This window comes from Castor canadensis, chromosome 7, assembly GCF_047511655.1.
Source record: "Castor canadensis chromosome 7, mCasCan1.hap1v2, whole genome shotgun sequence".
In the NCBI taxonomy this organism is placed as follows: domain Eukaryota; kingdom Metazoa; phylum Chordata; class Mammalia; order Rodentia; family Castoridae; genus Castor; species Castor canadensis.
In genome coordinates, this window is record NC_133392.1 from 121153042 (window position 1) to 121274937 (window position 121896).

Genomic DNA, 121896 nt, shown 5'->3' on the forward strand with positions numbered 1-121896 from the left:
CAGTTCATGCCCTTAGTGAGTTCATGATACACAAGTATAAAAAAAATGTTTAAAAAGGAAGTGACCTATATTTACATAATGAAGTATTATTCAGCCATACAAAGAATGAAAACATGCTGTTTGCAGAAAAATATGTGGAATCAGAGGGAATCACATTACATGACAAATATTGCATGTTTTCTCTCATATGAAGAATCTAGACCTTAACAAAAACAGGAATAAATGACATGAATATAAAAGGGGTCTGTTTGGAGGGGTATTAGTGAGTCAAGAAAAGGAGAAAAAAATTGTAACGGAACCTAAATATGGTAGACGTGTATACATGTATGAATATAGAATAATGAAGACCATTCAATTATACAAAAAGGAGGGGTGAGGGGGTCATAAAGAAAGAATAGTAGAGGTGAATATGTTCAATGTACATTATATGAATGTGTGGAAACATTACAATAAAACTCCTTTTGTACAACTACTATATGCTAATAAAAGCATTTTATTATATCTCCAACTATGCATGCATCAAAAATGACTAGGAACTTATAAATTAGATCCCCACAATACCGTTTTAAACTTTGAATTCTTTTTTTGTACTAGGTAATGATTTATTTATTTATTTATTTTAAATCTCAGGTAACATCACTGGGACAAGAAATGGGACATTTCTAGCACCTGGGAAGTTCTCTCATGAGTAGTTTAAATCATTAAGTCACTACTCAAAAGCGACCACAAATCTGAACTCTATGGTAACTTGAATTTAATTCACATTTTCACAATCTAAGCATACAGGACTATAATCTGCCATTTAATTTTGATTTTTTGAAAACCTATATGTAAATAAAATTACATAGTAGGTACACTATTCTGTGGCTCTTTTGGCTTAGCATGTGTTTGTGAGATTTATCTTTGTTTTGTGAGTAGCTATACTTAATTCATTCTCATTATTGCATATCATTCCATGCCACAAATATATTATTTATCCTTCCTTCTATTGATTAGACTTTGAATTCTTAATACATCTACTTTCCTTTCTCTTTCTACCACTTCACCTTTATATTTCTCGATTGCACTATCTGTTATAATTATTGTCAACTTATCTTTCTCACACATTAGACTTATACTTCCTGAGGGCAGAGACAGTTTCCTAGTCTTCATTCACCAAGTGCTGTGCAAGGTATTAGGAACAGGTATTATGGTGGAATAAGTAGTCAAGAAGTATTTATTGAACAAATATTCAAAGTTTTTTTGGGGAGAGGTTTTTTTTTTTTTTTGTCTTTTCTTTTTTGGTGCTGGGATCGAACCCAGGGCCTCACGCATGCTAGGCAAGCGCTGTACCACCGAGCTACATCCCAGCCCTCAAAGTTTTTTTAAGAGAGAAAATTCTTTTACCAACTATGTTTTATAAATCAGTAAGGACCATATCAATGCAATTTCTTTTATTATAATTGTAGTATGACTATAATTACTTTATATAGCAATGAAGGATAGATTTGAGTCCTTTTAAACTGGACACAAAATACTTATCTCTAAAAAAGTAATTAAAAACAAATATCCATAGCAATTCATGCACTCAAATGTAGATTTGTGCAAATTACATTTCCATCTACTGGTAAGTCAAGGAATTCTCAATGATGGGTGCCATTGGTGCTGGTTCTTGAGTGACAATCCAAACTAAAGTCCATGAGTGAAAAAGAAGATGAGGGGTATCTCTGGCTGGGATGGATAAAACTTGCCCAGGAGTATGTGTGGAAGAGTGCAGTATATACAGAGAAACACAAGCTAGTTCAACATGGTTAGAATAACTAGATAACTTATTTTCCTTTTCCTGGGTCTCTCCAGGCTTATTTCAGTGCAATATAGGTTCTGACCCTGAAATGGGTCAATGTAGTGTGAGTTTGAAGAGGGTTAGAGTCTCAGGATGGCCTGGCCTTCCTGGACTATAATCCTCATATCTACAATTCCCGTATAACTAGGAAGACAGGTAGATACCACTACACCCAGCTGTTGTTTAGATGGCGTCTTACAAATTTTTATTTATTCGTTCCTTTTTTTTTTTTTTTGCGTGGGCTTCCCTTGATCTCAGTCCTCCAGATCTCCATCTTCTAGAAGCTGAGATTACAAGCATGAACAACCAGCATGCCTGGCGGAAGTTCAACGAATGTTTGTTGACAAATGTACCACTTGGTCTAAATTAGCTGTCTTCAATCAAATCTTTTCTTGGACATCTTAATATCCAATCTGCTGCAAAATCCATTAGTATAATCAATTGAATCATATTGTGAAAACATCCAAATTCCTCTGGAACACTGACTTTTCAATGCAGTGCTCTTCACAGGACAGATGTCATAGTAGGAAGATGGTATTAAAATATATAGAAATTTATTTCCTTCTTATTCATCAAGTCTCCTAGAGGATGTAATTATTCTTCACAAGGACCTTGAAAATCACTGCATTCCCAGCCTGTCTCTTGTGAAAATGGTTTATTTACTCACACTGAATATACTCTATACACCCACACGTTTCCCTTCCCCAATATGATATATCTCCACTCTCCGCAAATTTACCTATCAAAACTCTACTAGTTTTAAAGGTCCAGGCTGTTTCTCTTCTTCTATTAAGATCCCTTCTCTCTTCCTTAGATAAAAAGGGCCTCCTCTTCTTTCTCATTAAATGTTTACCCAGCAGAGTTCCCTCAGCATTTAGCATAGGACTTACTCATAATAGATTCTCAGTAGTTTTTTAGTAAATAAAGTATGAACTCTCATAGAACTGCAAAATAAGTCTATGATTACAAATGTTTTTGTACTACTTATGCAGTACTTTTAAAACATATTTTGTCCTCAAAAATTCCACTGAGTTATATGTTGTCACCCCCATTTAAGAGATGAGAAAACTGAGTTGCAGACAAGGAAAGGACACTAAACAAAGTGTGTCAGTCTCTGTTCCAACAGAAATGGGACTCTCCATTGATGGACTATTTTAAGAACCAAATGAAGATGGTTTGTGTAGAGAAGATGGTCAGGAATATAAGACTCTTGGAGATTTAATTATGTAAGAAGTTTTACCACTTCTATGCCTGAAGGGACAGAGAAGGGAGCTGTTACAAGAGCCTGATAAAAGCTTTGCCTATAAAAGAATCACTTTCCCCTACCTACCTTCCCTTTCCCAAGAGCAGAGAATGCTCAAGCCCTAGCCCAGCAGTAAGATAATCAGGGAAAGATGATGCTTGCCATTTCTCAAATCAACCAGAAGACAGACACAGTAAGAAATTCAGAGAAATGCATTTCCTGTAGGCCAGACTCACAGAATCCAGGTGGAGGCATGGGGGATGGGAGTATGCTAGAGGAGAATGGACATAGAGAGAAAAACAGATGTTACCTAGTATTTAAGTTATACTGCTATTGGGTTACAGAGCTAAGACCTAGAATACTTGTTTTTTTCACTCTGTTATAGCTTTGACACATGAGAAATAACTCTTTGCCAAATAAGTATTTATGTGTGTGAGTGTGTATATATTATATTGTCTGAATTAGATTAAAATTCCCTTAAAATATAAAGATCATCTTGTATAACCTTGAGCAAATGATTTAAATGTATGGATCTGAATTTCCTGACATTCAAAATTGTGCCTCATAGAATGTGGTGGAGAATAAATGAAATGCTACCCATTAAATGCCAACCTGATGCTTGGCACTCAGAAGGTGCTCAATATATTCCAGCCCTTTCCCTTCACTTTTTTTTATTACCAAAACATTTTCATATAACCAAACACAGATCCTTGTTTATTGTAGGACCTTAATAAGTATATGTTGATCAAATAAAAAATTGATTAATCAAGAAAAGCAAGTGAAAAAAAATCAAGAAATAAATATGACCCAGAGAGTCTCCTTGGAGTATTCAGAAAGAAGTTTTGCACACAGTGGTCCAATGATGAGGTAATGTTCTTGCAGTATGTTCCTGTAGAAATATACCATGAAGATTGGAGGATAAGACAAGGTCCCCCTCCAGAAGATCTCTGCCTAATGAGAAGTATAAACAGCTGATTACAGTGTAGTTTGAGAAGTGACTAAGTAGAACATGGACAAGGGGGACACTGCTTCAAGAGTCAAAGAAACCATCAAAGAAAAAGTAACATTTGAGTTGAGCCTTGGGGAATGAATAGAGTGTTTAAAGAATGAATGAGAGTGAAAGAAAATTCCAGTAAAAGGAAATAGATAATTTGTGAAATTAAAAATATGTGCCAGATTATGTAAAAATTTCCACTAACTATGCTTATAAACATAACTACTGATAAATACAGTTCTAAGAACTCTATCATGAACAAGCATTCCTCTGAATATAGTTTTATCTAAAAAGAGCATATCAACGTTACATTATATGTGGTGATGTATTAATGTTTTAACATGACAAATTTGTGTCCACATTTCATTTTAAAATAGTGGGACAGATGTATAAACTCTTTACAAATATGAAATGTATTTTTGTTTACAAACTTTAAACTAGAGTTGGAAAAGTGTTATTTTGGCCTTCTCAACCCCATAGAAGATTTGGTTCCCATGCTCTATTCTTCCAATATTGGTTCAAGCTCAGTGTTCCAGTGGCTCATGCCCATTTAAAACAAGATTGAGGAAGCACTTCTCCATTTGGCAACGGGGTTTGGGGATTGGCCAATCCAACTCACTTCAATGATGTTAATGTAGCACTCAGCAAATTAAACTTGCTGATTATAAAACATTTTCCATTTTACCCCAGCATTGGCACTTTTAGAGGAAGTTTTTTACTTCCAATGAAAGAAAAATGCAAACTAAGAGTATGTATAGCTTCCCAAACTCACAAGGACATCCCAGAGACAAAGGCAAAGTAGAGCCCAATGTAGCATGTAGTCTGTACCATTGCAACTTTCTTTGGGTAGAGCTGAACCTAGGCATGAGATTTCCAGTTTTGAAATAAAGTACAACTTGAAATAAAGCAAACTTCATTTGCTTATTCACTAAATAGTTACTAAGCACTTTTTTTGGGTCCCAGGGTTTATGCAGAAACTGGAACTGCAATGATGAAAATGAACAAAGCTCAGCCTTTCAAGGAGATCAATGTCTAATGGATAAGACACAAACAATCTAAATAATCATGAAACACTGTCATAGTATATATTCAGCATACTAAGCTAGCATTTGCCCAGTACTGGAGCAAGTTACCATTGAAAGAAAGAGGTAACATAAGATCTCTGGAAATAATCAATCAAAGGTTGAAAATTCTGTGTCAGCATCACTGTAGAAGAGTTCTACTTTTGGCACTTTGAGGGCCACATCAGGGTTTTGGGGTGTTTTTTTTGGCAGTAAGACTAGTGACATCTTTGACTAAATATTTCTTTGTTTTGAAGGGAGATGGTTCTGCACATGGCAGGATACTTTGAAGAATCTCTGGCTTCTACCCACTAGATGCTAGGAGTACCCTCTGTACTAGGGACTTAATGTTGTGTTCCCCCAAAATACAAATGTCCAATGTGATGGTGTTTGGAGATGGGTCTTTAAGACATAATTAGATTGTGAGGATGAAGCCTTCGTAATGGATTAATGCCCTTTTATGAAGAGACAGGAGAAAGCTCTCTCTCTCGCTCGCTCGCTTGCTCTTTCCTCTCTCTCTCTCTTCTCTCTTTCCCTGCTTTCTACCATGATGTGAGGATACAACAAGAAAACATCCACCTGCAAACCAGGAAGAAGACCTTTCTTAGAAGCCAATCATGTTGGTTCCCTAATCTTAGACTCCAAGACTGTGAGATTACCAAATAACAATTGGAGGACAAAATTAACCCCAGTTAAAACCACTAGACTAGATGGTCTTCAGTGTGCCTTCCATTTCCAGAAAGTAGACTTAGTAGCAAGCTAGCATTGCTGTAATACTCCAGCAAAGTTCACTTTTGCCAGCTGATATAGGAGCCACTTAGGTGTGACCATAACTCTGCAGTCACATATTTGTAAAGAAATAACCCTAACCTAAAGGAGACTCAAGTCATTGATATCAAAGCCACTGCTACCTCTGTCTTCAAAATTGCAATGCAGTCTCTATTTGCTCAACATAAATTGAATAAAGATATTCTGTGCTCAATTAGGTATACTTCCTGGAAGCCAGAGTTACTGATTGAGAGAGGTGGCTTTGTCCCTTGGACAGAATCAGTGCTTGGAATAGGGACATTCATTTTAGACAGTGCTTTACATAACTCTTCTTCCAACCAGAGAAGCTCTGCTCTTTATTTTATTTATCCATTCTTGTATACTGTGAGAAGACAGAAAACATTTGGAAGAACCACTGGACTTGGATCTGGAGCCCTGATTTTGGATCCTAGTCAGGTCATTAAATTTACTGTGTTAATTTGGACAGATTACTTCATATATTGGTTTACTCATTCAACAAACTTTTTCCAAGTGCCTGCTGCACATGAGAAATTCTAATAGCTGGCTGGGTTTATATATGAAGCAGCTCAGCTCTCCTATCAGTTGCATATAGTAGAAAAGAAGAAAAAAAGAGAGTACATACTATATCCTGTGTGATTACATCAGTATGTTACTATTGTGCCACTCATGATAATTACAACTAATTTGGTTTGTTTCCAAATTGTGCAGAGAGCTAAGATTTACCTTTATGACACTAAATATCTCCATCACGATGATCAATATTCCACTGTCTTTGTCCAGTCAATTGTCTGAGATTAGCCAATACTCAGCAATATCAACAGGCAGATTATTGGGTGTCCATCTGATGGGGGGGGTCACATTGAAGGATAGTTTGTTCTATATTTCTACCATTTGCTTCCTGAGTTCCTAAAGAAAAGATTTTGCTTTTTGCCTCCCAATTAAAACAATAATACTTGTCCAATCCCACCCACCTGTACTTATTCTGTGATTGAAATCACCTCTTTAACTTTTCTATTTCTTTCCCCCAATTCTTAGAATGACCTAATATCAGGCATTTGCAAGTTTCTTTGAATTTATATTTTTGCTTCACATTTTTGGACTAGAAAAAAGAGAAATGTTTATGAGAACTAGTGAGAGAGCAGAGGATGAGGGAAATACAAAAAAATGAGGTCAATGCTAGCATTCTAGAACCTTAACACCATTTGAGGTCAATACTACTCAGAGTGTTGAGGATCATGGCCCTTTCTGAAAAATGGCAGTTGACAACCACTTGTAACTATGTGCACTTTTTAAAAAAACTATGGACAAACATCCATGTGGATGGATCTGTGAAAGATTATAAACCAAAGCTTCAAATAGGTTTTCATTTCCCTTTCAGGCTCAAATTCTTTCAGAATATAAATAAAACAGTGATTATGCAATCCCTTGGTCTGTTAGAGAATTAATATTCTATTATTCAATATAATATGGATTCTTTTTTCTCAAATCCCTGCTGCACCTTTCTTTCTTATTTAAGAATTGATCCAGATGTAGAGGCTGAAATAGTGAGTGAAAGGAAAAGACACACTCTCCAAGGGAGGAACTCTGTAACATGTCCATGGAATATTAGGATTTGGGGAGCTGCAATGTAAGCTTTCACATTTTGCAAAATTAAAAAATATTCTGCAAATTGTAGCCCCATTTCCTTGGTGTGACCCAAAGATCCTGTAATTAAACTTTGGGACCCAGTGAGTAAGAATCATGGGGAAAACCATGTCTTTTAAAATATACTGAATAGGTCCTCCTGAGTCCTCATCTACTTTAAAGACTTTCCAAAGTAAGACCTTACCCACTTTCATAGCATTCCACTAGGAGATTGACCCACCATGGTGTGAATAGTGCTGTTCTTTGTGATTCTTGAAGTCAAACCTAAGTGGATATTTTAGTCCCTTTACTTAATAGTAATTGTCACATTGGGCATAACAACTGAGCCCCAGTATCCTCAACTGTTAAATTACAAAAATAAATATATCTTGCGCATATTGTCAAGGCAATGATAATCCATTCACCTCCCTACTTCTTGTGTTCCTTTTTGAGAAAAGTTTTTAATAGGCTTCTATGTCAGGCCACAGAGATATCTTCCTCCTACCATAATTAAGCAACTTGAGAAATCCTATGAGGTTGATAAATTTGGAAAAAGCTTATATAAAACAATATAAAATGGCAAGCCCTGCCATCAAAAGCCAGTAAGGTCAATTGCTTTATGCGACACCTCTACAAATGGCATTATGTCATTGCATAATATTAGTAAGAAATTGTAAGATTTTGTTCAGGCCTATAAAATGTAATGACTCTCACATCATCTACCAATATAAAAATAAACTGAAAGAAAGTAATATTTTAAAACGTAGAAAAAAATCAAGCTTCCAACTTCTTGGTTTTCTTTTCTATGTTTGAGGAAATTTAATCTATAAAGAAATGGATTTAAATGCTTTTCAGTGTATTTGGTTGGTTTTCCCTCCCTTTTTCCTTTCATTTTTATTATTTAAATTTTTTATCCTTGCCATTTATATTTAACTGAGAACACACAAAAAGTGTATCAGAAATCAGGTGGTCTTGGCTAGAAAATGTGCCCAATACATAAAAAAGAACTTTAAATGTTCAAAAAATGGAAAGTCTTCTTGGTGCCAATAAAAAGATGAATTTACGTATGTTCTCCCTCATATGTGGACATTAGATCAAGGGCAAACACAACAAGGGGATTGGACTATGAGCACATGATAAAAGCGAGAGCACACAAGGGAGGGGTGAGGATAGGTAAGACACCTAAAAAACTAGCTAGCATTTGTTGCCCTTAATGCAGAGAAACTAAAGCAGATACCTCAAAGCAACTGAGGCCAATAGGAAAAGGGGAACAGGTACTAGAGAAAAGGTTAGATCAAAAAGAATTAACCTAGAAGGTAACACCCACGCACAGGAAATCAATGTGAGTCAATGCCCTGTATAGCTATCCTTATCTCAACCAGCAAAAACTCTTGTTCCTTCCTATTATTGCTTATACTCTCTCTACAACAAGATTAGAAATAAGGGCAAAATAGTTTCTGCTGGGTATTGAGGTTGGGGAGCGGGAGGGGGTGGAGTGGGTGGTAAGGGAGGGGGTGGGGGCAGTGGGGAGAAATGAACCAATCCTTGTATGCACATATGAATAATAAAAGAAAAATGAAAAAAAAAAGATGAATTTATTCTTCTGGGCTCAGGTACAGGACATTAACACTCACAGATGCAACTGTTCACCCAGCAGTTTGTGTCAAACCAACCTGAAAAGTCTTTGTACACTCTAAGAAATGAAGCTGTGTGAGTCAGGCCTTACAATGCTTCTTTTGGTTGAAAAAGGAAAAAAGTGATATGATAACTCAAAAGTTTCCAATAAGAATATCTTTTAGGCAAGATTGAAAGTTCATTGGTTCTGGAACAGAAGGAACTGATCATTCTAATGAGATTATGCCACATTACCAAAAATCTGCCTTGCATCTGTACTAAATATGATCTGAAAAAATGGAGGGAATAATCTCATAGCTCCCCCACAGAGCAGTCTCATGGATGTGAGCAAACACGTCTACCAGGAATAGTCTATAATAAAAGCTGAGCCATTGGGTTCTCTAAATAAACTGCATATTTGGAAAAGGGAATAACAAATGCGGCATGCTTGGCTCAAAGAATGAGTTCTGTTTTTCTTCTTTGTCAGCATTACCATTCAATGGTGCAGACGGACTGGATATCCTTGGGGATGGGATACACAGCTGATTCCAAATGGAAATAGCATGGAGTGGTTTAAGCCAAGAAGGAAGGCTTGGATCCACACAACCATCTTACTCACTCATAGACTGGAGGAAGTGAGTTAAAATGTGTGGGTCTTCTCTTCAATCTTTAACCCAGTGCTGGAATCCTCTCTCAGATAACCAAAGGGTGGCCACCCAACTTTCAACTGAACCTTTTCCAGGAACAAGGAACTCATTATTTGTGAGTAGTTTTGGATATTATTCTCTGTTTATTACTGTTGTCATGGCCATGTGGAACATTAGTATTTTTGTCAAAACCACGTCAGTAGTTACCCCCTAGGACAGACAAATCTGGCATGGCTGTGGAAACTCATTTCCTTTTTCTTGTCAGTGGATTCACATTACTAAGCTCTAGAGACACAGTCTGATATCACAGGCTGAAGTCACCCAGGTGATCCCTGTCTGTCTTCTCTATGCCCAGGATGAGTTCTATATAGAGGCAGAATTCCCACTTCTGGGATTACTTTTATGGTGTCTTTAGTCATGCCATCCACCTAGAATGAGAGCCCATGGCCTTGAGCATACTTTCTATAGGATGAGAAATTTCTATAAGATAAGAACCCAGGTCCTTGAGCATACTTCTACATTTGTAAGTTTTTTTTGCCCATAAACCTTATTTTATATTTATATTAGTGTGGCAAGTATATAGGAGCCTGAGGAGCATGTATATTGAGCACCTATAAAACGTAGGTGTTAAACTGAACAGTTTAGGTTTATTGTCATATTTAATCCTCCCAACAGTCCTCTGAATACTGCCCCTACATTTATTTATACTATACTTATTCCTATTTTGAATAGGAGGAACCTAAGTCATGTGGCAAAAACTGGGCTTGCAGCCAAGGCCATGTTTTTAAATTCTGCTACACAAGTGGCTACCATTGGTATAGTGAACAAAGGAAAACCTTTGCGATCACCCAGGCCTAGGTTCATCTGCTGCCTTTTCTCCTTAGTATGAGTAACATGAAGCACTTTCTTACCCTCTTGGAGATCAATATCCTTGTCAAAAATTGCAAAAATATTTCTTCATGTTTTCTGTAACACATAAATGAGATCATGTATGCATCATGGGGAATAAGTGGGATTGTTCCTATTGCAACACTGTTTGGAGAATAGTATTCCAAACATAAGTTAATAGATATTAGATATTCAACAACAATAGTGCAAGAGCAACCAAAATGCTGTCAATAATTCAGCCTCTCTCAGGGCTCAGTAAGAAGTGGACCAACACCCATGCTACCATATATAACCAAGCAGTTATAGCTATTCCTAGGAGGACAGAATCCAATGATGACTAATTCAAGGGAAACAGGCAAAGCAGATAAGAGTTAACAGTTACTCCCAGACGCCAACAGTGATTTGGAGTAGAATTATGGCCCACGGTGACAGGAATGACATGGGCAAGGAGTAAATGTTCAGACATAATACCATAATAGGGACTTTAGAATAAGGCATTATGGCATAAAGACCATAATGGGGTCCAATGAAGATACGGCATGAAAGTTGAAATACTTGCAATTGCTAAAATAATTGCAATAATTGCAAATGCCTATGATAGTTAGGCTCTTTGCAAAGTATTTTTACATGTACACCTAATAAACATTGATAAGTGAAAAAGTGAAAATGAAAGAGGAGAAATCAGGCATCATGAATCATGACTAGTTGACCTAGTTATGGGTGAGCTGCTGCTATTTCTCCATCATCCCAGAGCTCATGAGAATGGGAGTGCTGTCAAGAAGGAGAGACTTGTACCTCGTTGCCTTGCTAGACAATGGCTTAGACAGTGAATTTGTCATTTACATAATGACCCCCCAAGCAAAGGAATAAAAAATTGGAAGGAGAAGTTAATAATTTTTAACTGGTTCATGAATACTGTTTGATATAGTGAAGATGGGTAACTTTCCTGTGGATCAAGAGTTTCCATAGAAGGTGACTTGAATTGAGTCATTTTGCCACTTTCACCCAAAAGAACAATGAAACAGTGCAAGAATTCCTATATGATTGCTAGAAGAGAGTCTTTGGACACCTGCCACACTGCTCATCTGTATTAACCTGAGTAGGAGTAGCAGTATCCTGAAGACACAACTGGAGACTCAATTAAGTAGATACAATCCCCCTCCACCCATTTTCTCTAATCCATTCTAGCTGTGGATATAGAACAAGAAGGAAAGGAATAAGGGCAAGGCAGGAAAGTGTTGAAGCATGGAACAAGCACCATATACACACACCTATATTTCCCTGGAGCCATGGGGGGAGCCTGAAGTGGGTGAGAGAAGGAATAACTGAGTTTGAAGATTAATGTTGTAATAGACTGAATTTTTAATCACTTAAAGTGACCAGAAAGTTATAGAAGTCATCTCAAAAGTTAATAAAACAAGACTCAGCAGGGCACATTTGCAGGCTGTAATGGGGAAAATAATTCACGCATATACCCAAATAACTTTATTACTGGTTTATCCTGTAATATATGTAAAATTCTAGACAAATAATATCTCCTCAATAATTGTTAGTTCTCTCCTCCCTTTATGTTATCGCATGTAGTTGTGTTACTCTCTGATTATAACATGAATTATAATTCTTTAGAGAGAACCATAGGAAATGCAGGAAAATATAAATATCACACTGCATATCAATCATGGAGCCCTTCCTACCTTTGAAAGCATCCTGAGCAGCCCACTTAGCAAGTTTTTCCTTATCATGAACTCAAATATGCTCCCCGAAATTTCTAAGCATCAATCTTAGAACTGCCTTCTTGAGACTCCTAGCCTCAATCTCCTACTTTATCCTTGTGACACTTTTAAAATATTTAATAAAGATAGTCATTGTTTTTTTAGAACCTCCACCTATTTTTAAACACATGAAACATTTTTTATTTCTTCCCCCATTCTTTATGTATTTGGGTTTAAAACCCTTTCCTATTCTAGCCAATCTACCTCTGAAGGTGTCTTGCTGTCCCAATGTCACCCTTTAAATATGACACAGAATCAAGCCAAGTCCCAAACTTGACATGGACAGATTGTTGCCTCTTTCATTTGGACACTGTTCTTAAATTTCTGTCTTTGAGTACAGCCAAAGAACAAAAAGAGATCAATTTGTCAGGCTTAAACTATTATGCTGACCTATTTTCTTTCCCAGAACTTCTCAGAGCAACAGGAAGGCTATTTGATTTTGAGATTTCCCCACTCAACAGAGGACTTTTTGTCAGCTTCTTGGAAGAAATAGAAATTCCTGATGTCTAAAGGTAAAAATAAATTCTTCCGGAAATATGTGCCTGCATAGGTACAGCTCTTTCCTTTTTCATTCCTTCATTCATATGTTGTGAATAAGAAGGATACATTTCATGGCAGACAGTTTGGTAAGAAGTATACTCTTTTCAAATCCCCTACCATACCCTTTCTAGGCACCCATCATCATTGCCTCTCACCATCTTCTCCATGGTCATCACCAATGTCACTAGCATCATTGTTACACACATTTAGGCAGTTATCTCATTTTTTCTCCACTTTTTACTTATATTTAAAAATCATATAATGACTACTAATAATATACAATATTCAGAAGGGTTTACAAGTATCCCAATGGCACTAGCTCATCCTAAAAAGGTGGAGACTATCACTCCCTTGTTTCACAGATAAGAATTTGAGTAGTCAAGAATAAGGTGGAAGATGTACAGTGGAACAGTTCTCCAAAATGAACATTCATTGAAGAGAAAGGAACTAGAATTTATACAACCTCTAACACTTGATATGATACTTCACTTACTGTGTAACCTTATTCTCATAAAAGTAATATGACATAGGCATGTAGTACATCACATATAAAATGGAAATACTGAAATTAAAAAACATTAAGTAATTTATACATCTAGTAAGAAGTAGAGATAAGTTATGTGCTCACTGGCAGAGTTCTTTGCAATATACAAACTCCTCTTCCTGTAGGGAAAAAGTCTTTGTCCTGCACATTTTAAAATTTCTATTATGCCATGGAAATAGTCAATCTAAGGATACATTGGATTATTTGGTATTGAACAATTCTTGTCAATAAATTATTGGAGTACCTAGGGATCTGTCCATTCTCCCAGTATTTCTCTTCTCTACCTGCATTCACTTTCTAGGTGAAATCATTCATCCACTTCCATCACCTTAAGTGTTTAATAGTATCTACTAAAATGTTATCTGTAGCCTTGAATTCTAGACTTATATATCTAAACACCTACTTAAGATGGCTCTTAATATCCAACCTAACATATTAAAGGAGAGCTCTTGGCCATGCATGGTGGTTCATACCTGTGATATCAGCACTTAGGAGGCTGAGGAAGGAAGATTAGAAGTTCAAGACCAGCCTGGGCTACATAGTGAGTTCAAGAACAAAAAGAAAAACAGCTCTTGATTTCCTACTTCAAGTCAGATTCATTCCCTGCTCATTCTGTTCAGTAGTTTAAATTAAAACTTTGTCATTGTTTGCTTCTCTTTTCCCTACCCTCTGTATCTAATATTAGTAAATTCACCATGATTCCCCTTCAAAATACATCTTGAATGTTACCACTTCTCACTATCTACCACTACTTCCACCCTCTAATCCAGGCCAGTGCCTCTCTTTCTCCTAAATGAGAATAGTAGCTTCTTTTTCATAATGAAACTTATTTTGCAATTTTATTCTTCATTGACAAGTAATTTTATATATACTTATGGGATACAATGTAATGTTATGATATATGTATATACTTTCTCCTTTCTTGTCTGCCTGCTTGTGCTCTCACCCTCCCAAGGTTTACTCTCCACTCTCTGCTAGAGTACCCCTTTCAGTGCAAAAGTTAAGCCATGTCCTCGGGCTCAGAATTTTCCCATGGCTTTTCCATGGGAAAAGCTCTAATAGGTAGGAACAATGGTTCTCTAACTAACCTCTGGCTCCCTGTTGGAACTTCATCTCCTACCACTTAACCCTTGTCCACTCTGCTCTGGTCACACTGAACTTGTTGCTCTTCTTAGCACAAACAGAGAAGCTTTACCTCAGAGCTTTTACACTGCCCCTGCCTGGTAACCACACTCCAAATTTTTACCACTGCTGTTTTCATTAAGTTTCCTATTAAACATTCTCTCCTCAGGGATGACGCAAGTTTCTCTGTAATAGAATCATAATAAGTGAATATACGATGTACACTAGAATCAAAAAATTTATGCAAAAACCAAGATTGGATAAAGTTGGAATTCCTTTCTTTGGTTCAAGAGCTCTTTTCCCTCTCCATGCTCTTATGCGAATGTTCACAATTACTCATCAGCTATTTCCATCACCATAGATCAGGCTCAGAAGCTGCCAAGGAAACCACATAAAACCTCACATCATCCATTATCTACAACCAAGAAAGTAATGGCACATGTCACTGAGGGTCCATTTGCCTTTCCCATTTGTCTTTGGTTACAAAGTTGTCAACGATGGGAGCATGGAGAACCTTATTATTGCCCTGGAACAAAACTGACTCTAGATGTGAGGTTGGAAGATGTGCAATTTGGGAAAGAAACATTTCTTGGACAAGATGCCAAAGGCAGATAGAGGTTGGGTCATGTGCTTCCAGGGAACATCAAAAGTGGCCTGCTCTTGGACATGCCCTCTTAGAAGCCAAACAACCAAGAATCAAACTTACCTTCAAGCGTTTGGACAAGATCTCAGTGTAATCTGCTTATGAAAGGCTGCTTTGTTGTCAGTCCCTTAGAAATGAAGTGCAGAAAGACTGGGCTCAATATGGACACATTTTTCCTCTTCTACTGTCTCCAAGCTGTTGGGTGATACATTCATGACCAGACTGTTACCATGTTCTGGTCACAGTTAATTTACCCTCAGGTCACAAGTTTATAGTTCACCATTTTCAAGGCAATAGAATTTACTCCTGGTTTATACTTTCTTTCCTCAAAAACCAGAGGTGATATTAAGAAATGTACCCAAGGGCAACTTAATGTAAGAATTATTTGCTTGACTTTTACTGCAGACTTGGGTTTGAGTGGCTGCCTCAAAACTTAAGAGTTAGAAGACTTTGGGTATGTCACTTCTCTCAATAACATCCATTTACTCACTTCTAACACTGGCTGATTATGAGCATTTAGTGAAGAAAAGTATGCAAGATGCCTGACAAACTTATGCATATATCAAATCTTAAATAAGTATTGTTTATTTATTCACATAACAAATTTTTACTTGTCATCTACTATGTAGCAGGTGTGTTTGGGAGCTAATGACATAACACTAAATAAGTCAGTCCCTAGCCCAGGGGCTTTAAGTTTGAGTAAGGAAGACAGCAAAAAAGTAAAAACTAACTGTGGGTTATATATCTGAGTAGCAGCTGCTCCTTTCTTAAACCCTTACTCTTACACTAAGAGGCAGGTACCACATGTTCATGTATACATGCATACACAGCGAACCCTCTTCCCCCACTGTTAATTACTTCCTCCTAGATGCAACTTGATGTTAATTTATAAGCTATAGTAAGATCACACATTCATTTCTTTTACTCAATTGTTTCTGAGGACATACTATGTACTAAGCACAGTGTTACATAGTAGAATAAAAAGACAATAAACAATGTCTTTCCCATCAATGGGAAGACTAGTGGGCACACAACTACAACTTTGTATATTAATTGTTCTGTGGAACATTCAACGGCAATGTAGAAAGTCTAGAAAGAAAGTAAAGAACACCTCCACATGTGACCTAAAAGAAACTCCACAAGAGGTGATATTGAGGGGGAGAAATGACCCACGCCTTGTATGCACATATGAATAATAACAGAAAAAAAAAAGAGGTGATATTGAGACAGTGTGGTGGTGTATGCCAATATCACATCACTTAGGAGGCTGAGGCAGAAGGATCATGAATGAAAGCCAGACTGAACTACATAACGAAACCCTGTCTTGAAGATGGAGGAGGAAGAGGAGAGAGAGAGGGAAGGGGAGGAGAAAGAAGCAAAAAGAGGAAGGGGAAGAGAAAAAATTGTGTAAGCTAACATATCTAAACAGCGCAAGAAATAGGAAAGAATTTTCCAGGCACAGAGAACATCTTGTGCAAATGAGTAACAAAATAATTTGTTGTGATTAAACATTAGGGAGCTTCTATTCAATACAGCATATTATACTCCCAGCAATGTACTGCCAATGGGAAGCAAGAACAAAGAACAGGTTACTCTAAAAGAACAATAACAATTTTATGTAAGGGGTAAGTGCTGCAATATAATTCATACAAAAAGGATCAGGCTTCCAGCAGAATCTAAGATGAAAATGAGAAATACGATGAAAGAGTAGATATGGAGGCTAGAGGGAGAAGTTTCCAGACAGCAGGACTGAGTCCTATATAGAAACAGAACTTTCTCAAAAGAAGAAATTCAAATGGCCAAAAAATACATGAAAAGATGCTCACCATCTCTAGCAATAAAGGAAATGCAAATTAAAACCACACTAAGATTCCACCTCACCCCTGTGACAATAGCCATCATCAGCAACGCCACCAACAACAGGTGTTGGCGAGGATGCGGGGAAAAAGGAACCCTCTTACACTGTTGGTGGGAATGTAAACTAGTACAACCACTCTGGAAAAAAATTTGGAGGCTACTTAAAAAGCTAGACATCGATCTACCATTTGATCCAGCAATACCACTCAGGGATATACCCAAAAGACTGTGACCCAGGTTACTCCAGAGGCACCTGCACACCCATGTTTATTGTGGCACTATTCACAATAGCCAAGTTATGGAAACAGCCAAGATGCCCCAGCACTGACGAATGGATTAAGAAAATGTGGTATCTATACACAATGGAATTTTATGCAGCCATGAAGAAGAACGAAATGTTATCATTCGCTGGTAAATGGATGGAATTGGAGAACATCATTCTGAGTGAGGTTAGCCTGGCTCAAAAGACCAAAAATCGTATGTTCTCCCTCATATGTGGACATTAGATCAAGGGCAAACACAACAATGGGATTGGACTTTGAGCACATGATAAAAGCGAGAGCACACAAGGGAGGGGTGAGGATAGGTAAGACACCTAAAAAACTAGCTAGCATTTGTTGCCCTTAACGCAGAGAAACTAAAGCAGATACCTCAAAAGCAACTGAGGCCAATAGGAAAAGGGGACCAGGAACTAGAGAAAAGGTGAGATCAGAAAGAATTAACCTAGAAGGTAACACCCACGCACAGGAAATCAATGTGAGTCAATGCCCTGTATAGCTATCCTTATCTCAACCAGCAAAAACCCTTGTTCCTTCCTATTATTGCTTATACTCTCTCTTCAACAAAATTAGAGATAAGGGCAAAATAGTTTCTGCTGGGTATTGAGGGGGTTGGGGGGAGAGGGAGGGGGTGGAGTGGGTGGTAAGGGAGGGGGTGGGGCAGGGGGGAGAAATGACCCAAGCCTTGTATGCACATATGAATAATAAAAGAAAAAAAAAAGCTTCGACATTCCAGGGACTTTCAGATTTTGTTACAGTTTAGAAAGCTTAGAAAGAACTCATCATTCAGAACTCAAATCCTAATTCTTAAGGATGTCTGCCCTCCTGGATCCTCCAAGTAGAATCACAGCGCCTCCTCTGGCTCCACCTAGGAAGTCAATTCCATGAGACACGGGGTTGTGTTTCTCTTGCTCAATGACATTCTCTGTTGCTTCTCACCGTCCCTGGCACAGATTAAGTCTCCAATAAACTGTCTGAAAGAGAGACTGCCAGCAAGAGGACTGAAAGAGATGAAGCTAAAATGTTAAGCAGGAGTCTGAGCATGAATAGGCTACTACATCACAGTAAGAATTCAAACTCAAGGTCAGTCGTCTCCAAACTCTCATTTTATCACTTACCCTAGTGAATCAAAGTTTACAAGCACTCACTCAATATATGTATACTAATTAAGGAATAAGTTTACATGTTTTGCTCTTATAGATTGCTTACATTATAAAATATCCAAAAAATAAGATTAAAAGAATATTATAAAAATAAACAGATAGTATAATATTTTCTTCTTGTACCCTAAGCATCATATTAAACACTCCCATGATGTTCACACCCATTTTGAAAACTATATAAGTATTTCAAATGGAGAATAATATGTATTCTAGTTTGCATTTTAGGATGTTTTTGTAATTGACCAGGTTATCCAGCCTATTGAAGTGCACTTAATAATTTCCCCTCATTTGCACCCTGTCTTGCAGTTCCATCTAACCTGATGACTAGAACATAGTAGATACTCAAAACAGAAGCAAATAATAGCCAGTGGAGCCAGCCCAATTCACCACTTCACCTCCCTTACAGGTATTTAGTCTTTTGTGGACAGATACAAGGAGTGAAATAGGGACTAAAGTGCAGTATCAGTTTAATTACCAGTAAAGTTGAATTGAAGAGTATTGGAAGGTATTCTGCTTCCACAGTGAATCCACATGGAGGTGACTTTTCAAACTTTCCATTGTAGTTGATAATAATAAATCAAAGACAAGTCTCTGTCCTCTTACAACACAGAGACTAGAAGCACAGGAGCCCACTATGTGCCTGACCAGGTCATTCAATAAATGAGACATGGCTCTGCACTATTGAGATGCCATTGCAATGACTTTGCTCTGGGTTTGCAGAGTTGCCAGGTTCTTGCCCCGTATCCAGCTACATAAATCTTTTCTTCTGGTGAGAGCAAGTGAGGAGGCAGAGAAAAACAAGAATTACTTTTATCAGTCCACCTCCTCCTGATAGGGGAGAACAGGAATTCGCTAATGGAAACAGGAAGATAAATAAGAGTGGCCAGTCACTCTAAAAGCAAAGAAGAAAACCTGTGAAACTGAGGATTGAGATGAAACTCAAGAAAGTTCCAGGGTTTTATCTGTAGCACCTTCACTAATGGGGATGTGCAACAATAGGCAAACCACTCCCTTCTCTGGGCTGCAGTATCTCCATCTATAAAATAAGAGGTAATAGCAGATGATCTCAAAGGACCCTTGTAACTCTGACATTTTATGGTTTCTGTAAGATATTCAGAAATTATTCTTGAACTGCCTTTGTCAAAAAGCAATAAAACTTAATATAATATTTTAAAATCCACTATTCAAATACTAATGGACTTAAATGACAAGGGTGTTAAGAAGAACTAAATGAAAACGTTGGGCTTTCTGACCTAATCAATCAACATAAATGGATGGCAAGAAAGAGTGCAGAGGATGGAATACTGAACATTAACAAGAAAATTGACTTTTGAATTAAGAAGCCAATCAGCAAGAACTTACTAATTGTGAAAGGTCCAATGTTAGAAATTATGTGTTACCAGCTTGGAAAATACAAAAGGCCACCATCTATGAACAGAAGCAGCCCTCACCAGACACTGTACCTAATAGAGCCTTGATTTTCGACTTCCCAGTCTCTAAAGCTGTAAGAAGTAAATTTCTGTTACTTTAAGCTCTTCACTTATGGTATTTTGTTAGAGCAGCCTAAACAGAATAAGACAAAAATTGGTACTGAAAAGTGGGGGTGCTTCTGTAACAAACACCTAAAACTTCAAAAATGACTTTGGAGCTATGTAATGGGTAGAAGTTGGATGAATTTTAAATGGATGCTAGAAACAGGACATATTGCTGTGAATGAACCATAAAGGGTGATTCTGGTGAAGGTTCTGAAGAAGAGAATTGCAGAGATACTGCAATCTTCATAGAGAATATCCAAGTGGTCATGAAGTGAATGTAGAAAAGGCCATTTTTATGAGCAGCATGATATTGGAAACTGGAGAAGAGATCCTTGTTATAAAGTGGCAAGGAACTTGACTGAAATGTGTTCATGTACTAGTGTTTTGTGCAACACAGAACTCACAAATGATGAAATAGAGTATTTGGTCAAATACATTTCTAAGCAAGTGTTGAATGTTTATAATAAAATACAAGACAGAAATGATTTAAAAGTAGCATTTGAGGATTGGGTTTTCTTATTTGTTTTTGTTGTTCTCATGTGTTTGGTTTTTTGAGACAGAATATTACTATGCTTGAAGTCTCAATCCTCCTCCCTCAGTCTCCTGAGTGTTGGGAATATATATGTGAATCACTGTGCCTAGCTAAAGAGGGAAACTTTAATTAAAAATGGAGCAAAATGTAAAGACATGGAAAATTCTCACCCTATTCATATTGTAAAAAACGTAACAGCATGTTCAAAGAGACCATCAATAATACGGTCAACAGACCATTTGATACAGAGGTTAATAGGGATTATCTAGGTGTTATTCATCAAGAGAACAGAGAATAACCTTGAACCATTTCAGAAATCACTGGTGCTGCCCCTTCAAAGTCTGCAGGGACAAACTGTTTTTAAAGGAGAGGTCAAGATCTTCTTGCTTGCTGCCCAGCATTGCCTCAAGGCACTATACCCTATTTTCCAGTTCTGGTGAACACAGGTGCTAAACAAACCATGGCAAACACCCTCTGGAGGATACTGGCAGTGAGCATTGCAGTGTCTAAGTAGTACCATCTCCACCAACGTGCAGAACATACAAGCCGTGGAAGGTGATTGGGTTGTGAGAGCAGAGCCTTCATGAGTGGGATTAGTGCTCACTTAAAAGAAACTCAAGGAGTCTCATTCTCCCTTTCAACAGGGAGAACACATGAGAACACAGGGAGAAGTTACCATCTATAAACCAAAAAAAGAGGACTTCATCAGATACTGCATATATCAGAGCTTTGATCTTTGACTTTCTAGTCTTCAGAACTGTGAGAATTGAATTTCATTTATAAGTACCTAGTTGTCTTAGTTCATTTTGTGCTGTTATAACATGATACCCGAGAATGGATAATTTATAAAGACTAGGGATTTATCTTACAATTCTTAAGGTGGAAAGTTCAAGATCAAGTGGTTGGCATCTGGTGAAATACTACATACTGCATCATACCTTAGCAGAAAGCAGAAGGACAAAAACAAGTAAGATGGGGCTAAATTCACCCTTTCCTCAGTAATTCATTCCTGCCCTAATGGCATTAATTCTTTCATGAGAGCAGAACCCTCATGGCCTAAGCATCTCTTAAAGGTTCTACTTCTCAACACTGTTGCATTGGGGGTTAAGTTTCCAGCAGAAGAGCTTTGGGGATCATATTCAAACTGCTGCACCAGTTTACTGTATTTTGTTATAATAGTCCCAAAGGACTATTAAGAAGTAAGTTCATTTTGCATACATATATTAAAATGTGTTATACTCCACAAATATGTACAATTATTGCATTTAATCAAAAAAAAGTTAAAAGCTGCTTAAGGAGATGGAAATTTTAGCCACCTTGATTTAATCATTACACATTGTCTACATGAATCAAATAATCACATTGTACTCTAGATATATGTACAAATAATAATAAAAAAGAAGTAAGTTTAATAATTCTCATAATTCCAAGTTTATTACATTATTTCAGTGTTGGCAATTTTAATTTTTACTTTTAAATAAATTTATTAAGGTTTAGTTTAGAAACAATAAATTACAATTATTTCAATTTTACAGTTTATGAGATTTAACAAATAAAAGGACCCATGTTACCACTTGTCTGTCAAGACGCAGAACTTTACATCATTCCAGTGAGTGCCTTCAAGACACTTTGCAGTCCATTTCATACCTCTAGCCCTATACAACCCTTGTTCTGCTTTTTGTCCCTGTAAGTTATTTTGCTTATTCTAAAATTTCTTATATAATAAAGTGTTTACCCTGGGTCCTGTTGATAAGCATACTGTTTAGGAGAATCATTCACGTTCTTGAATGCATCTATAGTTTGGTACTTTAAATGCTAAGTAATATGCCAGTGTATGAATAGACCATGATTTTTTATTTGTCTAATGATATTTAGGATATTTTTAGTTTGGTGATATGAATGAAACAATTAATAGTTATGAACAAAATGTTTTGATTTATTATTAGAAACTACTTGGAGTAGAATTATTGGAACAAGTAGTAGTATATCCTTAACTTTATAAAAAAGTATGGAACTGTTTTTCTATCATACTGATACTATTTTACTCTCTCAACAGCAATACATGAAAATTTCAGTTACTCCAGATCCTTGATGAAGCTTAGTTTTGTCATTTACTTTCATTTTGGCCACTTTGTAGGATGTGAAGCAATATGTCATCACTAGATTTGCATTTTCCTCATAACTACTGATTTTAACATCTCACATGTTACTATTGGTCATATATATATATATATATATATATATATATAGTTTGTTTTGTTTTGTTTTGGCAATACTGGGGTTTGAACTCAGGACCTCATACTTGCTAGGCAGGCATTCTACCACTTGAGTCACTTCACTAGCTCTTGTACATATTCTTTTGTGATGTGTCTGTTTAAGTCTTTTTGCCCATTTTTTAATTGGATTGTCTTTTGGTTATTAAATTGTAGGAGTTATTTTTATACTCTGAATACAAGATTTGTAAAAAGTAAGATTTGTAAATATTTGTAAAATTTGTAAACTTTCCAGTCTGAGGCTTAACTTCATTTTCTTAGTGGTGTCTTTCTAAGATAAGAAATTTAAAGTTTGATTAAGTCTGTCTGAACTTTTAAACAAGTAGTGCTTTTAATGTCCTCTCTAAGAGATCTTTTCTGGCCCTTTGTCACCAGAGAACTAACCATAAAGGTCTTCGCACTATTTGAAAATGCATCCTATCTGCCTGGAATATAGAAGACTCTTGCCTTGATCTTTGCATAAGTCTACTCAATCAGCTTTCTGATCAATGTCACCTCCTCAAAAAAACTCAGCTCCTTTCAAGTTACTCTTCTTTATTTTTGCAAATTAACTTCCAGAAGTTTTTTAGTTTTATCTCTTATGTTTAGGTTGATCAGCATTTTAAGATGATTTTCTCATATGGTATGAGGTAAGCTTCTAAATTTATCTTTTCACATGTGTAAATCAAATTGTCTCTGCATAATTTTCTAAAAAGATTATAGAATTGCCTTGTCATCTTTGTTGAAAATTAATTAAACATTAATGTTAGGGAATATTTCTGAACTCTAAATTCTGTTCCATTGATTTATGTGCCTAGTCATACTTTTGTGCTAATCTGTCTTGATTATTGTAGCTTTAGAAGATAATTGTGACTGGAGAGTGTAAGTCCTTCATCTTTGTTTTACTTTTCAAAATTGTTTGGGTTATTTCTGGTCCTTTATGTTCCCATATAAGTTTTAGAATTGGCTTATCAATTCCTACAACAAGAACAACAAAAAGCTAATTTTGATATGAAGTACATTGAATCAGTACATAAATTTGAGTTTACAAATCCATGAACATAGGATATTTCTACTTTCTATACATCTCTTTGATTTTCTCAATTATTTATAGTTTGTGGACGATAAGGCTGACATATATTTTGTTAAATGTAGCCCTGAATACTTTGTTCTTCATGGTATCATTGTGAATAGAATTGTTTTCTTCATTTCATTCCATATTGTTCATTGCTAGTAAAAGAGGAACATAATTTTTGTATGTTGCTCTTGTATCCTCTAATGGTGTGAACTCATTTATTAGGTTTTTATTTTGTAGATTCCTTGTGATTTACTACTTACAGGATCATATCATACATGAGTAAGTAATTTTATGACTTTCCTTCCAATCTGGATGACTTTAGTTTAATGTATTTATCCATTATGTATGTATAAATATACTCAGATGCTGTTTTCTGTGCTGGCTAGGAATTCCAATGCAATGTCAAAATGGTGAGGGTCAACTCCTTGGCTTGATCTTTGGATGAATGCATGCATTTTTTTCATGTAATATAGATGACTTATCCCTCATTTGACTTTTTCTTTCCAGTGCTGGGAATCAAACTCAGAGCCTTGTACAAGACAGGCAAGCACTGTACCACTAGATAATAGAACTAGTCCTATTATTTCTCACTTGAAATAAATTTCTTATATTATTATGAGACAGGGGAGTCTCCCATAAAATAAAAAATCCAACTTATTTCCTTTCCTACCTGAAGTTTTCAGGATCCCTTACCAACAAACAAAATATTTATCTGTTTATGTTTTCTCTACTTAGTCAAGCTTGACTATTGTAGTTCTTAGATAAGATATCTTATTAGGGAGACAGACACAATAGGAAAAGAGAGTTATCTCAGGAATTGTTTTGGGACCCTCTTAAAACATGACCAGGGCTTATTTGACTAAATGTTACAGGTAAATAAAGAAAATAAGAAGAGAAAGAGGATGATATTGAGTGTCTTAAATTGTCATAACTTCTCTAGTCTATCCCATAATGAGTACTCAAATGATAGCTGCTGATATTATTACTGATATTACCACTAACCTTATTATTACTACTACTTATTATTGTGTTCAAACTATACTTTGTCCTCTGCAAAGGGGCTTGGTCCTGATATTTTTCTAATAAATAACCCATTACTCTAAAACTATTGTGAATATAACTGGTGACAATGATGTATAGATATGCTGACAATTATGGCTATATATCTCCTGTGTGCTATTGACCCCAGCCATAAAAGTGACTAGTGACCAGGGGAATGCAAGGAGTGCTGAAACTGTGAAGCTCCTAGACTGGGAAAACCCTCCCCCTCCATCCCCATCTGTATGTTGACAAAGCTGTCATTAGATAGGGGAGCTCTCACTCCAGAGTGCAAGGACCTTAAGCTGCACTGAGAGACGGGAAATCACTCCTGTCAGCTGCAGGAAAGGAGGGTGTAGGGAGCCAAGTGAGGGGGAAGGTGGAGGCTTCTATCCTGCCTGTTCCTTGGTTGTCTTTCCCATAAGAAATTTCAGGATGCTATTTTGAAGATCATTGTACAGGCGTCCTCAGCAATGACAAAGGGATCACAAAGAGGAGGGCCTTCTTTGGGTGTGAGCTCTCTTTGATCCCCTGCCAGAAAGCAGTAATTTATTGAAGATGGGTTTGTATAATAGGGTTCTGCCAGGGAGAGGTTGGCACAAGATAAATGGAGACAGCTAATTCTCAGGGGGTCTTCTTTGGCAAAATCTGCTCTTGAGACCTCATGCTACTTGTGCTCCTAGCTGCCGACAACCAAGAGTGCCATCTGCAAACTGTGATTCATAAACACTCTGTCAGTCTGCCATCTACCCTGACATCATAAAATAACAAGAAGCCGCATTGTAATAAAGAGGGGAGCTTTGCAGCCTACCAATTAAATGCATCTAATTTATTTCTCTTACAGCTGAGGCTTTATTTATTAGTAAACAGCTGCATTTGTTACACTTTTTACTCAGAACGTGCCAACTGGCACTTTGGATGATCCATTAATCCTAAATAATCATCTGTGCACTTCATAGATTCTGGATATATAGGTCTACATGCATAGATAGTTATTGAAATGCTAACGCTAACTTTGCCAGTCAGCTGGAGGGTGTAGCTTTGGGTGTCAGGTTGGGTGAGTTATGTGACACAAAGTACATGGACATGGAGAAAGTCTGGCTGAGTTTTTGGAAAGATTTTGCATAAGATCTTATTTCTCATTTTCCCCCATGTATATGTATTGAAGTGTGTGTGTCAATTTTCTGTAATTAAATGTTGCTTCATTCTTGTCAAGATCAAATTAGGTTGAGACTACCAGAGGCAGATTATAGGATTGCCTATTTTTAATTGACGTGGGATAAGAGGGAAAAGGTATGTTCCCTCTCCAGCTGAACTTCTGCAGATCCTGCTAACTGGCATTTATTTCTGAGGCTGGAGTGCTACCATTACTGCAAAGCTGATGCCTGTGTACAGGTGTACACCATGCATGTGCACACACACATTTTATTTTACTTGAAAGTGACATGAGGATAAAATCCAATCTAGTCCAGTTTTGTTTGTTTTCTTGATTCCTGGGGAAAGTAGATTATTGAGAAACATGATCAAGGAGAAATATTACATCATGCAAAAGCTAAATGTTTTGCTGGACCAGCTTTAAAGGGACTTAGTTCATTGAGTACCAACTTAGACTCATCCATACCCACCGACTGGGAGTAGTGCTCTGCTCCATTGTTTTTTCAATCCCATGGGTTACATTGAAATGGGTCATTGGAGGAAATACTTCGTCCTTCTGTGTGTTATGCTTTTCTTTTCTGGGAAGTAAGAATAATCTATTTAGAGAGGTATAAATAACTGACTTTGGCCTACTTTAAACTCAATTAAATTAGAAGCCTCTATAATGTGACATTGCATTTATGGTTGCTTAAATTATGTGTCTGTGTGATAGTCATTGGAACATTATTTGCAAACCAATATCCTGTTATGGCACTTTTGAATTTACTGACATTGATTAAAATAATCAGAGTTTTATTTGATCTTTTGTTTTGTTTTTGATTTTCAAAGCCAATGACATAGGCTAAGCATGCATAGTAATTGAGATTTTAAATTCAATGAAAAACTGAAAAGGGAATATGGAAAGAAGAGATAGTTGAAAGATCAAAATATAATCTATAATTTTTTATATCTGTCATCTTTTTCCTTTCTAAAAAACAAATATATATATAACTTTCTTAGGTTATATGTACAGTATGCTATATGCATGTTAACTTGTTAGAAAAGAGTCACAAGTCATGTTATTTACAAAGCTGATTCACTGTGATTAGAAATTATGGGGTTTGGGGCCCGAATTCCTGAATTTAAATTCCTGTTGTATCCATTAATAGTTGTGGGACCTTCAGTAAGTTATATGTACTCATTCTAAGCCTCAGTTTCTTCTACTCTTCCTCTTTCTCTTCCTTCTCCTCCTCCTCCTCTTCCCCTCCTTTTCCTTTTCTTTTATTCCTCCTCCCTTTCATTTCATTTTTTTTTTTGAGTCTCACTATGTAACCCAGGCTAGCCTCAAACTCACAATCTTCCTGCCTTAACCTGTTGAGTGCTGGATGTGTATTTTAAAGATGTGGCTAATCCCAGTTCCTGTTTCAAAGGGTTGTTACAAGGGCTAAATTAGCTGAATCACATAAAGTGTTTAGCTCAGTGTCTAGGACTCAGACCCTATCAATAAATGTTAAATTTGAAAAGAAGCCAGTGTGTGGATAAGAAATAACCAGCAGTTACATATGCTACAGTGAGCCCAGTCTTTCCAAGGTCTCACATCTCTAGTTAGTATTCCGATAAATGCTAATGCTAGCAGATCAGAAGGTTATTTTGCACAAGCTGACAGTGTCTCCAATACAGCAATGTGCTAGTGGGACAGTTTGTGCTCATCTCTTTTTATTTCAATATTCAACAAAGTCTGTATTTAATGACACCACACTGGTAGCTTGAAATCAGCCCTGGTGGGGTTACTCATGGCATAGAAATCAATAAATGCTACAAATTTGGGGTTCCTCCACCCTCAACTAATATTAACATTTATTACCTCATCCTCTTTATGGAGAACAAAGTTCAAAGTAAAACAGTGAGCCCCTTAGGAAAAGCTACTGAGTAGCCAGTTGACAAAATTCTTTAAGATTAAATCTTGATACCCTCATTCATAGCTTGATTTGCCCACACAACTAGTAAGTTTCATTATTTAGCTTCTTTTTTAACAGTATACCAGACATAGCCAATTGAAAGAGGTAAGGAAGTTGGTAAATGGGGAGAAGATGAACAACTGATTAACATGAGCATTCAAAGACATATTAGACTGAGGTTGTGTGAGAGAGAAATAGAGCCCTGTGTAGACTAAAGTTCTCTAAAGTTTTAATTCTATTGCTTCTTCAGGTAGGTACATGTGACTATATTTAGTTAATCTAGAAGTCAGAATATTAATGCTGAGTGGAATCATTCATAGCCAAGAAACAATGACATTGGGTTTTCCATTTAAGCTAAGAATTGATTAATAATACCAGTACCCATTATTGATTTATCACTTTCTATATGCCAGGCATTATGTTAGACATTTAATCCTTAAAAATTCTATGCAATAATTACTATTTTCAATCCCATTTTACAGATGAGGAATAAAAGGTTTGAGAAGGTTAAGAAGCTTCCTTAAGGTCACTCATCTAGTAAATACCTAACTACTCAGAGTGACTTCAATGCCCATGTTCCAAAGCAAAATACTTATTTTATTTCGGGGAGGTACTATATTAACAAGGTACAAAGCCATAAAAGAGAATTGTTAGTTTTAGCAGATCTGGAGGGACCAGACTATGTAAAATGACTATGTCATAAGGCTGGCAAAAAAGAATGAGCTACTATATTGGAATAAAATGGGAAAACTGAGAGAGAGACCTCTTTTATGGACTAGCAGTAGGAAAACATATATAAATCAATGGCACTTAAGTAATACAGATTTGGATGGGTGGTTTGTGGTAGAATTTCCAGATGTTAAGTGACTGTCCTAGGGACCACATGGCCACTTAGCAGTCTAAGTCCAATTGTTCACACTCTGCATCATAATTTAGGAGTCACTTTGCAATTAATATGATAATACTGAGACACAGTGCCACCAATAAGAGTTAACTTGACTTGTAAGGAAAATTAATTCTTATGAACCATGTGAAGCCAAATAATCAAAGTAATCCTTTGCTCCATTTGTAATATAGATTTATGTCTACATGTTTCTAAGTAATTTTGAAGCCCAGAGAATAGAAATCAATGTTTATGACCCCTTTGATTGAATTAAGTTTTTTATCTATACTTACATTACTTTCTTAGACTGGGAACAGACGATCAGGAAAAGAGGAAGGGACAGACATCCTGCTGGTAGACACAGGTAAAGAAAGATAGTCATCTGATTTTTACTATCAAAACAGGAAGCAACTGAGTCAGGGAACAAATTGAATTCTATATACCCTCCATACATTGAACTATTCTAAAATTGCACCAGTTCATAAGCATTTGGGGGGTTTTTGTTGTTGTTGAAACAGGGTCTCACTGTGTTACCCAGGATGGCCTCAAACTTTTAGGCTCAAGTGATCTTCTTGCCTTAGCTTCCTGAGAAGCTGGGACTACCAGTGCACACTGCTATGTCTGGCCCAACACTGTTTCTTTCCAAGAAACATAATGTTCTCTGTGGTGTTTGGTGATCAGGTGATAGGTCCAGATCAAAGTGTTCGTTTCTTTCTTTCCCTACTCCTTTCCTGATTGTCTCTTCTGCTGAGAAACCATATTGTCCTCATCTACTACCGTTTGGGTTTGATGGACAGATGTGAGTGTGTTTTATAAAAGGCTACAGATTATCTTCCCCTTCTCATCTCACTATTCAATAATAATCATTAAGTCCCTGAAAACCCACAGTGCCAAAAATATTGGTCCAATAAGTAAAGTCGCACTTCCCAAACAGATGGAGATGATGTTTCTTTGCCACAGGGTGAATTGCTTTAAAAATTGTCAGCAACAAACATGCAGAGGAGAAGATAACCACTGCTGCTGAAAGTCTGGTCACATGTAAAACTCACTGCTTAAAAATCCAATACTGCATTTGCTTCATTACAGTACTTTGTCTATCAGCTCATTTGAGTCTATTAACTTAATTGTTCTGTATTAATAAATGGGTCATTCTCTTTGGCAGCAGAGCAAAGCTCAAATGCCAGTTAAATACTTTGATAAATGCAACGCCCATTTCCGTTTTGTTCCCTCTCTAAACATGCCCAGAGTATACACACACATACACACACACACTTAATCAAATGTACTTACACAAAGGGATCACATTAAAAATTGGTTTTTAAAGTTAGCAAGCATTGAGGAAAGTGTTTGTCTTTACAAGTAAATCCTGCTATAATTGCATATCATTTTTTACAAATGTGTGCCAAACCTCTGGTGTAAAAATGTTCCTACTTTTTAAAATGAACTAATGTTTTTGCTAAAGAGAACAATGAAAATAATCTTTTGACAAACCTTTTCCTAGGAAGTTCCCTTTTAAAATCATATGCACCTTTCTTTTTCTTTTTTAAGATTTGTATTTCTCTAGTAATGTACAATAACGAATTTTTTCTTCATTCTTTCAGGTTATCTTCTTCTGTTAATTTAGAAGATTGTATTTTTCAGTCTGATCATGATTCCTACTTCTAATTTTTGCAATTACACCTGTATTTCTCCACTGAATATGCACCTTTCTTCATTTTTCTTGCTCAATAACTCTTATTAGTTATCTTCCATCATTACAAAAAAGAAAAAAATTTCCTATTATCTGTTGTATCTTGGTTTCCCTTTCTCTTCCTTCCTAGCCCCCAGCATACATACCCCTTTTTCTAAGGTGACATTATCCTACTCACCAAACCTGTAACTTTAACAGAGGGTGACAGGGTGACCTTGACGACAGATGTTCTTATGGCAACAGATGGTACTGGCAAACCCGAGAAGCTGCTGTATGCCGTCTCCCTGCCACCTGTGCCTGGTCAGATTGAGCCCATCAATTATCCAGGCTGCCCCATTCCCTGCACAGCCAGTCAGATGGATTGGCCCAGAGGGTTTGCTGTGTACATGACAATAGCCAAGGGGCCTGGAGGAAGCAGTCAGGTGAGAGGATCCCCTTCCTCCACTTTTCTGCATTTCCTATCACAACTCCCCACGTTCATTCACGCATATATTTAATGACTTCAGTGAGTCAACGAGATTAAACTGGTTTAATCAGTGAGAATTCACCAGTGATCTTTAAAGATAGTCACAGTGAAAACGAGCCAAGATTGCTATGATATGCACAAAAGTGTATCTTTGTCTAGTAATTTTGTTACATTAGTAAGCGAGTCTAGGAAAAGACACAATATGATAGATAGATTTTTATTTTCATATTTTCAATTCATGTCTTCTACATACTGACTCCATCTTTGCTTTCAATCTGTTTTGCATCTCTCTGTGTGCAGGTTGAAGAAAATAATGATAACTGTAGAGAAGAAAAATTAATAATAATAATGACTATGATTTTCCAACTTGGTACTAAACAAAATAGGTATTTTGCTGGAGATTTTGCAGTCACAATCCTTCAGCTTAATAAACCTAACCATAGATAGAATTATTGTCATTTTATATTTGAGGAAATTGAGACTCAGAGAGATCCAATAGCATGCCCAATACTACGGTTAGCAAAAAGGAGAGCCAAGTTTTAAACCCAAGGCAGTGGGCTTTCCAGTATAGAACAGAGGAGACAGGAAAGTCTCATGATCTATTTGCTAGAAAAGGATAATATTGGGAGATAGGTTTGGGCCCCAACTCACGTTCTTAACACAAGCTGGCCTGCTTTCTACATTCCCAGCTACTATGATAATTGCATAATTTATTAATAAAGCAGCATGTGATCTCCAGCAAGTAGGTCAAACATAAGTGCAACCTTTTATTATTTTTTATTAGCACAACAAGGTAGTTAAAGTCAGAATAGTTTGGCCTCTCTCTACCCGAAGAAAGCTGGAGTATTGTATGAAATCATCAGTAGACTCTAATCCAGATGGTGGTGTCATTTCTAAGAAATAGCATATGCTAGCTATTATGATACTTAAATGTAATGGTTTTATATCTCTCAAGTGGGCAAAGAAACTGTACAACAGGTTTTAGTCTAGGAATTTTTTAATGGTACTGTAGCCCTCCAAAATGGAGCATTTTTCACAAAGAAATTCAACCGATAGGGCTTGGTTTAATAATAAAAGTGCATAAATTTCTGCCTTGTTTCATGCAATAATAGGACAGCATCTGGATTTACTGCTCCTTGAGTCTGCTATTTTACATAATGTTGCTGAATTGGGTATTATTACATGCTTTTTTGATTTTAGAAAAATTGCCTTAAAAGTTATTTACACTCATTTTATAACAAACGGGCAATATAACTAATTTTATTCTTAGTGTAATTAGCCATGAGTCATTTCCTAAGAAATGAGTTTAATTAACCAAGGAAAGAAAGTTGTAATAAATCATGAAAGTGGACTTTTTCTAAGTGGGGTTAAAAATATCTTATTTAAAACTGCCATGAAATAAATCACAAACCCTAAATTATCGTTAAAGGAAGAACATTTTCTGATTCTGATATTTTCTAACAATAGAGTAGAAAGAATGAATGTATGCCAAAAGCAGCAGGTTAATTTAGTTGGAATACTTCAAGAAATGACACACAATCAGAAAACAATTTTGATAATCCCAGGTCTATTAATTAGCTGTGTGATTTTGTAAATTCACTTAATTTCTCTAAGATATCCTTCTTTCTTTGTTGACTTAAGAAATTGAACTTATGGTTCTTAATCAGAGATTTTGGTAGCCATTAGAGCTGTTCACAAATATTTCCAGATCTCTGCCATTCCAGGCAGAGGATAGAATTCATAGTCCTTTACCACTGTGAGGTTAAATGTGGCCATGTGACTTGTTTCAGCCAATGAAATTTGAAAAGTAGCACTTTTAGCAGAAGCTTTAAGATCCAGTGTATCATTTGCCCCACCCAATACTCACTGCTGTTATGGTCATAGTAGAATGTAACCAGATGAAGTCTCAGTCAATGTGAATTCCTGTTTGACTAAGATGATTAGTCTCCCTGCTAATGCATATGTTCCATGTGGCATGAGCAAGAAATAAACTTTAACTGTGTCAAGCCATTGAGATTTTGGTATGTTTATTTTTGTTACTGTAGTCTGAACTAGTCCATCCTATATAACAGATGAGTGGATATCAGATTCATCTAGAGAGGTTTTCCAGTACATAGAAGCTAATGATCATCCAGAATTACTGAATCAGAATCTTCTGATATGAACTACAGATCTGTGTGCTTATACAAAGAGTCTCCACTGATTCTCATATTTACCTTTCTTAGGATCCACTGAAGATTCTGCTTGAGAACAGGCACATGGCAGAAGGGGGAAAGCAAAGGGAGAAGATAATGGGGAGGTAGATAAGATCAAAGCACATTACATGCATGCATGAAAAGAGAACAATGAAACCCATTAAACATTGCAGAAAGGGGGTGAATATGATCAAAGTACATTATATTTATGTATGGAAATATCACAATGACACCTCTATAATTAGTATACACTTATTAAAAATTTATAAAACAGCTTTGATACAGACATACAGACATACATATTGCATTTAAGCAAGCATTTTTGTACTATTTGTCTTCCTTGGTGAAGTATTAGTAAATGACAATATGTGGCCATAACACCTATTAATTTATAGAGGATTTGAACCACTAATCTAACTTACAGAGTGGGTTCCCCTTCTTTCCTCACTACCCATGATTCATTCCTTCAAAAAATTGTTTGCTTTCTTGATGGTGATGATCTTAAGAATTATGGAAGATCTTCAGAAAATTGCATTTTCTTTCCTATAATTCATCTTTCTTCCCATGGATAACTGACACTTCTTGGCTATAACTATAATGTTCAAAATATTTTGGGTTTTGTTGGAAATTTGTAATTAATATTTCTGTCTTCCTCTAATACTTATTTGGAGGCGTTAATATTTCTTTTACTCCCAAAATATATGAGAAATCACCATCTTAAAAACAGAACAATCAAACAAAGATTATTAGCTTATAGTATCTTAAATACCACACTGAGGGCTCCTAAATTTAACCCTGCCTTGCAAGCAAAATGCTAAATTTAATTTAATTTATTAAAATAATATACTGACTGACTCTTTGCCTTTGATAATACCTTATATTATTATTACAATTTATATGTAATGATCACTTAATACTTATTCATACTATACTGCAAGTATAAATAAAACCCTGGCATAACCAATTCTTGCCTTTAATATTACCACTAAGGGTATAGACTTTAGAGTGAAACTTCTCTGAACTCTTGGCTCCTTCACCTGATAGATGTTTTGCCAAAGAATAGTACATTAAACTTCTTTTAGTCTAATTTTCTTTACTTGAAGATGGGCATAATAACAGAACTTGCCTTATTCAATTTTTATCAGTATTAAATTAGATAACCAGTAAATTATTTAGTAAAGAAAGAGAGGGAGTAGAATGAGGATACAGGTCAGTGGTAAAGTGCTGGCCTCACAAGCATGAGGTTCTGAGTTTGATTCCCAGCACTATAAGACTGAGGAAAGAAGGAAGGAAGAGAAGTGAAGGATCTGAAAATTAATGTGCAGAGTCCAATACCTTACCAAGCAACTTTTCAGATCCTTTAATAGATAATATTAATTGTGAATTTACAACACCTTTGACCATGGCAAAAGGTGGGGACATTCAAAGGCTCAATGAAGTCTTTTGGGACAAAGTGATACCTGCACTGCATATTTAAATAAAGGAAAGGAAGTGAGAACTAGCAAGAGTAAATGAGAATGAGTACAAGGCAGGACCTGGGCACTGAGAGGACATTTCATGTAAAGGCATGGGCAAAGGCAGACAGGTATGAAACAGAATGATGTATCTATGGAGCCTAAATAAATGAACTAGTGAGGGCAACACCAGGAGAATGGGGAAGTTGGCAAGGTATAGATTTTAAAGAGCTTTGTTTATCATGGTAAGAATTTGAAATTTCCATCAAACTGGCAATGGGGGAAGGTATCAGTTGGGACCTCAGAAGGAAACAGATGGCACCTACAAAGATGTAATTGAGGAAAGTGTAATGAAAGGACTTTGTATAACACTATGGACTGGACTAAAGGGAAACTACCATGGCCCAGTAAAGCATCCTTGGGTCTGCAACAGTGGGGAGGAAAATACCACTTGTTCTTTAAAGGACAAAGGAAAGAATGACAGCTGAGAACCTGGAGAAAGCTCCGGTTGAAGCTACAGATGAAGAAGAAGGAAATGCAACAGGAAAGAAATGTGTTTGCCTGTTTGGGGCCTGGCAAGAATGAAATAGGAGAAATACAGTCTATCTTTCTTTCAATCTCCTGTGGCAGAAGAGAAAGATAGAAGATTTTCTGAGGGGAAAACTTAGAATGTCCATCATAGTGATCAGCAAAGTGACACAGTATAATTTGAATTTTAGGTAAGTCAACACAGTAACTATGTAGAAAATGGATCAGAGGCAGTATGAAACTACAGAGAGGAAGACCTAAGCTTATAATCATATAAGTGATGAGGAAAGTCCAAAGCAGAGGTACTCTATCAGACTAGAATGAAAAGATTTATGGGAACCTTTGGATATTGAAATTATTAGGACTTGGAAATTGGTTGTGATTAGTGGATAAAAAGGTGACAAAGATTATTCTCACATTACTAGCTTGGATGATGCACTGTCAAGTGATATGAACAACTAACATAATGAATCACAGGAAAAAAGCAAGTTAATGGGAGAACTGAAGAATTCCATTTTGAATCCATGGAGTTTGAGAGGCCTGAGGAATATTCAAGTGGTGATTTGACACAAGTAATGAGACTCTGAAAACCATCAAGGATAAGAGACACATTTGTGAGCCATCAGACAACATGGTTGTCAGGACTATGAAGATGAGTGATATCTGCAGTAGAAACATGTCAACTGGTAATGGGGGTTATCCAAGTAGAATACCCCCGTCTAATATCTGGATTCCTTTGCTCCCAAGAACTTGGACACAATTTTGGTTCTTGGTTCTTCATTGATGATTGCTTAGATTTCCAGCAAGAGTTTCTCCATGAAGTAATTGTGTTGACCTGTTTCAGAGGCAGAGAGTTTATTTTCTGATCCTATGTATCTGTCAAGATCTCCTAGTAGAAACAAAATAGATCTTTGATTAATTGCCTTTTAAAAACTGAATGGATTTTGTACAGGTCCAGGTTGCTTTAATGAGGCAAATACTGGTTAGAATATATCTTTATTTGTTGGTCTCATGGTTTAGGGGATTCTTCCTCGTGGATCTTCAAAGAGCACCTTTCAAGAGTTCTGATCACATAGAGTAGTGGTATAGAGCCCACTGAAGAGAAACTTCACATCTCCCTCTCCCCATTCTTTTTCTCCTCCACAATTTCCTCAGTTCTTTCCCTCCTCCTGCCTGCATGGTTCCCCACAGACTACATGAAAACAATTATGGTAATAAACACAGCAATGGGCTGAACAATCTATGCATGTGTGGCTAACTCAGAACCTTGCTTCAGATATGGAAAACAAGCAATCTTGCATGGACATAGGTAGGTAGGTAGATGGATGCAAAATGCATATGTATTTCATGGTTGTGTATCCATATTTACAAGCTCATATGTTTTCATGCATGTGCACACATATATGTGGATACACATGTGTGCATGTGTTCAAATGTATACAGGTATAATTGTATGTGTAAATATATGCCAGTGTATTGTGTGTGCAGAGGTATGGGTACACATATGTGTGTAAATGCTTGTTTTTGCCTAGGAGAGCAAGAGAAGAAGGAAAACCTGCTTGTCCTCCTATGATAAAAAAGAAGACAGCAAAGAGTTAAGGCAATCACTTTGCAAACGATTTTCCAAAAAAGCTGCACCCTAAATTAATTTTGGCTGGTAATCTATATCGGGTTAAATAACTCCTCATTATTCTGTAACACAGCTGAGGCATCTCCAAATGTTTATCTTGTTTTGTAACCGGTACCTTCTGGTATATTCTAGTGCCAGCACTCCCGGCTCCTGCTATATTTCATTCTCACTATTTTTGGACCGATGCTGCTGGTTCCAGGTGATTTAATAAATTGTTTTTTTTTTTTTTTGGGTGTTCCTTTTAACTTACCCATCTGCTCAACACATGCGTAACTTGCAATCTGTCGGCAGTTTGCAGAAAGACAAACTGTCAGAGCTGCATGCATTTGACAACTTTGTTCCCAATTAGATTAGTGGTAATTTTAGCAGATTTCAGGGCAATGGAAAAAGGGATGGCATGTTATTAAAGCATCAATTCTGACAGACCCGAGCACATATGATTTCAATGTAAATTATTTTAAATGCTTTAATTAAAACTAGAGAAAGATTTACCCTTTTAAGTGGTAAGTGATAGCAAGACAAATTTAAAAGGAAAGAGAGTAACCAAGTTTTCTAAGTGGTTTATGTTGTGCAAGGCAGTCCAGCAGTCAAGATGACTGTAATCTATGGCAGTAATGTGGAAGCCGAGTTAATTATTCATTGCTTCCTCTCTGTAGCAGATGTGATTCAATACACGAGGTACAGTATTCAGAGCCTGGAACACTGTCTGTGAAAATCTCAGCTCAGGCTTCGTTTGGAGCCATCAGGAAATTGCCAGAATCTGTTTAACACGTTAAATATATTCATAAGAAAAAACATTTTTTCTCTTTGTTTTTCCTATGTTTCAATGCAGGTGCTTATTTCCCCCACTAATCTCAGCATCCACAGCCTCTGTGTTCCCTCTCCATCTTCAGTCTCATGTCCCTAAAGCACATACACAGATGTACACAAGTGACTAGATTGAGCAAACTAGGGGATTCTGCTCCTCTGGTCACTTCATAGCACATTGCTCCCTAGAAAATACCCCATCTATAATTTAAACTTAGTGCAATAGTCACAATTCCTGAGTGCAGGGCATCATTGACAGAACGTCTGGTGTTCTGGGAGAACAACGACATATATAGGTGGAGAGATTTCCCTGATGAGTTTGACAATGTGCTTGATTTATTCAGCCATAAATCTAACCACTGGTTTAATGCTTCCCATTTGTTCTTTGACAACACTGGACATTTTATTATGGAAATCGCCAATACATTAATTAAGGTTTAATATTCCTTGAACATAATTGCATAAAATTCTTTTACATGCACATTTCTTAGTCACTTGGGAAGGGGGCACCATTTTATATATGGGCCTATTGAGTTGAGAACTGTCTGCTGTTTTAGAATTATTGAAATGGCTTGACAAGAAGGTTATTACTATCCTGCATGTAAGTTTCCTCCATTTTTCAAATTGCTTTTAAGTAAGTAATTGCATCATGTTCTGGGTATCTTTTAGAATGATTGTGACTGGGCTTGAATTGGTGAATGGGTTGAATTGGTTAGGATTAAACGTCTGAGGAAAACTGAATTTTATGTTGCTTCACTGCTAATATTATATATAACTGGACATATTCACTTTTTGCTGAGGAAGAAATGCAACTGTTTTCCTGAAGAATCAGTGCACAATAGATTTGGAGAACTATTTGTCCTATGTATGGTGAGTCAGTCAAAAATAGCATCTCAGGAATGATGTAAGATGCTAAAATGCTGAGTCAAGTTCAACAAACTGCACACTTCCCTCCCTCCATTCCAGAGGACTTCCTGTAAGCCTTTTCTCTGAATTTTAGGCTCTACTGTACAAGATAGATGCCTTCTTATTTTTGCTTTGGTTCCTGTTTTTCTATTTACAGAAAGAAAAAAATCTAGAAAGAATCTGTCACCAGTCTCTGATAGGAATTTATCACTAGCACCTCCTAGGTGAATGACTCCAGCAAGCTCTTTCATCATCCCATGACTCAGGTTTTTCATCTGTGAGTAGAATAATGAATAGCTACATTTCAGAATCTTTTCAGAATTAAATAAGATAATGCATTTCAAATGTCAGGTGTTTAGTTAGTTAGTAAACCATAACTATAATTTTTCTTCATCCTTTCACTCATTTTACTGATGCTTTTACACAATTCTTTTGTGTGTGTGTGTTTGTTTTTCCTTGTGTATAAGGAAATGGAAAACTTTTAAGGGAAATGGACATTATTCTTCATCTCTGTAAAGTGATAGTCTTGGCTTGACAGTTATATACTCTCAGGCCTACAGTTAAACCAAAAGTTGAGGCCAACTTGAAGCAAAAGATAATACAAGCTTGTATTAACTATAATCAACCTGATTTCTCCTCTTGTATTGCTTGTATACTATGAAACTTGGGGTATATAAAAGATACCATATTTTTTGATATCTATATCATCATTTAGTCTATTCTGAGTCTCCATCCTGGTTTTGTCTCAGTGATTACTGGGGCTGCCTCCCCTCACACAAGGTGGTACCCAGGCTCTGAGAGCCTGATGTCATCTGGAATATTCAAGACAAACATTCTCCTGTTTGGTCCACAACATTCACTTTGAAATACTATTGCCCAAGACTACATAGTCCTTTGAAGTTAGGGAGCTCTGTTGCTCTCATCTCAAAGTTGGTTGTGGAGGATCTTGGATAAAAGTGGGTACCAAGGTGTTAACCCCATTTCCCTATGGATGTATCCCCTTTCTAGGGGAGTAAGATAGAGTCCTCGACCCTTGCTATCAGAGAACCAAAGACATTGGCCTTTGAAGTTCTAGAGCTCCTCCTCACTCTGCACCTACTAAGTAATAATAAATAAATAATAAATTGCCTTAATTTTTCCCTGAAGGCTGGTAAAGTGAAAGCTCTCCAGAAATCAAAACCCTGCTGAATGAAATAGGAGAGAGGAATGGTGGTGACATACTGCTAACTCTTCTACAGAGGGTAAAAGGAAATAAAAATGTAAAATTTAAAACTGATCTGGTCTTATGTGGATGGCAGCAAGGATTTGGAAGCTCTTTATATGTATTGTAAAGATAGATTTTTAAATGTCACAAAATGAATATGATACAAAACTCTCATGTATTTTTTCTAAAGTCAAGAATAAAGATACTGGATATTAAAATTCCTCAGAAGTATTGAAATTAAATTATATACAGTATTTGTGCATATATAAATTAATCTCAATTCATTTGAATTCATTAGTCATTTAAAGAGCATTTTCTATGATCCAGGTACCAAATTAGGTACTTTAACATAAAGTGAAGAATGCATGTGCATGAATAGATGTAGAGAAGAAAGGAAAAGATTAATAAAAGAGATAAGAAACCAAAGAATAACTTCAGTAAAAGAGCAGCATATATATGCAATATGGGCTGCAGATTATAGAGTAATTTATTATTATAAAGTAAATTATTTGTACAAAGTAGACAGGGAAGATGTGACTTATAGAGTCAACAGGGATTTTTTGACTGGACTAAGAAGATGTGGAGGTATGAGATAAGTTAGGGTGTATGTTCCAAAAAGAAGACAATGCTTAAGAAAAGGTAAGAAGTCACAATATGTATGTAGAGAACCTTACGTGTCTTGGGATATGATGAAATGAAGGGAAAAGCAAAGGTGTGTAGAAACCAGCCAATGAAAAACTTGTATCCCATGAGAACATTACAGGACTCTGCTGAATTTATTATACAGTGGAGGAGTTAGGAGTCCTCCTAACTAATATCTAACTGGGTGTAGCTTAAACAATGTGGATTTATCATCTCGTATAACAAAACGTTAGGGGGCAGGCAGTTGGGATTAGTTAATTCAGCAGCTTAACCATGTCAAAGTTCTAGGTCAGTTTTTCTGTGACTCTCCTGGGTATCATTAAAAATACAGTGAAGATCCAAGCCTCCCATAACCACATGGTGCTATGAAAAGACAAGAGAAAGAAACTTTTCTGTAGTGCTTCTATTTTTTTTTGTATGGAGAACCTCACAACAGGCTCATGACAGACTCCAGCATGTACACTGTTGATAGAATTAGTTCACATGCCTTCTGCCTTCAGTCAGCAAATATTCTCAGAATTATAGTGAGGAATTAGCAAAATGGCCTGAGGAGGGCCCACGTTCCTTGAGAACACTGATGCTCAATACATGGACAAAATCAGGGTTTAGATATTGTGAAAAAGGAAGAGTTGGCTAGATGGTTTCATAATATTTTTTAAATTATTGAAATACAAAAAATTCTAAGTTCATCATTCATTCCTTCACTTAGTCATTCTTTCCATAGATTAGTCAAGAACTAGAAGAGTGCAGTCATTGCAGTAAGGATAGAGGAGAACAGAAATGATTTAGAAAAAGAAACAAAGCACCTGGGTGGAAGCACCAGAAACTCAGGCTTACAGTGCAATGAAGAAGGTAAGGCAGGTGTGAGCCTGAAATCCAACAGGAGTGGCAAATGTCATAAAGAAGATGCAATGGTGCATTGGAACCAGTCCATGAGAACTGATTATGTGCAGCTCCTCACAGCTGTGTCTTTCCTGCCACCAGGTTGGTGTTTGAAATGGTTCATAGCTGAAGAATTTACACCATATAAATTGACAAATGCTACAAATCAGAGCTTTGGAAAATATTTCCCCCCTCAGAGAGCCAGTTGTTGAATATTTACTCACATACTACTAGAATTATAGTGCTAAAGGAGAGAAACATCATCTCCTCAAAGTAAACCAAATCACCAAATAAGCAAATTCAAATTTGAATTGAGTTATTAAACATTTATGAAATGTTCTTTAAACTTGTCTGCTCTTTTGTCTCTGAACCTCTGTATACACTTACTGGCCTGTGTAAACATGAAGATGGAAGTTGTAGAAATCTCCAGGAACATCTTTAAAAGAAAAGATTTTCTCTCTAGGTTTCCTACCCTATTAGGCAAAACAAGTGTTTTGGATATCAGAAAGCATATAGCTGAAGAGATGTCTTCCAGTCCTTCAGATGCTGTCGTATTTACTCTGTCTTCCACATGCAATCACCAATTGTGAATCAATTCCATATGGTATGATCTCTCTTAATGCTTTTCACAAGTAGCTTTGAATATTGCCTGAACTCCACAAAGCCTTGACCTCAGAGGGCTTGCAGGGCCTCAAAGGGCATCATGACCATTTCAGTCTTTCTATAGGTGCACTCTTAATCCATCTTCCTGCAGAGAAGAGAGAAGGCCATCTTACTTTGAAAACATGCAGTAAAGTTCCTAACATGCCTACATTAATCTGAGCTTATGATTAACAAGCCTATATAGATAGAAGATTTTTCCTTAGATCAACTTAAATCTTACATTTTAGAATTCAGTCTTTTATTTGCTGCCTTGTGGGGATTAGAAAACAGATGCTGGACATCCTTCGTTTAGGAGACAGATGAATCTCCTTTTTCTGAAACGTATGGGCAAACTAAATTTTATAAACTTAATTGATTTCTATTTGGGATATTCCCTCTGTAAAAGAGAATCTGTTTGAAGGGTGAGAAATTCTCTTATGAAGTGATTGATTATCTCCTCATTTGGGTTTTGTAAGCATCAGGATTCAGATGCTGAGTATTCTTGAAGCAAGTCCTGTCTATGTGCTTGAAGACCTATCATAAATCATCTTTACAGGCCAAATAAACTATGCATCTTTGAGCCTTCCACATAAATAGCATTTTCTTACTATTTTATCATGTGTCTTTCTAGAAGCAAACCCACACATGTACATTCATTAACAATTTTGATATATTATCAGTGAAGGAAAAGCAAATAGATATAAAATAAGTTTTGTAAAGAATTCAACTGCAATCCTCAGACAGAACTGGTTGCTCAAGTCATTACAATAGTGCAATCAGCCTAGAAAAGACATGCTATTACCTAAAAATTCATTGATCTTTGTATTTTTTATACATACCTAATCTCACTAAATTTTCTCAATAATCCTGTGAGAAGAGCAAGAAATGGCTCATCGATTGCATTTTGCAGGTGAGGGAATTAATGTAAGTATGTATAGTCCCATTCATCAAGGTCACAGACCAAGCTACAAGCATAGCCATGGAAAGGTCACTAACGTGGGTGTGTGAATTATGTACAAAACACTGTGCTCAGGAGTTTATTCATTTTCACAACAAATCTGTGAATTACTATCATCCATGTACAGATAAAGAAACTGAGATTGAGAGATGCAAAACAGTATTCTCACTTTTACATAGCTCATCTTTGAGAAAACCAGCATTCAAACCCAACTCCAAGGTATGGGACAAGCTGGCACAGGGTTGTTAGAGCTAAAAGTTCTAGCAGCTTCTTCCTTAGTGCTAGACCACAGCTTCGATAATGTGTTGTTTTGGAGTCAACAGTTGCTATGGCAGCCTTCAGATGCCTAACTCAAAATTACCAGCAGTTGGCCTAGTGAATTCCTGAGGCTCCCCCTTCCTGATAGTAGCAGAAGTAACTTTTCTCTGCCAATTGTGTGGAGAGTTAAAGAGCCTACCTCTTTCAATTATTGAATCACTTCTATTTAAACAAGCTTCTCTGTTATTTGCAATTGAACCCTAGATGTTAACAAATCTTTACTGTTTTCAATTGCATAACTAGGTGAGGACTCCAGAAAGCTTTAATCTCCCTATATTAGTGAAGTTAAAATATGCTCTTTTATGTTCTTGATCTCATTCAATTTGAATATAAAAGGAATACTTTCTCCTGATTTCTACAGGAAATCAATCATGAATACAATTTGGATGGTTAGAGGATTTCCCAATGGGGTAGTGTCAGGATAAAAGGATCTCTGGGATCATATGTTACACCTTTCCTCTTAGGAATGGCTGAATGTTACAGTAGATGGAAAGGGCAGGAATTATTTGTATAAAGGAACTAATGCTAAACACAGGAAGGTAATAGGTTGGAATTGATCTACAGAATAAGGTAAGTATATAAATGAGAAAATGGGAGTAAATTGGTAGAAGAGATACTGGAGTCCTAAATGAAATGAGGGATTAGGAAAAAAATAAGGCAATTTTTTAGAAATGTCAAAAATGTTTACTAAGCACCTATTGAGCAACAAACAAGGTGCACTGAAAATAGTCTAGCCGTACATGTCTTATTTGTAATGGCTAAATTAGTCACTAAGTTCTCAGAATCTTTTTAGACACATGCTAACCAACTACTCCACTATTTATACCCCCTGACTTTGAAATCTTGAATTATACTTTTTGTCTTTGTTTGTATCTTCAGTACACTGAGGTCCAGATGAACTCTGGTTTTCATATTGTCCAAGTTACATTCCTCTGTTGATGAGAGCTACATTTAAACTAAAAAGTAGATTCAAAATTTACTAAGATGATGAATTAAGCAGAGAAAATGGGCTAACACCTTCAACTATCTTCCAACTCCCCAATACAGAAAGAAGAAAGGACAAATAAACTATAAATAATAAGTTTAAAATAGATGAATAAGCTTGGGGATATCAAATTAGGAGCCGGGATTTTAATGTCTTCTTGAGGTTAAAGAATCTCCTTTATAGTGTGAAGGTGAAAGGAGGCTCCATGCTATGTGCAAATAATGGATTGCTCCACATGAATGTTTATATCTAGAAAATGCCCATTAACATGCTAAAGTCTGAATTTGCATAATTTGTACTAGGCAAAATCCCATTCCAAAAATAATGGGGGGAAAGATGTAAAACTTGGAAAACCCATACAGCCATGTAGAAACCAGTACAAATCTATCCTGTAGTTATTTCCACAATCCAAAGCACAACTGAGAAAAACAAGCAAGACAATTCTCACTGCAAAAATAATTTAAGATTTATATAAATAGCAAAAAAGTGGAGAAATATGTCTGCGAAGAAGAGTCAATTGGTTCAGTAAGTAGGAAGTAACCCAAGTATCAGAAAAATAATAAAATAAATTGAAACAGACCCTAAAGTACATATTTTAATTAAGTTCAAATTTTCAGAAAGGAAAGATTTCTTTCATTAGGTAAACTGGCTTAGCAGTATATCTTGGTGACATTTGTGAAAATGTAAAACTATTCTAAAAATTTGTTTTAATAAAGAATAAGCCAAACTCATAAGACAAGAATGAAAAAAATGAAAGAAAAATATGAGTAGATAAAAATCAAAATTAATATTCTAGAAATGAAAAGTAATTGAAATTTAAAATTTGTTAAATTATAGATTAAGCAGATGAAAGTCAGTCTGAAAATCGGTCTGAGAAAATTATCCATCCAGACCATTTTGAAAAGTAAACAGTGAGGCAATAACATGGGGCTGGGATATAGTTCAGTGACTGGTTGAGTCCCCAGCAAAAAAACAGAGTAACTCACTCTAGCACTTAAAAAACCTTCACTTTTTTTTTTTTTCTTTTTTTCAGTAGACCTTGCACTCTCACCTACTGCTGAATATCAGAATAGACCTGGGGGCATGCCTCAAGTGGTAAGTGTGCTTTCCTGGCATTCTCTGGGTTCAATCCCTAGTACTGAAAAAAAGAATTATCAGAATAAAATCAGTTTCTATTGGCTCATCATGTCCACTGTGATTTTCTTTAACAGGGAATATCCTTGCCTTGTTCCCAGCTTTAGGGGTTGTTAGGTGTCAGTGTTTTGTAACCGTTCTTAAGTTAAGGAAGTTCCCCTTCTATTTCTAATTTGCTGAGAATATGTTTCATTTCATTCGTTTTTATTATGAATGGGGGTTGGATTTTGTCAAGTGCTTTTTTTTTTTTTTTTGGTGGTACTGGGGTTTGAACTCTGAGCTTCACACTTGCTAGGCAGATGCTTTACCATTTGAGCCACTCTGATAGTGTTTTGTGTTGCATTTTTTCGAGATAGGGTGTCAAGGATCAGGGCTAGTCTCAAATTGAGATCCTCCTGATCTCTACCTCCTGAGTAGCTAAGATTATAGACGTGAGCCACTGGTGCCAGCTAGAATAATCCATTATGGACCAATAGGTGATGGAAAAAGTGGGTCTGCTATCAAAGTGAGCTTTCTCTGGCTCACTTGCTCTGTCCTGCCATGTCATGATGCCCTATGCTGCCTTGGGAACAAGACAACTCTCACTAGAGGTGGTGTCTCAGCCTGGCTCTCCCAGCCTCCAGGAATGTGAGCTGAATAAACCTCTTTTCTTTATAAATTGCAGTCTCAAGTTACAGTGACAGAAAGACATCACCCCACAACCCAGACATGATTAAACACAGCCAGCCAGCTCTCTCCTCCAACCCTAGCAGGTTATCTAGGATGAAGCCTCAGGCTGTCTGGCTGAACCCCCCAAATGGGGAAAACAATGAAATAGAGGCTCCAATCCTTTGAAAAAGGAAACAATAGCCAAGCCCTTTCCCCTAGCACAGGGCCTGGCACTCATTCATTCATTCATTCAGTAAACATTTATTGAGTACCTGCTATGTGCCAGGCAGCAAACAAAGCAAAGTCTCTGTTCTAATGGAAATTTTATTCTAGTTGTGATGACAAAAAATAAATAATTGCAGGGTGGAGTGGCTCACGTGGGAGAGCACCTGCCTAGCAAGCATGAGGCACTGAGTTCAAACCCCAGTACCACCAAAAAAAAAAAGAAGTAAATAATTTTCCAACCATGATAAATGCCCTGAAGTATTTTCTAGTGTTCAGACTGTAGCCCCTGCTCCAACTCAAAGTTAGGCTTGGGCTCCCAATCCTGCAGCATTGGCCCCTCTACTGACTTCCACAAGCCATTTCCTCTGAGAAGTTCAGCAAACTCATCGCATTCCAGAAGAACTTATTTTTTCTCCCAGCTGGCTCCATGTCAATGTAGGCAGGCCGGCCATTGGCTACTGCCCTCTCCTATCCAAGAGGACACTCCCTCCACAGCCCAGTGACCTTATTTGACCATATGCAACTCCTTTCCCCCTGACTGGACCAAGATGGGTGCCTGGCAATGTGGGTCCATCAGAAACTCTTGGAACATGGATTTGGACCAGAGTTGTGTTGCTTGATGATAGTAGGTATTTAAAAAGCCATGGTGAGTTGAGCGGGCTTGGGACAGCCATGTAGACACTTCATGATAGATAAAAGAAAGAGAAGTATTGGGTCAGACCATCCCCTCTGGAGCGGTAGTTCTGGCATTTAGTTCCTGCTATGGACTGACTGCCCGTCTCCCTGATTCATACATGGAAATCTAATCCCCATTGTGAGGGTTAGGAAGTGGGAATTTTGGGAGGTGATTACTTCATGAGGGTGCAGCCTCCCGAAAGGGATTAGTGCCCTTATAGGCCTGCTCTGCTCACTGTGCCCTCATAACAAGCCTCTTTCACCTTTCCCTTACTGGTAGCCAGAATTTCTCTGGCTGTTTGTGATCCTATTGTTGCCAAAAAGGCTGTATTAATCAGTTACTGTAACAAAGAGAACCCCCATGTACCAGTGACTTAAAAGATTTTATTTAGCTGATTATTTTTGCAGTACTGGGGATTGAACTCAGGGCTCTCCTCCTATTGGCAAGTGCTCTACCATTTGAGCCCCGTTCATCAGAGAATTTTATTTTTAGATTGCCTAAAAGTCCAGTCACGGACTGAAGGCCAGAACTGTTAGTGGCTTTGGGATCTTCAACAAATGAAGGATAGGAGGTGGGGAGCAGGAAGAGTGCGTAATTTTTTTTTTTTAATTGAGAAAGGATCTGGCTATGTATCCCAAGCTGCCCTCAAATTCACAGTGTAACCCAATTTGGCCTCGAACTTGAAATTCTCCTGCCTCAGCCTGCCGAGTGCTGGGATTGCAGGCGTGAAGTACCACGCCTGGCACCTGAAATGATGTATTTTCATCCTTTTAACTGAAATGACATTTATTGAGCATATGTGTCAATCTTCACACCGTCACGATGAGGTCATCACTACTATTACCCCTGTTTTTCAGATTTAAACACTGACGCTTAGAAAGGTTGGTGGAAAAGGTGGGCATCCCGGCACCAAAGTCTGGGGTCTCCAGTGCGCGCAGACAGTGGCGTCGGCCTCTCGGCCCATAGGTGGAGCAATTTCCCAGGCCTGGCGGGCTCTCTCCGCCGGAACTTCAAGTTTCCAGCAGCGGCCCGCCCGGCGCCACCTTCCCAGCTTGCGCCCCGATGCTGCGCGCCCTGCCCCGCGCCCTGCGCCTCCCGCGCCCCTGGAGGTCCAATGGGGCCCGCGACTGCGCCTCGGATGCCACAGCCGGAGGACACGAGATCCAAGTGCGCGCGCTGACCGGTCCTGACCAAGGTAAAAGCGCTGTCCCCGGAGCGCCCGGGACGTGGCTGGGGCCGGGCCAGCCAGGACCCCCGCTGCGCTGAGGGGGACGAGCCTGGTGCGCCCGCTGCACGAGGGAAGACCTAGCTCAATGTGCAGGGCGGGTCACTCAGTGCCACTGAGGCTCGAATCCCAAATCGCCCGCCTCCACGTCGGCCTCCTCAACCTCCCATTTGGTGGTCTCCAGCCGCGTGGAAGGAGAGAGGAGTCGCGCCGGGGTCGCCCTAGGCACCAGAGGCCAGGGGTCAGGAGCGTTAAAATGTCCGGTGTTTTCCCCGTCGAGGGTCCTGGCAAGGTTCCTGGGGGCGGAGGCGGCGGGGCCAATCGGGCTCGGCGTACGGGGACGCGAGGGAGGGAGCGAGGGAGGGAGGAGAGGTGCAGGCCGCCCCACACACTTTCACCGGGCAAGTTCACCAACCTTGGCAGATAACACCTGTGCTCGCACGTGGTGTTGCGTGTGTGGGCTTTAGGTGAGCTCGATGGCGCTGATCACCGTCGTCAGTCCACTGGGCAGAACCATCAGGGAGAAGCCCAGTCCTTGCCTTTCGCCCCCAATTCCATGCTCTTTCCCCACCTTTCCTCAGTGTTAGGAAAAACGCCGCTCGCAAAGAAAGCTCACGAGAAAAGTCTCCCGTCCATAGAGCAAGGTTTAATGGCAGGCCCACACTGCCAGGCTGGCCGGGGAAAAGATGGCGCAGCCCCGAGCCTGGGCGAGCAGTGGCTTTTATAGAAGGGGGAGGGTAAGGAGGTTGGGGTATGCACAGTAGTCTCTGGTAGGGGTGGGGCTGTCTTAGAGCACGGGAATTTGTTTAGGGGTGGAGCTGCCATTTTGGCTGATTCACAAAATGGCGACATTATTGTTCTATCACTCGGTGTTTGATGTCGAGTTGTTGGTGTCAGAGTCTTAATTTACGCAGGTGGCATTGCACCCTGTATTTCATTGTGTTTCTTTCCCTGACCCTACGTTTTGAAGAGCAGCTTTTTGGTATAAATCTAGTTCCGTGCTTGCTTCTGTTGCATGCTATTCCTTATGTGCATCCACCGATTTTTTTTCTTTTTTTGGCAGTCAGTACTGGGGTTTGAACTTAGGGCCTACACTTTGACTCACTCCACCAGCCCTTCTGTGTGAAGGGTTTTTTCAAGATAGGGTCTCTTGGAACTATTTGCCTGGGCTGGCAGAACTACCATCTTCCGATCTCTGTCTCCCCAGTAGCTAGGATTATAGGCATGAGTCACTGGTCATCCACCTCCACCACTTATGATGGCCAAAGGCCCAATTCTTGGGATTCCAACCTATCACTCTCCAGTAAGACAGAGACAAGTAGAGGCAGAGAAAAGAGATTTATTAGGAAGCAAGCAGAAAGAGGCAAAGTAAGCACTTCAGCCCATCTTCTGGGTACAGACCTGAGCTTAATGTTTAAATAGATTTGGAGGAAAACAGGAGGTACTCATAATTGTCAACAGGTGTGCTTCGTTGGTCAGCACTGTGATCTAGTTAATTATTCTCTCAGGGTTGGTCAGGTGGTGCCTGGTCACCATAAGAAAGTCATTGTTGCCTGTAGGATAGCTCCACTCTTCTCACAAGAAGAAGTCCTGTCCTTCCTGGATTCAGAAGTGGCTTTAAGGTGACTGTCATAGGCAATAGCTTAGAGCAAAGGACACAGACACAAAATGGAGGCAGAGATGCCAAGTTTTTATACTGCTTTTAGTTACCCTTTGGACATTGGAGACCCAAGTGGGAAGTCAGTACTTTTTTAGCAAAAGCACTTTTTAAGTACCTGTTATCGTTAGGATCACCAGTGTCCTACTGTGTCACTTGGTGAGACTTTCTCTGATGAGGTAGTATTACTGGGCTTTAAGGAATATTTAGGATTCTTCTCCCTGCTGTCCAGATTAAGAGATTGAGACACAGAAGGTTAAGCAATGTGAACCAGGTCTGATTTCAAAACCTGCCTTGTCAACCAGGAGGTCATGATTGATTCTTCTAACAACTGAGGGAATCAACAGACTTGTACATCAGTGCACACAGAATCATCATAGCTCATAGACCTTTCAGCTCACTTAGAAATACTGGAATCCTTTTCTCCAGAAGGGAATGGTAAGGAGCTGGGTAAAAGTCAGAGAGAGAAGAAGAGGAAGAAGAGGCCACAGAGGGGACATGAGCATGAGATCACACACCAGACACCACCCCCCCATGACTCTGATACTCATGTCAGGTGCCACAGCTTAGGTGTTCCACTGAGGCAGATGGTGCCAAAGCATTGTCACATTTTCCCCATCATCCTGGACAATGAGAGTGGCTGGTTAACCTTACGCTTTACCTGCTTTATTCCTCATTGATCATGGAGCAGTGCTACTTCAACTCCTTAGGTGGGCAGTCAAGGTCTCCCACCGCAACCTGGCCTTTCCACCTTTTGTCTTCTATCCATGGCTTCATTTAAAGCTTTTTTATTTCTGCGTACTGAGGGTTCTGTCCCGTCTTCTCTGCTTATGTGAATCTCTGGAATTCCCCTACTATGTTGCACTCCTTCCCTATTGTCACATTAAATTTTGTGTGTCTGGACTTAGACAAGTTAGGGTTGTTGTTAGGGTTTTGTTTTGTTTTTTTGTTTCAGCACTAGAATTCAAATAAGGTCTTTGTACACGCTAAGCCACTGAGATACATCCCCAGCGGTTGTTAGCTCTTCGAGATTGACTTCTAACTGTGTCTAGCTGTTACTTCAGCAAACTCTTCTTTTCTGGGTCTCAGTTTCCCCTTCTGTATAGTAAGAGGTTGTTCTCCACAATACCTTCCATTGTTTTCTGTTGATCCCCATCCACCCGTCTTGTGATGCAGGCCATCCAGATCGATGTGACCTTGGCCAGCTGCTCAAGAAATTCTCATGGTCGACTTGGTAAGAGTGGGAAGCAGGTCCACCCCAATGCAGAGGCTGGCACTGTTCTCAGAATCCAGGCCAGACTAAGAAGGCAGGGACCATGGCTGAGCCTTCTGTTCTCCAGAACCTGGCGTGTGGTAGTGTAAATTGAGTGTTGTCAGGTGAACGAATGAAAGCCAAAGACACTCTTGTCTGCTTGGCTCCTCAGGTGTCCCAGCCTGGCGTGTAGTCTCCTGTAGGTCCTAGAGTTGCCCTAGTCCCTGGGCATTTTACCATTTACTGCACCTCACACTGCCTAGACAATTAGGCACAGTATCCCTTTTAATCTTCATAACAAACTTTTAATTACTTCTCTTTGCAAATCAGGAAATTGAAGGTCAGAAGGGTAAAGCGATTTTACCCAAGGCCATGAAACTTACGTGTCCAAGCTGTGACTTAAGCCAAGGATTATAAGATTCGGTAACCCACATTCTTAGAGGGACATAAAGGTGGAGAGAGGAGATGAAGATAAAAGATGAGAGAGAATCTGCCAGAAAGAAAAGACATAACAGGAAAGCAAAGAGGAGAGGAGAATGTTTCTGGCTATCCCAGGATGTGATGACTGTATAGTTTTCTGTTACTGCATAATAAATGGCCACAAAATGTGCTACTTAATACTGAAAAAAAAAAAAAAGTGCTACTTAAAACAACACACTTCTGTAAGTCAGAAGTCCACGAATACCTTAGCTGAGTTCACTGCTCCTGGTCTTACCAGGCCACAGTCCAGGAGTTGACTGGGGCTGTGGTCTCGTCAAACTCTGGACTGAACAAAGATCTGCTTCCAGTCTCCTCAGACAGTTGGCAGAATTTACCACCTGTAGCTGTAGGATTAAATCACACTTTCTTGCTTCCCACTGCTCGGGATCACTCTCAGCTCCTAGCAGTTGCTTGCCACATGACTCTCCACAGCCAGGCCCTTTAGTCTAACGAGCGCCTTAAAGCCTTATGTGTATCACAGCCTGCTCTCGGTAGCCACAGTTTATCATCTCTGCATATAATTTAACATAATCTCCAAAGTGACATTTTATCAGGGGAGGTTGGGGTTTTGAACTCAGAGCCTTGTACTTGCTAAGCAGGCACTCTATGGCTTGAGCCACACCTCCAGCCCTAAAGTGACATTTTATGGCCTATGCTTTGTGTTCCATTGGTTATAAGCAATTTATAGGTCCCACCGACACTCAAGGAAAAGGGATTATTCAGAATATGAATGTCACCAACAGCTGACTGGGGTTATTTTGCTCTATCTGGATTGAAATCATGGCTAGGCAGTGAGCAGCTCCCTTAGCACTGACAGCCCTGAGTTCCAGGGGCTCACAAGGTAGGGTTCCAAATCCAGAGGCTTAGGCTTCCAAGCTTTCAAAAGCTGGAGGCTTACTGCTCTAGGTGCCCTATGCAGGGGCTTATTGCTCTGGGCTTATTAACACCTAGTGGCTAGAGTTACAGCTCTCATGCGTTGCGTGTTGAGATCCATGGCTCTTTAACCCTTGTCAGCTCTCTTGAACTCTTCTAGTGACAGGTTCTTGCAGTCCTCATAACCTTGGTTCCAACCTTCAACTCTTCACAGGCTCTTGTCTTCCATCTTCTCAGCTTCGCCATTTCTCATCTTAGCAATACTTCCTCTGTCCTTCATAGTCTTTTTGGTTTTTTTTAGGTGATGGTACTGGGGGTTAAACTCAGAGCCTCACATTTGCTAGGCAGGTGCTCTACCACTTGAGCCACTCCACCAACTCTTTTTTTGTGTTGAGTATTTTCGAGATGGGGGTCTCTCCAATCATTTGCCCAGGCTGGCTTTGAACCAAGCCCTGCTGATCTCTGTCTCCTGAGCAGCTAGGATTACAGGTGTTTAACTGGTGCTGAAACTGGAGTTTTGGACCCTAGGCCTAAATTCCTGGGCTTTCACCTGCTTTTCACCCCTATTCGCCAAATAAAGAGGCATGATGAAGGAAAGAGGAAAGAGATTTATTACACAGCTCAGGATACGCTGTGGGAAGAGGCACAGTAAGCACTCAGCTCATCTTCAGTCATCTTTTGGGGTACAGACATGAACTGTAGTTTAAGCAGATAAAAGAACTGGGGGCTGGAGACAAAAAGGTATGCATAGTTAACTAGTCCCAGTCACAGGTGTGGTCTGGTTCGTCATTATCTCCGTCCTTGTTTTGGAGGGTTGTTATCTGGATTCACTGTCACCTGGCAGGAGGTCCATCCTGAGGAGGCTCAGCTGTTGGGGGTGGTTTCTGTCCTTTGTCCTTAAGATATTATCAGTTCTCTTGATTGGAATCCAGGGTGACTGCAAAGAGAATGGCTTAGGGCAAAGACAAAATGAAGGAGAGATGCCATGTTTTTCTCCTGCTTTAATTCGCAGGCCTGAGAAAGGAATAAGGAATGGTTTTCAGTGAAAGCAGTTTAAGCACCTCTTAAATGCTTCTTCTTACAGATTCTGTCTTCGGTCACTCTCTGGAACTCTTTAGCTGCTTCCTAGTGTTACAGCTCAGAGCTTCACATGTCAGGTCCTCAGTTCTTGGTGACTCTGTGGAACTCTTAGCCACCTCTTGGTGTTACAACTCTGGGCTTTTGGTATGGGACCCTTGGCTCTGGGTAACTCTGAAACTCTTCAGCTGCCTCCTTGCTTCTGGGGCTGCAACCAGCTTAGCCCGCTCTACCTGTAACAAAAACCACACGTAGGCAAAAGATCATTCAGGAGAAGCCTTTATTAGGGCTTAATGTTGCAATACATGTATGTGTTGGGGGGGGTGCGCTGTGCACAGGAAAGAACCCAAAAAGAATGACAAACAGCCTGCTTATGTAGCCAAAAAAGGAACCTGGCACACTTGTGCTTAAGTTTTGATTCCACCAATCACAGCATTGCATATATACATGATTTCCAATTCTACCAATCACAGTCTTGCATATACACATGGTTTCTAATTCCGCAAGTCACAGCCTTACAAAGGGATCAATTGGTGATTACAAGCCTCACATAGGTACAGCCTCCTTTCTGTCAATTACAAGCTTTTTGTTGCCTCACTGAGGGAAGTACTCACTCTCCTCAGCAACTTTTTTTTTTTGTGGTACTGGAGTTTGAACTCAGGACCTGTACCATGAGCCACTCCACCAGCCCTTTTTTGTGCTGGGTCTTTTTTGAGAAAGGGTCTTGAGAACTATTTGCCCCAGATGGCTTCGAACTTCATTCCTCCTGATCTCTGCCTCCTGAGTAGCTAGGAATTACAGATGTGAGCCACCAGCCCCTGGCTTCAGCAATCTTGTTGAGAACCCCTATTACGAGGTCCAGAACCACCAGGGGTGGGGGTCAGGGTCACCAGGAAGTCATGGCTGAAGTGAAGTTTTCCCACAATGATGCAAGCTGAAACGGTTGTAACTGGAGCAGAGCCTCCTGAAGCAAAAGTTTGTGGCTTCTGAAGCAGAGTGTGATTGCTGTGGTTCTTGCCACTGAAGAGGAGTTTCCTCAGACTGATCATGGAGTGTTCAGAACAGCTGGATTGTTCTGAGGGCAGCCTGGTTTGTTGCCAAAGAAGGGATGGTCTTGCTCATTAATAGGAAACGGTTAAAGGGTACTTACAAATGAAGACCTAAGAACTGGACATTCCTTACAGTATTTAACATAGCGTAATCCCAATCCAAATACCCTTAGGGAGCCTGGGTCCCTCTGATGTCTCAGGAACAAGGGGTCCATGCTGGGGTCTGTCACACTGACTTTGGATCTAGACTGTTATGAGACTTTTGAGACTTGGATCTCTTGACTCCTCTGATCTGGCTTCTTTCCATCTGCCAGTTTCCCTTCCCCAAAGTTGCACCATTTTCTCTTCTGAAGCACCACAGCTGGGAAGGGCCAACTTGTTGGACCCCTGGGCTGGGAGATCTTTGCAGGTTTCTGGGGAGGCTAAGGACATCTCACTTGCCTGCATGTTGCAGTTCTCTGCCCTGAGCCTGTAACTCCTGGATGAAACTCTGTCCCTTGAGAGTACTGAAGCTCGCACTGGCTCTCCTCTTGTCTCAGATCAACTCACACCAAGAATGCTGAGCTAATGAACACTGCTGTTCCTCAGACAAAGCTCAGGAGCCTGGGAGACAATCAAGAAAGGCCTGGGAAAAAGCCAGAGGATACAGAAACATGCCTCTGTCCCTCCCTGGAAACAGCCTAGAGGGGGTGACAGGAGTGCTGGAGCACCATCCAAAGCTTGTCTCTTCCCCATACCAGACCAGATGGTGGGAGAGTGAGTTGAGTGAGTTGGGTGCAAGGACCAGATTATGGAGGAGCCTTATGGGTGGTATTAAGGAATTGGATTTTATTTTGCATAAAAGGGGAGGAAGATCTGGAGCCAGTGGCTTGCACTTGTAATACTAGCTACTTGGGAGGCTGAGATGGGGAAGACTGCAGTTCAAGGGTAGTCCAGGCATACAGTTTGTGGACCCCATCTCTAAAATAACCATGGTTTGGAGGTGTGGCTCAAGCAATAGAGTGCCTGCTTTGTAAGCATGAAGCCCTGAGTTCAAACCCAAGTCCCACCACAAAAGGGGGGGGGGTAAGTGGGTAGGAAATGGTTGGATTTGGGTTAGAAAGGTGACTCTGACTCAGATGAAGGTATGAATGTGTATGTGGGGGGAGGGAGCAAGGGAGAGGACAAGAGACCTAGCTGGATGATACAAGAAATAGAGGAAAGAACCTATGTTGGGTTATTGGCTGAGAGGGGTATGCAGTGAGCCACCCTAGCTGGCTTTAAGAGGTTGGATTGCCAGGCCTGGTGACCAAGCACATTTGTGGATTAGGAGGAGGGAAGCATTTGCTCACCAAAGGAACAGGAGACAGACTGATCAATTGGGGATGTTAAGTAGGCAGTTGGATATTTAGGCCCAGGGTGCAAAGGAGAGCTCTGAGCTGGCCTAGTACCTGAGGCAGTGTTGGGTGTACATGAGACAACTGTGTGGCAGGTACAAAAGGGCTCTCTAAGGAAAAGGGCAGATCAGCATCCTCAGTTCATTCGTGGGCCTAAGTAAGGAGTTAGTGCTCCTCCGCAGAAGCAGCTTTGAGGAATCTGCTACAGAAGGGCAGGGGTTGCTGTCTCCAAAGAGAAGAGCATGACAGTGATCAAGCCTCTGGGATCACTACCGTTCCCTCATCAGATATCTTTTAAGGGAAAGACAGGGCTAGAGGAATTTAACAGGCTTTTGAAAACACATCAAAAATTTTAATTATGTGGGGAGGTGGGCAGAGGGTAGTGGGGAGATATGGCCCAAACAATGTATACATATATGAATAAATGTAGAAACAATTAACAAATTTTTAATTAGCAAGTCTAAACTTTTATGTCTAAGGATGCACAGCTGGTAGATAAAATGATAAATACATGAGAACTGGGAGTTGTTTGCCGAGCTCCAGAAATTACTCAGGGTGATGAGGACAACTGATGACAGGATGGCACATGAGGTGCGATTTCAACAGCTTCCTTTGCAAGGAAAAATCAATGCTAGCCCAAACTGTAAGCAACTTCATGATTTTCAGCAGTAGCTCATTCCAGCAAAGACAGAATCAAAAAATTATCTAGCTGAGACCTCAACAGTAGTGAAAAACCTCCAAGGGGCAGGGTTGTAGACACCCTGGGTTCAATTTCCAGGACTGCAAAACACCCACACATGTGCAAGCAGGCAAACAAACAAAACACCTCTGAGGAGAGAAAGACAAGAACTTGGAAAATTTGGTGTTATTACAGCAATTTAGGAAAGATCAGATTAAGTTGAAATAGATGCAGTGAAGACTAAACATTGAAGAAGTGGTAAGTGACAGGAGCTGGAAGGTGGTTAATGAATGCTGCCAAGTTCACTTTGAGCCTCTGGAGAATGGATAGAGACAGACTTTTTAAAAGGACTGACTGGTCATCTCACAGAGCTCAGCATGACAGCCATCAACAGGCTGGCTTCCTAGCATGAGTTCTGAGTCATCGATCTAAGACCTTTTGTTGATTTCTGCTCCACTTAGCCAAGGCCTCAAGGATAAGTAATTCTGAGCATTATGGAAAACCATATTTGCTATTTAATACTGATCTTGTTTAAAAAAAAAGAAAAAGCTTGTGATTATTAAAATAGTTTTTGCAAGCGACTACTACAAAAGTCAGAAGAGTTACTTTGGGGGGTAGCTGTAATGGGTGGAGGGGCTTTGAGGTGGCTGACACAGGTCCATTTCTGGATCCTGACTGGTGGTTACAGAGTTATTTACCTTCTGCTAACTCTTTAAACTCTAGAGGAAGAGGCTTGGATGCAAGGGAGGACTAACATGCCCATTTTACAGCTGGAGACACCAAGGCCCAGGTGTGTGACTTGCTGTAGAGCTCAACACTCATAAACGGCAGGGGCTGCCTAAACTCAGGCCTCTGCATCCAATCCCCAGCAGGGCCAGCCAGCTCACTTTAGACCACCCTGTGCCCTGCAGGAATCACTGAGATTCTCATGAACAGACCTCATGCCCGTAACGCCCTGGGGAAAGTCTTCGTCAGCGAGGTAAGAAAGGGGAGCACCAGGCTGGGGCCGGGGACAGGCTGGAAGGTATCTGACCTGACTGAGCATCCTCTGTAGCTGCTGGAAGCTCTGGCCCAGCTGCGGAAGGACCAGCAACTTCGTGTCCTGCTCTTCCGAAGTGGAGTGAAGGGTGTATTCTGCGCAGGTGGGTTCCGTCCCCAGACCCATGCCAAGGCTTTGTAGGGCTCCCACCGTCAGGGACTGGTGTGCCTTCCATAAGCTCCAACATAGCACATATCATTCCCCATTTCACAGATGTGAACTCAAAGACTCAGAGGTAAAATTCCTTGCCAAAGGTCACAAAGTAGGGGGCAGAATAGAATTTGGTTTAATCTTGACCTCTGACCACACATCCTCCCTTTTTTTCTTTTTTTTTTTTTGTGGTACTAGGCCTTGAGCTCAGGACTAACGCCTTGAGCCACTCCACCAGCCCTCTTTTTTGTGTTAGGTATTTTCGAGATAGGGTCTCGAGAACTATATGCCTGGGCTGGCTTCGAACAGCAATTCTCCTGATCTCTGCCTCCTGAGTAGCTAGGATTACAGGCATGAGTCACTGGTGCCCTGCCACATCTTTCTTCTTTATTCTGACCTTTAATCAAGGAAATAAAGAAACTGAGTAAAGCATGCTCACGTAGTCAGCAGTCACAGTGTGCCCCTTTGCCCTCCTATACAATCCCAGTCCCTGTCACCAAAGCTCTCCATGGTACTGTGTCATTTGGTCCTCACAACCAGGCAAGCAGGCAAAAAATGAACCTCAGCCCACAACAGAAAGTACATGGAGTAGGACAGAGCTGAGCTGAGCACTGACTCTGGAAAGGTGGTGGAAGAAAGGGTGGCCAAAGAAGCTAGAGAAGGGTGATGGGAGGGGTGTGATTCTCAGGGGTTTTCAAGGGGAGGTGGCTCAACTCTTAAGTCCGAGCTGACATGGTCAGGGTGCACAGACTGGGGTCTGCGCTGACAAGACAACTCTGCAGAGCACTCAGCGTAGCCCAGCTGCCCTGGCCACTTCCTTTGGCTCCATCTCTGACTTCCTCTATCAAGGTCATGGCAGGGTCCTCTTACTCTCATTCCTCACTATCCCTGCTCAACATGCAGGAGGCTGGGATCTGTCCCAACAAGCTCCAGTATCCTGGGGTAACTCCTCATTTCTGGGCCTCAGCTTCCCCAGCTGTCCAAGGACGGACTGGAACTAATAAAAGACTCCAAGGGCTGCCCCAGTGCTGACTACTATAGTCCAGGGCTTGAATAACCACTCACCTTCAACCCCTGCTCACCCCTGCCACCTGGCCTTTGATGGCCTCACCATGGTTACAGTCCTCACCCAGCTGCATGTCACTGCATTATGGGCTCCCTTCTCATTTTATTTTTGAAATTGTGGTAAAATATATATAACGCTAAATTTCCCATATTTACCAATTTTGTTTTGAGTTACTGGGGTTTGAACTCAGGGCCTCATGCTTGCTAGGCAGGTGCTCTGCCACTTGAGCCACTCCACCACCCCTTATTTGCTTTTAGTTATTTTTTGGATAAAGTCTTATGTTTGTGCCTACAGCCAGGCATATACCACCATACCTGGACTATTCATTGAGATTAGGTCTAGCTAACCTTTCACTGGGGCTGTCTTGGAGCCAAGGCCTCCTGAGTAGCTGGGATTATAGTAACTGTATTCCTTTTTCAGTGTCTTGGGGTATGTACTTGGATGAGAATTGCAGGTAATGTTGTTTCACTTTTTAAGCAATCACCCAACTGTTTTCCATAGCAGCTACCTGTTTTATATGCCCAGCAGCAGTGTCCCAGGGTTCCAGTTTCTCCACATCCAAGCAGACATTTTTTGTTTAGTTCCTTTCATGTTTTAAGTGATAACCATCCTAATCTCACTGTGCTTTTGTGATGCTGGGCATCGTTTTTTGTTTTGTTTGGTTGGCAATACTGAGGGTTGAACTCAGGGCTTCATGCTTGCTAGGCAGGTGCTTTACTGCTGGAGCCATGCCCCAGCCTTCTTTGCTCTGGTTATTTTGGAGATAGGGTCCCAAGATTCTCCTATTTTAGGCTTCCCGCCATCACTGGGATGACAGCCATGGAACACCGCACCTAGCTTTATTCCATTGAGATGGGGTCTTGCAAACTTTTTTGTCTGGGCTGGCCGAGAATCCTGGTCCTCCCACTCTCAGCCTCCTGCATAGCTTGGGATAGCAGTTGTGTGCCACCACACCCAGCTGTTGATTGAGATGGGTTCTCACAAATTTTCCTGCCCAGGCTGGCCTCAAACTGCCATCCTTTCGACATCAACCCCTCAAGTAGCTAGGATCACAGGCGTGAGTCACCAGCACCTGGCTGATGTTGAAAATCTTTGGTGTGCTTACTGGACATTTTGTATCTTCTCTGGAGAAATGGCTGTTCAAGTCCTTTGCCTATTTTGATTTGGCTGTTTTTCTTCTTGTGTTATAGGAGTTATACACCTAGGTGTTGGTCCTTTCTTTTTATTTTTTTCATGGTGCTGAGATGGAACCCAGGACTTCGGGTACCCTAGGCGGGTGCTCTACCACTGACCTACACCCTCCACCTCATTACGAACCCTTTACCAGATAGATTATTTGCAAAGATTTTCACCTGTGGTTGCTGAGCGGCTCAAGCGGTAAGAGCGCCTATTTAGCAAGCACAAAGCCCTTAGTTCAAACCCCAGTGCCGCCAAAAAAAAAAAAGATTTTCTCCCACTCTGTGGGTCGTCTTTTCAGGCTACTGATATGTCATTTGATGCACAGAAGTTGTTCACTTTGCTGAAGTCCAGGTTACGCTTTGCTGTGGCTGTTGCCTCTCTCCTTTCTTGACACTCCCCTCCTCCTCCTCCTGGTGTTTCCCGGTGCTTCTCCTTTCTCCCTGGCTGCTGCTTCTCAAGTCTCCTCTGCTGAATCCTTTACTCACCCGGGATTGGGATTGCGTAGTAGGCCCTTTTCCCAAGGGTAGCATCAACTGCTGGCCATCTGCAGGTGCAGACCTGAAGGAGCGGGAGCAGATGAGTGCTGCGGAGGTGGGCGTGTTTGTCCAGCGTCTCCGAGGCCTGATGAATGAGATCGGTAAGGGGCTGGGAGTGGGGTGGAGGTCTGATCCGGGGCCCCAGCCAGCCCCTCCTCACCCACAGCGTCCTACTCCGAAGAGTACTCTTTCTGTCCTGAGCTCTGCAAAGGCACAGATGACTCTCCCAGGGGAATAGGTACAGCAATTTCACAAGGGGGAGGGCACAAGAGGATGCAAAAGACATTTCTACCAGAGAGGGGGGCCTGGTTCTTCAGGTTCTTCAGGTGCCCCATGCCAGTGAACCATCTCATTGCCCTCAGGGCTCAAGCCAGCCATTCCAGAAGTCAAATCCACTAGACAGGCTTTCAGGCTTTGAAAGTTGCTTCCCCATGATAAAAGCGAGAGCACACAAGGGAGTGGTGAGGATAGGTAAGACACCTAAAAAACTAGCTAGCATTTGTTGCCCTTAATGCAGAGAAACTAAAGCAGATACCTTAAAGCAACTGAGGCCAATAGGAAAAGGGGACCAGGAACTAGAGAAAAGGTTAGATCAAAAAGAATTAACCTAGAAGGTAACACACATGCACAGGAAATCAATGTGAGTCAATGCCCTGTATAGCTATCCTTATCTCAACCAGCAAAACCCCTTGTTCCTTCCTATTATTGCTTATACTCTCTCTACAACAAAATTAGAGATAAGGGCAAAATAGTTTCTGCTGGGTATTGAGGGGGGGGAGCGGGAGGGGGTGGAGTGGGTGGTAAGGGAGGGGATGGGGGCAGGGGGGAGAAATGAACCAAGCCTTGTATGCACATATGAATAAGAAAAAAAAAAAAAGAAAGTTGCTTCCCTTTGCCCCGACACTCCTTGGCTACCTGAACTTTCACTCATCCTTCAAAACCTCTAATGCCTCCTCTTCCAGGAAGACTTCCTGACCTACCCTCCAAGCTTCCTTATATTGGAAGTTCCCACATTATCACTGCCTGATCACACAATTGCCTTCTGCACTAGACAGGGTCACCTGGTGGCAAGGCCATGTCTGAATCAGGTCTGTGTCTCCAGCACCCAGCATGGGTTGGCACTCAGAAAGACAGGTCCCAGAGACACCAGCGTGTCTCCTGAAAGGCAGGAGAGTGGGCCTGCACAGCAACCATCCAGTCTAGTTCCTGTTCCTATTTCCCACCTGCCCCCAGAAACATTCCCAGATAGAAAAGCCAACTTCTCAAGATAACCTGACTGATGAACCAGTGAGGTCCCCAACGCGGGACCCGTGAGGCCCTCTATTCCACCAGCCTTGGGCCTCTGTCCTGGTCCCGCCGGGCCTCGATGGCTGAACCTGTTTTCATCTCCACAGCAGCCTTCCCTGCGCCCACCATTGCTGCCATGGATGGGTTTGCCTTGGGCGGAGGCCTGGAGCTTGCCCTGGCCTGTGACCTCCGAGTGGCAGGTACTGGACAGGAGGTAGGGGAAGGGGAGGACTGAGGCAGTGAGGGTGAGTGAAACAGGGAAAGTCTGGGGGTTCTCTTGACCTTCCAACCAAGAGAAAAACAGGCAGGATTGGGGACACGGGAGAAGGAAAAGCTGCTTCTCTATCACTGCTGTCATACCTGGTGCCTGCCTGCAAGAACTGCTTCACTCATCTCGGGAACGGTTGCTCCAGCCTCCCAGCCTGGGCCGAAGGGCCAACAGTGAGCACGGGAGGGAAGACCAGGACAAAGAGCAGAGTTCAGCCTTCCAGTTCTCCCAACTCAGATTACTTAGTAGAACTGCACAAAGGTGAGCCATGAGGACAGTTGTCACTAGTCCAGCTGGTTGCAAAGCTGCCTGTGCAGGACCAGAGCCCTCTGGTTCATGGCAACATCCAAGGTTTGCATAATTTGCTCTACAATTGAGCCTTGAGGCAAGGGGGAATGAGGAAGATAACTGATCACTTTTCAGGGCCACTGACATGGTGACTACCCTTCCTGGTGGCAGTTCAGACAGCCTGAGTGCAATTGTAGTGCCCTACGTCCATTTCTCCTGCTGCCCCAGGAACACTCAAAAATGTATCTTGCTGGCAGAGTGCCTCAGGCGATGGAGTGACTCAAGCAGGTGTGAAGCCCTGAGTTCAACCCCAGTACCAAGAGAAAAAAAAACTATCTAGGCATGAAGATGGCTTCTATCTATACAATGTCTGTCAAAGAGGGAATTGACTAGGACTGGGGATGTAGCTCAGTGGTAGAGCACTTGCCCAGCCTTCTGGGCTCTGGGTTTGGTCCCCTGCGTCACAAAAAGAAAAAAAAAAAAAAGTGGGGGTTTGGGGGGGACATTGATATGTGGCCGTGTTTCAGGCAAGTAACTCGTCACAGGGTTTCCGTGAGGACAGAGGGGAAACCCCTTCTTGAGCAGTATGGTGGCCTCCATTCTGCCCACACTGCACAGGTCCCATGGTCTGGGCTGGGGGAACTCAGTGGAGAGGTCTGTGGGGGTCAGTCAAGGAAAGCTGCTCAGAGCAAGCAGAACATCGGGGGATGTGGACTAGAATTGTCAAGGACTTTTCAGATTGTGACAAAAACCTGAGAGGTGTGACTGTGGCAGGAGCAGGGGCCATGTACCCTCTAGGTCAGGCTAGAGCTAGGGTGCAGGAGACAGAGAAACCATTCACCCACAAATGGGTGTCAGGTAACCTTCTAGGAGCCTCTGTCTTCCTCCCAGCTGCTCTCTGCCACGCAAAATGGGGCCAGGACAGGAGAGAGTTGCTGGTGATCCTCAAGTTTACCAGTAGGGGTGGTGGGGTGCAGGCCTGGGACTCCTGAGTCCCTGGTTAGGGCTCTTTGAGAAGCGCAGTCTGGAGAGCTCTGGGTGTACCAGGCCAAAAGGGAAGTGAGGGGTCAAGTGGAGACCAGAGGCAGGATTATGTTCTCCCTAGAGATTAGCAATGGCGGGTGAGAGTGGGGAGGGAAGGTTTCACTCTGTTCTGATTAAACAGCTTCCTCTGCTGTCATGGGGCTGATTGAGACTACTCGAGGACTCCTCCCAGGAGCAGGTAACCTCACCTGATTGCACTCTATGGAAATCCTGCCTTCCCTCCTGCTCAGTGTGCAACTCAGAAATCCTGGTGGTTCCCAGGCTGGGCATCTCTGGATCTCCTTTCTCCCCCTGACTTGCAACCTTCATCCCTCCATCCTGGCAGGAGGGACCCAGAGGCTGCCGCGCTGCCTGGGGGTGGCCTTGGCCAAAGAGCTCATCTTCACGGGCAGGCGACTGAATGGGGTGCAGGCCCATGAGCTAGGACTGGTGAACCATGCTGTGGCCCAGAATGAGGAAGGCAACGCTGCCTACCACCGGGCACGAGCACTGGCCCAGGAGATCCTGCCCCAGGTATGACAACCAGGCATAGGAGAAGCTGTGGGAAGCACAGGGGGACCATGTATTCCCTACTCTGCACACACACACACACACACAAACCCTCTTGAGTGTTTGCATCTGTTGAGCTATGAAAGCAAACTTGAGGGCTAGAGGCATGGCTCAAGTGATAAGAGCATTTGCCTAAGGGCCTGAGTTCAAACCCAGTACCACCCAGGGAAGAAGCCCCCACAGCAAATTTTAATTTCGAACTGAAGTGAAAATTTAATTCCAAAGAGGGGCTGGACTCCTGTGGGTTTGAAGCAAGGTAGCAGGACCCTGAAACTTCCTTGGAGGAGACCATGTTCACCTCAGCTGTCCAGCATGGCAGCAGAGCCAAGTCAAGTTACTTAAATGAGAAAAAGCAGCTCCTGCCAGGTGGCTGCTTTTATAGGTTTTACAGCTGCTCCTGCCAGGTTTTATATCTGTAATCCTGGAACAGAGATCTGGAGGATCATGGTTTGAGGCCAGCCTGGGCAAAAAGTGAGATCTCCCATCTCAACAAACAAGCTGGCCCTGGTGGTATATAATGTTCACAGGAGGTGTCAGAAAGGATTGAGGTCCTAAACCAGTCCTAGGCAAAAAACATGAGACCCTATCTAAAACTAAAACTAGATAGAGCAAAAAGAGCTGGAGTTGTGGCTCAAGTACCACAGAAAAAACCCCAAACAAACAAAAAACCCAACTCCTCAGTCATACTAGCTATATTTCAAATGCTTTTAACTACACATGATATGGTACAACACCCCAGAGTATCTGTAAAGACTGCAAAAGCAAAATTCTCTAGTGGCCAGACTTCCAGTCCATTATTCCTACCACACTGCATGGTGAATTTCTTGAAATATCAAGCAGATGCGCTGTTAATTTTTTAAAATCCTCCAGTGTCGGGGTTAGGTAGAGCACTGGCCCAGCATGCTTGCATGAGGCCCTGGGTTCATCCCCAGCACTGTAAGGGTGAAGGGATGTGGGAACCTTCCAATAGCCTCTGGGATGTTCACCATATTTAAAACTGATTCCTAGGGAGCAGAGCAGAGCAACCCAACTAGCTATATTAAGGGGATGGGGCAGGAGGAAGGGTGGGGAGTGAGTTGTATGTTAGTTGTATGTGTTTGTGGTACTGGGGTTTGAACTCAAGGTCTCAGTTGTTAAGCAGGCACTCTACCACTTGAGCCATTCCACCAGCCCTGTTGTTGTTGTTGTGTGTGTGTATATGTGTGTGTGTGTTGAGTATTCTCAAGATGGGGTTTCTCGAATTATTTGCCTGGGCTACTTTCCAACCATGATCTCCTGATTTCTACACCCTGAGTAGCGAGGATTACAGACATGTACCACCAGCACCCAGCTGGAAGTAGGTTTGACTTATAAATCTTGATTCAGTCCATACCTCATACACACAATGTTAGGCACTTTGATACATGGTGTCTCAATTGTTAGGTCAATGCAGTTGAACTGATTATCCACTTAATAGGGAGAAAAAGACCCAGAAAGTTAAGTGACTTGTTCTTCAAGGTTATAAAAAGTGACTGCAATACCAGAAAAAAAGACAACACTGGTATTTATTTTGCATTATACAGAACACCAACAGAAAATTCTTAAGAGTGCAGAATATGCATAAAATTTTAATAACTTTGAAACCAAATTATACATTTCAAAATAAAAATACTTAGAAACACATTATAAAATTGTTAGATATAAACCTCTGAAAGTAAAAACCATATATCACTTTAATATTAAGATTATAGCTGGGTGTTTTTTTGGTGGTATTGGGGTTTGAACCCAAGGCTTCATGCAGCTGCACAAGCATTCTAGCACTTGAGCCATGCGTCCAGTCCTTAAGTTTCCTAGTTGAATTAACCATGAAAATAAGTGTTCTGTTTGGGAAAACATGAAAAACCTTCTAATCTCTCACTAAAACAATCCTACTGCCTTTGTAACTGAGATGTTCTTTAATTTGGGGGTTAGGGACTATTAACTTTTTTTAATTGACAGGGCCTTTGATTTAAAGAGCATTTGTTCTGTCTGCTGGGGGAGGGTGTTGTTTCACTATATAGAAATGAGAGTCTGCTGCTGTTGCCTGTGAAGTCACACAGAACCCAGAATAACCCAAGGTAGCTACTAACACACTCTAGGTGGACACTAGGCACAATTTGCCTGGTTTTGTGTTCGTTTTTTGGTATTTGAACTGGTATTTGAACTCAGGGTTCACACCTATAAAGCAGGTGCTCTACTGCTTGAGTCACACCTCCAGCCTACAGTTTGCCTTCTTGAATATACTTAACAGAAGACAAAGATGACCAGATTTCCAAGTAGATGACCACCATCTTAGTGGACAAGCCACTGATTAGGGAGTCAAATGGTTCCAGCATTTACTGAGACCAGAAAAAAAAAGTCAGTATTCTGTGAGGTCCTTATCTTAACACTCAGATTCCCCCTTTAAGTAGGAAATGCACAATTATCCTTGGAATAAGGAAGTTGCCTATGTTTTTTTTCTACTTGAGCACCAAAAGGATAGAACATACAGTGTGACCGATTCTCATTTCCAAATACGGTGAAGTTATATTTCTAATTCTTAACATATATCCCATAGAAACATACATATCTTCATAGACACAGCTTTATTTTTTTTTTTTCTTTTTGTGGGACTGTGGTTTGAACAAGGCTTTGTCCTTGCACTGTACCAGTTAAGCCACACCTCCTGCCCAGTTTTACTCTGGTTACTTTGGAAATTAAATCTCACAAACCATTTGCCCAGGCTGGCCTTGAACCATGATCCTATCTCAGCCTTCCAAGTTACTACAATTATAAATGTGAGCAACCAGTAGTGGGGAGCTTTTAATTTCTTAATGAAAAATTACAACTGCAAAGCCCTGAGTTCAAACTCCAGCTCTATGGGAAAAAAAAAAAAAGAAAAAGAATTCAGCCTCTTTATCAGGTTGTCACTAGAATAACATTCATGTAACCAAATCAATTAGAACAGAGGGGTGATTATTAGGGAATAAAGTGAAAATAAAAAAGCAAATCGGTGGCAGCTTAGGTTTGCTGAGTGGAGAAAGGAAGAGCAGTGTGAAAGGTGACTGGGAGTCACACGACTCGCTGGGTGTATGGAGTCAAGTGCTTGGCCTCCCTGAGCCTCAATTTCACATCTCTAATGTAGCTGACTAAGGAGGACACCAGCTTCAATGGCAGGTAGCACCATTTGATGGACCTGCAGGTGGCCTGGTGTGGTGGTGCATTTTAATCCCAGCTACTTGGGAGACTGAGACAGGACGATTTCAAGTATTAGGCCAGCCTGGGCAATTCAGTGAGACTCAACATTTACGTTTTTTTTCTATGATTAAAGCTGGAAGGGTTAGGGACTAGTCTGCTTCCCTCATTGTAGAAAAGGAAGCTTGGTCTAGGAGGTAAGAGGACTAATGGTAATAATGAAGTAGAGCACATTAGTAGAATAACGAGCTAGAACCACACCCAGACCACTGCCTTCCTCTCCAAAGCTCTTCCCTTACAACAGAGCTGTAGCTCAAATCTCTCTCGAAATCAATCTCCCCACCAACCAAATTTTCTCTCCCCTAGGCTCCCATTGCTGTGCGACTGGGCAAAGTCGCCATTGACCGAGGAATGGAGGTGAGATTCCATTTGGGTCATAACTTGGTATAGACAACACAGCAGGGAAGAACTGAGGAACTGGGGTTTGACCTGTGAGTGTGCCTCAGCTTACTTATCTACAAAATGGGAGGTTTGGGTATATTCCTGATAACATTTTATCCCCATCTCTCTCCCTTTAAGTTCAGAAAGGGTAAATGACTTGCACAAGCTCACAGAGGAAATGAGCAATAAGAACTCAGGCTTGTGTAGTTCCCAGTCTGGTTTGTACTGGCAGTCAGTAATGTTATGCCTCTGAAGCAGCTAATTCATTCCTAGACAGCAACTCATCCAACAACTCATTCCTCACACGTTAAATCTTACTGAGTGTAGGGATGAAATATGGTCACTGCCCCCAAGACGGATGGGGCCAGTTAATAGACACAACCACTAATGAAAGGTTAATGGTGCCAAGCATATAACCCAGGGAGGTCAGAGCTGTACTGTCCATAGGGTAGCCATATGTGCCTGTTAAACTTGATTAAAAGCAACTATTAGGCCAGGTGTGATGGTACACACCTATAATCTCAGTACTCCGGAGGATGGAAAGTTCACGGCCAGCCTGAACTACACACTGAGACTCACTCTCTGAAAATAAATTCCAGAGAAAAGTTAAAGTATAAGCAAAGGCACAGAGGTGTATAAATAAGCAGCTTGACTAGGAGTGAGAGAAAGATGACAGCCTAGAAGTCAGGGGCACGGGCCCAGTGGCCTGTCTGGGTCCAAAGACCAGCTCTTCTGCCTACTGTGGTGACTTCACCTTTCTGCTGTGCCTAAGGTTCTCAGACATCTAATAGGGATCCTAATCCTTTCTGTGAAAAGTACACACGTGGTACTTGTTGGTGCCAATAAGGGATTACTAAGCAACAGTGGCTGTGGAATGTGCCAAGGTCAGGTCAAAAGTGACAGGGGCCTCCTTCCTGAGGGCAGTAGAACCAACAAAACTAACTCCTGGGGTCACAGGTGTGGTGAAGCAGCCAGTTGGTCAGAAGAACACTGCTTGACCACACAGCTCCTGTTCCTTATCCTCTGGAGAAAAGTCAGCTTTGCCTACAAGCTATGGCAACCTCCCCGTTGTTCACCCAGCCCCCCTTCTCCACTATTTCACTGCTATGAACTCCAGGTAGGGCTTCCTTGATTGGTCATCTCTGCTCCTAGACTGGCATAGGCCATGGCAGAGGAATGAGATGGACCTGGCTTCCAGCGTGGGTGGAAGTAGACAAGGTCAGGCTGATCCAGGGAACACTTCTTTCCTGCAGGTGGACATTGCATCAGGGATGGCCATTGAAGGGATGTGCTATGCCCAGGTATGTGGCCACTGCTAGTCTGTGCATGGTTGTTAGCATAGGTTGGGACACAGTGGGAAGCTTTGTGCAGTACAGGACCAATTGAGAAGGTTCCTCCCAACCCAAACAATCTATGCCACTGCTTCCTCATAATTAAGCTGGAGTGGTTCCAGAGGAACCATGTGGCTTTACCTGGAGACTGTTCACCTAATGGTGCATCCTGCTGCATTTGGTACCCAAAAAATCACAACACACACAGGTACCTAATAAAGGGGAAGAATGGCTTTTCTACCTGTTGTCAGCAGTAGCAATAAGCTGGAGTTGGGATGCAAGATTACAACCTTCACTGTGCCCAATGGAAAGGCTATAAACTTGAGGCTGACCTATCAGCCTGACTATTGGGTTAATAAAAAATGTTACTCTCCAGGGTAACAAATATCCAAAATACTCCTAAGCAAGGGGTCCTGGGACTTGCAGAACCTAGTGACAACCAAGTATACAATCAGATTCAAATATAGTCATTCTTTGTCAAGCAGCCTATCAGACTGTGCAGGTGGTAAGTTCTGGGGAGGAATGTAAGCATTGTATAAGTAGAGGTCAATGCTGATGGACACATGCTAGAGGCTGATCTGCCTTCCCCAAGGAAATAAGGAGCCACTGAGGTATAGAGATTTGCATTGCCCAAGACCAGAGTCCACAGACAATGGAAACATTTGGCTCTGGCCTTGTCATGGTCCGGATAAGATTAAGCAACTCTTCTTTGGGCAGAGGCCCTGCTCCCCTAAAACTAATATCCTGTACGCTGTTGCAGAACATTCCAACCCAGGACCGACTAGAGGGCATGGCAGCCTTCAGAGAGAAGAGGCCCCCAAAATTTGTTGGCAAGTGACTCCCATTTATTCTTGCCCCAAAGAGCCAGAGCTACAACAGGACTGCCCTCCTCACGTCTGGCCTTCAGTTTCTTCACAAGGACAACAATGGATTTCAAGTAACTGGTCGGGGTGCCTGATGTCAAGGTGCTGATCACTACCACTACCACCTTTTTTATTCCTCACTCCAGCTAGCTAATCCACTGGTTCACATTTGCTTTGGAAAATGCCTGGCTCTCCCTACTTGAATGATAAAACTATAGTTTAAAACAGATTCCTCTGAGTCTCTCTGTTGTTGGCTCTCTGGCCCTGATCTCTGCCTCTCAGTGATCAGCAGCTTATTAGACACAGCAAGAGGCTATATATATACACATATATATATATAAAAAATATATATATTTATTTTTATATATTTATATATATATATAAAATCCCTCATTTCTTCCTCTGAATAAGAGAGAATGAATCATGGGTACTGGCTGAGCAAAAGTATCAGAAGTCACTGCAGATCCCCAGATCTTTGCCAATTACTTACTGTATAACTAAGTACCAACTATTTAACCTTTCTAGGCCTCAGCCTCTAAACCCGCAAAATTAATCTGTTGTGAAGATTGTTAAAGTCCTTATGTTGAATGAACATGTCTTTGTGAGGACCAAGCAAAATCACTGTTGTGATTTTGCCTTTTGTAGACTATAGTGTGGGTGGCAGCAAGGTCTTTAATGGTCTTCAGGAGCACTGAGAAGGAAGGGAGAGTAGGGAAATGGGCAAGCAACACTGGAACGGAGCCTAAAAGACTAATAGGCTAGAGGATGACACAGTGAAATTAAAGGGGAGGGTGGGGAGCTGGCATTCACATGTCTGTAAAGGGCTTCAGTGCTCTGTTCTTTCTATTCTACCCAGGTTGCCTCATGATATACCTCTAGTTATCTGGTAACACAATGCTCCAAGGTACTGCAACCCAAGGTATGAAAAGTAAAAGACCCTTTTTAGAATCATGCAGAGAGTGGGTGAGAGAAAACATAATACAATTTAAGGACTCTGGAAGGACTTGGTCACAAACTGTTTATGTAGGACGACCATGGTGAGTAATAGTTTGGAACATGGTTTAGGATAACTAAAAATGAGCTTCTTCCTCATCTAATTCTCAAGAATGGCATAAGTATGGACCAAGCCAACTAAAACTCAAAAGTCTAATATCAAACAGGAACTTACTTTTGTTCTTTGAGAACTTAGATGAATGACAAAACATGTTCATATTCTGTTCTTCACAACAGCTTTGCAGATCTATCATAGTGAAGCTGCTTCTCAGACCACTTTTTTGTCTCCACACTGAGTAGGAGCAACCATGGAAATGTTTTACAAAGTCTGTTTTCTAACCTCTTCTTCCTAGTTCAAACTAAACAATTCCCATATATTCGTTCCTCTGAACACTATTCTTAGGCCCATGGCCCACTATGCCCATACACACACAATTTATACCATTTGGCCGAATTTGTCATGTTGCAGGAAAAAAAGCCAAAGATAAAAATTATAAAAATGTTTCTCTTCCTTCCACCTCTCAAATCTTATTAAAAACTTTTCTCCCCCTCCCTACCAGCAGAGGTCTTCCTTCCAAAAAACATTTATAAGTATATATTTTTCATCTTTTTTCATGTACTTCTTTTCTGGTAGCTTCACATAACCAGGAATAACAACTGAGAAAATTTAACATAAATACCAAGGCCTCCCTATAGGTCTTTCCTTTATCTTTTAGAGTAAACAGGTACTTTCTCCCCAAAACTGTTCATGGCCAGAGAACACTGGTACAGATGTTGCAACACAAGCTTCCATGTCTTCCCAGTGCCTGTGGTTTGGTTTTTCAAAATTACTGAAGGTGTGTCTCCAGAATAATTCTAACTGGATTTGGGATTATGGTTATCATACAATTTTTTTTTTTTCCTGGCAGTATTGGGACTTGAACTCAGTCAGGGCCTTACACTTGATAGCCAGGCATTCTACCACTTGTGCCACTCCCCCAGCCCATTTTTTTTTTTGAATCCTCCCCCTCCCAGACCATTTTTGTACTGAGTATTTTCAAGATACAGTCTCAAAAACTATTTGCCCAGGCTGACTTTGAATGATGAACTTCCTGATCTCTGCCTAAGTAACTAGGATTACAGGCATGAGCCACCAGCACCCGGGTCAAATCCAACTTTTTTGTAACACAGAAAATAAACAAGAAAAGGCCAATGAGACAGCTAATTCACAACTCAAACAACTAGTATGAACAATCAATTACTGACAGGGCAGAAGAACTGTAGTGGAGGAGCAGAACACATCTCAGAAGCACCTTAGGTTAAAAAGGCTATTTGCCAGAATGGGAGCCTCCGATGATTATAAAATGCATCCTAAAGTCCTCTAGAATGGAAGCTGCAATCTGCTGCACTTGGGGGTTCACCTTACTGTGCTCCTGGATATCACACAAAAGCTTCAATCCTTCTTCTTCTACTAACATTTTGCAGTATTTGCTGGCTGAAAGAAAATCAAACAGTGAAACTCCATGGACAACTAGTATTTTAAATATTAACAATTCACCACATTCACTTAAAAAAAAAAAAGTACAAAGCCCTAAGCCTTTTGGCCCAGAAACTAACAGATAAAATGAGTTAATTCTAGAGAAATTTGTCAAAACTTAGATAATGCTTGACTTATATGGTGAGAAAACAGATAATTTAGTATATTTCTTTCTAAATTATTCTGCTTCAAGCATCCTTAATCTTTAATAAAAAGGAGCAATCTTCTTTTACTGCATAAACAATACACATTTTAAATTCATGCAGTATGTTGAACCAAAAATGCCACATCCTGGTTAAAAATGTTTTTAAAAAATTTAGGGTTGTGGGTGTAGCTCAATTAGGAGACCATCTGCCTAGGAACCACAAAGCCCTGAGTTCAAACCCCAGTACTGACACAAGAAAAAAAATTCAGAATGGTGGTGGGAATGAACCTACGCAAGATACACTGTAGGCATATGAAGATACCTCAGTGAACACCCCTATAAACTAATATATGCTAACAAAAATGTTTAAAAAGATACAAAATTATCTTAGGGCTCTGGTGTGTGGCTCAAGTGTTAGAGCTCCTACCTACCAGGCCAAGTTCAAACCCCAGTACTTAAAAAAAAATTTTTTTAATGCACAATAGAATTTACAAAGTACAGGAATTGTCCAGGAGCCAGAATGAAAGAATAGAAGTAAACTCAGGCTGGCCCCTCCAAAGGACTAGATAAGAGAAGCAGAAGATGAAGACCTCTGTTATGGTACAGGTTCTAGGGTGTACAGTAGAAGTCTTTGCTGAGGATTCATGTCCACAGTCCCAATTTATACTACCTGAATGTTTCTAAAAAAATATGAAAATCAGCCCAAGTCTAGGAAAACCTCTGGAGTACTTCAAGGAGAAAATAAAAAAACTATGCTGAAGAGACATGTCAATTCAGTGTAAAATGGATTTTAACAGAATCCATTATAGGCTCATGCCTATAATCCTAGCTACATCGGGGCAGAGATCAGAAGGATTGAGGTTCAAAGCCAATGAGGGTAAATAGTTCACGAGATCCTGTCTTGAAAATACTGAACAAAAAGGGCTGGTGGAATGGGGCTCAAGGTGTTGGCCCTGAGTTCAACCGTGGTGCCAAAAAAAAAAAAGCAGCAGCAAAGAAGATACATGTCTAAAAGAAATTCCACAAGAAAAAAACAGAGAAAATGGGGGAAGGGTAACATCTCAAATTCCTAAATTAAGGAAACTCTCTAAGTGAATAAAAATAAAGCCACCTTCAGATAAAATGCAGTTAAAGCTGCAGATCAGCCAAAAAAAAGCCAAAACCCATAAAGGAACCCAAAAACCAGTTACTCATCAAGGAATGATGATATGATTAGGCTGACAGCAGAGCACAATAGCAATAGGAGAAAATTGAAATCTTTATATATCTGTCCAATGCTAAAAGAAAATAACTGTCATTCTATGCCCAGGTATTTAATAGTAACAGTGGGGTGAGGGACCAATATATTTTAGTTAAAGAGACTTTTTAATCACTAACCAACTATCAAAACTCAAATTCAGAAAAAGAAGGGGGTAAGAGGAAGCAATGGTGAGCAAAGAAAATGGTTAACATTTAGGTAAGCTAAAAAAAGCACTGACTGTGTAACGTCCAGTCCTGGAGGTATAGCTCAGTAGTAAAGCACTTGCCTTGCACAAGGTTATGGGTTTGATCCTAGTGCAAAAAAAAGAATAATATAAAAACAGCCAGGCATGGCGGTACATACCTGTAATCGTAGGAGGAGGATTTCACATTTGAGGCCAGCCTGGACTATATGTGAGACTGTCTCAAAAAAGAAAAGTTTAAACAAGGTAGGACTAAAATATATTGATTAATGTTCTTGAATGGAAAGACTCAATCATGGAGATAGGAATTCCCCTTAAGTTGATTTATAAATTTAACATAATACTAATAAAAATACCAAAAGGATTGCTTTCGGGTGAGAACCTGAAAAGATAAGTCTACAGTTGCTATGAAAGATATATAAGAAAAAAGAGTCAACATAAATAAAGAATTCCAAGAAGTGTGCTACTCCTTTCAGACATTAAAGTATGATGCTAAACACCAAGTTAGAACAATTAGGAGAAAACACATGATACAACAGATATTTAAAAATAGACCAGAAAAATCCAGTAGGGAAAATACAGATTATTTAATAGAAGACTATATAGGGTGAAAAATTAGCAATGTAGAAAAAAAATTAAGTTATATACATAATTCAAACCACATATCAAGAAAAGTTCCAAATAGACCAAACATTTAAAGAAAATGAAATCACACAAGAAAACAGGAGACTTCTTTTATAACCGAAATGTAACCATGACCTGAAATCCAAAGTCCACATTACAAAAGATTAATAAACACAATGAACATAACACAGACCACATAGAGAGTTCCTTCTAATCAAAAACACAAAAAGCAAACAAAAGGTATCAACAGACAAAGGAAGTGACTCATCAAAAAAAATGACTATCCTCACTTAAAAGAAGTATAAACTAAACTATCACATTAGACTGGCAAAATCAAAAAGTTCAATTAACACTGCATTTCAAGAAGGTAGGGAAACTGGGCTTGGGGTTGCAGCTTACTGGTATGGTAATAGCCTAGCACGAGCAAGATTCTAGGGTTCAGTCCCCCAAACTACCAAAAAATAAGTAAATTAGCAATACCTATTATCTATAAGGATTCTGCACATTAACTCACACACTTGCAAAATGATCAATTTAACAAAAATCTTTGTACTGTGCTAGTACTGACACTATGCTCTATAAATGCTAACTATTGTACTATCAGCCAAACACTGTTCTAAATGCTTCCCAAATATGAACTCACTAAGTATCTTTAATAACCTAGTTAGCTGAGGGAACTAAAGCACAGAAGTGAAGTAATTTGCTCAATTCGCAAGTTAGTAAATGGCAGAACCTGAGAATAGGTAGTGTGGTTCTGGGGTCTGTTTTTTTAACTACCACATTATAGCACATGTACATCTTTCTTGTCAAATATATAATGTGTGTACACATGTGTATGTCATCATTTTTTGAACTCATATTTGTAATAGCAAAAGCCTAGAAATAATGTCCCCTCTTAAAAAAAAAAACACTACATAAATCATTTTATTCATAATGAAGAAACTCTGAGCAAGCTAAATAGTGCTACCTCTTGGCCATGTGCAGTGGCTTACACCTGTAAACCTAGCTATTTGACAGATGGAGATCAGGAGGATCCCAGTTCAAGGCCAGGAGGGGTAAAAATTAGCAAGACCCCCATCTCAACAAAAAAGCTGGGCATGGTGGTCACAATTGTGATCCCAGCTATGTGAGAAGCCATAGATAGAGGAGGATTGTGGCTTGAGGACAGCCCCAGGCCAAAAAAATAAATAAATAAAGACCCTACCTGCAAAATAACTAAGGAAAAAAAAAAATAAGGCTGGGGAGTGTGGCTCAAGTGCAAGGCCCTGAGTTCGAATGCCAATATGGCATTTGATAGGGCATTATCAAGACTAAATGAGTCACTCAAATACTGCTTGGCATAACAGTTAGTGCTCAAATTCTAGTTGTTACTATACTTACTTCTGTTGTAATTAAAAATACTAAGGCTGGGAGATAGCCCGACCTGTGTAAGGGCCTGGGTTTGATCCCAGCACCACACCAAAATGACAGACAAAAAAACTGGGGTTTTTATACATTTACATTATGTATAGTCAAGATGCTAAATATCTAATCTGAAAGTTGTCTTTTGGGTTTTCTAGCAAATAGGTGCCTTTTTTTTATAACAGTATTTTTTTTTCTGGTGAGACAGGGTCTGGCTATGTAGCCCAGACCAGCCCAAACTTGCGGTTTTTTCCTGCCTTAGCATCCCAAGGGCTTTGACTGCAGATGTGTGCCACTGTACCTAGTAAAAAAGCAAAATTTTTACAATAATCCTGAGGAAAGGATATAAATAAAAATTCTTACTGGGTGTTGTTGGCTCACGCCTATAACCCCAGCTACTCAGGAGGCAAAGATCAGGAGGATCATGGTTCGAAGCCAGCCCAGGCATGGTCCTCGAGCTCCTTCTTGAAAAAAACCCTTCACAAAGAAAGGGAGTGGTTCAAAGTGTAGGCTCTGAGTTCAAGCCCCACTACCACAGAATTTTTTTTTTTTTAATTGACAGTACTGAGTTTGGACTCAGGGCCTCATGTTGCTAAGCAGGCAGCAGGCATGCTACCACTTGAGCAATGCCCGAGCCCCTGGAAAGAAAATTTCAAGCAGCAAAATATGCAAAAGTATTTACTCTTCCTGAAAAATCATCTGACTGCTGATCTCCTAAGTTCCCACAGACCATTAAAAAGCAGCAGCTCCATATGTTATTGTAAGAATGTTAGTAGTTGGCAGGGAGGGGTAAGAAAGAGTGGTAGAGAGGTAAATACAGTAAAAGTACATTATATTCATGCATAGAAATTCACAATGAAACCCCTCACTTTGTACAACTAACATATGCTAATAAAATTTTTAAATTCTAAAAAAGAATATACTAAAGTCATTAAGAGAGGAGGGAGGGAGAAGAGTGTTAGTGGTGCTGAATGCAAACAGCAAGCAGTTGGAGAGCATGCCCAGAATGAGCCCATTTTTATTTTAAAATATTATGCTTATTAACAGCATATACTAAATATAGCATATGTAGAAAAGTAGCTAGAAGGATAGCTATCAAATTATTCATCAGTGCTTGCCTGTGGGGGACAGGAGTAGGTGCAACTTGTATTTTCTAAACTGCCAGATGTCACTCTCAAACATATTACTAATTCCAACAGCATTTTTTTAAACTAGTAAAATTTTTCACTTTCTTTTTAAAAAGAGGCAAATTCAGGACACAGGTGAACAATTTGTCAAAAATCAGAAAATAAAACTATCAGCTGAAAAACTACTGCTGTGTATATGTTGAATACATACGGTTTTTACTGCAGACATGATACATAGCCCATAATGCCCAGAGTTGAACCTCTGGTTGAGAGAAGTTGCCAAGGAGTGGGAAAAATGCCTTGAAAGATCTAAAAAAAAAAGAAGATATTATTTCAGAACTCAAGGATATAAAAATAATTTTCAACATTTTCCCCAGAGTCAGTTCCTCACTGAGACAGATGCATTATGCAGCATACATAGGGATCTATCACTTAAGAAACTGCATTCAATGTCAGACACACTATTATGTTTAGTATCTCATTTCATCTTCTAGCGTTCACAGTCAGCCTCATTCCATAGATGAGAACTGGGTCTTAACAGCTTTTCAGATTTTTACAGTATCATGGAAAAGAAGAAGGATTTGAATATAAAGCTAATTGAAACTAGTATTTATCATGGGGTATGCTAAGGGCAAGCCTTACGTACCACATCATTAAATTACCTGTAAGTCACCAATGCTGACATTGTACAACTTGAACTTGGCCAATTCTGGATGGTTGCATGCTATACTCCAAAAGAGAGGGAGAAACCAAGATTCTAGTATTATATTCCATTATTTTAAAAATATCATAATAAACTACTTTCATGTCATTTATAATAACAAATATCTGAAATATAAATTCTGAAAATATTAGCTATCCCTACTTGCAAATTATCTATTAGGTAACTATTACATATGTAGAATATATGAACAAAGTCATGTAGGGAAAAATGCAAGGAAGGGCTGGGGATGTAAAAGCTCAATGGTAGAGCACTTACCTGGTTTTGGGCTCTGGGTTCCATCCCCAGCACCACCACAAACAAATAAAACAAAACCAAAAAATTTTGTTATCAATGGTGGTACTGGGGTTTGAACTCAGGGCTTTGCACTTGCTAAGTAGCACTCTACCACTCGAATAAATAGGCTACTTTTTAAAGGTAGTGAGCTAAGCATGCATTAATCTATACTCCTTCCTTCAGTCCCATTACAGAATAGTAAAAACAGTTTGAAACAGAAGTAAACACATAGAGAACAAAGTAGATGAAGAAATGGTAACTGGTTTAACGTAAGTAGCACTGGACAAGGTTACAAACAAACCAACAGACTAGAACCCTAAAGGAACTTAAAATTTTGGCATACCAGATACCTTCCAAAGTAAAATTAGAGGTAGGGTTGAAAACAGGAGGTTGGTTGAAAGGATTAAGGGATCAAAACCCCTTAGTTATCCTTTGCTATCCCTTAACAAAGACTTCTGGGCTAGGCAACTCCATTAACAATGAAGAGCGAGAGAACCATGCTAAAAAGAGGGGAGTAAACTAAAAATCTAAATGCTAAGAGATTTCCCTGTTCCCACTCTCTTTCTTCAGTGGGCTTTGAGGTAACACCAAGCTTAGTTTTCATGCAGGAAAATAGGAGATTGTTCATGTAAGCTCCAACCAGTTTAGGACAAAAGGTCCAAAATCTTTGTGAAAGACATCTAATCCAGATCCCTCTGTAGTGAAGCCCAGAGCTGACAAATTCCACTCATCTGCATAAGGCTATTTTCTTTTTGTTTTTATTTTGTTTTGTGGGACTGGGGTTTGAACTCAGGGCTTCTTGTTTGCAAGGCAGGTGCTCTATCACTTGAGTCACACCTCCAGTCCATTTTGCTCTGGTTATTTTGAAGATGGAGGTCTCTAGAACTATTTGCCTGGGCTGGCCTCAAACTTCAATCCTATTGATTTCAAACTCCCAAGTAGCTAGGATTATAAATGTGTGCCCCTGGCACCCAGCAGGATGTATTTTCAAAAGCACACAAAGAACACAAGAGTTCTTGAAAATGTAACAGAAGAAATGCAAAGTCCAAAAGAGGTTTCACTGGGTGCCAGTGGCAACCTATCTCAAAAAAATCCATCACAAAAATAGGGCTGGTAAAGTGGCTCAAAGTGAAGGCCTTGCTTGAGTTCAAACCTCAGTATAAGGAAATTTAAGATTAAGACAGACAAGTTAGAAGACATCAGAAAAGATGAGTGAGTCTGAGCAGGCCAATTACCCTGCCACCAAAAAAACAAAAACAAAACAAAAAAATAGAGGGTTAAAAAATATGAAATAACAAAGTCACCAGAAGGGAAGGAGGAGAGCTTCCAAGTGACAAACACTTGAGACCATACATGAAAACAAACCCTTATCAAGGCATATCACTGATTTCTGAGCATTAAGGACAGAGATCTTAAAGCTTCAAAAAACAAACAAAAAAACTTTGCACATGACTTTACATCAGCAAAACTGAGAAGCAAAAGAGAACAGGGCAAAGACTTAATAATGCTGAAGGAAAAACTTCAAAGCTAAAACCCTAAACCCAACTATTTAACCAACTAAGTCTGAGAGGAAGATAAAGCCCTTTTAAAAGTGGTAAATTCTCACTTTTTTTTCCACCTCTACTGGAGGATACTTAAAATGAGGGAAGGAACAAAAAAGGGACTAAGCCAAGAAGCAGCAAGAGAGTCAGAAACCAGGGAATGGGGGTTGGGGATTTAGCTCAGTGGAAGAGCGCTTGCCTGGCAAGTGCAAGGCCCTGAGTTCGGTCCCCAGCACCAAAAAAAAAAAAGAAACCAGGGAATGCAATACTAAAGAACCAAAGGAAATCCCCAGCGTAATAGTAAAGGAATACTGTAGGATGCCAACAACAAAGGTACAGCAGATATGCAAAGCAAGCAAACCAGACAGAACAAACACAGAAGGCTCTGAGAAGGTGAGGTGGATAGAATATGCCTGAATATATTGAAAGGATTTATAGTGGAGTATAGGAAAGCGTGTGCATAGGGACACTGAGGTAATGTTTACTTCCCAATATGGGAGAATTGAGAGATGCCTAAAAATAACAGAATCAAGAACAGCAACATAATGTGTTACTTAGATATGGAGGTAAATACCAAAAGAAATAGTTTTGGGTTTTTTCTTTTGCAATCCTCCTGCCTCAACCTTCTGAGTAGCTGGGCTTTCAGCTGTGCACCATTATGCCTGGCCTGAAAGAAATGCTTTTGAAAAAGAACTGAAAGTGGGAAAGAGGATTGGAATAAGCCATACCCAACTATACGCATGTGTAACTCTTTACATTTTCCTGCATTTTCCCCATCTTTCACAATAGTCACATATTTCTAAAACTCTTAGGATTGAGTTATCTGAAGAAAAAGATTACTCTAGAATTTTTGAATAATGGTTCCTGTACCAAATCCTGGAGAAGAGCATTCCTCTGCAGGTCACGGAAGAGCCAGTGCTGTTTATCACATGTCAGGTGGGCTACGACACCTGCAGCGAAATAGCTCACTTCTATGTCCTTGCTGTGGAGTAAACTGCTGGTATGCTTCATCACGTCTTCAGTGACCAGCTTGGGAGACAGCTCTCTGACTTCTGCTATGTTGTTCTATAGGCCGGAGGGATCAGAGAACATCAGGAACAGGAGGAGAGAGAGAAGCAGGAACTTGCTCGTCTCCCTTTCCTACTGCTCACCTCAGATACATTTCCAACACTTACTCCCATCCCCCCAACTTTCAACTTAGCCAAATACCCAAACACCACCCTTCAATGTGAGCATGACCACATCTCTAAGTAAGCACTTACTACATGGCAGGCACCGTGCTAGAAAGTAAATATATTTTTATATGCTTTACCTCTTATTTATTCTTTAAAATAATCCTACAAAGAAACTTAACACTCAGGAAGACTGAAGTGTCAAGTTCACATGGCTGATAACTTCTTGAACTGAGTGCAAATCTAGGCCAGTCTCCAATACTGAACGTTACTAGGAACCTGCTAGATTTTACATTATCTAGAAGTTTAACAGTAACATTGAAAAGAAAGTAGTATAGTATTTATTTTATCACCTATTGCACCTTAAAATAATAGCAGTCACTATCTTACACTTCCTATGGGACAGGAATCTCGGCATGATTGCACTGGGTCCTCTACTCTGAGATCTCACAGGCTGCAATTTCATCAGGAGGCTCCACTGGGGAGTATGTACTTCCAGGTTCCCTCACTCTGTCAGTTTCTTGCTCAGCTGCTAAAGGCTGCCCAGATTCCCATCATTATATGAGCTACAAAGCCTTCAGTCTAACTTTTTGGTATTATTTTCCATTGCTTTTCTCTTTCCCACCTTCTCCCCAAATTCTAAGTGTTCTGTTTTACAGTGCTCCTCAAATGATTGCTTTTTTCTAGTTGTTTTGTTGAAACAAGGTCTCATTATGTAGCCCAGGCTGCCCTCAACCCTGTAATCCTCCCGATTCCACCTCAATCTCAAGGAGCTGGGATTATAGACCTACACTACCCTATCAGTTAATTATAGTTTCTCTAACCAAAAATGACCTTGGTCCCCTACCTCCTTTTTTTGAGGTAGTACTGGGATTTGAACTCAGGGCCTCATGTTTGCTAAGCAAGCACCTTTCTCATGACTCTTCTGCTTCTTCCAGATTTCTAATCCTTATTTATTCCTCTCTGTGAGGGCTTTCACATCTACTTTGTTCTAAGTCCTATATGTGCTAGATGTACAAAGAGGATATGGCACAGCCCTCACTCAGTTTTGTTTTGTTTTGGCAGTACTGGGGTTTGCACCCAGGGCTTTGCACTTGACCAGCACCTCAGCCCTTCCCTTGTTTATTTTTAAATTAGGACATGGTCCACAGTTCAAACCCCCCCAAAACACTGTAATGATCAATAGATTAATTTCACAAATTAAATGGGATTCACTGTGACACTTTCATACATATATAGTGCATTGGTCAAGTCCTCATTTTCAAGGAGTTCATTGGCTTTTGTAATCTTTTTTTTTTTTTTCTGCAGTACTGGGGTTTGAACTCACGGCCTCCAGCTTACTCGGTAGGTACTCTACCACTTGAGCCATTCTGCCAGCCCAACCAGAGGCAATCTTAAATGAGAGAACTACTTGTACACAGGCCTAACACCACCTTTCAAAGTTATAGGTATTCTCAGCTTGATACATTTCATGCATCTGTGACTTCCACTACACCCTGCATGACAAACATGTTTACAGTATGTTTTCATTACTTTTTCTAAATCGTTTTCTTCAGGAAGCAAAGAAATTTCCCAAGTAAGCAATATCCTAATTGAGAGGCAATACAGAAATATGAATAAAGAATTATTTTTTGGTGGTACTGGGGTTTGAACTCAGGGCCTCACACTTGCTAATCTCTGCCTCTAGAGTAGCTAGGATTACAGGCATGAGCCAATGATGTCCAGCTGAACAAAGAAATTTTTTTTAAAAAAACTGGTGACTTAGGATAAATGATACATTTATAAAGCCTCAGAGTCCAGTTATGGCACAATTTTTCCTATCCCTGTGTATATATTTCCCCATACCACCGCCCGCCCACCACCCCCCACCCCACGGCTTAGCTATGGGACTCTGCTTCTCCTCCCATAAAGGGATTATACAGGCTTTAAGTTCAGCCTAACCAAATAACTTGCTTTGGCCAATTAGACATTAGCAAACCTGTCATAAATAGAGGTTGAAACTGAAAAGAGTCAGTCCATCTTAGACCATCCATCCCTAGTCAAGCAACTGGGTGACTGCAGCCATGAGTGTACCCACACCTGTAGAACTAAGCTGACTGTTCACCCAGATTTTTGTTTGTGTTTTGTTTTTTGAGACTGTTCTCACTATGTAACTCAACTGGCCTAGAACTTGCAATCCTTTGGCCTCAGTCTCCCCAGTGCTGGGATTACAGGCATGTGCCACCATGCCTGGCACCCATGGATTCTTAAGTAAATACAACAGCAATTGTTTTAAGTCACTAAGCTGTCATGTGCTCACAGCAATAGATAACTCATATGCAGTGGTATTTACTTTATGAGGATAATATGAAGATTAAATAAGTTTAAAAACATGTAAACTGCTTACAACAGTGCCTAACATGTAGCAGGTACTACAAGTGTTAGTTTTCTTTAAGTAATAAAATTAATTCAAAACAATTTCTCTTACCAAAAGACCAAGTACTTTGCTTTGTATAGGGGACTCTGAAAAAGTCTGTCGAAAGAACAAACAGGTTACTTCATCATGAAGAAAAGAACTTTACATATAAACGCAAATCCTGTCTTCCCACCTCTAAGACTTGGATGAAGATCTCCAGCCCTTGATTTTCAATAATGTGCTTGCAGGCAGCCGGAGACTCATCTGTAAGATTCCAAAGTGCTTTCAGAGTAAACAAGAGGGTGACATCATCTAAGTTCTCAGTAGTCTTTTGCTTCACTATTGTTAGAAGTTCCTAAAAACCAAAAAGACAGAGTTAGATGCCCTCATGACTGACTCACTCCAGTATAGGGAGAACAAAGAGGAGCTTTAGAATCAAACTACATTTCTCAACCCAAGTTCTGTGTGTGTGTGTGTGTGTGTGTGTGTGTGTGTGTGTGTGTGAGAGAGAGAGAGAGAGAGAGAGAGAGAGAGACTGGAGTTTGAATTTAGGGTTCTCTACTTGCAAAGCAGGGACACTACCCTGCTTGGGCCACACCTCCAGTCACTTTGCAGATGGAGTCTATATAACTGTCCCAGTTGGCTTCAAACAACGATCCTCCCAAATAGCTAGGATTAAAGTCATGAGTCACCGCATGATCTGTTTTCTTTCTATAAAATAAATTATAGTTGCAGTTTTTTTTTAACTACTGTTGTTCTACTGGGGGTACGCTGTTGACATTTACAAAAGTTCTTACAGTGTATCATAATTGAACTCACCCTCTCCATCATTCTTCTTTATCCCCCCTTCCCCCACCACTTAGAATTTTATAAAGAGAAAAAATTAAAATTTGAGGCTAGGGACATAGTACAAGTGGTAGAGTGCTTGTCTAGCATGTGTAAGGCCTTGGTTTTGATCTGTAGCACCACAAAAACAGAATTTAAAGTATAATAAGCATTTAATTCAGTTCTTGGTTCTTTGCAATAAAACTCATTATCAACTATATATCAGCTATTCCATTTTTTCTTGACAAAGAATATTCAGGGCTTGAGTATGACTCAAGTGGTAGAGCACCTGCCCAGCAAGCTCAAAGTCCTGAGTTCAAACCCCAGTGCAGCCAAAACCCAAAACAAACCAACAAAAAAACCCCAGAACATTCAGCTAACATCATCTGTAAGGGAGGCAGTTAAAAAAAGTTGATTTTTCTCAACTGAAACGATTTCTGAGTTTTGGCAAATGGTCTGAAATACATAAAAGCCTAAGAACTTACTTTATAAAGGGTGAGAGAAGGAAGCCTTCATATAAAGACAGTATATAAACTGAGACCACAAGAAAAAGAAGATACACAGTCAAGTATGGAATGGGGACCAGGACAATGGGGAGAGGAAGCATATGCAAGTCATTGGGGCTAGAGAATGACACAGGTGTTATAACTTCATGGCTTCATACACCAAGACATCACTGGTTCACTAACAGATTCCAATCTGCCATTTTATAGAATATTTCTGTATATAAGTGCAGGAAAACAGATAAAACCATTTTCACTTAACTAGCCAGTGAAAAGACATGTAAAATATAACAGCACCAAAATAATCAGAGGATGTCTTCTATCAGGAATGAGATCACTGGCACCTGGCTGATGCCAGCTTTTCAGATAAAGAATCTGAGGCACAGAAAGATTTATCCAAAGTCAAGTAAGCAGCTGGGCCGCATCTGCCTGCACTGAGCTCTTGGTATTGTTACCTAAAGCCGTTTCCCCAAGAACTCCAGTGCTCCTCCTCCATCGCATTGCCTTCAGTGCTGACTCTCTCTGCATCTAATACTGTTACCACTGCCAGCAGCTTTACAACCTCCTACCTTAGTAAAACCTAATCACCAGACTACATCATGCCTCCTCAAAAACATGAATGTCAAGAATGATCCTGCTCTATAGGTCTTCCTTTCAATACCTGCCCATAAATTTAAAACCAGCATTAACTATATCTGGCATGCTACTATGTTTCCCAATAAGTTTGCTCCCTGAGTTGTTGATTACTTCATCTCATTTTTCAGAGAACTAGCCATTCTTCCTAACAAAACCCACCAACTTACTTGTACTTGCATCAATGTACTCTACCTTCCCTTCAACTCCAACCTAAAACCAGTATCTTCACTTTTGCTCTCAATCTTACTCCTGCACAAAGATTCAGTATCAAAATTACTTGTTTGGTCTATGCCACCAGCTTATGTTGTTTCAGAAATATTCCCATCATCATAAAAAAAAATCATAAAATTATGTCTGAATGTAATCCATCTTGAGGGAGGAAAAAGACTATGGACCCCCAAATGGGGTCTTTTAACTTTTTTTTGCTTTTGCTGGTGGTGCTGGGGTTTGAACTCAGTGCCTCATGCTTGCTAGGCAGGCGCTTTACCACTTGAGCCACTCCACCACCCCTCCAAATGAGGTCCTTTAATTCGCTGCTTTCCATATTACTGAAGTGTATCAAAAAGCTTTCTCCATTTCTCACTTCTTCATTCATCATGCTACTCCAACCAGGTTTTGGCCCACCACTCTACTAGAATAGCATAACCAAGAATTTTGTCTTCCTTCTTCTTTTTTTTTTTTTTGTCAGTGCTAGGGTTTGAACTCAGGGCTCTCAGCTTACTCGGCAGGTTCTCTACCATTGGAGCCAGCCTTGGACTGTGATACTTTATTTTTCAGGTAGAGTCTCGTATTTATGCTAGGAGTCAGCATTGGACTGTAAGCCTCCTTCTTATGTCTCTCCTGTAGCTGGATAACAGGTTTTTGTCACCATGCCCTGCAGGACATATGCCACCATAACCTGCCCCATAAACAAGATTTCTAATGAAGCCCATCTTGTTGAATCCAATAGTTAACTCTGTTTGCCTAGCAAACTCAAGGCACTGAGTTCAAACTCCAGTACCATCAAAGCAAAACCACAAGGAATCTGCTAAAATACTCTGCAGAGTAGGGAAATACTTTCCAAGTATTTGCCATCAATCCCAGATGCATGAAATAATAAATTCAACCACATAAAGATAAAAAAAATTACTGTATGGCAAAACATGCTACAAAATACAGTAAAAACAAGCAAAAAACATCAAAAGCTCATTTCTTTAATGTAAAAAAAGTTTATAAATTAGAAAAAGTCAACAACCCAAAAGCAAACATATAAAGGCAATGAATAAATAGGAAGTACAAGTGACAAAAAAAAGTACAAAAAAAAAAAAAGACTCAAACCTCCTCTAAAATAAAAGAAATGCAAAATAAAACACTGGTGTAAATGTTTTACTGAGCAAGTTATCAAGATCATGATATAAACACTGACTTATTACAAACTGTGATATAAATATGTTAGAGACTAGGGAGGAAATAATGCTGTTTATCATAGCAACAAAATCACTTGATAACACCAAAAACTGAGGAATCTGCAGCATAAACATTTTACTTACAATGTGGAGGTAAATACCAAAAGAAAATAGTTATAAGAGTAGAAAGTTGCTTCTGGGGAACAAGTCTTAAAGATTTTTCAGTTTAATAGGACTTTTAGAATGATGTAAATTTTTAAGCTGCATTCATAAATTACTTTGATTTAAAAAAAATGGTTTTAAGCCAGACACTGGTGGTTCATGCCTATAATCTTAGCTACCCAGGAGGCAGAGAACAGGATCACAGTTCAAAGCCAGCCTAGGCTAATAGTTTGCAAGACCCTATCTCAAAAAGACTCTTTACAAAAAAGTACTGCTGGGTGCTAGTGGCTCACGCCTCTAATTCTAGCTGTTCAGGAGGATCAACACCCAGGCAAATAGTTCATGAGACGCTATCTCAGAAAAAAAACATCACAAAAAAGGGCTGGTAGAGTGGCTCAAGGTGTAGGCCCTGAGTTCAAACTCCAATACTGGGTGGGTGGCTGGGGGGGAAACGACAAAAAGTGGTTTTAAAAGTGACAACTAACTCAACAACTCACCTTAACTGCCACGAAGAGCTCTTCTTGAAGTTGTTCAGTTTGCTCTGGTGAGAGCTAAAAGCAAAAAAGCCAAAAGTGAAATGTCTGAGCTCTACGGAGACTAGAAAGGGTGAAATCCTGACTGCAGACATCACATTCGTACCTGCAGGGCTAGAATGGAGGTGATGCTCACTGCCATTGTTTGCATCTTGGGGTTCTCGTGCCTACAGAGCCATCTCATAACAAACTTGGCAGCATCAAACCTGAAAAGCAGTATTGATTTTTCTCACAATTACATCTCTAGATGGCATGAGAGAAGAAACCCAAGAAACCTGTAGCAAAGTTACTTTCAAATTTTCAAACCCTTAGCTATGAATACAAGGACATTTTGAAAAGAGAAAACACTGGGAGAGGAACATGCAAATAAAATTGTGAGCAAAATACACAAGACCAGCAGATCTAAGAAAAACTTCATTTCTTAGCATTCAGTCTCTACTGAGCCAGTTCTGAAAAAGGGAATTCCCACTGAGGTAATAATTTATAATCTGCATTGCAGACAATGTCAAAATGGCACAAGGGAAAAAAAGAAAAAAACCACTCATCTAGAGAGGTTTAACAACTACAACCACACACACGTACAGGAAATTAATGTGAGTCAATGCCCTGTATAGCTATCCTTATCTCAACCAGGAACACTTGTTCCTTCCTATTATTGCTTATACTCTCTCTTCAATAAAATTAGAGATAAGGGCAAAATAGTTTCTGCTGGGTATTGAGGTGGGGGGAGAGGGAGGGGGCAGAGTGGGTGGTAAGGGAGGGGGTGGGGGCAGGGGGGAGAAATGACCCAAGCCTTGTATGCACATATGAATAATAAAACAATAAAAAAAAAAAAAAAAAAAACTACAACCAACCCAGGACCCAGAAATCAGAGGTTTTGTTATATCAGCTTATGCTTACTTTTTCTACTCTTTTACAACAACTCTTACAAGTATTTTTAAATTCATGAAGCTGGAAGACTGCAAAGGCCTCAAAAGGAATCATTGTACAATGTGTAGGATGACAATTTTTAAAATTGTTATTAAGTAATTAATAAGATAAATAAGAAGAGTGACAATACTTTACAAGTAAAATACTTATACTAAGCACTGTTAGAGGTACTTTATAAACATATCTAATCCTCTTAAGAGACTCTTACATAAATGAGGATTCCTTGGGTTTTTTTGTTTTGTTTTGTTTTGTTTTTGGCAGCACTTGGGTTTGAATTCAGGATCTCATGCTTGGTATGCAGGTGCTCTTAATGCTTCAGCCACATCATCAGCCCATTTTTGTGATAGGTTTTTTTGAAGACACGGTCTCTCAAACTATGTGCTTCAAATAGATCTCTGCCTCTTGAGTATCTATGATTATAGGTGTGAGCCACTGGTGCCCAGCACAAATGAAAATTCTTATGTAAAAAAAGAAAAAACCCAAACTTACATGCTTGGATTTCTGGAATGCAGTTCTTACCCACAGCCTGCTACTAAAATCACTATGAGGGAAAACTCGTGCATGTAGGGTACCTCTAACCACTTCTCTGTGGAAGAAGCTCAAGAGAGCCCTCTCCCCAGACATCTTACCTCAGCATTTGATAAGGTCCTTGCTAAACTAATAACCAAAGCCAAAATGCTCAGAGTGACAGTGGTCAACAGCCTGAACCAAATAAACACATTTCATTTATACTTACCTGTCAAATGGAACATCCACAAGAATCCTGGAATTCGTTAAGGAGAGAAGACAATTCTTCTGTAACTTTTAGGGAGTAAAGAAAAATAACTGTGAGCAAATACAATACTCCATTTGGATAGTGCTACCAATGAGCTTTTATCACTGAGAGCTCACTGTGTACTGAGCCCTCTCCAAGTTTTCAATTCAATCCTACAACTTTTTTTTTAATTATTTTTTGGCAGTACTGGGGTTTGAACTTAGGGGCTCATGCATGCTAGGCAGATGCTTTTTCCACTTGAGCCATTCCAACAGCCCTTTTTGGTGATGGGATTTTTCAGGATAAGATCTCTCCAACTATTTGCCTGGACTGGCTTTGAACTGCGATTCTCCTGATCTCTGCCTCCTGAGTAGCTGGATTACAGGGTGACCAGCTCTCACTGTGGTTTTAAGTCGAATTTCCCTGATAACTAAAGATATTGAGCATCTTTTCACATGCTCATTTGTCAGTGTACATGTATACACATATGTAATAATACACACACATATATGTTGTTTGTTTTTGAGTTAGGGTAAGCCTATGTAGCCCAGGCTGGTCTTGAACTTGCAATCCTCCTGCCTTAGCCTCCTAAATGCTGGTATGAGCCAGCAGGTGTGAGCCACATGCCCAACTTGTATATATTCTTTGGGGAAGAGTTTAAATCTTTTTACCTTTTTTATAGCCTTATATCTCCAAGTTGTATTCTGAATATATTTTGGATCAGAGACCAAATAAACATTTTCCTCAGTCTATAGCTTACCTTTTCACTTTAAAAATTTTTGACTATGTACATAAACAACTTTTAATTTTGATGAATTCCTTCCTTTTTCCTTTCTTTCTTTTGCAATGCTGGAGACTGAATGCACAGCCTTGAACATGCTAGTCAAGCACTCTTCCACCGAGCTACATCCCTAGCCCAGACGTGTTTTTTCTTCTTTTTTGAGACTGAGGATTATTGAACTCAGGGCCTCCCACTTAGTACTGCTCTACCATGTAAGCCACACCCCCACTCCCATGTGTATTTTTTTGTATCCTAAAATATCTTTACTTACTGAGGAATACTTTGTTTTCTTCTATAAGTTTTATGGTTTTAACTTTTATATCAAGATCTATGATTCCATTCAACCTAATTTTCATGTATGGGATAGAGTAAAGGTCAAGAATTTTAAGTCTGTAAGGATATACTGAAATGTTAATACATGTTTCCATATTTCCTATTTTTTTTATAACCTGAACTCCTGTTCTCTCCCCTGCCCCTCTCTGAATTAAAAACCAGAACTAAATAATATATATTTCTTCTTTATTTGTCCTAAGGTTAAAAAGAAGAAAATCACAGTTAAGTATCCAATTTAAATTACCTGTTGGTAATGGGGGAAATTTTTCAGGGCCTTGAAAAGCAGACAGGTGACCTCTGACAGCAGACGAACGGGCATTCCCCTGGCCAGCCCCTGACGTGTTAGGTTGAGGGCACAAGCACTGGCTGTGAATTGTACTGGCAAGTCCAGTGGGTGATTTCTCATTCCTACAGCCACAAGCTGAAGATAAACTTGTTTTTAGTGGCACGTGACAACATTAACATTTGCTTATTCTATTTTATGTTTGTTTGGGCTGGTAAAAGTCCTTTGTTCATTGGGATAATAACAGATTTTCCTCATCCTTGGCATTCACTCTTTAGGACATCAAGGTATTGCAATAGTACCTTCTAAACCAAATGCAGCCATTAACTAGCTGTGTGACTTCAGGCCAAGTTCCTTCTTTGGCACCTATCTTCTCATCTGTGAAATTAATTCCATAATCATTTATTGAGCTTATTCCACTCAAAGTATTGTGATAGGCATTTCAGGGAACAAAAAAGCACAAATAAGATTTATACCTTACTCCTTACCATAAAGCCTTATAGGAGAAATGGGGTATCTAAATAAATAACACTATGAGCCCGGTTCACACCTGTAATCCTAGGAGGCAAAGATCAGGAGGATCATGGTTCAAAGTCAGACCAAGCAAATAGTTTGTGAGACCCTATCTTGAAAAAAAAACATCACAAAGCCTGGTGAAGTGGCTCAAGGTATAGGCAGAGTACAAATCCCATACCAAAAACACTGTGAAGGATGCCAAAACATGAAACTGAAAAAAGCATCAGAGAAGAGGTGTAAGGAAAATGGTGCCCAAGGTATTTATCAAGGGCACAAACACCCTAGTAACAAGTCATCTTCATTCAAAGAGCACATTAGGCAGGTCTTAGACAGATTTAGACCAGAGGAAATGGAGATGGGGTGGAATGGAGAGGGGATTCCTGAGAAAGGGAAGAAAAATACAAGAGCTGGGGGCATGGTTCAAGTGGAAGAATATCTGCCTAGCAAGCACAAGGCCTTGAGTTCAAACCCCAAAACTGGAAAAAAAAAAAAAGAAAAAGAGGGAAACCACATGGGATGAACCCACCAACAGGAGTTAAGAATTTGAACAGAAGTAATTTGAAGCTAAACTGATGAAGAGCTAGAACAAAATAAGACACTGTTCTAAAGCTTAGACCCAACCTGCTCCAAATTTAAGGACACTGTAACCTGCTTTCTATTCCAAACAGAGATAACTAGTTCAGAGGCCATTCTACCAGCACTGATGTGCATCACGACTGTAAGAGACCAGAATCCCCCACTTGGCAGCTGCATGCCCAGGGACAGACACCCACATGCTTTTGCTATGGAAAATGACTTTTTCTGTATGTTGACAAACTGCTCTCAGGGTTTTCCATTATCTGTAATTTAGAAATGCAGAAACAGTTTTTTCTTTATTCAGTACTACTCTTGCATTGTAAATAAAATTAACTGCTCAGGCTGAAGAAATAGTTTTTATTTCTATGGTTTTGTTTTTTCTTCCCAAGCTGGGGATGGAACTTAGGCCTTACACTTGCTATGTAACCACTCTACCCCTGAAGCACATTCTCAGCGCAACCGTATTTTTAAGGAACTCAAAAGAATTACAAATAATAAAGATCTGTGATTTTTTTTTTTTTTTTTTTGGTGGTACTGGGGTTTGAGCTCAGGCTTCACACTTGCTAAGCAGGCTCTCTACCACTTGAACTACTCTACCAGCCCTAGATCTGTGATTTTAAGACACTTCATTTTCGTGTCTCATTTAATTTTACATAACTGCAGTTTTCTAAAAATAAATCCATATATAAAAGAAAAATAATTAATGAAAAAGTGGAGTTTCTTTCCCAAACCATTCAATACTTTTAATTACATGTAAAATAAATTTATTATGCCATAAACCAAAGTTCAGCTATATTAATACTGGTAACTTTTTTTATGGTACTGGGATTTGAACTCAGGGCCTTATGCTTGATAGGCAGGCACTCTACCACTTGAGCCACTCCACCAACCCTGTTTTGTATTGAGACAAGATCTCACGAACTATTTACTAGTGCTGCCATCAAACTCTGATCCTCCTGTTCTTTGCCTCCTAAGTAGCTAGCCACCAGTGCCTGGCAATAATGGTAATTTTATTCATAAAATACTTTTTTTTTTTCTTTTGGTGGCACTAGGTTTGAATTCAGGGCCTCACTCTTGCTAGGCAGGTGCTCTACCACTTCAGCCATGCCCCCAGTTCCATAAAATACTTTTTCTTTTTTTGGTGGGACCAGGGTTTGAACTTCAGGGCTTTGTGCTTAAAAGTAGGCACTCTACTGTTTGAGCCACACTTTCAATCCATTTTGATCTGGTTATTTTGGAGATGGAGTCTTGCAGAACTATTTGTCCAGACTGGCCTCAAACTGTAACCCTCCAGATCTCAGCCTCCCAAATAGTTAAGATTACAGATGTGAGCCACCAGTCCCTGGCTCCATAAAATGCTTTAAATGGTACATTGGCCACCATCAAAAGATTAGTAACTCCTATTTTAGATAAAATAATGCAATGGTCCTCTTCCTCAGACCAAATTCTAAAAATTTTTGGATTCAAATTGATTTCACATAAATTCAGATGTTCAAAGCAAGAGGTAATTTGGCAGTTGAGTTAGTAATATTAATATTCCCATTGTACGGCAGTAGTTGTTATACTCTTACTGAAGTCAACAATAGAGAAAACTAAGTATAGTTATTATTATATTTGTTTTTAACTACAAAAAATCATGTTATTGTAGTGGTTTGATAAACAGATATTAATTGAACCAAGTAAGAAGTAATAATAAAAACAGCCTTTCTGAGGTACAGTTACCTTTAAAATGGCAGGCATTGTTACATGCACTGAAAATGTCTCTGTGAAGAGCCTGTAGAGAGCTTCTTTCATAAAACATGACCTGTTCCTGTATCGATTCAGTGCTTCTGAAATCTGACTCATATTGGCTCCTCCAGCAACCTGAAAAATGAAGATGATGTTAAAAACAGTCATCTATCTGAACAGTCTTTTGGAGCCTCCAATGCTTGAAACAATATGAATAGATGTTCAATCAGCTTCCAGGTGGTTACAAAGTTGCTCTCATTTAGCCATAATTCTAAGATTCCAGAGAGATAAAGCTGCTGCTAATCTAACAAAATGATAAAGCAGTGACATCAGAATTAACTACCATCTCCCTATATTATAATTAAGACCTCAGCTGAGTGCCAGTGGCTCACGCCTATAATCCTAGCTACTAAAGAGTCAGAGATTAGGAGGATCACAGTTCAAAACCAGCCTGGGCAAATAGTTCTTGAGACCCTATCTTGAAAAAATCCAACACACAAAAGGGCAGGTGGACTGGCTCAAGGGGTAGGCCCTGAGTTCTGCAAAAAAAAAAAAAAAAAATCCAATATACATACAATTGAGGTTTCTGTAGGAAAAATGAGTATTTTTAACTACCTTCCAAAAACCTTTCCAGATATAAAAGAAGACCAAGGGGCTGGGGGCATAGCTCAGTAGTAGAGCACCTATCTAACATTTGCAGCAAGTGTAAGGTTCTGGATTCAATATGTAGCACTGCTATTAAAAAAAAAAAAAAAAGAAAACCTCACCAGAATATCTGGGAAACTGACCTAGATCAAAAGCACTAAAATTTAATGACAAAAAAATCTTTACAATCTCCAATAAAAACATCAAAATACATCTTCTTGGAAGGTTGAGATCAATCTGGGATCAGCCCAGGCAAATAGTTCACAAGACTCCCATCTCCAAAATAACCATAACAAAATGAACTGGAGGTGTGGCTCAAGTGGTAGAAGTCTGCTTTACAAGCATGAAGCCTTGAGTTCAAACCCCAATCCACCACAAAAATGAAAAAAAAAATCAAAATAGCCAGGTGTGATGAAGCATGCCTATAATCCCAGCTACTTGAGAGGTTGAGGCAGGAGGAATTCGAGTTCAAGGTCATCCTTGAAAATTAATTCAAAAAGGATTAGGACTGGTGGAGTGGCTCAATAGAGTGCCTAACAAGCATGAGGCCCTGAATTCAAATCCCAGTACTGGGGGAAAAAAAAAAAAGGATTGGGAGCTGGGAGAGATGGCTCATACCTATAACCCTAGCAGATTGGGAAATCTGCAGTTCAAGATCAGCCCAACTGAAAAAGCATGGTGGTGTGCACCTGTCATCCTAGCTATTCAGGAAGCATAACAGAAGTCCACAGCCCTGGCAGACCTAAGCACAAACATGAAACCCTACTGGAAAAATAACTGAGCAAAAAAGAGCTGAGGGCATGGCTCAACTGGTAGAACACTTGCCTAGCAAGTGGAAGACCCTTATTTCAACCCCCAGTACTGCCACACACACACACACAAAAAAAAAAAAGCAATAGTGTTATCCTAGCATGTGTGAAGCCCTGGGATATGGGATGGGGTGGATGGGACAGGATACAAGAGGGAATGTAACGGTGGGAAAGGAAAGAGAAAGTAAACCCAGGATTTTATATCTAGCCAAGTTATCTTTCAAGTATTCAGATATTTAAAAAAAAAAAAGACTTGCCGGGTACAATGGCTCATGCCTATAATCCTAGCTACTCAGGAGGTAGAGATCAGGAAGATCGTGGTTTGAAGCCATCCCTGGCAAAGTTTGCAAAACCCTACCTTAAAAAAAAAACCATCACAAAAAAGGGCTGGTATAATGGCCCAAGGTGTAGGACCCGAGTTCAAATCCCAGTACTATAAAAAAAAAATACTGAATGAAAATTTCGGGGATACTGACACACCTTCCCATTCTGAAAAGGCTACCTGGTCTACCTATAGTTTCACACAGGCACACAGGCAAGAGACGACTAGGGCAAGTATTCAATGTATTTAATCATAAAGCTAAGACTAAAACAAGGGGCCATGGGTAGACTACTATATAAACATTACATGCTCCCAAAAAAGTAGAAAAAAAAACTGAAGGAATAAGCTGGGTGTGTTGGCACACATCTGTAGTCCCAGCACTTGGGATGCTAAAGCAGAACTGATTAAGTACAGGAGTTTGAGACCAAGCTGGGCGACATTATGATACCCCTCATCTCAAAAAATAGACAAAACTGAAATATGTATGGGCTTACTCATTTACTCACTAAAGTAAAAACTTTTCCAATTGGTTTATAAAGCAAAACCAAACTATGTGGTGTACAAAAGCACACTTTTAAAAGTGACTTTTAAAGGACAAAAATACAAGGAGGGGCAATCTTATATCAGAAAAAGTAAGCCAGTATGGTGGCTCATGCCTATAATCCCAACACTCAGGAGGCAGAGGCAGGAGGATGATGAACTTGAGGCCTGGGCTACATAGCAAATTCAAGGCCAATGGTAGCTGTATATTGAGACCCTATTATTATTACTATTGTTATTATTATTCAGCATTTAGGCAAAATAATGTCAGATCCTTATGAATGCTGATGATAAAAAGCTCTAATCAAATAAAGATGACACTACAAATGCCTTGCACAAATAATGATCAACTATAGCAAGCATGTATATAAAATAGATAATACAGGAACTATAAGAAGGATAAGAGACTCCAACAGACCACTCTTAGTACAAGAAAGGTCAAATAGACAATAAAGACATAAAAGTTCTAAACACAGGACTGAGGACAAAGTTCAGTGATAGAGTACTTGCCTATGGTGTGAGGCCCTGGGTTTGATCCTCAGCATGCCCCAAAAAAAAAAAAAAAAAAAAATCTACACAAAATAAAAACTCTTACAGGTTCATATTGAGCATTTTAATAATGGAGAATGTTGCTTCTACTCAAATGCATATAGAACATTCACAACGCAACAAATTAAAATTTGATAAAATAAAAAAGACACTTCTGCCTGGAAACTTAAATGACCTTTCTGAAACAACTCAAGTGTAGGAGGAAAAAATAAACAGAATTCTGCAGGGTTTTTTTTGCGGTGTTTGGGGAATCAAACCCAGGCTTTCACTTAGGTACACACTCCACTGCTGAATTACATCTCCAACCCCAAAAGGGCTCCTCTAAAGCAGTGACTTTGAGGCTTACCTTCACACTTGAATTACCCGGGAGCTTTTGAAATTCTAATGTCCAGAACAAGTTCCAGAACAATTTCTGGGCAATGGAGATGGACAAAAGTATCAGCATATTTTAATGCTTCCCATGTGATTACAACCAAAGTAAAGAACCATTGTTTTCAAAAATGTATATTCCTGAATATATTTATTTAAATGTACGTAGGCTTTTAAAGTAACACCATGAAAACAGGTTACCAGTGGCTCACACATGTAATCCTAGCTATTTGTGAGGCTGAGATCAGAAGGATCTTGGTTCAAAGCCAGCCTGGGCAAACAGTTTGTCGAGACCTCATCTCCAAAATAACAAGACCCAAATGGACTGGAGGTGGCTCAAGTGGTAGAGTGCCTGATTTGCAAGAGTAAAAATCCTGGGTTCAAACTCCAATCCCACCAAAAAATATATATATTTATAATAATAAAGTAACACCATGAGAAGTTATAAACTTATCTCAGAAATGGTCAAAATTTTTTTGTGGCACTTAATAAAAAACAAACTGCTTTTTTTGTGGAGCTAGCTGGACTAACTCTCCTGCACACCCCCACCTCCACCCTGTGTTACAACATTAGGCCCAATAAAAGGCTTCTCTTGTATGGTCTAAAAATTAAAAAAAAAAAAATTTTAAACTGCCTTTTGTCTACCTTAGCCAAACTAATGATCTACCTCATCAACTATATTCAGCTCTTTTTTTTTTTTTTTTTTTTGGTGGCACTAAGTTTGGACTCAGGTCCCCACACTTGCTAGGCAGGCGCTTTTACTACTTAGCTACTCCACCACTCCTATAATTCAGCTCTTAACAGAGGTAAACAACCTAAAGTTTTAGAGTTACAAAGACTTGGATACAGGAGCTAGCTTGACCATTCAGCAGTGGGGTAAGTAGCCAAATCCCCCTGAACATCCCATCCCTGTCGTCATTTATAAAATGGGAGAGAGGACTATGGCATCTGGCACATAGGAGGCAATGCGTAAGTGGCCGTAATTATCATTATCAAGCTAGATTAGAAGGCCTGGAGGCTGCAACCATATCTTAAAGTTATTCTCTCACAACCTGCCACAGAGCTGCACAATAATTATAAGCTGCTAAATTTTAAAAGACATTTTATCTAGCTCTGTAACTCTAACACCTAGTACAGATTCTGATGTGCAGCAAAAACTTTTATGTTCCAAACAAATGAACTTATTTTAGATAAGAACACACCCTCAAGCCTTGCTTTGTAGTATAGAAATCAGAATAACCAGCATCCGTAGCCAAGAGTCCCACAAACTGCATTGCAGGCCGCTGTCGAATAAATAGTTCTACAGCTCCATCGGTGACACAACTGCCCCCAGAAATATCCAGGGATACAATATTAGGCAGGATGTCCTTCTGCTGCAGCACATGAAAGGCTAGGTCTGATTTGAGCTGCCTGTGATCAGAAATATCAAGGTAAAGCAGACCTTGTAGTTCTCTGATGACTGCAACAATTTGTGGTTTGGTCATGGTCAGACATTTTAGATAGTGCATTGTCAGAGACTTGAGTCTACGCTTACAGGTAAGGAGTGGAGAGATGTTAGTGACCAGAGTATTGGAGATATCCAAGTTTTCCAGGTTTGGTAACTGAGAAACATTAGCCAGGTCTTCACTATAAAAACAAACATTAAAAACGCTTAAAGTGCGAAGACCGGTGAGCTGACCAAAGGACAGTAATCTTGAATCCCGAGGGACATTTGTTGAATCTAACACGAGAGACCGTAAGTTTTGCCGGATCCAGCTATTGCTGCAGAGTGCACTTAAGATGTCTGGGACTGGAAGGTCTGAATGCACTGCAGTGGCATCCACTTCGATGAGCTTATGATGGCAGAAGGCTTTCATGAATGCAGCTGCTGAGAGTTTAGCTTTTTGGATATTGACCAGCTTCAAGTTCATTTGGTTGCCTTGGAAAATGCTTGCTGTTCTATCAGTCAGCTTGCCTGTAAGAGAAGCAGAACCAGCTTGCAATGACAACTATATCTCATGCCTTTCCAGGATACAATATGGCAATGAACTAGGACAGATGCTAGTTAATAGTAATGACTACATTTATTGTATACTTTGTGTCAGCCATTTTTCTAAATCCTGTACTAAGATTATTTCATTTATTCTTTGCACTAACACTATAGAGGAACTATTGTACATCACATAGTTTGGTTTTGCTGGATGGGTACATTGTGGCATTTATAAAAGTTCTTACAAAAATATTGTACTTAAATTCACCTCCTCCACCATTCTCCTTTATCCTCCCTTCCCCCCACAGCCACCTGATTTTCAAAAAAGGTGCCAAAAGAAAAAAAAATACACTGGAGAATACAGGGTCTTCAACAAATAGTGTTGGGAAAACTACGTATTCACACATAGAAGACTAGATCCCTATCCTGTACAAAAATCAATTCAAAATGTAACAGCTGAAATTTTGAAACTACTAAGGGAAAACACTAGAAGATATAGGTATAGGCAATGACTTTTTGAACAGGACTCCAATAGCTCAGGAAATAAGAGTGAGAAATGACAGATGAGATTGCATCAAATTAAAAAGTTTCTGCACAGCAAAGGAAACAATCATGAGACTCAAGATAGCCTAAAGAATAGGAGAAAATCATTACCTGCTATTCATCTGACAAGGGATTAATAACCAAGTATATAGAGCTCAAATAACTAAACAAGAGAACGAATGATCCTATCAGTAAGTGGGCAAATGAGCAATCCTCAAAATAAGTACAAATGACAAATGAACACATGAAGAAATGTTCACCATCCTTAGCCTTACAGGAAATGCAAATCAGTCAGGCACCAGTGGCTCTTGAATGTAATCCGAGCCACTGGGGAGGCTGAGATCTGGATGATCACTGTCCGAGGTCAGCTGGGGAAAAATGCTCGTGAGAGTCCATCTCCAAAATAACTAGAGAAAATGGGCTGGAGGTGTGGCTCAAGCAGCAGTGCACCTGCTCTGCAAGCATGAGGCCCTGAGTTCAAACTCCAGTACCGCACAAAAAAGAAAAAAAAAAAAGTCCTGAGATTCCATCTCACCCTAATCAGAATGGTTATCATCAAGAAAATAAACAACAAATACTGGTGAGGATGGAGATGGGGAAGGAACTCTTATCCATTGTTGATGGGAACGTATATTCGTGCAGTATGGAGGTTCCTTCAAAAAACTGAAAACAGAACATACGGTCCTGGTACACCATTCTTAAGCATATATCTGAAGGAATACCAGTCAACATACAACAGAGACACCCGCACACTCATGTTTACTGTGGCACTGTTCACAACAGCCTAGCTATGGAATCAGGTATCAGCCTAGATGCCCAATAACAGAGGAATGGATAAAGAAAATGAAATATATATATATATATATATATATATATATACATATTTATATACATACACACAATGAAGTATAATTCCTCCGTAAAGAGGACTGAAATTTAGTCAGTTTTAGGAAAATGGATGGAACTGGAGATCGTTTGTTATGCTAAATAAGCCAGGTTCATAAAGACAAACTGTATGTGAAATATACACCATACACATACATTTTATACATACTTTAGTAATCAGAACAGCATGGTAAGTGGACATCCAGTGGCTCGTGCCCTGTAATACTAGCTATTCAGGAGGTAGAGCTCAGGAGGATCTCCATTCAAAGGCAGTCTGGGCAAATAGTTCTTGAGACCCTATCTTGAAAAAACCATCACAAAAAAGGGCTGATGGAGTAGCTTAAGGTGAAGGTCCTGAGTTCAAACCCTAGTACCGCCAAAAAATACCCAACAAAGTAATGCTCAAGTGGTAGAGCGCCTGTCTAACAAGAGTGAGGCCGAGTTCAAACATCAGTACCACCAAAAACAAACGAGAAAAACCCAGCATGGCATTGGCTTAGATCAATGGAACGAGCAGAGTGTAGAAGGAAGTAAGCGAACACATCCATAAGCAACTGATTTTCAACCTAGGAACACGAAGTAAAGGAAGGACAGTCCTTTCCATAAAATGATTCTGGGAAAACAGAAGACTTAAACTAGACTTGTATCTCAACAGTTACAAAAATTAACTCAAAATGGATTAAAGACCTAAATGTTAGAGCATGTGCCTAGCAAGCATGAGGCCCTGAGTTCAAACCCCAGTACATTAAAAAAAACTTATGAAATGAGGTAGGCTATCATAGGGACTGTGGCATGGAAAACAAAAGCAAATCAGAGGCCAGAGCGCCTGTGGCTCACACCTGTAAATCCTAGCTACTTGGGAGGATCACAGTTTGAAGACAGCCCAGGCAAAAACTTCACTAGACCCCATCTCAACCAATAGCTAGAAACAGTGGCTCACACACTGTAATGCTAGTTACTTGGCGGGGGGGGGGGGGGGGGGGGGGGGGGGAGGCGCGGACAGAGGAAAGGGAAAAGAAGAGGAGGAAAAGAGGGAAAAACAAAAACATTAGAAATGCTTCAGAACATTAGAATGGGCAAGGATTTTTTAGACAAGACCCCAAAAGCACAGGAAACAAAGCAAAAATGGAAGATGGGATTACATCCTATTAAAAAGCTTCTGATCAAGAAAGGAAACACTCAACAAAGAGACAACTTATGGAATGAGTGAAACAAAGAAACAAGACATTTGAATGTTTTTACCATAAAGAAAAATATTTGAGGAGACAGATATGTCTAACCCAACTAAACATTACACAATGTATACATGTATTGAAATGTCGTTTATTTATTTTCATTTTTTTGGTGATACTCACACCTGTTAAGCAGGCAAGCTAACACCTAAGCTACTCCATCAGCCTTTGGGTGCTGGGTATTTTTGAGAATAGGGTCTCCTTTTTTGTTTTCTTCTTCTTCTTCTTGCCTAGGCTGGCCTTGAACCATGAGTCTCGTGATCTCTGCCTCCCAAGAAACTAGGATTACTAGCATGAGCCACTGGTCCCAGCCAGTTTAAAACTTCTAATTAAAAAAAAAAAAATTCACACTTTTTTTCTATTGTGCTGGGTGTGGGTACATTGTGCCATTTACAAAAGTTCTTACAATAGATCAAATGTATCATACTTGAATTTACCCCCTCCACTATTAGAATTACACTTCAAATGGGTGACTTGTATAGTATGGGAATTCTATCTCAACAAAGCTGTTACCAAAAGAAAAGAACTTCATTGAAAAAACTATAATAAGGCAAATTAAATACATCCCTTTTTTCCTTCCCATAGATTTTTCAACTCCCACTACAATGGGAAGTAAAGATTTTTTTTCTTTTTCAGTGCTGGGATTCCAACCCAGGGCTCCACACATGCTAGGCAAGTGCTCTACCACTGAGCTACATACATCTACAGCTCCAAATAAACATTAAAGGTTCATATTCATAATATCAAGAATGAGAGCTAAGATGACAATGACAGCATTTTGGAAGCCAAAGAGTAGATGAATGATAATGATTTAGTTTTCCACTTTTTTGGGGGTGGGCCTGGGGTTTGAACTCAGGGCTGTGCACCTGCAAAACAGACAATCTACAGCATGAGCCATACCACCAACCCATTCTTCTCTGGCTATTTTGAAGATGGAGTCTCAAGAACTACTTGCTCAGGCTGGCCTCAAACCATGATCCTCCTGATCTCAGCCTCCCAGGTACATAGGATTACAGACGTGGGCTGCTGGTGCCCAGCAATTTTCCACTTTCTTTATCTGCTAAGCCAATAGCAGGATGGGCTTAGAAGCAAGACAATTTTCATCATGGGATTCCCAGAAATAGATTCAAATTTCACACAATTAAAAGAGGAATAATTTGAGATGATCAAAATGGGAAGTAGACATAATGACATTTTCAAATACTAAAGTGCTTTATGAGCAGACTGTACAGCAGCTACATTACCTTGCCAAGCCATCATCTCGAGGAATCCATCAGCTATTTCCTGAGGGAAACTCCAATGCTCCGGAAGACACAGCGTTCCATCGGTTCTTTCAGAACACAATTTCTCCAGGTTAGCAATCAAGACACTAAGGCAGATGTTGACCAAAGAGTAGGGTGATGCCTCCTCCTGGCAAATGAACCCCAGATTTTGTTAGATTATATTTGCAAATATTTAACATAAAAGTGGTCATGTTATACATATATCTTCCTAGTGGTTTTATTTAATGAAATGACCTCATCCCAACTGTACCTGTTGTACCTTCCATTGTATCTTGAAAAAAAGTAAGCTATCCCAATCCTTCAATTACCAACGGTCTGTGCAAGCCATTAACAATGCAGGGATGAAGCTGGGCTTAGGGTGCACACCATTTTTTTGATGCACACCTCTAATCCTAGCACAAGAAGGCTGAGGTAAAAGGTTCATGAGTTTGAGACTAGCCTGGGCTACATGGTGAGTCCAAGGCCAGCTTGGGTTAAAAGACCCTGTCTTGAAAACAAGAAGTGTTCACAACCTAAAAAGGTGATACCATCAAAAGTGCTATAGAAAAGTGAAGTGACACTATAAAGGAATATGTATAGTCCCTTTCTCAGTGGACACAGATTGTTCTTCACTCATTCAACAAACATTTGAAAGGCATAGCGCAGTACTAAGATACAGCCAAGGGCTGGCAGAGTAAGCACCTGCTTAGTTTAGCAAGTGAGAAGCCCTGAGTTCAAACCCCAGCACAACCAAAAAATAAAAAGACAACCTGACTTGTCTTTTTTGCCTGACTGCTACCACCTGGCAAACAAGTCCCAAACTTTACTAATCCCCAGCACCACAAAAATAAGTAAGTAAATAATTAAATAAATAAATAAAGAGAACTATTTGCCTGAGCTGGCCTCAAACCACCACACTCCTGATCTCTACCTCCAGAGTAGCTAGGATTACAGGTGGGAGCCGCCAGCACCCAGCTGTCTGATTTTCGTTTTGTTTTGTTTTTTGAGGCAGGGTCTCACTATGTAACCCAGGCTGGCCTTGAACTGGCGGGCATCCTGCTTTACCCTCCTCCTCCAGAGTGCTGACACATGCCACCATGCCACACCCAGCATGCAGGGTTTTTTTTAGACCTTTACACTGACAATACAGCCAGTTCTTTGTTTACCCACATTAGCTTCATACTTGTAGGCACCATTCAAACTCCCTGCTTATGCATGCCTATAATTCCAAGCACTCAGGATACTGAGGCAGGAGGACTAATGTTTGATTCCTGCCTGGGCAACATGGCAAAACCTTGTCTCCAAAATTAACAAACAAAAATGGATAGATAGGTAAATAGACAGCGTATTAACAGGGCTGCGGATGTGGCTTGGTGTTCTCCCCAGCACCAAAAAAAAAAAGAAAAAAAATGTCCAAAGTATCTTTTTAAAATGAAAATAAAATAAAGATATTCTCAGGTAAAGGAAAGCAGAAAGAACTTGTTACCATCAGATCCCCACTATAAGAAATATTGCCGATGTGGTGATGCACACTTTAATCCCATATAGGTGGAAAACAGAGGCAGGAGGATCTCAAGTTTGAGGCTAGCCCAGGCAAAGTTAGTTGAGACCCTATCTCAAAAACAAAATACAAATATAAGGGTGAGGGGGGGTAGGGGGGGCAGGTCATGTGGTAGAGTACTTGCCTAGCAAGTTTGGGCCCTGGGTTCGAGCCCCAGTACCAGGGAAGGAAAATGAGGAGACGAGAGGGAAGGGAAGGGGAGGGAGGCTTCTCTACCACCAGAGCCACACCATTTTGTTCTGGTTATTTTGGAGATGGGGTCTTATTTGCCCAGGATGGCCTCGAACCTTGATCCTCCAGATCTCAGTCTCCCAAGTACCTAGGATTACAGGTGTGTGCCACCAGCACCTGACTGGCTTTTTCTTGAGCTACACCGTAACCTAGAACTCTTTATTCTCTTGCCTCAGCCTCTTGAGTGCTAGGATTACAGGTTGCTGGGACTACAGATGAGCACCACCATGCCCAGCTACACTAAGCTTTTTAAATGCACCTGCGGTTCAAAGCCAGTCCCAGGCAAATAGCTCTTGAGACCCTATCTCAAAAAAAACCATCATTAAAAAAAGAGCTGGTAGGGTGGCTCTGTAAGGAAATATAGGCCCCAAATGACCACGTGGAGAAGAGTGATCTGGCTAAGAGATTCTTTATTGCCGGATGGAAGAGGGAGAGAGCCAAGAGAGCCAAGGGAGAGAGGGAGAGAGGGGCAGGGGCTTAAATACCCCTCAGTGGGACTCAGCATGATCTGATTGGTTAGGATCTTATGGTTCATGCTGATTGGAGGTTGAGGCAGAAGGAGGATTCAAGCTAGACTTGAGGCAGGACTGAGACCCTGGAAAACAGGAGCTTAAGGGTGCAGTAAGAACCGAAACCTATCGGAGCCATTATTGCCAACAGGCTCAAGAGGTAAGAGTGTCTGTCTAGTAAGCATGCGGCCCAGAGTTCGAACCCCATTGCCTGCCACCAAAATAAATGTAAAAATGCAAATGAACCAACACAGATCATACCTGAGCCGTAACACAAATGTCAATACATAAAAATGAATTATAACCTTTCAACAGAAGTCAGTGGCTCACCCCTCTAATCCTAGCTACTCAGGAGGCAGAAATCAGGAGGATCTCATCCAAAGACACCCTATCTCGAAAAACCCTTCACAAAAATAGGGCTGGTGGAATGTCTCAAGGTGAAGGTCCTGAGTTCAAGCCCAATATTGTCAAAAAAAAAAAAAGTCACTCACAAAAAAAGTATATAAACAAAAAAAGTCACTAACAAAAAAAAGTATGTAAACTATCCCCAAATACTTTGGAACTAAGTGATACACTTTCTAAATATAAATAGCACATGGGTCAAGAGACTAGCTCTTGCCTAGCTTGCCAAAGATTGAAAAAAATAAATATCCCATGGGTCAAAGAAGAAACCAAAATGGAAATTATAAAATATTTTGAACAATATACCAAAATTTATGGTAGTTAACTAAAGCAGTGTTACAGGAAATAGTTTTACAAGTTCACATTAAAAACTTAGAAAGCTATGAAACTAATAACCTTTCTACTTTATAAAGATAAAAACAAAATTAAACACCAAGCAAACAGAAGAACAAGACTTATCAGAGCTGGCAGTGTAGCCCAATGAAAAAGCACAGTGAGTAAGACCCTGGATTCTATCCTGAGTGGGGTGAGGGGAGGAGCACCACCTTAATCAAAATATTGCCTTCCACACTCTGTACTAATTTCTGTACTCTTCACCACTAGATTGAGGCTGGGTCTCGCTATACAGCTCAGGCTGGCCTGGAACTCTCGATCTTCCTCCCGAGTGCTGGGATTACAGGCTTGAGTCACCATATCTGGAAGTACTACTAGATTCTGAGTTCTTTTAAGGTGGCCCTGGGCGTGGTTCAATGTGGTATCTGCTGGCAGACCACCCACGTTCAAGTTCAACAGTTTAACTTGCCGGGCGCAGGTGGCTCACACCTGTAATCCTACCTACTCAGAAGGCAGAAGCCAGCCGGGGCAAATAGTTCGCAAGACCCTACTCGAAAAATACCTAACATAAAAAGGGGTGATGGAGTGGCTCAAGGTGTAGGCCCTGAGTTCAGGCCCCGGTACCGCAAAAATTAAAAAAAAAAAAAAAAAAAAAGAAAGTATCAATTTAAATTCCCTACTCAGTAAAGTGAACATTAGCAATGCCCACAAAAGACGGGATTACGGATGGCTAGAAACAACACTTCTTCACACACATTCTTGGATTCGCATTGGCGCGGCTCAGTTTAGCAGCCCCGGGGAGGGAGGAAGGGCGAGGAAGAGGGCAGCACGTGGAACCAAGGGAACCTGAGTCTCGGGGGGCTCAGAAGAGGCCTCCTCAAGGTGCGCAGCCTCTGGGGGCCACTCGGTCCGCCAGGCACGTCAAGACTTGGGGCACGTGGCTTGCGGTGCCGACACCCAGGTGCACGCCTACACCGCGTCCCGCACTGCGCCCGGCCAGGAGCCGCCGGCAGGTGACTCCCCTTGAAGCCCCGTCACTTTGCCGGCGCACGCACCGGGCGACGAGCCGAACCTGGGAGGCTCAGCCTGGAGCCTCGCCTCGGGTGCCGACTCCGCGCCTCGCCATTTGTCCGACGGCGTTGCGCCGAGGCCGAATCCCTCGCGTCATTCCCGCCCCGTCCCGTCCCGTCCCGTCCCGTCCCGTCCCGCCCCGCCGGGGCGCTCACCTGCACCACGCAGTAGCCCAGAGCATCCTTTTGGGCGTCGGGGGGGACCAGGGTCCGGGGTAAGACCCCGGGGTGCAAGAAGTGGACCATAGCGACCCCACCCACGGGGCGACCAGGGCAGGAGGCGTCGAGCGCGCGCGGATCCCGCGAGAACAGACGTGCACACCCGGCAGGCGCTCGCAGGCGGAATGGGGCTGCTTGTAGGACTTTTGAAAGGCCCGGCGGCGCCGCGCAGGCGCTCTGGAGGGCGGCCCGCCCCCCCCAACTCTTCCCTCCGCCCCCCCAACTCTTCCCTCCGCCCCCCCCAACTCTTCCCTCCGCCCCCCCCAACTCTTCCCTCCGCCCCCCACGGAGCAGCCAACTCCTGCTCGCCCCTCAGGGCATTCCCGAGGACCAGCACTATGGAATTGCCTATTGTTTTATTTTTTATTTATTTATTTGCGGTACTGAAGTTTGAACTCCGGGCCTACACCTTGATCCACTCCACCAGCCCCTTTTTGTGATGGGTTTTTTGAAGAGAGGGTCTCAGAACTATTTGCTGGGGGTTGGCTTGGAACTGTGATTTCTCCCTCCTGAGTAGCTAGTATTACAGGCATGAGCGTTGGCACTCAGGTATTTTTTTCTTTTTTTCTTTTTTTTAATTTGGTGGTACTGGGGTTTGAACTCCGCCTCACGCTTGCTAGGCAGGCGCTCTACCACTATCCGCCTGGGGATAGTTTCTTTGTGGTACCAGCCCCAGAATTTTAAATGCTTTAATGCGTTAAAATATATTTCCAAACCGGGTGCTGGTAGGCTCATGCCTGTAATCTTAGCTATTCAGGAGGCAGAGATCAGGAGGATCACAGATCAAAGCCAGCCCCAGGCAAATAGTTCACGTGACCCCATCTCGGAAAAAACCCATCATAAAAAAGGGCTGGTGGAGTGGCTCAAGTCCCAGTCCTCAAAAAAAACGTGTGTGCATGTGTGGATGTATTTCCAAAGGCCTTGCCCTTAAAAGTATGACAACAGCCCTGTTTCAACTCCCAGTGATGCTGGATAAATCAAATATCAGAGCCACTTCTGTCCCAATAAGTATAAGAAAAGAATACAAAATAGTGTCAAGTGGTGGGAGGGAAGAACCTACTCAGCTTTCTTGTTACTTAAAACTATTAAGAAGACCGTTATAACCTGCTCCAGGAAAGAAATCCAGCAAATTAGTACATTTTACCTAATTTAGGAGAAAACATGTCTTGGAAAAGGAAATGTCTCAGATCATAAGTCTTAGAGTTTGAAACCTACTTTGGAAAACTAGGTCACTCATCCACTAACTTAACCTTGGGCAAGAATCTTAAATTTAACTTCCTCTGAAGTAGAATGGAGTGAGAATGTTTGATCACATAGTGTTAAGGTCAGAATTAAATAAGATAATGTTGTAAAATACATGACAATGCTTGGCGATTAGCAAATCCTTGATGAATGGATTCAAATGTTAACATATTTCAAGTACCAATAATTTTGCAAAATACTTGCCTTTCACAATTGCTCTTTAACAAAACAACAAAGTAGAAAATGTGCAGTTGGTACTGTCCTCTGATCTGGAGGCTGAGGCAGGAACATCACTTGAGTGCAGAAGTTAAGGCCAGAATGGGCAACATTCTCAAAAAAAAAAAAAAGAAAGAAATTTCTAGAAAAAGAAAAGGACTTCACTGACTTTGATATGCTAAACAGTAACTAACAATCTAACCACCCTTATATCCTCTCCTCCTGTACTGCTTTCCTGCTTCTTATTATTTTTCATACTATATATTTTATTTTGGCATATTTCCTGCCTCCTAGGAAAAAATGTAAAGGCACAGGATGGCAGGGACTTCTTTTATTGGTATTCCCAGGCCTAAAACAATGATTAAACTTACAGAATTGGCCAATAATGTTTACTTATAAACTTTGATTTGTCAATTTTACCTTAATAAAAAAATGTTGAGTTGGGTGCTGGTGGCTCACTCCTGTAATCTTAGCTACTCAGGAGGCAGAGATCAGGAGGATTGCGGTTTGTAGCCAGCCCGGGCAAATAATTCAAGAGACCCTATCTCAAAAAAAAAACCCTTCACAAATAAAAGGGCTGGTGGAGTGGCTCAAGTGTAGGCCCTGAGTTCAAGCCCCAGTACTGCCAAAAAAACAAAAGTGCCAGCTGGCTCACACCTGTAATCCTAGCTACTTGGGAGGCTGAGATCTGGAGAATGAAGATGGAGGTTCAAGCCCAGCCCAGGAAAATAGACCCGATTTCCATTTCCAAAATACCCGTAGCAAAATAGACTGGAGGTGTGGGTCCAGTGGTAGAGTGCCTGCTTTGCAAACATGAAGCCCTGAGCTCCAACCCCAGTCCCATCAAAAAAAAAAACAAAAGTGTTGAGTAATGAATGTGAAAAAAATTACTTGTAGCTATCGAGGTTTCCTCTTCCCCCTCCTCCACCATCAGATATGGCTGCATCTCTTTCAGAAAGGGCTTCTTTCTACCCCCAGGATCCTGTATGTCTGTCCCCTACCTAGTCTTCAGTTTTCCACTTCAATCTAACTTTTTCTGAGGATTTAGCCCATGCTCCTAACTGACTTGTTTCCAGACTCATCCCTTTCAATCCTTCACTCATGCAAAATGAGTGCTTTACTTAAAACATAAATGAGGGCTGGAGGTGAGGGCTGGAGGTTATGGTGTCTTCCTATGGAGCACAAAGCCCTGAGTTCAAAACCCAGTACTGCAAAAGGAAAAAAAAAAAAAAAACTATGGGAACTGGGGGTATAACTCATTGGAAGAGCACTTGCCTATTATTTACAAAGCCTGGGTTCCATTCCCAAGACCACAAAATAAGAGAAAAAAGAAAAAGCCACCTCTGACTTGGACAGTTACTTGCCCTGTATGCTTCAGTTAACTCTTTTGGAAAATGAGATAATAAAATGATATCAAACTCACGGAATTGGAGTGCTAAGAGAATGTCTAACACCCCATATGTTATTTTCAAATAGACAGGATTGTAACCATAGTCCTAGGCCAGAGACCCAACTCCAGGGGTTCCATTGTGAAAGGTCAGGCAGCTCTCCCCTACATGTCAATTAAAGAGATGAGTAGTAGTGAGGGTCAGAGAAAGAAAATGTATTAACTCTGGCCAAAAGAGGGAGGGCAAGCATTTTAGTCTGCTTCAGGGTACTGACATGACCTTTAAGTTTAAAGAGAGGAAGAATTGGAGCAGGAAGTGAGAGGTATGTATAATTAAACAGTCCTGGACAAAGTGTGGCCTGACTTCACTTGAGGGGAGCAATCTAGTTCCCATGAGATGATTACTCCTGCTCCAGGGTACAGCCTTATCAATATAAGTAATTGTCCTCATTTGGGGGTGGTCTGTCCTGGAAGGCTCTGTAGTTCCTTTCCTTGGGGGTAGTTTCAGTCCCTTGTCATAAAGATATGTTATCTGAGCCTTTGGCCTAGAGCAAAGTAGACAAATGTAATTGAGACAGGGACGCCATGTTGCCATGCTTTTATCCGAGTAAGGAGGCAGTGCTTTTTAGCAAAAGCAGTTTCTAAGTATCTGTTATTGGTACTGGATTGTGGACCCCAAGTTCTTGTCCTGGCATAGTCGATGATTGAAGACCAGGAGTGAAGCGTTAAGGCAAGCATAAGTTATTAACGGATGGGACTAAGAGAAAGAACTAAGCCAAAGAAAGGAGATGACATATATAGGTTGCTGTCTGGCTTAGGTCCACCTGTTCCACCTATTTGTGATTGGTTGGTGTCTAGTCACCTGCTCATTGAATCCAAACACCTATCATCTGTCCCTTTCCTTATCAAACTGAACATTCCACAAGGATCTGCTCAGCTTGTCCTGGTCTTGGAAATTTGCCCAACTCATCCTGGCACCCATGTTGTGCAGCTACATCTTGTTTCTTTCTTTCTTCCTTCCTTTCTTTTTTTTGATAGTACTAGGGCTTGAACTCAGGGCCTACACCTTGAACCACTCCATCAGCCCTTTTTGTGTTATGTGTTTTCAAAACATGGTCTCATGAACTATTTGCCCACAATAGCTTCGAACCAAGATCCTCCTGATCTCTGCCTCCTGAGTAGCAAGTATTATTTGTGTGAGCTAACAGCACCAGACACATCTTATTTTGGTGAGACGCTTGTTATTTCTTTAAGAAGACTATTGCTTCTCACGCCTCTTTAATTTTTAAAAATTTTTTTATGAGCTGTAATTGTTCCATTTGGGTTTTTTTGTTGTTTTTTTTTTTTTTTTTTGGTGGCACTGGGGTTTGAACTCAGAACCTCATGCTTGCTAGCCAGGTGCTCTACCACTTGAGCCACTCCACCAGCCCTCTCACACCTCTTTAGATGGCTGTCTTTTTTTTTTGCACTACTGGGGCCTGAACTCAGGGCCTGCACTTTGAGCACGCCCCCAGCCCTTTTTTTGTGAAGGGTTTTTTCCGAGATAGGGTCTCAAGAATTATTTGCCCAGGGCAACTTCAAATGGTGATCCTTCTGATTTCTGCCTCCTGAGTGACCGAGATTACTAGCACCTAGCTAGATGTCTACTTTTAAAGTGCCTCTCTCATCCAAAACAGAGTCACCTGTGTCATTTCTTCCCTCACATGATAGGGTGCTTTTTAAAGGAAAAAAAAAATCGTGTGTTACTCTGTGACTTTCAACAAACTTTGATCTGTTTCTGGGCATCAATTTTCTCATAGGTAGAATGGTGTAGGGGTTGGAACAGAGAATCTCTGTCATCTGTTCCTTCATCTAATGTGTTCAATAGGGTTTCCATGAATATTTACTGAAATTGATGAATTAAAAATTGCCAGGCAAGGTGGCTCTTACCTGCAATTCTGGCTATTTAGGAGGTTAAGATCAGGAGGATCACAGTTCTAGGACACCCAGAGCAAACTGTACAAGAGACTCCCATCTCCAAAATAATCAGAGCAAAATGGACTGGAGGTGTGGCTCAAGAATATCTGCTTTGCAAGCTTGAAGCACTGAGTTCAAACTCCAGTTCCACACACACACAAAAAAATTAAATAAGATATATTACAATGTACCAATATGCACTACTTTTTTCCCCAAATAAATGTGAAGAAATGTACCTATTTAGATTTAATAAAATACAATTTCTTTAAAAACATTAAAAAAAAAAGATATATTGCATTTAAAAAGTCAAGGGCTGGTAGAGTGGCTCAAGTGCTAGAGCTCCTGCCAACAAGGGCAAAGCCCCAAGTTTAACCAGAAGAACTGCCAAAAATAAAAATTAAAAAAAATCAAAGGCTAGCTACTAAGCTTTGTGATTTACTCATATCTGGGTCTAACAGCTTTCCTTGATTTCTCCAACTGTGAAGTAAAACCTTTGTTATGTAAAGCACCTGTCTAGGAAGTGAAGATTGAGGAAGCAATGGGAACCACAGAGGGGTAGGGCTGCAGCAGCCTGAACTAGCAAGGCGTAGCCTGAAGTTAAGAGGTTTCTCAGGATATAAATGAAAGGTCACCCAGGAGAGCTCTTGAAGAACTCTTGCTGCCTGTGTGGTGATTCACATCTATAATCCCAGCACTTAGAAGGGCAGTCTGGGCTACATAGCAAGACCCTGTCTCAATAAAGAAAGATGGTGGGGGGAGGAAAGAGAGAGAAGGGGAGGAAGGAAGGGAAAAAGAAAGGAAGAAAAGAAAGAAACTAACTGCTGTTGGGTAATGGAATTAGTAAGCCAAAGGCTCCCTAAGGCTCTTTATGGCTATTTGCTATCCTTATTAAATAGGCAGGAAATGAGTAAAATAAGAACAAGGGACAATATAAGAACTAAATATCTCATTTAAAGGACTTCCCTTTATTTGGACACTAAATCTTCCTATTTATTGTTTTTTATTTTGTTTTGTTTTTGGCAACACTGAGTTTTGAACTCAGGACCTCATACTTGCTATACAGGTGCTCTACCATTTGAGCCACTCCACCAGCTTTGTTTTGTGTTGGGTATTTTTGGGATAGGGTGTTTCCAAACTATATGCCTAGGATGGGTTTGTACTGAGATTCTCCTGATCTCTGCCTCCTGAGTAGCTAGAGTTACAGGTGTGAGCCAACAGCACCCAGCCTATGTTTTTTAAAATTATTTTTATGTAACTTTTCATATAAAAGATGGGGTCTCAGCCAGCATGGTGATATACATGTGTAATCCCAGCACTTGGGAAGCTGAGGCAGGAGGATCATGAGTTCCAGGCCAGCCTGTTCTGCCTAGTGAGACATTGTCTCATAAAACCATTAGCTTGGGATATAGCTCATTAGTACTGTGCCTTCCCTAGCATGGGCAGGCCCTGGGTTTGATCCCCAGTACCACAAAGAGAGAGTGGGGTGGAAAGAGAAAGAGTGACAGATCTCTTCATGTTGCCTCAGCTGGCCTCAAATACATACCCTTCCTGCCTTTGCCTCCCAAATAGCTGGGAGTACAGGTGCACTGGACTGCACCTGGCAAGAGAGCTCCTAGAATAGGGGTAAAGGTTTATATCCTGGCTCAATAAGGGGAGAATGGCACTTAAGTCTTCAAGGGATGGAACAATCTGGTAAGTTTTATTTGTTCAATTTCTTTTGGAATGTGGTGATGTCTGAGGTCAGTGCCTTTGTGACTCGAGGTCTCCCTAGGAGTATTAGTGGCAGCTGACTACTATAAAGTACTGTTCTATTAGAATAAGAGAAGTTCAGATAAGATTTATTTATTTAGGTGCTGGGGATGGAACACACACACTCTACACAACCAGATAACATGTCCTTCTGCATCTTCTACAGCTCAGATGCTTTCACTTTGAAATAATCTCTATACCAGCTTGTGGTTTGTTGGTGTCTTCAACCATCTGGTTTTTGTTTGCTTGTTTGTTGTTTAGGCAGTCCTGGGGTTTAAACTCCTCCAGCCTCATGCTTGCTAGGCAGGCGCTCTACCACTTGAGCCACTCCACCAGCCCTTTGTTGGTTATTTTTGAGATAGGGTCTCCCAAACTGTTTGCCCAGGCTGGCTTCAAACTGATCCTCTGATCTCTGCAGGCATGAGCCACCGGCGCCTGGCTATTTTGCCTTCTTGACCTACTCTGGCAGTTCTGTGACCCACAAGCCTCCTTGGAAGGAGTGATATTGTGCAGCTTACTTCAGGATTTCCATCCAGGCCCTCAGAATGGAGCCACACAAGTTGTTCTGAAGCCACTAGAGGAGCTGGTCTTTTTGGAGGGAAAATGGCCCTGTTGCTCTGTGTTGGAGAAGGTACATTCCTACATCTTCCCAGTCCCTCAGAAGGAACCATGTATTTGGAATGAGAGAGGGTAAAATGTGTAGTTAATCCCAAAGATGTGAAGTTGGTTTGTGAAACCACTTTGGATAAATAGATGACTTCCTCGTGCTCCATCCAAAACTGGCCATGCTTACCTTCAGAAATAGGACGCACAGCTGTGTCCTCCCCACTTGTAGCACTTAGGTCAGGAAGGGATACAGAACCATTCTTGGACTTCACTGGAGCTGCTGGATTGACTGCTGGAAGAGGCAGATCTCCCAGGAAGTGCATAGGTAACTCTGAACAACTGTAGCAGGACCACTAAGTGACTTGGGAAAGCACTCAGGAATCGTGGCTCATGTTGAAAAACAATTTTGACTTAGGAAAGGAATTGATTACATTGGAATAATGTCTGAAGTTGATTTCCCATCTCATAATCAAGAATGAAAATTTGGATTTGCTTCCAGTCAGGCCCAGCCTATCCAAGGCTTGGGGGCTGTGCTTCTGCAGCCTCCACAGCCTAGGCTCAACTGCCTCCTCTGAAATGGCCTGTACCATCCATCATGTAGCCATAATGTGTGTGAAAAATGGAGAAGTGTTGTAGCAGGGAGGAGGACCAGAAGAGAAACAGATAGGCTGTGTTCTGACAATGAGACAGGGTGAAGGGATGGCAAAGCAGAGAGATAAAACTTAAGAAATTGAAACATGAAGGTCACATAGCACTGAGAAAATGACATAGCCAATAAAGTCACATGCAGCCACATGTGGGATGAGCTTTGCTTTTTGCTTCTGTAATCTGCTTGCAAGGGTGTATAAATTGAGACCTCTTTGTTCTCAGGGCTCAGCCTTTAGACAGGAGTCCACTGTATCTGTGTTGGCACAATAAACTGCTAAACTGCCTCAATGTCCTGTATCTCAGTTTGAGATTCCTGCAACATTTCTTGGGGGCTCATTGATGGGATTGTGGAGATGGTGATTTGTCACCTCCCTTGTCACCAGGGTGCATCCCCCACACTGCAGGGAGAAGATCCCACCAGGCGCCAACAGACAGTTTGATCCAAAGGGGGATTCATCCTCCTTGAGAGTTGGAGCGTGAGTCTCAGATGCACAGTGGAACCCGGTGAGGCACAGGAACCAATTTGGAAGCACTGCTCATCAGGTTGGTAAGAACCCTGGTTCAAATTTGGGCCTGCCCCGGGAGGCAGAGGGGAGAATGATCAACTCCTAGAGACCTCTAGTAACCGCCTTTTGGGGTGAAGCTCTCAGGTTCAGGGAGCGAGGCAAAAGTGTGTAAGATACCTCTGAGAGTTAACAGGGGTTGAGTTTTTCTGGGAAATAGTCACGACTGAGGTTAAGAGATGGATAACAACAAATTCAGTTCCAAAGTGGGGAGACTCCCAAGAGAACAGATGCATCATCCACCATTCCACTGGATAGCCCTCTGGGTATAATTTAAATGTTTTTTCTTTTTTTGAGAGTGCACTCTAATTTGTGTGTGTGTGTGTGTGTGTGTGTGTGTGTGTGTGTGTGTGTGTGTGTGAATTTGTTTAAAGCACTGGGCAAAATTTAATTTGCTCTTGGAATTCCAGCTCATCTTATGCACACATAATTTGACACTTTTTCCTGCCATACTTAATTTATAAAACTTTTATGTGTGTAAGTGTAAGCATTTTCAAAATGGTTCTTAAACTGCTGTTATAAGGTTAATATGATATTTGAGGTAACAAAAAAACCAGGGTGTTCGTTTTAAAGATCTCTGTTACAAACTGCTTAAGCTGTTTACATTTAAGTATATAAACATCTTAAGGATGATTCTTATTATAAAGTAAATGTAAAAATATTATTACTCTGTTCTGCTATTTTTAAGAAAACAGGTTTTCAAACTTATTTCTATCAGGTCTCACTAGGATGCAGGCATTCAGGGGTTAACACTCTGGCTTAGACCAAAGGAGGAAAAAAAAAAGGGAGGTCACAGTCTGTAATAGGAATCTGAAAATCTGGGTAGTTAAAAATTACCTTAGCCTGTTTCATTCTGTCATAAATAAAATCATTTAATTCTCTCTTATAATACATGGGTCTATCAACAAATGGGCTTTCTATAAACTGTTTTTATACAATTAAGGTTGCTTTCTTTCTGGGTGTTTTTTTTTCCATACAAGTATAAGGTTCTAAGTTAAAAGGTTTTATGAGTGATTTTCAACAAGTAACGTGTGTGTGTGTATACATATATATATATACACATATATATATATGCAAGTAACATGTATAATATCATATACATATGATATTAAGGATATGGTTTTTAAAAAAGAAAAGGTTAAAAAATACTTTTAAATTAAAAAAAAAAAGATAAAGACAAGCTCCCCCAGGGGATACAAAATAAGTTGTCATAAAGGTACAGAGTAAGTTGTCATAAAAGGATGGAGCTTATAAATGCTTATGTAAGTGATTGAGTTGACTAAAATCCAGTTACATTAAAGGTTTTTTAAGGTCAAAATTTAATGTACTGATGTACTAAAACTTAATTCTCTAAGCTCATAATATTGGGGTCCAAGGTTGACCACCCCTCAGAGGAACAAAAGACACAATAATGTAAGCCACAAAGTGAGGTTTATTTCCAGCCAGCTGGGGTCCAGGTATCCGCCCAATGCAGTGGGTTTCAACGAGGACCCCAAATGCAAAGTTCAGGCTGCTTTTAAATTTTTTAGACATTAGTCATGGTCACACAGCAATTTTTATGGCCCCTGGGGTCACATATTTCTGGTATCATCCACATTCTGGTGGTGGGGCAAGATTACTTGAAGATTATTTATCAGGAACTTGATAAACACCAGGTGTCTTAACTCATTGACTCACATACCATTTAGCAAGATTAACCAGAAACAGTCCCTGTTCCCAGAAACCGTCCCACCTCCTTTTGTGCCAGTAAGTGGTGGCTTGGGTCATGTTAGCCATGGCTGGCTGAGTGGCCTGCAAGCCTCAAAGGTACCCTAACATTCCCCCCTTTAGTTGTTCATGATGAGGAATCATGCTCATCTAGGCAACGAGCATAAACATCCTCAGGGCTAGGTAACTGTTCATATTGCTGTCTCAGGACCATTAGTTGGACTGTACTAATTCGATCTTTCACGAAGGTCACTAGTTTATTCAGAATACAAGGACCAAACGTTAAGATAAGCAGTAGTATGACCAGGGGGCCCACCAGGGTAGAGACCAAGGTAGTGAACCAGGGGGACCTATTGAACCAAGCTTCGAACCAATTTTCTTGGGCTTCCCTTTGCCGTTTCCTTTTTGCCAGTCCTTCCCTCACTTTAGCCATAGAATCCCTAACTACCCCTGAATGATCAGCATAAAAACAACATTCCTCCCCTAGGGCTGCACATAGTCTCCCCTGCTGGAGGAACAATAAGTCTAGGCCCCGTCGGTTCTGAAGCACTACCTCAGATAGAGAGGTAAGGGATTTTTCTAGGTGACTAATGGAGGCTTCTATCCGCTCTATATCCTCGTCTACGGTCACGCACAGTGAGGACATCCCTTTATGTTGAGTAGCCAGGGAGGCTATGCCAGTTCCTGCCCCAGCCACTCCTAGGTTAAGTAGGGTAGCAATGGTTAATGCAGAAATAGGCTCTCTCTTCTTTTTCTCACCTGTTCCTGTATTCCAGTATGAATATAGGCTCTCCTCAGAATGATAGATGATGAGGGGCAGCACAATCACTAGGACACAGAATTCTTTAGAGCCATTAAACACATTAGTTGATAGGCAAGGGGTGAGCCCGGACTGTGAGTATACCCACCATCCATTGCCTTTTGGAATTACCCACTTAATACCATCGCCCCAGGCGGGGTTGTTATCTATAGTAGCACATAGGTCCTGTTTTTCTGCCAGCACCTTCCCTAAGCAGGTTCCTTGGCTGCTCACTTGTTGTATGGTCAGACCTCTCTTACAGTCTCCCCAGGAACATTGAGTGGGGTTTTCACTAGTCGAGATATCGTAGGTGACATTTAGCCCTATTGCCTCATAAAATGGGGGCCTCACATCATAGCACAGCCAGCAGGAGGTAGTCATATTAGGGTTGGTGTGGTTCAATGTTAGGAATGCAGCATTTACCAGATTCCAGAGGGGGTCTGTGGACCCGGTCATGAGACTGGGCTTCACCAAGGGAGGGCTGGTGCCTAATGGTCCTGGAGTTTTAATACTAGCCTTTGTGTGAGGCCGGGTAGGGACTGGGGTTGTGCGAGGGCAGAGAGGTGTCTCTACATAGGGTGGCTTGAGTACTTTGTTGGGGCCCACCGTTTTGGACAGTGGCCCCATGGGCTCAACTTTTAATCTGATTACTACGGTCAAGCCAGAATGTCCACCATATTTATAAAACACAAGTCCCCACACCTTGCCTTGTATCCACCCGGGGGTGTCCTCTTTGCCACTGTCAGTGAAGGTGACCTTGATTCTATCTGTATTTGTGGGCTGGCATTCATGGGTGGGTGACGGAATTCTGCACCCCCAGGGTACCCCATTTACAAAGGCAAATTTGACTAGGTCTGGTTTTGATATCCCCCACTTCCATTCACCATCGTTGGATGTGACACATGCCCATGACTTGCAGAAGGAGTATTGTATCCCCCCACAGTCCTAGTTCTTTTTGTGGCCGGGGCAAGCATAAAAACCATAATGTCGGGCTGACTCTGGGGCAGTAGACTTGTAGGCAGAAGCTCCGGCCACCAAGTTCCTATGGGGGCAGTGCGAGTAGTCTCGTTAAGGGTGGTATGAGTTTCCCCATCAGTGAGTATCCAGGTTTGCTTATAGGGCTGGTGAGGGTTGGTTTCTGTGAGGCTCCTGCTCTGGGCATTGAGCAAGATCAGAGCGACCAGCCAACCCATCCATGGCTGCTCTTGAAGACTCTGCATGTTCCCGGGGTCGCAAAAGCTTCAGCTTCAATGGGTTATCCGGGTGCCACCACGCGGTCCACTCTCTAGCCTCTTTCTGTTCCTGATGATTGGCTTGATGCACGTGGGAGTGATGGACCCAAGGCCCAATGCCGTCAACCTTAAGAGCAGTGGGGGTAACCAGAATGACCAGGTAAGGGCCTTTCCATCTTTCTTCCAGAGAGCGGGCTCTGTGCCTCTTCACCCATACCCAATCCCCTGGGACAATGCCATGTTCTGGGTTTGATGTGTCCTTTGTCTCATACAAGGCGCGCACTATGGGCCAGATTTCATGTTGGACCTCCTGTAGGGCTTTTAAGCTGTCCAAGTAATTTGAGGCCGTACTGGGGTCTTGGTCCGGTAGGGTTCGGACAACAATGGGGGGCAGAGCCCCATATAGAATTTCAAAAGTGTCAATCCATGTACATATGGTGAATTTCGAACCCAGAAGATGGCATAGGGTAGGAGGGCCACCCAGTCTCCGCCAGTCTCGATGGCTAATTTTAGATAAGGTCTCCTTCAGGGTCCGATTCATTCTTTCTACCTGCCCTGAGCTCTGGGGGTTATATTCACAATGCAGTTTCCAATTAGTCCCCACTGCCCGGGCCAGCCCTTGTAAGACGTTACTGATGAAAGCCGGACCATTATCAGAGCCTAGAGTTTTGGAGATGCCCTATCTGGGTATGATTTCCTCCAGCAATACCTTAGCTACAACTTGGGCAGTCTCTCGTTTTGTAGGAAAGGCTTCCACCCAGCCTGAGAAGGTGTCTATCAGAACCAACAAATACTTATACCCATACCTTCCCGGCTTCACTTCAGTAAAATCCACTTCCCAGCTCCGTCCCGGTGCCCTCCCCCGTACCCGTGTACCTGTATGTAGGAGTCCCTTTTTTGCTGGGTTTCATAGCCTGGCACCCAGCACATTGGTCCACAATCTTTTGAATCTGGGCTGTTTGATGCGGGAACCGGAGGCGGGCCAACTCGAGGAGGGTGAGCAGTTTCTTCTCGCCTAAATGGTTGGCTCGATGTAAATTGGAGAGGAGAAACAGTCCTAACTTTTCAGGAAGGATCAGCCGCCCTTCGATATCACGATACCAGCCTTGCTGATTGGGCTCTGGGCATCGGTGATCTTGGATCCACTGTTTGTCTTCCAGGGTGTACTCAGTTCACAGTGGCAAGCGTGGAAGCTCGGGCACAGGTAAGGTCAGCGCTATGGTCATGGAGGCCAAAGCAGCATTTCGGGCCGCTTTGTCTGCATGCCGGTTCCCCGTAGCTTCCAGAGTCTGGGCAGATTGGTGACCAGGAACATATACTACTGCAACAGCTTGGGGCTTCTGCACTGCAGTCAGTAGTCTCTGGATCTCCAGGAGGTTACGTAGCTCCTTTCCTTCCGCTGTAATGAAACCCCTTTCCTGGTAGATGGCGCCATGTACATGGACGGTGCCGAAAGCGTAATGGCTGTCGGTATAAACAGTCACTCGTTTTCCCTCAGCCCACTTGAGTGCCTCTGCCAGCGCAATCAGTTCAGCCTTCTGGGCTGAGGTCCCCAGGGGCAGCGGGGCACTCCAAATTATGTTCCCACCTTGGTCCACCACTGCTGCGCCCGCCTTACGCACCCCATTCGAGACAAAGCTACTCCCATCTGTATACCATACCAGCTCACTGTTTGGTAGGGCTGAGTCCTGGAGATCGGGGCGCACTTGGGTGATTTCAGCTATAATCTCCTGACAGTCATGTAGAGGGGCTTCCAGGTCCAGATTTGGCAGCAAGGTGGCCGGATTCAGAGAAACTGGTTCAGAGAAGAGGATGCAGGGAACATCCAGCAAGAGCCCTTGGTAATGAGTCAGTCAGGCATTGGTCATCCATCTACCTGGAGGGTGCTTTAGGACCCCCTCTACTGCATGGGGGGTTACCACCTTCAGATGTTGCCCAAAAGTGAGCTTATCTGCGTCCTTTACCATTAGGGCAACTGCCGCTATGATCCACAGGCATGGGGGCCAGCCCGCTGCAACTGGGTCTAACCTTTTGGATAGATAAGCAACTGGCCGCTTCCAGGGCCCTAGGTGCTGCATTAGTACCCCTTTCGCTATCCCCCTCCTTTCATCTACAAAGAGGGTGAAGGGCTTCAGAGGGTCTGGCAGCGCCAGGGCCGGGGCTCTCAGGAGGGCTGTCTTGAGCTCCTCAAAGGCCTTTTGTTGATCTGGCCCCCAGGCCCAAGGGGCCTTGTCCTTAGTTGCCTCGTATAAGGGTTTTGCCAGTTCAGCATACCCCAATATCCACAGCCGGCAGTAGCCTGCTGTCCCCAGGAACTCACGGACTTCTCAAGCCAAGGTGGGGACGGGGAGTCTGAGAATAGTTTCTTTCATAGCATTCGTTAACCATCTGGTTTCCTCTTTTAGTTCATACGCCAGGTAGGTGACTGTCTACAAATTTGAGCCTTCTTTGCACTGGCCCGATAGCCCAACTTCCCCAGCTCCTGGAGGAGGTCTCCAGTGGCTTGCCAGCACTCAGCTTCAGATGCAGCTGCCAGAAGCAAGTCATCTACATACTGCAAAAGTGTGACAGAACTGTGGCTCTGGCAATATGAGTCCAGATCCTGATTAAGAGCCTCATTGAACAGAGTAGGGGAGTTTTTGAAACTTTGTGGAAGTCTAGTCCATGTTAGCTGTCTGGGGGGTTCCCGTATTTTCATCATGCCATTCGAAGGCAAAAATGTGTTGACTATTGGGTGCCAGGGCTATGCTAAAAAAAGCATCTTTCAAGTCTAAAGTGGTATACCAAACATGGGAGGGGGGCAAATGGCTCAGCAAGGTATAGGGGTTGGGAACTGTGGGGTGGATGTCCTCGACCCTTTTGTTTACTTCCCTTAAATCTTGGACTGGCCTATAGTCTTTTCCCCTGGGTTTCTTAACAGGGAGAAGTGGAGTGTTCCAAGCAGAACAGCAGGGTCGTAATATTCCAGCCTCCAGGAGACGGTTAATGTGAGGGGCAATCCCCCTCTGTGCCTCGGAAGATATGGGATACTGACAGACTCAGATGGGCTGAGCCGAAGCCTTGATCTCTACTATTACCGGGGCTCAATGTTCCACCAGCCCCACACCTGCTATTTCTGCCCAAGCCTGGGGGTAGGTTTGAA

At 40.8% G+C, this 121896-nt stretch overlaps 2 protein-coding genes and 1 long non-coding RNA gene across 8 annotated transcripts; 1 reads left to right on the forward strand and 2 right to left on the reverse strand.

Annotated features, from left to right (window-relative positions):
* The first annotated feature begins 45302 nt into the window (after positions 1-45302).
* On the forward strand, positions 45303-70130 carry Echdc2 (enoyl-CoA hydratase domain containing 2). 6 transcript variants are annotated; one of them, XM_074080109.1, is made up of 11 exons: positions 45303-45412; positions 47858-48195; positions 57580-57647; positions 57723-57810; positions 60653-60739; positions 62033-62125; positions 63647-63703; positions 63851-64038; positions 67633-67683; positions 68961-69008; positions 69799-70130. In XM_074080109.1, exons 2-11 carry the CDS (start codon positions 48063-48065, stop codon positions 69874-69876), a joined length of 891 nt encoding a protein of 296 aa, XP_073936210.1. In that variant the 5' UTR covers positions 45303-45412; positions 47858-48062; the 3' UTR covers positions 69877-70130. The 6 variants fall into 6 exon arrangements, with proteins under 6 accessions (XP_073936210.1, XP_073936211.1, XP_073936213.1 ...); XM_020186534.2 differs by lacking the exon at positions 45303-45412 and adding an exon at positions 46799-46949; XM_074080113.1 differs by lacking the exon at positions 45303-45412 and adding an exon at positions 57392-57458 and having other exon boundaries at positions 48058-48195.
* LOC141424940 (uncharacterized) lies at positions 47769-49717 on the reverse strand. The gene is made up of 2 exons (XR_012449909.1): positions 48641-49717; positions 47769-48521 (listed from the first exon to the last, which is right to left on the reverse strand). It is a non-coding gene; the product is annotated as an uncharacterized lncRNA (long non-coding RNA).
* A 166-nt stretch (positions 70131-70296) lies between the features above and the next one.
* On the reverse strand, positions 70297-106676 carry Zyg11a (zyg-11 family member A, cell cycle regulator). The gene is made up of 14 exons (XM_074079608.1): positions 106416-106676; positions 102307-102478; positions 97636-98387; positions 93194-93334; positions 90341-90517; positions 88965-89029; positions 87405-87504; positions 87263-87316; positions 83448-83609; positions 83327-83371; positions 80558-80752; positions 77812-77873; positions 77361-77458; positions 70297-72368 (listed from the first exon to the last, which is right to left on the reverse strand). The coding sequence occupies exons 1-14, from the start codon at positions 106674-106676 to the stop codon at positions 72202-72204; spliced, it is 2451 nt and encodes an 816-aa protein (XP_073935709.1). The 3' UTR covers positions 70297-72201.
* Between the last annotated feature and the right edge of the window lie 15220 nt (positions 106677-121896).

Excerpts from the sequence above, each read along its gene's own strand:
- Echdc2 (XM_074080109.1), top strand. The coding sequence starts at position 48,063 with ATGCTGCGCGCCCTGCCCCGCGCCCTGCGCCTCCCGCGCCCCTGGAGG. Across the intron at positions 57,811-60,652 it reads GAAGGGTGTATTCTGCGCAG|GTGCAGACCTGAAGGAGCGG; the intron begins GTGGGTTCCGTC and ends GGCCATCTGCAG. Across the intron at positions 69,009-69,798 it reads AAGGGATGTGCTATGCCCAG|AACATTCCAACCCAGGACCG; the intron begins GTATGTGGCCAC and ends ACGCTGTTGCAG.
- Zyg11a (XM_074079608.1), bottom strand. The coding sequence starts at position 106,676 with ATGGTCCACTTCTTGCACCCCGGGGTCTTACCCCGGACCCTGGTCCCC. Across the intron at positions 89,030-90,340 it reads ATTTCCCCCATTACCAACAG|TTACAGAAGAATTGTCTTCT; the intron begins GTAATTTAAATT and ends ACTCCCTAAAAG. Across the intron at positions 87,317-87,404 it reads CCTCCATTCTAGCCCTGCAG|CTCTCACCAGAGCAAACTGA; the intron begins GTACGAATGTGA and ends TTTTGCTTTTAG.